Genomic DNA, 131,272 nt, shown 5'->3' with positions numbered 1-131,272 from the left:
TTGTTATTATTAGCAGTCCACCCTTCAAGTGAGGGGAGCAAACCATGCTCACAGCCATATTTACAGTATGATTTATTACATGTGATGTTCTCCATCATTTGTATGGACTGAATCTGCAGAGAAGTCAGAGGCTAGCAAGTGCAGGCTGGGCTGCTGGATTGCCAAGCCAAGCCCCTGGGCCTCGGCTAAGCCCAAATCTTCCATCCCTGACCTTATTATACTATTGGAGACATAGAGGAAAAACAAACAAACAAAGTTGGGTGCTACGGCTCCTGCCTTCCTCTCCTGCTTGTGCTCCTGCTGTAGGGCAGCCTGCCAATTCCTCAAATTATTATCCCTTTGCACCTGTTACTTCCATTGCCTGAAATGCTCTTCCCCCAGACCTCTTTGTCCACTAGATGCTGACTCAATCCTCAGACCTCTGTTTCAACCTCGTATACTTGGACAAATCTTCCCTGACCCTTAGGACTAGATCACGTGTTTCTACTCCCTACACTGTATCTTCATGACTCTATCAGTTTGTGACTCTACAATGCCTCTGTTCCCTTATTTGTCAATGGGGATAATAATAGGACATCACTGAGTTGTTACAATGATGAAATGAATTAACATATGTGAAGTGCCCAGCACATCATAACTGCTATGAAAAAGCTAGATATTGTTAACGGGGGGCGGGGGGGGCAGGGTTGCAAGGGCCCCTAGCTCAGAGGGTCCCAAACAGACCAGTAGTGTTGAAACAAGAAAGGGATGTATTTCAGTGAGGCCAACACTGGTAAGACCTTGGACTAATGTCTTAAAGAAATACTTCCAGGTTTATATAAGGAAAATGTGGGACAAAAGTCAATGGGTAAATGCAGCTGGGCAGTCAAGGTCAGGTTGATCAGGTTGTCTTGGGGTCAATCATGCAGGCCTTGCTGGCTCAGGGCAGTCCTTACAGCTTGAGTAGTTTTGGTTCCCATCAGGGGATGCTTTGCCCACAGGGTCTTTAGCCTGACTTAAGAGGTAAACTGGAAAACTGGAAAGAAGAACTTAATCAGTAAGAAAGTTTGAGGTCAAAATGGAGGGAGTGGAAGTCCTCTTCAGTATTACTATTTGACTGTCGGTCTCTACCTACCCCCCACAACACACACACGCACACACACACACACACACACACACCCACACACACTGTGATCTCCATTAAGGCAGATGACTCTTGTTCCTCATTGTATCCTTAGGAAACTTTTGGTAATCATCTGTGACTGAATAAATGACTTGCATGATATTTTACCCAGGATGTCTCTCACTTTCTACTGTAAATTTGCGAAAAAATCTCCATTGCTATTTCTAAATAGTCAAAGATATAGTTTTCAAATTCTCACATAACTTGAGCTGAGTAGTTTAGGAAGCAGTTTATATCCGATATGCAAGTGGAAGCTTTAGCAATGCAGTATCTCCAAGGACATACTTTCTCCAGCTTGATTCCCAGGCATGGTGAGGAAGGCCTGAGCCAGGTGGCTCCAACCCAGGCAGGGCAAAAGTACTGGTACTGGGACAGAACGTCCTCCACCTGCTTCCTTGCTCCCGTCCTTGTCAGGCTGGTGCCCCGGATCAGTCACACCAGGCACGTGGTAGAGAGGAAGTCTCTCGGAAATGTAACTTTGAGGTATGAGCTCTCATGTGCTCCAGCAGGGGCATGGAACAAATGTTTGGAAGAGTGAGGGAGGGAGGAACCCACAAGCCACTTCTCTCCCTTTATTCATTCATTCATTGATGTATTAGTCATTCATTCAGTGTGTACTATGTTGTAGGCACTAAAACAGATGGTGGGAATATAGAGACAAAATAGATGCCTTCTTCACTGCCCTTGAGGAGTTTACAGTTCGTAGCAAGAGAGAGAAGTCAATGGTTCTCCATCAGTATACACAAAAATAACCTAGGGAGTTTTTACTTTTTAACTCTTCATTGAAAATAACATGCGTACAGAAATGTATGCATATCCTAAGGATAGAGCTCAGTGAATTCTGCACAAATAAACACTCTGTATAATTAGCACCTGATCAAGAAACGAACATTGCCAGTAATCTAGGAGATTTTTTTAAGAGCAGATTCTGGGCCCAGGTCCATGGCACTGGTTTGGAGCACAGGAGTCTGCATGGTGATGGTAAGTATTTTTTATGTATTTTATTTTTAAAAAAGATTCGTTTATTTATTTGAGAGAGAGAGTGGGGGGGGGGAGCAGAGGAGGAGGGGGGGAGAAGCAGAGGGAAACAATCTCAAGCAGACTCCCTGCTAATCATGGAGCCCCAGCAGGGCGATCCCATGACCCCAAGATCACAACCTGAGCTGAAATCAAGAGTTGGTCGTGCAACCAACGGAGCCACCCAGGCACCCCTATGATAAGTATTTTTAAAATTAAAGAAGCAAAACAGTAGCAAAAAACTGTTTTTGTTTTTTAGCAAAAAACTTTTTAAAAAACGAGATTATGATGTAGATGCTCCTTGATTGGAGAAACAATGAACAAAGCCAAGTATCACCTCTGCCAGGGGAGTAACTCTGGAGGATGCCAGAGAGAGAGCTCAGCGGAGGAGAGAGCAGGGAGGTATGCTAAGATGGAGGGTAACACTGGCTTCAGGGAGGAAATAACCCTTAAACTGAATTTTGAATAATAATGGGATTTCTTTAGGGAAGGTTGAAAAAAATTCATTCAGAAGGAGGGAAATGGAGACTCTGTGGGTGGATTTGAAACCTTCTGGCCTGTTTGGGAATCTGCCAGGAGTTCAACAATGCTGAAGGACGGCTTAGCAAGGGAGGAGGTGAGTGCTTGGAGCTGAAAATGTTCGATGGGTCCAAATCTCAGATGGCTTTCTGCCAGTAGGAAAGAGCTTGAACTTCTTCCTGAGGGCCACGGGAAACTGTTAAAAAGATTTAGGCTATAGAAAAACTACAAGATTTGAATTCTGGAAGGATCTCTGGTAGCTGCCTAGAGAACAGACAGGGGGAGGAGGTCCTTATTTAGGGGGATCAGAGAGAAGGCTATTGGAAAAGTTCATATAAGCGGTGATGAGGGTCTGAGTGAAGGACAGCAGTTGGAATGAGAGCATTGGGTAGAGTCAAGAATTTTTTGAGGGTAGAATCCATAGGACTTGGTGGCCATTTGGAAGGTGAGGGACAGGTAAGGCTAGGATGATTTCTGTTTCCAGTTTGCGCAACTGGCAAAGTGGTGGTTTCAACATGCAAGATAAAATATGCAGAAAAGGAGAATGACCTTCTACCTATATTCTCTCTGGATCTTACACTTCAAAAAGGGTGATCCTTTAAAAATATAGATCTGACCCTGACATTTTTGTACCTAAATTCCTTCATGGATGCCCAACAATTCTTAATATTCTAAACTCTCTAACGGGGCTCATCCAGGTCCTTCATACTCTGCTTGCCTCAGCCTTTATCTCCTGCTACGCACGCTTACACCCGGTGCTCCTATGAGATCCCAGGTACAGCTCCCCGAAGGCTTTCCCAGCAGCTCCCCCCAGGATGGGGGCATGCCCCACTGGTGTAAGCCATACCACTCTCTGCCTATCACAGTCCAATTCACACTTATCACATTTCATTGTAAAACAAGAAAAATTTTTTTGGTCTCCTCAAGGATGGGCAAACAAGAAACCAAAACCCGGGGTGCCTGGGTGGCTAAGTCGGTTAAGCATCTGCCTTCAGCTCAGGTCATGATCCCAGGACCCTGGGATGGAGCCCCACGTTTGGCTCCCTGCTCAGCAGGGAGTCTGACTCTCCCTCTCCCTACTCCCTCCCCACCCTGCTCTCTCTCACTCATTCTCTCAAATAAATAAATAAAATTAAAAATTAAAAAAAAAAGAAAAAAAGAAACCAAATCCCCCTCCCATGTGTTCTTTTTGACCACCTGGGTGTTGTAAATTGAAGGTTTGGATTCGAAAGCAAGTAGGCTACATGGTACATATATACAATGGAATATTATCCAGCCATTAAAAAGAAAGACATCTTGCCATTTGTGACAACTTGGCTAGACCTTGAGGGCATTATGCTAAGTAAAATAAGTCAGACAGAGAAGACAGATACTTTAGGATCCCACTTCTATGTGCAATCTAAAAAACAAAAACAGAAACAGAACTCATAGATACAGAGAACAGATTGGTGATTGGAGGTAGTGCAGAATGGGTGAGGGTGGTCAAGATGTACAAACTTCCAGTTATAAAATAAATAAGTCATGGGGATGTAATGTACAACATGGTGACTATAGTTAATAGTGCTGTGTTGTATATTTAAAAGTTGCTAGGAGAGTGGATCTTAAAAGTTCTCCTCACAAGAAAAAAAAATTGTAACTATGTGTGGTGATGGATGTTAGACTTTTTTTTTTTTCTTTAAAGATTTTATTTATTTATTTGTCAGAGAGAGAGGGCACAAGCAGGGGGAGAGGCAGGCAGAGGGAGAAGCAGGCTCCCCACTGAGCAAGGAGCCAGATGCGGGACTTGATCCCAGGACTAGATCACAGGACTCGATGCCAGGACTCTGGGATCATGACCTGAGCCGGAAGCAGACGCTTAACGACTGAGCCACCAGGCATCCCTGTTAATTAGACTTACGATCATTTTGCAATATACACAAATATTACATCATTGTGTTGTACAACAACACAACAAAAAAAAGGCAAGAAAGGAAGTAGGCTGCATTTACACCTGTGTGTTATATACCTGGTCCCTGAGGCACTTCTGACAGCTCTCAGCCTCCCAAACCAATCGTAGGGACTCCCATCTTTGAATCCCCAGGATTCAAGACAGTGCCAAGCTCAAGTGGGAGCTGAAAAAAATGTGTGTGGAATCATCGGAGAATGCAGTTCCCTCCTGGTACAGGGGAAGGAGCTGAGGCCTCGGAGTGGAAGGGGAAGAGAGGCCCAGGGATGGGTGAGCCAGGGCCACAAGCTTCCCTGAGGAGGTGGGCTGAGATTCAGGAGAGCAATCCTGATTGGCCTCTGTCTGTGATTGACTTTGGAGTGGCCAATGAAACATGGGGAAGGTCTGCGGGACTTGGGGAAAGGCTTCTTTGCGGAAAAGGAGGGAGGTCAGCAATGTGGATTTGTAACCTAGCGTTTAGTTACTCTAAGTAAGACTGGTTATTTTTTTAAGACAAACATAAAACCTGCCTGCCATGCCATCATTATATGTTATCACTGCGGAAATTCTAGTTATTTGCCAAAATGGAGATAAAGTCAAACATGCTCAAGTTTTCATCCAGGTAATTATCACATTGATGCTACAGTGTGAGCATGGAAATAAGGTACACTTCAAGACTTAGTGTAAAAAGAATTACTAGGGGTGCCTGGCTGGCACAGTCATTGGAGCATGTGACTCTTGATCTTGAGGTTGTGAGCTCAAGCCCCGTGTTGGGTGTAGAGATTACTTAAAAAAATAAAATCTGAATTATTAGAACTTTAGCTGCCAGAATAACATTGAGCCAAGATGAACTTCTTTATTTCATTTTTGCTTTTGTTATAGGTGTTGGTGCCTTGCTTAGAGATTCGCCATGAGGCCATCTCATACAAGAGATGTAAGAGACGATTTTGGATTATAGCACTATTTTCGATGACAGTGATTTTCATACTGCTTTTTCAGGGCCCTAGGGAGCAGAGCTGCTCTGGGGAGTCAGAGGCCACCAGAAACAAGCCAAAACTGTCCTGGTGTCAGGGCGCCTGGGTGGTTCAGTTAGTTAAGCAACTGACTTTGGCTCAGGTCATGATCTCAGGGTCCTGGGATCGAGCCCCACTCAGCGAGGAGTCTGCTTGTCCCTCTGACCCTCTCCCCACTCGTGTTCTCTCTCTCTTTCTCAAATAAATAAATAAAATCTTAAAAAAAAAACAAACCTTACCCTGGTGAATTAATAGTGTTAGAGTGAGGTTCTGATGACCCCTTCATCAGGGCCTCGATCTTTTCCTTTCTTCAAAATTGAGCAGCTACTATAGAGTAGACACCAAGCTAAGTACCAGGGATACATTCTTGACCAAAACCAAAGTCCCTGCCCTTGTGTAGATTACAGAAAAGACATGCAGTAAGCACATAATCACCCAAAAAGCAAAGGCATAAGTACATTCTGACAAGTTGGAAAAAGTAAGACTGCCAGTGCCATAAGGACACCTACTAGGGTGACCTGGCCTAGTCTTAAGCTTTAGCAGAGGAAATGGTATTTGAGCTGAATTCTACTTTTTTTTCATGTCAGCTCTATGCCCATCATGGGGCTTGAAATTATGACCCTGAGATCAAGACTCGTTCGCTCTACCGACTGAGCCAGCCAGGAGCCCCTGTGCTGAATTCTAAATATCGAATAGAAGTTAACTAAGGTTGGGGTAAATGCAGAGGAGGGATTCCTAGCCTATTCTTTCTACATCATAAATTTGGTAGGCACTTCATAAATACTTGCTGAATGAAAGAATGATTTGACCTTGTCCCTCTCAACTGGACAAACCAAATGTACGGAAAATTATTCACTGAAATGCATCACTGGAAAGGTTTAGGCCAATCCTTCTCTCTTTACTGTTCTTTTATATTGGTTGCTCTTCTCTCTGATGATGGAGTATTTTTCCACCCAATACTCTTTCTTTCTTTTTATTTTTAAAGATTTTATTTATTTATTTGACAGAGAGAGCACACGCAGGGGGAGCAGCGGAGGGAGAGGGAGAAGCAGACTCCCCACTGAGCAGGACCCCGATGCAGGACTCGATCCTAGGACCCTGGGATCATGACCCGAGCCGAAGGCAGATGCTTAACCAACTGAGTCACCCAGGCACCCCTCCACCCAATACTCTTGTTGCCTGTTTAAGTTTCTTTTTTGTTTTTGGTCAACAGAGATGGAAAAATATAGCATCAGCACCAGCAGTAATAACTGTGTATCCAAGAATGGAACACACCCCCCATGAACAAACTTCCTGTCAGTCACTAATTTTTTTGAGTACCTACTAATTATGATTTGGTGAAGGGGGATATGGTGTGGCTGCTAGAAATGTAATAGGCTATAATCGGAATGACCCCAAGTATTGGCCATAATTTCAGGAATGGAGCTGAGTTTAACAAAATTATAATAGTCTTATTATCTAACATTTATGGAGTCCTCACGGGCCATACACTGTACTAAGCACATAAGTATCATCTTTTCTTTTGATTAGCACAGAAGGCATGTGAGTTGGGTACTATTATTCTCCTCATATTCCAGATGAGGGAACAAAATCGAGAGAAGCTCATTCACTTACCCAAAATCACACAGCAGAAATGTAGAACTGACATTTAAGCTCACACTTAGGTGGCTCTGGAACCTGAACCCTTCATGACTCACCCATGGTGCCTCCCAAAAGGCAGTGTGTCTCTCACTGCCTTGAGTTCACGCCGTGGTTGCGAGTGTTTGCCGTCCGACTCCTCTACCTGCACAGGGCTGCCTTTCATCACCATTGTTGTGTCCCTTTATTTCTCATTATTTCTTTGTAGTCTAGATTAACCTTGTTTACAAAAGAGCCTTTTTCCCTTTTAAAAAATTTCCTAGCTATAACAATCTCTATTTTGTATTTATTCAACAAGTATTTTTAAATGATGCTACCATGTGCAAGCTACTGTGCTAAGTAATGAGGTTACAGTGATGAACAATGCGAGAAAAAGTCCCTTCCGTCACGGAGCATACATTCTTCTGGGTGGGGTGTGGGGAGAAGGGGTGGGACAGGGGAATACAGAAAATAAACAAGCAAATAAATAAATACAGATTGTGCTAAGTAATGTAAAAATTAAACAAAATGTTGTGAAAGAGAATAACTGGAAAGGGGGGGCAGTTTAGATGGGGGAAGTTGAGGAAGCCACAGTTGATGCTGGTACCTGAAGCTTGAGAGATTAAGATGGGAACTGTCATGTGAAGAGATTTGGAACAACATTCCAGCATATGGAAGAAAAATGTGTGTGTGTGTGTGTGTGTGTGTGTGTGTGTGTGTGTGTGTGTGTGTAGACATTTCACCATAACCAAAGTTCCAGTATTTGGGGGATGCTGGTGATTAGGGTATATGCACCTTCCTTTGAGAATGATAGCAGCGGTAGGGAGAGTTTTATATTAGGGTCCCAGCATTCAGGACACTCAGATTTGTTATACAGCCTCCCTGTTTTCCAGAGGAAATCCCTGCTGAATAGTGAAGGTTCTTCTTCTGCAAAAAATAAAAGTCACTTGAACTCATTTCAGCATAAAATGAATTAATACAGTGAACTGGGTGGATAATCATGGGAAAGGCTGAAGGAGCAGCCTCCAGGCTGAGTTCCCAGTAATGACTCCCAGCATTCCACCACAGAATCAGCTTACTCAGGGAGCTGTGATATGGGAGTTGCTACTTCTGGTACAATGGTAAACCAAGAAATCAGGAAGTCACTGCTCCTACTGCCGGGACCAGGACTGACTGGCTCAGGCTGAATCTACACCTGCAAGAGGCATGCCTGCGTTCTGTCTCTCCAAGTCTATGACATCCAAGATGAGACACTGGAACCTCTGCTGCCACTGCACTGCCCAGCACATAAAACAGCAGAAATGCAGCTTCCTTTTCATTCTGGCCTTCCAGATGCTGCCCAAGTGCATCTCCTTGGCTAGAGCTAGACTATGTATTGGACCCAAGGTCTAAGGGAGTCTGGGAAATAAAGTCTTCAATTTTCTCACTTCTAGCATGCACTATGGCATATTACAAGGGGTTGAAATGGAGTTGAGTGAGCCCATCTATTTACCTGCCACAAATCTCAATAGAGAATTTTGATAAATAGGTAGTATGGTGTTCAAAGAAAACCACAGGGGGTATCTTGCTGGCTCAGTACGAATCTTGATCTCAGGGTTGTGAGTTTAAGCCTCATGTTGGGCATAGAGCCTACTTGAAAGAAAGAAAGAAAGAAAGAAAGAAAGAAAGAAAGAAAGAAAGAAAGAAAGAAAGAAAAGAAAAGAAAAGAAAAGAAAAGAAAAGAAAAGAAAAGAAAAGAAAAGAAAAGAAAGGAAAGGAAAGGAAAGGAAAGGAAAGGAAAGGAAAGGAAAGGAAAGGAAAGGAAACAAAAGAAAAGAAAAGAAAAGAAAAGAAAAGAGAACCACAGATCCCAAATGGAGTCACTTATGCTAGACCAAGTCATCAAACCAGGGCTTCACACCTAACCTAACTGCATTTTCAACCTCAGTCTCAACCTGGAACTGTAGTCTTAACCAGTCAGTCAGGAATTTTCTGGTCAGCACCAACAAAGTAATCTGTCATATGGACCCTCTCCCTTCCCCACAGAAAGGTGAGGTAATCCGAAAAAAAAAAGATGAGGTAATCCACTTAATAAGACCCCCTGGCCTTCCCCCTAAGGGAAGGTGACATTTTCTTTTTGCTAACAACTTCCTGCCCCTACCCTTTTTCCTGTAAAAACTTTCCTTTTTTTTTTTTTAAGATTTTATTTATTTATTTGACAGAGACACAGTGAGAGAGGGAACACAAGCAGGGGGAGTGGGAGAGGGAGAAGCAGGCTCTCCACCGAGCAGGGAGCCCGATGTGGGGCTCAATTCTAGGACACTGGGATCATGAGCTGAGCTGAGGGCAGACGCTTAACGACTGAGCCACCTAGGCACCCCAGTAACTTTCCATTTTTTATACTCCGCAGAACTCCCTTTCTATTTGCTAGAGGGGATGCTGCCCAAATCATGAATTGCTTAATAAAGCCAATTGGATCTTCAAATTTGCTTGGTTTTGTTTTTTAACAATGGTTTGCCCAGAACTTTTCTGCATCCTGGGAATACCTCCAGGCCCAGGCAAATTAGGACAGTTGGTCACTCTGTGAGCTAGCCAGGCTTGAAGCTCCCTGTAAATTCCTTCAGAGGGACTGAAATTGAAGGCAGGACTAACCAAGTAATAACAACAGTGATGACTATGTTATGGTGTTGAGTTCTACCTCTGAAATCACTCAGACACAGGTTTGAATCCCAACTCTTCCTCTTAGTAGCTGTGTGACCTTGGCTAATTTACCTCTCAGCCAGTTTCTTCTTCTATCCAGCACTTTCCAATAGAATTCTGAGATGAAGTTAACGCACTCTCTCTCTACATGGTGGTAGTCACTAGTCACTAGTCACATGTGGTTTTCGAGTACTTATTATGTGGCTAATGTGACTAAGAAACTGGATTTTAAATTAAATTAAATTTAAATTAATTTGCATTTTTTATTTACTTATTTTTTTAAACCACTTTACTGAGGAATGATTAACACACAGAAAACTGTACATACTTCATTTATATATCTTGATGAGTATGGAGATAAGTATATACCAAGAAACCATTACCATAATCTATGCCATAAACTTATCCATCACCTGCAAAAGTTTCCTTCTGCCCTCTTTATTTTATTATTACTCTATTGTTATTATTATTATTATTTATTATGTGATAAGAACACTTAACATAAGAACTACCTTCTTAGCAAACTGTAAGTATGCAATACAGTACTATTCACTATAGACATTATCCTGTCTGTCTTAGATCTCTAAGACTTACCTTCCATAACTGACATTTTGTACCCTTTGATTAAAACTTCCCCATTTCCCTCTCCTCCTGGCCCCTGGCAATCACCATTCTATTCTCTGCTTACATGAGTTTGACTATTTTAGATTCCTTATATAAATGGTATCATGTAGTATTTGTCCTTCTGTGCCTGGTTTATTTCACTTAGTATGATGTCTTCTAGGTTCATTCATGTTGTTGCAAATGGCAGGATTTCCTTTTTTGTAAGGCTGGATAATATTCCATTGTACTTATATATAACATCTTTTAATCCTTTTATCTGTCAATGGGTGTTTCAGTTGATTTAATGTCTTAGCAACTGTGAGGAGTACTACAGTGAGTATGGCGGTACAGATAGCTCTTTAAGGTCCTGATTCTGATGCCTTTGGATCTATACCCAGAAGTGGGGTTGCTGGATCATATGGTAGTTCTGTTTTTAATTTTTTAAAGAACCTTCACATTGTTTTCCATAGTAGCTGTACTACATTAAATTGAAATAGCAACATGTGACTAGCAGCTACTATATTGGACAGCACTGTATACAATGGAGATAATAGTTGTCTACCTCATTTATTTATTTATTCAAAAATATTTACTGAGTATCTTCCATGAACATCTGCAGGTATTGTGCTAGGGAAAATGTCATGAAGCTTACAATCCAGTGAGGCAGTCAGACCCTTAACAAGTGAACAAATAAAATAACTAGAGTTTATGGTTGGTAGTGTAAAGGAAGCGAACAGGATAGAGTTCTGCAGAATAATAGGGTGTGCAGTCTTTAGAAGGGGCCCCAGGGGAAGCCTCTTTGAACAGATGGTGAATGACCCAAACTTCATCCACCATCATCATCCAGCTCAGGGTGGCCATGTGACATAACTCTGGCCAGTGAGCTAGAAGTCGAAATTGGCCAAGTGATGTTTCAGGAAAGCTTTAGTTTTTCTGATAGAAAAGGAAATGGTGAACCAATGTAAGGACACTCCCAAAGGCCAAAGGATGGGACAATTTGAGCATCAATAAGGATGATAACTGCAATGTATTAAAATACATCAAATATGTTTAAATCTATAAGTTCATAAAAACAATTTTAAAAAAAAGGATCCCTTAGTGGCCATCACTGGAGAATGCTTGTGAATCAATTCATTATTCTGAAAACTAGCAAACTAAAGAGAAGAATCAAGTATTTACTTTTCCTTTATTGTCTGTATTGTGGAACGTAATAATAGAGGAGGTTTCTCTTTATAAAAGTATTCCAGCCAATACATGAAGAAAGAATGATAGAATTAAAATATCAACATTTTATAACCTAATGAATTAGTAGGTTTAGACATTAATCATCAAAAGCTGCTAATATCACAAGAAGAGAGATAATCAGACATGAGGCGACTCCAGAGAGGAGAACATGCCACCTCCTACAAAGTGATCTTGCCAAAACAAACAAACAAACAAGCAAACATGCAAACAAGCAAAAAAACACAAAAGCTACAGTAACAAAACAAAACAAAACAAAACAAAACAAAACAAAAAAAGCCTGAGTCTAATTAAACCTGTAGATCCAACTATTAGTTCACAAGATACAGAAGACAGAGGACACCATCAGGATGAAATCGGGAAAATCCAGATTGTAGGAAACTCTGGAAACAGTGACCTGATTTCTCAAAAATAAATTGAGAGGAAAACAAGATGAAAGGGGATCCTATGGATTAAAAGGGACATCAAGGACATATCAATTGCAAGTATTGGTCTGATTTGGATACTTTAAACTATAAAAAATATGACCTCTCTGGGATGATTGGAAATTTGAACACTGGCTATTTGATGATATTCAGGCATTGTTCATTTTTTTGGTGTGATAATAGTATTGTGGTTGTATTTAAAAAGGAAGAGCTTTATCTTTTAGAGATACATAATGAAACACTTTGGGAAAAAAATTATACAATGTTTGGGGCTTGCTTCAAAATACTAAGTGGAGAGGGAGAGGTGCATGGGGAGGGTATAGGTGAAACGAGATTGGCTGCAGGTTGATAATTATTGTGGCTGCATGATGAGTCCATGAGGGGCTATTATACTATTATACTCTATTTCTTATGTTTGAAATTCTGTGTAACAAAAAGTTAAATACTACCTCCCCTTCTTCTTCCTGGGATATGGAGTTAAGGCCTTCAGGTGCAGGAGGCATCTTCTGACCATGAGGTGGCAAGGATGAGGCCAGACATGGGAGGTCAATATATGAAAGATGGTGGAGCCAAAATCTAGGAGGAGGCCAAGGCCCTCTGATCTCATGGAGCAGCTGTGCCAGTCCTAGAATACGGACTTCTGGAAATTGTGTTACAAGAGATAAACCTCCATGTGTTTAGGCCTCTCTTAGATGAGGTTTCTTTTATTTTCAGGCAAGACCATTCATAACTGATACAGGTAAGATCCAGAATATGCGAGGGTACAATCTAGGTGAAGAGCAAGGCAGAGGGCACCACAGTCCAAAGGCCCTGGGATAGGAAAGAGTTTGGAACTTCCAGAAGGCCAGTGTGGCTGGAGCATCATGAAGGAGAAGAGTGGGGTTAAGATGAGGTTGAAGGTATAGGCAGGGGCTTGGAGGCTAGAGGCCCGGCAGCCCATGGCAAGCAGTCTGGATCATTCTAAGCATAATGGGAAACACTGACAGTTTTGAAGTAGACAAGTGATAGTAACTGACTTACTTATGTTGAGAAAGAGAACTCTGGCTGTTACATAGGGAACAGGCAGGGGCAGGAGCAGGAGGGAAAGCACTGACAGACCAAACCGGAGGCAGCCGTTCAGATAAGAAGTGATGGGAGTTTGGCTGCAGAGATGGACAGAAGAGGACAGTTTTGAGACCTCTTTGGAAATAAAATCGACAGAAAATATTAAATTACTGGGGAAAATTAGGAAAAGGAAAAGGTCTAGGATAACACTTGGTTTTCTGATTGTAGCAAGAGAGTGGAATTGGAAGAGATAAACTTCAAAGTAGTTACCTGAACTAGGCAGGCGGCTTTGTGAGTCTGGAGGTGACAAGAGAGGCCTGAAATATAGACACACATTTGAAAGCATCAGCATAATATTGTATTTGAAGTTGGTGGTGGATGAGGTCATCTAGGGAAATATGTCAGAATAGAAGAAAACAGGAGCCAGGATCAACTCTTGAGAAACATCAACATTTACACATGGTGTTGAGAAAGGAAAGGAGACTGAGGATGGAGACCTTCACAAAAGAGAAGGAAAGCCAGGAGGTTATGGTTTCGCTGAAATTAAGAGAGAAGAATATTTCAAGAAGTCCAAGTGAGCCTGCTGCTGCTGAGAAGTGGAGAAGAAAAGAGTAAAGTGGACATTGCTGTTGACAAGAAGAAAGTCATTGGTGACCCCGACAAAAACGTCAGAGGAGTGGTAGAACTGGAATCCAAATCTGGGTGAGCTGGTGAGGGAAGAGGTGATGGAGCAAGAGAGGCCGTCTGTAGAAACTCCTTTGAGAGTTGGCCAGAAAGGGAGCTGAGAAACAGGGCAGTACCTGGAGGGAGTTCAGGGGTCAAAGTAAGGTTTCCAAAGATGAGAGATAGTGGAGCCTATTTGAATGCCGACAGAATGAGCAGTGGAGAGGGGGAAAGATGATGGGATCTAGAACACAAATGGAAGGACAGGTCTTTAATAGGAGGAGGGGCCCTTCCCCCACTGTTGAAAGAGGAAAGGAGAGGCACCTGGGTGGCTCAGTTGGTTAAGCGACTGCCTTCGGGTCAGGTCATGATCTCAGGGTCCTGCGATCGAGCCCCGCATCGGGCTCCCTGCTCAGCGGGAAGCCTGCTTCTCCCTCTCCCGCCCCCATGCTTGTGTTCCCTCTCTCGCTGTCTCTCTCTCTGTCAAGTAATAAATAAATAAAATCTTAAAAAAAAAAGAAAGAAAGAGGAAAGGAGGCATGAATGCAGATGCAGGGAGAAGTCTAGATGTGGCGACTGAAAGGTGAGGTAGTTTCCTTCTCTTTTATCAGTGAAACCTGAGGCGAAGTCAGCTTAGAGTGAGGAGAGCAAGGGTCTGGGGGAGGTTCGAGAGAGGAGGATGTGAATGTGAAATAGTGCAATATTCAATTTATTCTGAAATTGTTAGGCAATGTTTCTGATTGTCAGGTGTTGAGCAACCACTTAAGGATGGTGATAAGGAATTTAAAGTCATTTTTGATGCTCAGTAAACATTAGCTATCATTATGATGAAATGTCAGATAAGTAAGGCTCATTGAACCCTAACACACTTACTAAGTGAGGTGTTATCGTCCTCATTTCAAAGAGGAGAAAATCCAGTGCCTCCAAGTTCATTAAGTTGCTGAGAATTATACAACTGGTTTAGGCGGTGGAGCTGGGATTTGATCCTGGATTGGGTTACCTTTAAAGCCAGAGTTTTCCCTACTCTGTCAGGGAGGCTGACGTAGCACAGGGGCTGAGTGCCCTCTGGCAGTCTGGAAGAGCACCAGCTTTCCCAGATCACCCTTGGTCCTCTGGGGTTAAAGCAGAGGAAGAAAACTCGCCAGATAAGCCTTCCCCAGCTATCCCTGCTGCTGCCCTGTAGAGGTCACACACGTGACTTTGGATCAAATCAATGGCAACGGTGAGCAACTGCTTTTTACATAGGAGCCAAGTTAGCAGCTAGGGTAGGAATAGCACTTATTTTCAGCCAGCGTTTCTCATTCAAATACCTTTTTCAAATTCCATGGTGGATTAAAAAAAAGGTTTTGTTGGTTTGTTTAGCAGTATTAAGCAGCATTTGTTATGCTCCTGATTTTGTGGATCTGGAATTCGGACTACACTCAGGGGAAATAGCTTATCTATTTCATGAAGCCTGGGTGGCTGGGGTGGCTCAAATGGCTATAGATGGTGGGATGGTTTAACTGGGGCCATATATCTGAGGCCTGAATTCTGGTTGCAGTTTGTTTCCTCTGTTTTTCTCCACACCGTGTCTGCTGGAGCTGAAATGTCCCAAGGTAGCTCCTTCATTCCCACATCTGGCACCTAGGTCGGAATGGCTGGAGCAGCTTGGGCTGGCTGGCCATCACTCTCTCTCTCTGCAGGGTATCTCTGCTGGGCTAGCTTGGGCTGCCTCACAACACAGAGTCTCAGGGTAATCAGACTTATGTGGTGGCTAACTTCAAAAACGTAAATTCATACTGCTAAGTTTAACCTACTTTGTGGCATGAAAGAATGCCATTGAGAAGACTGGTGCTGTAATTTGGCCACTAAGTCCTTCATGTTTGTACATTTTTTGAGAAGAAGCAACATAGAAGTGTTTTCCATTCTTTCATCCTAAAATTAGATCAGAGGTTGTATTGTGAAGTTAGGCCAGCTGCCAGCCAAGGCTGACTCCTACCAGGTTTCCCCTTCTTGCACTTGTCCTGCAGCCATCTTCAGTACTTGACCCCATCTGCCAGATCCTGCATCAGCTGGGATGGCTGATGGCCTTGAAACTTTTACCTCTTTAGCACAAGCTATGTCATGATAAGTAAAGTTGTTATTGGACACATGAAGATCCAAGAAAATTTCTTTTTTTTTTTAAAGATCAAGTATAGGGACACCTGGGTGGCTCAGTTGGTTAAGCATCTGCCTTCGGCCCAGGTCATGATCCTTGGGTCCTGGGATGAGCCCCGCATTGGGCTCCTTACTGGGCAGGGAGCCTACTTCTCCCTCTGCTGTTCCCCCCCCTGCTCATGCTCTCTCTCTCTCTCTGACAAATAAATAAATAAATAAAATCTTAAAAAAAAAGACCTAAGCTGAAATCAAGAGTCAGCCGCTTAACCAACTGAGCCACCCAGGCACCCCAAATGTCCTCATCTTATAATGCATCTTTAAATTCTACTCATAGGGATTTATCTTGAGCCAATTCAAAAAAGGAAAATAAGCTATATATACCATTTTGTGTTACAGTGCCATCTATATCAGAGAGAGAGAGAGACGGAGAGAGGGAGGGATATGTAGATTACAAGTAACCTATGAATATGACAATAAAGGAATGTTTATTTGTTCAAGGGGTAGTACAGTGTAGTGATCAGGAGCATGGAATTACACTGCCTAAGTTCAAATCCTGATCCTACCACTTACTAGTTGTGTAATGATTTGGGGCAAGTTATTTAACCTTTTCAGTTTTCTCATCTTTAAAATGGTAAAAACAATAGTACTTAACCTTATAAGGTTGTTTGCAGGATTAAATAAGATAATATGTGAAAAGTGATTTGAATACTGCCTGGAAATAGTGCTGAATTAGCACGTAATAATGTTTACATTATTGAAATAACATTTCCTGGGATGTACTATGTGCCAGATGCTGGAGTGCTGGAAGTAACAAGTTGAAGAGAGCATAATTCCTACTCTGGGGAGAGAGGTAAGCATGGAGCATGCATGGAAGTACAATATAAAATGGAGATATGTACAAAGGTATCTAGGAGTATGGAAGTGGGAGCACCTCCCTCCTTCTGGGGAGAATAGGAGATGCTCCTCGGAGGAAGCAATGTTTATGCCAAGGCTTAGAGGATAAGTAGGAGTTTGCAGAATGGAGAATAGAGGGGAGGAGTGATGGGTGAGTTATTCTGGGCAGAGTAAACCCCAAGTCCTGTGTGCATTTCAGTGAACACAGGGAATACGGATTGGGGAAGGGGATGGGGGTGGGTGGGTAATGAGGCAGAAAATGCAGGCAACAACCCAAACCTGAAGGGCTTTGTGAACCATTGGAGTGGTTTGGCATCTAATACATAGTTGGTTGGGATCACTGAAGACACTAGTCTTAGGCCTGGCTGCTGTGTGGAGGATGGATTGCTAGAAGACCACCAAAAAGCCAGGGTACCAGTTAGAAAACCTTTGCAGTGATTTAGGCAAAAGAGTACACTGTTCTGCACTAGAGTAGTGGCAGGAACAACATAGGTGTAGCTCAGGTTTCTGGCATAGGTGTCTGAGTGAATGGAGGAATGTGGTCAGTTAGGTGGAATGACATATATTTTTCAAAATGATCACAAGGAAGACTATGTAGCAAGATGGAAAAATGTTCATCATGTAATATTAACTGATGAAAGCAACCTACTAATCATGTCTGTACCACTGATGACTATAAACCAAGCAAACATACTCAAAGCTGAGGTGAGGAAGGGACAAGAAATAAAATAGTTTGCTTTCTTAGGATATTAAGATTGTGGATGGTATCTTTCTTTGTTTTAATTTATAGAAAAGCTCTTGTAACTTTGAAGAAAAATAGTAAACAAAAATTATAATGAAATATTGTGGTTGAAATTTTGCCTTTGTTTTGGATTTCCTTTAATTCCTGAATGAGCATTTTGGTAAGAACTTAATGGAGATATAATTATATTCCATACAATTCACCCATTTAAAGGATACAATTCAATGGTTTTTAATATATCCACAGAATTGTGCAACCATCACCAAAATCAATTTTAGAACATTTTTACCACCCCGCAAAGAAACCCATACCTATTTGCAAATACTCTCCATTTCCCCTTAACCCCTGGTCCCACTCAAACACTAATCTGCTTTCTATCTCTATAGATTTGCCTATTCTGGACATTTCACATAACGAAATCATACAATGTGTGATCTTTGTGACTGGTTTCTTTTGCTTAACATAATATTTTCAAGGTTCATCCATGTCGTAGCATGCATCAGTCCATTTCTTTTTGTGGCTGAACAATATTCCACTGCATGGATATGGCAGGCATAATACTTATCCATTCGTTAGTTAATAGACATTTGGGTTGCTTCCACTTTTGGGCTATTATCAATAATGCTACTATGAACACTTACATACAAATTTTTGTGTGGACGTATGTTTTCATTTCTCTTGGGTACGTATTGACTCAAAGTATAAAAGTGCAAAGGGGCACTAGGGATAATTTTGGGGGCAATGCATATATTCTGTATCATGATTGTGGTCGTGGTTACATAGCTATATACATTGGTCAAAACTCATTGAATTGTATGCTTACCTTGATGAAATTGGTTATATTTAATGTACATCTCAGTAAAGCTGATCCTCAAAATAAAGGATGGAATGGTAGGGAGACAGATTGGGAGACATATTAATATGTATAATGTTCCAACATTATATCACACTTTTCTGTATACCAGTATTTCACATACATCGTCTCATTAAAACCAACCAACCAACCAACCAACCTAAATGAACAAAAACTATGATTATTCCAATAAGCCAATGAGATAAGTAAGAAAGTATTCTTGTGTCCACTTGAGAGATGAGGAAAATAGACCTGCAGAAGTCAGTTAAGTGGTCTGCCCATTATCACAGAGCTGCTAAGTAGCAGGGCCAGACTTTGTCCCAGCTTCCACTTCTGCAGTTTTCTGATGCTTAATCAAATTTGCTTACGAGAACTGAAGGAGAAAGAAGCTACATCTGAGTAGATTACATATTTGGACATAAGAATAAAAGTTCCCCCACACGCCAGCTCTTCCATGACCTAGAATAAAAATGAAAAAGTGATAACTTAAATCACAACAACTAGAATAGAATCTCTGAGGAGCAAGAACATTTAAAAATGTCCCACCTTTGATTACAATGCTCTTTTAAGTTGCTCTAACTCGTGAGCTTTGATTTTATTGAGAATAGAGTGTTCTACATCTCTTCCTGTTTTTCCCAGTTTCTGGATGTCCTACCCATTTGTGTGCTCAGATCCTTTGCTGTGGTCTGCCTACCCTGCTCAGTAAGGCAGGAGGACTGGCTCCTGTAAGGTTGTTTTTCTCGGGTCACTTGCCTTCCAGCTGGCGGTTAGTCAGTGGGAGGCACTGGTGATGGAACGGTAGAATCTCCCTCTCCTATCCTTGGGTGGCTCTCCGAAGCTGCTGCCCCTCTTCCAGCTCTCCAGCACCTATGGGGATGTGTCTGCCCTGATGGTCTCTTCTGCTGGTGATCTTAAGCCCCGGGCTCCAATTAAGCCACCTTCTCCCTGCGTTCTACAGTCGAAGGCTGGTGGTAGCTTCATGCCGTTGCTAATGTCTGCATTGCCTCACTGTCCTCTAATTAGTCTCTCTGCCTCTTCCTCTTTCCCTCACCACAGTGTCTCTCTTCTAAACACCCAGGATGGTTTCTCTTCCCCTGTTTGGACTTTGGATGATAGACCATCTGTGATCTTGGACTCAGGATTGGACCTAGGCTTTACTCACTTTAACGCTTAACCCACTTCATTTGGCATCCCTTTGTAGCCCACCCCTCAGGCACATTCAGACACGACATCCATTATTCCATTATGGGTGGGTATATTTGTGCCCAAAAGGCAACCTTTAGAAAATTAAAATTTATTTATCAAATTGACTGGTCTACAATCATCTAACTGAAATAATGCATTTAATAGGTCTGGAATCTCTGAATAAACATTTAGCTGCCCATTTGTTGTATAACAGCATGTTAAATTAGTCAGCATAATTAACACTAGTTTCTGTAATAAATAATTGCAAAATCTCAGTGACTTAATACAATAAACACTTATTTGTTGCTCACAAAGAGTTCAATGTGGTCAGCTGGGGGTTTCTGCTCTGTGCAGTCTTTTAGGAACCTAGTAATGCCCTAGATGTTGACATCAGGCTTGCAGATGAGGGACAAAAAAGAGTATAGAGGATTGTGGGGGATGTTTTATGGACTAGGCCTAGGAGTATCATATAGCAACTTTGCCCACATCTCATTGGCCAGAACTCAAGCAGGTGGGCCCTATCTAATTGTAGGAGAGGCTGAGAAATGTAGTTTAACTTAGTGCCTAGGAGGAAAAAGAAGTGAGCTTGGAAAATACATGGTCAGTCTGTCACAATTTGCCCTCTGGCCAATAAATTTCCCTTGCACTTTCCTCCCACATATAGAATAAATTCCTCCCCACCCTACCCCTGAGAATGTTATCCAAAGTCACTGAATCCAGCTAAAAGCACTGGGAGATGTTCAGGCATCTCCATCTGGTACACATGTGGTTCTTTTTGGTTGAGTAATTTATGAGCTAAGAAGAAGAGCTATCTGTCCTCTGCTCCTTTCTCATCCTCAAATATGCAGTAGCAAACAGAGACCAATAACCTCAGTGTCCCATTTGGAAAGGGAAAAAATGAAAGATGTAAAGTCAATGCTGGTCCAAAGCCATAGAGCAGGCATTCCTTTCCCTGATCAGGAAGCATTGTGAAATGTTTTTGATTGTACTGTTTCTCCTCTATGATAGGAATGATTTCATCCATATTAGAAGTTTGCCTTGACATATAGATGGCACATTCAAATAAAATTTGTCTCTGCTAATAACTTTTATTCTGGGAAAGATCCCTAATTTAAGATTCTTCTACATGGTTAAAGGAGGGGCAAAAGTTTCTCTTGAGCCCACAAGGTCTTTTTTTTTTTTTTTTAAGATTTTATTTATTTATTTGAGAGAGAGAGCACGAGAAGGGGGAGGGTCAGTTGGAGAAGCAGACTCCGGGCTGAGCAGGGAGCCTGATGTGGTGCTCAATCCTGGGATCCTGGGACTCCGGGATCATGACCTGGGCTGAAGGCATATGCTTAACCACTGAGGCACTTGGGCGCCCTGAGCCTACAAGGTCATGATTGCCTTCAGCTCAAAACAGTCTGCATGCTAAAGTGGCTTTTTGGGGAAGATTTGTCCTGAGCCTCTTCATCACAATAACAATAATCATTATCATTATAACAATAGCTAAATTTTACTGAGCATTTATCATGTGCCAGACACTGTGCAAAGTGCTTTATATTTATTATATTCACTACAAAAACTCTATAAAGTAGACTCCATAATCTTTATTTTACCAATAAGGGAATTGATGCTCGAGAAGTTAATTTGCTTAGAATCACACAGCTAATATCCAGTGGCGCCAATATTTGAGTTTGGATCTGTCTGACTGCAAAACTCCTGCTCTTAGTCAGTAGATTATTCTCTCGGATTGCAAGACGTTTCTCGCCTACTTCTGGGGAGTCTTTCCAAACTTAATTTTAAAGCTCAGATCTTGATCTCACCATTTGGCCAATACGACACTAATAATTGCTGTAGGTAAGAATTATCAACAGGTAGTAAAATTAGTGGGACAAAGTTTGATAAGAAACAGGATATATGCATATTTTCAAAGTATCTCAACACAAGATATTTATTAATTATAAAGAGAGGAGGAGTAACTTTATAGTGGAGAAACCAGGCACAAAGCACCATAAGCATGTAATGAAACTTAACATACAAACATCTTGTGACTCCTGAAATAATGTACTGAGAAGGGCACAGCATCACTTCTGTGGTATTCTTGCCAAAAACCTATAACCTGAATTTAATCATGAGGACATTAGGTATACTCAACTTGAAGGTCATTCTACAAAATAACTGGCCAGTACTCTCCAAAAGTGTCAATGTCATAAAAGACAAAGAAACACTGAGGAACTACATTAGATTGAAGAAAATATGAGAAAAGAAATACGAGAATATATAAGAATATAAGAAAATATGAGAACTAAATGCAATGTGTGATTCTGGATTGGATCCAGGACCATAAAAAAACAAAAAACATTTGTGTGACAATTAGTAACATTTGAATAAGATCTGTATATTAGTTAATAGTATGATATCAAAGTTAATTTCCTGATTTTCATAATTATACTATCTTTTAAATCAATCAATTAATTAATTAATTTGACAGAGAGAGAGAGAGAGAGCACAAGCAGGGGGAGCGGCAGGCAGAAGGAGAGGGAGAAGCAGGCTCCCCGCTGAGCAGGGAGCCCGACGTGGGGCTCCCTCCCAGGACCCTGGGATCATGACCTGAGCTGAAGGCAGACACTTAACTGACTGAGCCACCCAGGCACCCCTTTAATTGTACTATCTTTATGTACGTTGTGAAGCTGGGTGAAGGATACATGAGAAGTGATTTTTACTTTTCAGTGATGAGTTGTTGGTTGTTGTTTTTTTTTCCTTTGGCACCTTTTTTGTAAGTCTGAAATTATTTTAAAATAAAAAGTTTAAAAAAAGCCTCATCTCCCCAGTTTACTTGTTAAAAGTTGTTTACCCATCAAAATCATGTCTGAACTAAAAGTAAATGGACTGTAAGTACGTCTCCACCAGCTTTCTCATCTGTTCTGCATTCTGTGTTCTGTCTCTAATAGGCTGTCTCGTTCCTTTGTCCAGATGGTGCCATGCTCAGTGGTGCCAGGTCTAAGAGAGAGCTATTTACACCCTAGATAGCATACACTTGTATATTCATTATGACGATTTTCTGGCAAATGAAAGAAAAATGTTTTGTGCTAACAAAATCACTGTATTATGACAGTTTATCATCATATGGAGGTAAAGTGTCTTGGGAAGGGCATTTCCCCCCTAATTCACATAGAAGAACATTATGGGCCAGCAGTATTCCTGCAGGCACTCCAAAGCTACCACCAAGGCACAACCTCTGCTCCTCTACATTAGATCTTGTCACAGGCCATCTCCTGGCAGGAGGGATAACCCCTTTCCTCACCTAACCCTCAGCAACACAATGGAAGCCTTCTGTCAGACTTTTCAAATGTGCTGAGGCATGACGTCCCCAGGTTGGTTGTGGGACCAGCCAATGTATAAAGAGGAATTGCAACAGAAGCAGTTGTCAGACCTCAGAGCTATGAGATAGATAGTTGATTCTCAAAGTTTTCTCCAAAGTTCGCTGAACAGCATAGACCATTATATCAGGTAAGATGCTGTGGGCTGCCAGGTACAAAAAAATCCAGTTCAAACTAGCTTAAACAGCGACGGAGTTTAGCTCAGGCAGTCCAGAGCTCAGAAGGGTTCCAGGCCCAAAGCCATGAAGGTTCCACTCCATTTACTTGATATTCTCTTGGTTTAGTCTTCCTTTGTGTGTCAGTTTTGTCTCCAAGACTAGGGCTCTCATTGTTAATAAATGATTTACAGGAGCCAATGGGGACATAATGTTTCTTTGTTCATATTCTACAGAAGGAAAAGAAAACCTTTCACCCAATCATACTACAGAAAGCTCTCCCTTCAATCTGATCCACCTTAGTTCACCTACCTGCTCCTCTACCAATAACACTCCTCAAGGGAAAGCTGTACTGTGTGTGACTGAAGTCTGAGTTCCTAAACTATTCAGTGGCAAGGTAGTAGGATTACCGAGAGGGGTTTAGAGTAAGAAAGATACATTTCCAAAGCTGAGGATAAGGTCAAATTCCATTGAAACTTCTGAAGGAAGAATGAACACCTGACCCAAATCAGGGCTTTGTTAGGAAAAGGAATGGAGACAATGGAAGCTGGGGAAGTGAATTCCTGCCCCTTGTGAATCTGGGGTGTTGGTCCAACATGACCCTCTACAAACAGAATATTTCTTTGCCATTTCTTCTATTTAAAAAAATGGATTATACCACTGTGGAAAATAGTGTGGAGGCTTCTCAAAAAATTAAAATTAGAACCATCATATGACCCCACAATCCTTGCAAAGGATTTGAAAGCAGCATCTCAAAGAGATATTTGCACATCCATGTTCACTATTCACAATAACCAAGAGGTAGAAGTAACCCAAATGTCCACCAATGGATGAATGAATAAAAAAAATTTAGTGTATATATATATATATATCTATATAAAAGGAATATTATTCAGCCTTAAAAATGAAGGAGATCCCTGTCACAAGCTACAACCTAGATGGACCTTGAGGACATTATACTAAGTGAAATAAGCCAGTCACAAAAAGGCAAATATTGTAGAATTCTATTTATAAGAGTTATCTAAAGTCAAATTTATAGAAAAAGAAAGCAGAAGGATACCTGGTGGCTCAGGTGGTTAAGTGCCCGACTCCTGATTTCAGCTCAGGTCATGATCATCCGGGTCGTGAGATTGAGCCTTGCAGAGGGATCCAAGCTCAGTGGGGACTCTGCTTGGATTCTCTCCCTCTGTCCCTCTCCCCACTTGCATGTGCACACACTCATACACACTCTCTCTCTCTAAAATAAATGAATAAATCTTAAAAAAAAAAACAAAGAAAGCAGGGGCGCCTGGATGGCTCAGTTGGTTAAGCATCTGTCTTCAGCTCAGATCATAATCTCAGGGTCCTGGGATAGAGCCCTGTGTCGGGCTCCCTGCTCAGCAGGGAGTCTGCTTGTCCCTCTGCCCCTCCCCCCACTTGTGCTGGCTCTCTCAAATAAATAAACAAAATCTTAAAAAAAAAAGTTAGCAAAAAAGAGAATGCAACAGTAGCCCATGACTGCAAAAGAAACAGGCAAGAGTAATGATGGTGGAAGTGTGAAACATATGTAGACAACACCCCAAAAGAAAGAGGTGAAAATGTGAACAGTGGTATTCTTTGGGTGATAGATCTTCAGGAGAGTTTTTCTTTGTACTTTCAGTCTTCTTGAATTTTTTCCATAATTTATATGACATGTTTAAGACGTTTAGTCTGAGATGTTTAGAACTGTGGTAACCACAAAGATTGTGGGTCCAAGGGTCTCACTTATGAAAACCTGAATGTTACAAACCCTATTTCGGCTGTTCAAAGGGCTCATGCCACCTCCCCCATCCTTGCTTTTTTATTTTTAATGTGTTTTTGACAGTTGAGGTCAATATAAAAATTCTACTGTAAATATAAAAATAAAGATAGATCCAAAATTCAGGGGCTGTTTTCTCAGTGATTTAACTCCTTAGCCATTAAAAAATCGATTTCTGAGTAATAAAAAATTACAAGTAAATTAATTTAGAACAAAATAAAATTCTTGGTTGAAACAGGATTAAAGTAAGTCTTCCATCTAGAAAAATGGAATTATTGTTCAAAGGAATATAATTCAAGAATCTCCTGAAAGCACATCCATGTGTACAAAGTCATTTTGTTTACTTCTCCCTTACATAATGCATGTATTACCGTTTGCGAATCTGCCTAGGTTTGTTCCATTTAAATGCTCTTTGACAGTGCTGTCACTGTGTTTCTGGCAAGCACAGCTTTACGTAAGCATAAACCATATGGAAATTCCAAGATTAGAATAATTTGGATTCTATCCTCAGGACACACGGTGTTTATCAGTGTAAGATGATGGAATGTCCCTCTGTAGGTGAGATAGGTGTGGGTTTGGATTGCCATCCCATCTCTGTTAAGACTCAAGTCGCAGGATCTCGTCCACTGGCGATCTCCATCAGAGTAGCCAGGGGGCCACTCTCAGCTGGAATCTGCAGCTGTCCCTCTCCCCTGCCCTGGGGCGCCTGCCTTGAAGCAATGGGAGTACATACGTGTTCTATTGAACTGGATGTGAATCCTAGCTCTGCCTCTTACTGCTGTGGGCTTTGGATTGTTCAGTTACCCAATTTTTGCGGCAGGAATATTCACTGAGAATCAATTTTTCATATTCTCCATATCCTGTGCTTACCACTCCCTTGCTAAGAAGACTCTTGGTATTTTCTTGCCTCAGCGTTTTTTTGCACAAGGAAAGCAGACATTTCCACGGAGCAGCTTTTCTTTCTTTTTTCTTTTTTTCAAGGTTTAAATAGACTTTATTGTTACAAGGAGGGCCCTACCGAGTAGGGCCTTATAAACCAATATATGTGGTCCCAGGATGTCACCATGGAGAAATGGAGAGGTCATGACTGCAGAAGAGGTCATTGTAATTGAAGGACATGATCCTGGGAAGACCGGCCAGGGATGCAGCAGACATGATCAGGAGAGGCCAGGGGTGGTCAGGTCACAGGGTGAGGGACAGGACAGCCCCCTTCACTCCCGCTTCTTGTAGCTCTCCAGATGCGATAGGACCCAGCCCGATGGCAGGAGGAAACACAGGAACCAGGAGGTGAGCCCAACAGCAACATCCATGGTCCTGAGCTCCTCCCGCGGAGGCTTGGAATGGATCTGGGCACGCTGCACTGGGAGCCTCCGGGTGAGACCTGTCAGGCCCCTCAGCAGCTGCGCCGTAGACAAAGACATGACCGCATGGAATGATGACAGTTGCCAGCTACTGCCCAAGGTTGGGAAGTCCAGAGCAGCTTTTCTTTTATAGAAGTTCAAATTCTGCTAGATTCTGCCAGGTGTCTTTAGGAGGAGAGGAGAAAGGGAGACTCTTTGAGGGCAATAGGAAGGAAGAGACAAATACCTCCCTGTCACTAAAAGAGGGGTGTTTGGGGGGAAAGCAGATCCAGAGAGATCTGCTTGCGCTCCGTGCAGAGGCCGGAGGAGGAAGCCAGCGCTCAGGGAGGATGGCTGGGCAGTGACGTATATCTTGAAATACTGAATCCTAGGGGCTGGCACCCCAGCCTCTCAAAGATCCTCGACATCCTACATCACACAGAGCCATGGCATGTCCCAATCCAGAGGAAACTTTTCTGCTACAGAAAACAGGCATCTACCAGATTCTTGTGCACATCGAAGAGGGAGGAGAGGACAGGCCCTCTGCATGCTTTGGTACATGGGCCAAGATCCAGAATCCTGCGAGGAAAGCCCCTCAACGGTTTAGATGCCATTTCCTGACATTGCAGTGGAATCGTGCTAGGAGCTGGTTTGAATTAAATGGAAAAAATAAAATAAATGGGCATTTCTCACACATTTGGTATTGTGTGTATCCTTCTATGTGTGTCTGAGCCTCTATTTCTTCATCAGGTCCTGGAGATCAAAACACTTGTCTCACAGGTCATTGAGGGGATTAAGCAAGGTTAAAATGTGAGGCCCGGGAGAACACTTCACGCATATTTACTAGGTGCTCACGTGCTGCTGATTCTCTGAAATAGTTTTTTTACTTTTTTCTCGCCAAGATGGGACTGCCAGTACAAATGGTAGAAGTTGGTACCAGGACTTCTGGAAGGCCTGGGGCTGGGGAAGGTCGAGAGGCAAGGTTTTTATTTATTTATTTATTTATTTATTTTTATTTTTTTTTAAGATTTTATTTATTTGACAGACATAGAGACAGCTAGAGAGGGAACACAAGCAGGGGGAGTGGGAGAGGGAGAAGGAGGCTTCCCGCCGAGCAGGGAGCCCGATGCGGGGCTCGATCCCAGGACCCTGGGATCATGACCTGAGCCGAAGGCAGACGCCCAACGACTGAGCCACCCAGGCGCCCCCAGAGGCAAGGTTTTTAATAGTAATAATAATGATGGCTACCATTTATTAAGAACCTATTACAGGTCAGACACCTCTGGACTATAAATCATGTCAATGGTTTTTAAACTGTTCTGCAGAGTTGCAAGATTCCCTGGAAGGTTCAGGAGCTGCAGTGGAGAGCGAAAGGGATTCCAGTGAGTTCATATTCACAGTCACTTTCTCTACTTCAACTAGATCAGTTTTGCTTTTACCTGCTTAATATATTGATCCTCTACAAATGATTTTATCTGAAGTGTAGTACGTCTGTTAAACATGCTTGAGAACTTCCACAACGATGCTGGGTCCAGATGGCAGTAAAAACATGTTCTTTAGACTTCCTCTCCTGGTCTAAACCCTGAAACTAATCTAAAGTATATATGTCAATATATATATATTATATATAAAGTATATACATCAATATATATAATATCTGAAGATGATGCTGACTTACAAGATGAATTACTCTAAATGAACCCAAAAATTCTGGGGGAACTGCTGAAAGACAGAAAGTAGAATTGGGATGACACGGAAGGAGGGAACCACTGACCAACCTTAATGAAGAGGACACCTATAAATTGTGAGAGAGGCTTCAATATTGCTCCAAGCTTGGGGAGAGTGGATATGGGGAGCAGGAGACAGTCCCAATCCAACATTTAGTGTGATCTGAGTAACATTACAGCGGAAGGAACAATCAAGTTCCTCCTTCCACCTGTGCAATGCAGCAAACAGAAAAGACAATTCCTGTGAAAAGGACCACTTGGGCATTACCAGCAGGGTAGTACCCAAGAGGCATGTGTATCCCAAAAGAAAATGGGAGTTCCCAGGCCCAGAGAAATTGCTAATGGTCTACCCAGTCTGGTAGCATGTCCTACCTCTCCCCAAGAACCGTAGGAAGCAGAGAACAATAAACAGGTAAGTACGCAGACATGTAGGCAGGCTAACAGGCAATTGAAAATGCAAACATGACACAACCAAGAATCACCAAACATTTGAAGAAAATCAAAGAGGAATTCCAGAAGGAGAGAATAGAAGGAATGGAGGAGAGGAAACACTACAGAAAAATAGAAGGATGAAATATCTCATTGTCAATGAAAGACATGAAACTCCCAATGAAAGGGCCCATGAATGCTGCTTAGAATGAAGAGAAACACAAAAAAAACTCAGATCACACCTAGCCACTTGAGGGTAACATTTTAGAAAGCTAAAGATAGATGATATTTTTTTCTTACTATCCCTAGATAAATTAACAGCTAATGTAAAGCATATTATTTGGGAGAGGAAGGAGAATTCTGTCTTTCATTAGACTTTTGTAAAAATGACAGAAAAAGCCTGATACAGGAATAGGGTCCACAAATTTAATTACATAAGCCTAGTTCCTAGAGTCTGGCTCACAATACAGTTTATTGTCTTCTGGTGGCTTCTATATCAATTAATCGTGTGCCTGGCTGAGATTTCCAGGGCAGAACAGTGACTCCAGGCATTTCTCAGTTCACACCTGTTTTGGTGACTAATCCTATAAGATTAGATAATACTGAGGACAGAGAGCCCATCCTTCTCTCTACTCAAGGATGGAGTTGCTGCTGTTTGCCTCGCCGCTGAGACTCTCTCTCCATTTCGGGCCTCTCCTGCACAACTTTAGCTCACCCCCATCCAACAGCCATGCTCAGTGGAGAACGGGAACCAATCGCCAGTCAGGTTATATATGGGTTCACACGATGGCAAGAGGAGCTAGGAGAGAGCTGGGCCACGAGCTAATGGGAAATAAGAGGGGCAGTCGTGATGGAGGAGCTGTGAAGACAGGACGGAAAGGAAGGCTGGTCAGACGGGCTGCAGGATAACATGACCCGGGGCCAGGGAGTAGCAAGTCCTAGAAGTAAAGAGGATAAGCTGAATGAGTAGGAAATCAGATTTGGTGAGATCAAATAGGACAGATATGGGAAAATGCTCCCAATATAGTGTTAATTAAAAATAACATGGCCAAACCGCTTCACGACCGCCCCCCCCCGCCCCCTCTATGGATATAGCGTGGTCCTTGAATATGTATGTGTTTTCTTTAAATCTGTTATATACCTGCTGCTGGGAGGTGCGGAGCACAGAGTGGAGCACAGGAATGAATGCACACGGTTCCTACTCTCACAAGGTTCACAGTTTAGGACAATAGATAGCTTTGAAAGGACACAAACATTAAGAGTGATTATCACTGGTTGTAAGATTGGAGGTGAGTTTATTTTCTTTTTATAAAGTATAAGTAATATTTTCCATATATTCTACGTAGTTATTATATGCCTTTTATAATGAAAGCAATAAATCTTATAGACACCACAAATTCATAAAGCAAACTTTACTTGTAAAACAAAATGCCGGTTTTATTTATTCAGCTATGTTCAAGGTTTTACAACAGCAGCTGAGGGTATACACAGAGGATTAAGAATAAATCCTTGCTCACAAGGAAGATTAAATCATTGTTTATGGGGTGTTTATGGCAGAGGGAGCTGAGGAAATGGTTAGCAGGCAGATAAGCAATTATGTTTCTTTGTCGAATAAAATAAAGGCTAACTGGAGGTATATGTATTTTATAAACCACAGTGTAGCTTGTTGTAGCAGACCAGTTTTCTATCCTCCAATTTGGGAAATGCTTCGATCTCTTGGATGAAGATTTACGAGATACTCTGGTCCATATCAGTGGCATATTGCCAAAGGATCTCTTAGGGTGATAAAATTTGAAGAATGCTTATTATTACCTATGCAAGGTCAACTTATTAACTTCAAAAAGACCTTGTCCTACATTTTCCTTTTAAGAGTAAGGGAATGGAATAGTAATAACAGCAATTACTCTGTTTAATGAACATTTACTCCATGCCAGGCATTTTATATTAATTATCTTATTGGGTCTTCACAACAAATCTCTAAGGTAGGAATTACAGGCCCACATTCTCTTATCCAAAATCCTGGGACCAGATGTGTTTTGGAAATGGAAATTTTTTGGAATTTAAAAAGAAATTTGGAATATGGTACATATACTACTAACTTTGTAACATACCAAATGGTTATGGAACACAGTATTTCTACAGAGAAATGTATGAAAATTCGCACAAGTGGAATAAAGTCCATAAATAATGTTATAATTTATTTACATAAATAAATTTATTGGCAAATGAAATTTGTTGGTAAATAAAGTTATTGGTAAATGGAATAGCAGGATAAATATAGACCATAAGTACTTAAGCTTCTTATTTCTTTTGTTGCTTATGATAAATATTTTTTAGTAAAACTTTAAATTTATATTGATGAAAACTAACCTATAATACAGGCAAGAAATATTCATCACTTCTGGTTGTTTGAGAATCTTAAAGAAGGGGTTAGTATTGTCTGTGAAACCAGGCTGGGGCTGGACATCTGAGGATGAGCCACAAATGGGATTCTCAAGCGACAAAGAGGCATTACCACAAGGGGCCTTTCTACAGACTTTCCCCAGTGTCACTGGTCTCCTTAACGTAGGTTTTGGTCTAAGCAGTTTCTCTCTAATTGAATAAACTGCCATGATCTCTTGCTCACTGACAGATGCACATTGTTCAAGGCTAGCAATTAATCGGTCACACATTTTCACCATATGCTCTATGGAGATTTTTTTCGCCGGCGCTCATGTAATCATTATCATTATCACTACTATCTTCATACTTCTCTGTATTTAACACCATCTCAGCAATTTCCCCATCACTGAAAGAATGCACGATGGGTGCATCATTATCAGTGTTCAGCATTTCTTCAGTGTCAGCTTCTTCCAACTTACTGGAACTTCCAAGTTGGAAATTCCAACTTCTTCCAACTGACTTTCGGCGGATAAACGTTTGGCAATAATGACTTATTTTGTTTTTTTTTTAAAGATTTTATTTATTCATTTGACAGAGAGAGAGACAAGCAGGGGGAGCAGCAGAGGGAGAGGGAGAAGCAGGCTCCCCGCTGGGCAGGGAGCCCAATGCGGGGCTCGATCCCAGGACTCTGGGATCATGTCCTGAGCCGAAGGCAGATGCTTAACTGACAAAGCCACCCAGGTGTCCCTGCACACACCTTTTAAATACCTTGGATATAGGTTTTTCCCAGTCGCTGCTGATTTCATCTTGTGTGCGCCTGCAGCATTAGCACACCCAATAGTCAACCTTTGCTTGGCATCCTTGAAATCTGTTGGTGCCCTTTTTCAGCCATTGTTAAGGTTTTCTAGGAAAATAGCACCAGGACAGAGCTATTTCATCAGCATTGTCAATTTGTTCAGGGCTAAGGTTTTAATCAGATATTATCTTAGCAAATTCATCAATGGTTTTATAATCAGTAGGAGCTTTTTCACATATTTTAAGATACGTGATACCATGACACTTTTTAAATTTCTGCAGCCAGCCTTCTGAATATTCACACTTTCAATCCTCAGTTCTTCATGGCATATTCTAGCTTGTTTCATGACCAACAAACCAGTCAGTGGCATATCTTTACTTCTTTGTTGTCGAATCCGTTCAATCAACACATGGTCAAGATCTTTGTTTTTGGCCTTATGCAATGTTTTTCTATTTTTCATCAGTTCTTGGTTATGACTGTCACTACACAATTTCAACAGCTCATCTTTCTGTCTCTTGAAGTCACAGATGGTGGTCGTTTCCACAGCATATTCTTCAGTAAGATGTCTCACAGATACGCTGCCATCAATCTTCTGTAATAACTCCACTTTCTGAGCTATGCATAAAGACTGATGCTCCCTTTTCTTCTTCTCACTATTACCCATAGGCATGTCTTTAACTCTTTTGGGCATTTTCACAGTAAAGTTAATCCCCAAGTCACAAAGTGTCAGCAAACAGCAGAGGGTGTGTGATGAACAGGAGTGCTGAGACATAATTGAAGCTTCATGTTTGTCCACAGTGGGCTTTGCTGCCAGATCGTCCTGGTGCCAGACTTAACAAACATAGTTGCAGGTTTCAGAGAGTTTTTGCTTTATCCTGTTTTGGAATTGCGGAGTAGAGATTATGGACTTGTATTAAAAAATATCCTATTTATGCTGAAAGACTGAGGCTCAATTAGTAACTTGCCCAAGGTAACGCAGCTATTATGTTTCTGCCTCTATTCAGTCTCCTAAAATTTGGTCACTTTACTGAACAAAGACTTTTTATTTTGGTATCATTGTCTGCCAAGATGATTTGAGTTGAAATATTTTTAGCAAAGGAACCTGATATTCTTGGCTGTTTGACTGGCATTATCAGTAGCTGACCCCCATGCTGGATAATGTGAAGATGTCTTGGCAAGAAGTGGTTAGAGATGCTAAATTTAGTCATTGAATATAGATGTTTCTTTTTGTACCAAATTATCTGTTTGGTACTTATCTGCCTAGTTACTTATTGCTCCACAATGAGCAATCAGGAAAACTGAAAGAAAACTACTCATTTCTGATTATGTCCCAAACACTCCCACAAATTTCCCTTAAATATCCACTCATTTGAAAGGTTTTTGGTTTGTTTTTTAAACTGTTCCACAAATTATATATCCCAAGTGGGAATCAGAATTATTGTTAATCAAGTTCAGAATTAAAACATATTTTAGATACTCTACTAATAAATTTCCTTCAACTTAGAATTCATGAGAATTTTGAATGACTTCTGTGCTTTGGGCCCTATTTCATGTGTTATTTTATGAGTTCTTTTTGGAGAGCCAGTTTTTCTTACTCATGCTCATCACCCCCATATTTGTTTAGCTCTTCTTCATCAAACATCTAATACGAACTACTGGTTTTCCCTGCTATCTGAAAGTAGAGTGTTCCTATGAAAACTTTCCTAAGCCAAATGGCATAAAGCATAGATACAATTACCATTAATTCATATGGAAAATTTTTTGAGGGTGCCCAGACCCCAAAAATAACCTCTCCTAGGCTTTTCTGATACCTTAGGATACAGCTAACAAATGCACAAAATAAATCTAGATGAAGCACAAATGCTCATGGACAAGACAGTTCAAAGGTATGGCGGCTGGATCCTGAGGCGCGGAGTGTAGTTCCTGGAGAAGGAACTTGGTGGCACCACTGTCATCGCTGGGGCCCATGCTGCCCCTGTAACGACTAGCTCTGAAACAAATGCTGAATGCTGTTTTCGCTTTTTCTCAGGACAGCAAAAATCCTCTTTGGATTTCTTTTGTTTAGCAAAAACAGGTGCTAATATAGATCTTTTGTAAAAGGGAAGCAGCAAAATGTGAACTTTCAGGGGCGCCTGGGTGGCTCAGTGGGTTAAGCGTCAGCCTTCAGCTCAGGTCATGATCCCAGAGTCCTGAGATGGAGCCGCCCCCAGCCTCTGCATGGGGCTCCCTGCTCAGCGGGGAGTCTGCGTCTCCGTCTCCCTATGCCCCTCCCCCTGCTCGTGTGTACTCTCTCTCTTTCTCTCAAATAAATAAATAAATGAAATCTTAAAAAAAAAAATGTGAACTTTCAAAAAGTGTGTGTGTCGGGGGTAGGTAGGCGGGGAGTGCCTGTATTGTAGAAGACCCAAGACTGTTGATTCAGTCCCAAGTCCTTTTCCCTTTTCCCATTAGGTGCAAGAACAGTCCTTAGGGCTGAGGGGTTTATAAAATGAGTAAAGCACAGGTCCTGTAATCGCAGAAGAGTTTAAAATCTAGAAGTAAATATGAGATGTGTATAAAATCTAATGAGGATTCTCTCCCTTAGGAGAGGAAGAGATCATATTTGTTAGGTGGGGCAAGAGGGCTCTCATATTACTTTTCAACACTGGTCTCTCCTGTTCGATTGTACTAATAACTACCATTTACTGGGTATCTTCTACGTGCCAGGCTGGCACACAGAAAAGCTGGTATTTAAGAAGCATCAGATTCAGAAAAGTCTGTTGACCTTGCCTACTGTCACAAACTTCTAACTCTTACGCCCTACCTATTTTTTCCTCTTACTTCAACATACTCTTTCCTTTTTCCTGAGCAAACATTCTGCATTCTCACCTCTCCCTTCACAACAGTCTAACCTACTTTACAGTGCGTTTTTCCAAGGAGTAAAAAATCTCCTGGTTGCCCAACAAAAGAACAATTCAAATTGCTGGTTTTGGGGAAGTCTCCTTGAACAATTAAAGCACATAGAAACCTGCCTGATGCTTGTCTTTCTTATACATATTTCTATTAAGAGCCAGGTGTTGCTTTGGAACCAGAGTATTTTGGCCAGTGTTGGGATACTCTGAATTAAATTAGAATGAGCAGTGGGGTGACTGTCTCTGGCTTTTTTTGGACTACTATCAAAGAATGCGATGCTCTTGAGAGTGAGTTCTCTGATAGCAAAGAAAAGAGCTTACAAAAAAAAAAAGAAGACCAGGGGCGCCTGGGTGGCTCAGTCGTTAAGTGCCTTCGGCTCAGGTCATGATCCCAGGGTCCTGGGATCGAGCCCCACATCGGGCTCCCTGCTCAGCAGGAAGCCTGCTTCTCCCTCTCCCACTCCCGCTGCTTGTGTTCCCTCTCTTGCTGTGTCTCTCTCTGTCAAATAAATAAATAAAATCTTTAAAAAAAAAAAAAACCTTTTTTAAATGTAAGCAATTCTTTTCAGCTATCTAAAAAATACTCATCTTGGCACTTGTCTTAAGCTGGAAAGAAAAGCACCTCCAAATAGCCTGAACGGTAGTGGTAGCAATGCTGATTATTTCTAAGTGTGTAACTGAAATGTTTTTTAGAAATACCAACTTTTAAAAGAGACATTGGTTAACACTCACAGATAAAATTTTTACAAGATTTCTCACAGATTAGTTATATATCATCTAATAAAGTAGTAGTTAAACCTATTTTATCAAATCAGATCATGGGATATTTATTCTGATTATAGTCAATTCCCACTTTATTTACTCTTCTGAATTATTTAATTTGTATTATCTCCCAATAACAACACATGAATTTGCTAGCTGCTGGACCAATTAGTTATTAGCTATGTGACAGAGACTGGTTATATGCTCATCAACTGGTTTCCTCTTCCTGAGTGTGTAGGAAAACCATATTTCCCATTCTCCCCTGCAGTTAGATTGGGTTCCTTCCAAAGGAATATGAGCAGCAATAATGTACATCACTTCCAGGCCTAGTTAGAAATCCTTCTGGCACCCTTATTCAAGTTCTCTCTTTCCCTTCTGCTAGGTCTGTGTAGGTCAATACTGCAGATCACCAACTGAAAGGAACCAAGCCAGTATTTTGAAAGCAATTGCCCAGGGTAGTCACTCTACTCACAAGGGGCTATATATGAAATGAATGAGAAACAAACAGTGTGGAGTTGTTTTAATTACTCTAATTAGTATATACCTTTATCTTTTATTAAACCATAAGAAAAGTTTGGTTGTGATGTCTAATGCAATTAATGACTTTATCTCTGATTTTTTAAGCATGCTCTCAATTATGTTAAAAAATTTAATATCAGAATTCAAATTATGCATATGTACATTTCTTTTTTTTTTTTTTTAAGATTTTATTTATTTATTTGACAGAGAGAGACACAGCGAGAGAGGGAACACAAGCAGGGGGAGTGGGAGAGGGAGAAGCAGGCTCCCCACTGAGCAGGGAGCCCGATGCGGGGCTCGATCCCAGGACCCTGGGATCATGACCTGAGCCGAAGGCAGATGCTTAACGACTGAGCCACCCAGGCGTCCCTGCATATGTACATTTCTTAAAGAATATAATACCTACTCTCATAGGTCTTGCTTCATCAATAACTTCTAGTTTTAGCTGGATACTACATTGCATTACTGCAAATTAAGTAATAAAAAATGTATTACTTTGTTTTAATTAACTAATGTAAAATTAATTATATTAGATCTGTATCATTTTAATCTTTTTTAAAAAGATTTATTTATTTATTTTAGAGAGACAGAGAGAAAGAACGAGCATGAGCAGGGGGAGGGGCAGAGGGAGAGAGAGAGAGAAAGAATCCTCAAGCAGACTCCCTGCTGAGCACGGAGCCGGACTTGGGGCTCAATCCCACAACTCTGAGATCATGACCTGAACTGAAATCAAGAGTCAGCCACTCAACCAACTGAGCCACCCAGGCACTCCTGTATCATTTTAATCTTGACTGCTTTGGGAAATATATTGTACAACACAGATGCTATAACTTACTTCTCAGTGTTTTTGATATTATTCCTTAAAACAGACACTAACACATATACTTAAACTAAAAAATAAAATCAGACTTTTTCTGACAGAAAATAAGTCATATACTGTGTCTTAAAAACTGATAAGTCTGACAGGGAGGGCTGGCTTTGTCATTTAGGTTATATGACATTTTTCCATACATTCAATAAATGAAACCTATAAGATTTTGACATAAATATATTTCAAACACACAATGAAAGAAATTTTATAAAAAATACTGCATTTGCACAGATATTGAAAACAATTTTCCAATTTTTACTGAGTATATTGGTTTAAATGAAGTGCCACTGGGTAAAAGAGTAAAAGGTATAATTGATAGTTACTTGCTAATTTTTGATAAAGCCTTTTTGGTATAGTTTAAGAGATCGAGACTCTGATGTCTGTGTGATAAAACTCTTTCTAGTTTATAGCTTTCAACAAAACTAAAAGAGGACCTAATTGAACTGTTAGGTGATAAGTCTTTAAAAATAATTTCAGATAATAAATCACTCGTTTTTGGCATCTAATTTGAAAGATGTTTAAAGAATTGTGTGATGTTGTCATAAAGTCTTTCTATTCCTACACTATTTTTGTGTATAAGGCAAATTTATGCTTACATACATAAAAACGAAAAACAGCACTAGAAGTGATAATCTGTCCCATTTTAGATATAATATTCTTCCATGAGCACATGAACTAATGGAAAAATAAATCCCCATCAATCTCAGCAAGAGGTACATCTCTGAAAACTTCTACTTAAATGTTAGTAATTATCAAAAATATTTAATATATTTATAGTTTTAACTACTGGTATAATAATAATAATTGTCATGATAACTACAGAACTGTGCTTTTAACTTAGAGGGAATAAAAAAATAAAATCCATGTAAGGATTTTTGTTTGAGAGACATGATAAGGTGATTAATAAAAGCCTTTTTAACACAGACACTTCATTAGGGTAAAAAATTTATATTAGGGTAAAATTCTGGGGGAATTGGGATGAAAGCAGTTCGGGAAGTAAAAAGAAACAATGCCAATTTTCTGATTGTTAAAGAGGAGCTTGTTCATGTATTTTTTAAAAATGTGTGCCAGCCTCAAAATTGCTAATATGAGATTGTACTATACTAATTATTTATAACTTGGTATTTTTTCTTGTGTATCTATTTTTTAAGAAATTGGTTATGTGCTGTGTATTCCTATTCTGACTTTGCCATTCACTAAGGATGAATGCTTGGGCATGTCACAATTTTTCAGAACCTTGTTTTATTCCCCCTTATAAAATGAAAAAGTTGAACCAGATCATTTGTTGGGTCCCTTATATGTCCCTAATATTCTATATCTCTGTGACCAAAGACTCAAAAATATTCCTTTAGATAACTGAAAACAATGCATTTCTTTTCTTTTTCCTTCTTTCTCATTTTCCTTCTTCCCTTCTTCCCTCCCTCTCCTTCCTTCCTCCCAATCACTAAGGCCCTGTTGGCATACAGCAAAGACTGTATTTTTTGAGGGATTTATTGAAATTGGTCTCATTATTTATCAATTAATCACAGTAATTCAATGGCTTTCTTTAACCAAAAATGGTCATACTATTCATGACATCATTATTTTCCCTAGTAATTGAAATCTGAAAAGCGTAATATTTTCTACAATAAAAAGATCATCTTGGCATGATCCTACTTCCTCCTTCTGAGGAAGCTAGAATCTTAAAATAGGTCATCAGAAATAAAACTCTTTGGAATGGATAAATGTAGCAGGAAGTCTATAATTGTTGTTGAATATGTATGTGAGGTCCACTAGCACTGCCCTGTGCTATTTTCAAAACAGTGCGAGATATGATCTATAAATTGTGCCATTTTGGTTTTAAGTAGTTCCATTTTGGTAATGGAATGTTGTAGTTTTTCTTATTTGCTATGTTGTGAGCAGTGACAAAAGGTCTTGAAATGTTAGTGCTGAGCTTCTCTTTCTTGCCCCACACTTCCACGTGGTTAGGTCTTCCTGTGTCCACTGGTGGAGAACTAAGATTGTTAGATTAAGGATACAAAGAGAAAGAAACAGTTAATATCCCCTTGACTGACTTCCAAAAAAGGGCAGAGTGGAAGAGAGAGCCCATGTGAAGAGATGGCTGCTGGCCAGTGACTGCAGACCACCCCCAACATTTGGATGAGTGTGCCACTCTGCAGAGGAGCCATAAGTGCTGTTGTCATCACTGGTGAGGCCCTTAGAGCACCTGCACTTGGCTTCTTGCACTATCCAGGTGAAGGATGTCCACCTGTGCCCTAAAACTTTGCTAGGCTCCCACTTGACCTGCTCTCTGTGGATTTCACCCGTGTCAACAGGACACACATTTCAAAACAGTATGAGTTCCTTCACCACCAGAGGACCCTGAAGATGGACTAGAAGCAGAAGCCCCAGCTTTGGCACTTGGAAGGGTCTAGACAGTGGGAAACCCATTCCTGGTTAAATGTGTATATATTTTTATTAGGAAATACTAGGGTGTTAAGGCTAATGAGATGGCATATAAGAAAGTACACAGCATTAATTCATTTATACATCCAAATAATAAACTTTTATTGAATACCTAATGAAAACTTACAATAGCTCATATTTTGAACGAGGCCCTGTGCCTGAGTACTAGGGACGCAAGAAAAAAAAATTAAAAATAAATGCTATACTATCATAGTCTTCAAGGACATTATAGAATGTTAGAGGTCCATAGAATGCCTGCAAGACTTCATTCACTGAACAAATATTTATTGAGCATCTACTGTTTACCAGGCACTGTTGTGGGTACTAAGGATATAGTGGTAAACAAGATGGATGAGATCCCAGTCTTGTAAGCTTACATTGTGGTGGGGAAGATATAGCATAAACAAATAAATAAGGTGATTTCAGTTGTTGTAAGTGCTATGAAGAAGGTAAAATAGGCCAATGTGATAGAAAGTAACTGGTTGGGGGGTGAAGGGAGCAAGTTCAGGTAGGGTGGGCAAGATAGCCTCATTGGGGAAGGTGTTTGAATGAACACTGAATAATAAGGAGTTAGTAATGCCAAGACATTTGGAAAGAACAGATGGAACAGAAAGCACAGGAGCTTTCAGACAAGTACTAGTCTAGTGTGTTCTAGAAAGGTAGCCGATGGTACAATCTCTGCAGGCTCGGGAGTGGGGAGCCTCATTCACTAAGGAGGTGATGGGGTCTTTACGGCTTGACATACAGTAAGTGCTTAATAAAAGAATGATATCTTTCCTCTGATGCAATCCTTTAAAAAATGTTTACTACAAATTTAAGAAGAGCTTATAATACCCTCCCCTATTCCACACCTCCAGTCCTGCTCCCCAGAGGCAACCACTCTTACAATTTGTTTTTAGTTCTTTTGGCAATTACCATACATATCTTTGAATAGCATGCTCCTAATCTTATTTCTTCCCATATCAATTATGGATATCATCTATTTACTTCCTACAATGACAAGCATTTAGCCAGAGTCTTATGGTTATTTTTTCTTCCTCTATTGGTTATCTCTGCACTTATTCATAATAAACTTCTATGTCCTGATCCTTCATCTCTTGGCTGCCACATTGTAAGATTGAGATGTTATAGACCCAGTTCTCCCCATTGCTTCTCTTCCTCCACTTTTCCCTCCACGTCTCTACAACCTCCTATGGCTCAGAGAATATAATTCCCACTCTCTTTAGCATGTCATACAGGGCCCTTTAGGATCTAGGCCCAGCCTACTTTTTTTATTTCCTGTTGTCATCCACATTAGTGACACTCACAGTCACAGTGAACTTACATACTCACAGTAGTGCATAGTTTTGGAAACTTTGGCGTGTTCTTGTCTTTGTTCTCATTGCCTCATATGTTTTCATTGCCTGAAACTGCCTCCCTCGGCAGTTCCCTGCAAATTCCATTCATTCATTTTAGCCCACGTGGCATTTTAAGAAATCTTCCCTGGTAGATGACGTTTATGAAATTGAAAAATATTTATCGAGTGCGTGTTTCATGCAAGGCACTGTTTCAGGTGTCATGGCTCTAGTGGCCAAGACACATACTCAGGAGCTTGCATTCTAGGGCCTACGAAGTAGATCCAATAAAAACAACCCCCATTATGAAATCTACTATGTGTCAGGACTGCACTAAATGACTCACATGCACTATTTAAATCTTCACAACTTCAAGAGACTTGAAGAAGTGAAATATTCTTCCTGAGGTCACTTCCTATAAGTGAGCATATATTCAAACTCAAGTCTGTCTGACTTCAGAGCTCTTTTTTTTTTTTTTTTAAGGATTTTATTCATCCATTTGAGAGAGAGAGAGCACAAGCAGGGGGAGTGGCAGGCAGAGGGAGGGGAAGAAGCAGGCTCCCCACTGAGCACGGAGCCCGATGTGGGGTTTGATCCCAGGACCCTTGGATCATGACCTGAGCCTAAGGCAGCCGTTTAACTGACTGAGCCACCCAGGCGCCCGAGAGCTCTTACTCTTAAACTATACTCACACTGCCCGTATTGTTCTTTGTATACTTCTATCATAATGCTAGTCATACTGTTTTGAAATTGTACATGGGGTTCCCCACATAAACCACAGGGCATATAAAATTATTTGTGTTGATTATTTTCTCAATGTTCTCAGATAGTACAGAAGCAGTACCACTCTAGATGCACAGGAGAGAAATTAATGCATTACACATATTGGGTACCTTAAGAAATTATTCTTGAAATCTCAGACTGAGAAGGGCTTACTTTAGACTGAAGGCTTCTTAAGGGTAGAAACGTTTGATACGTATTGGATACTTGACAAATTTTTGTTGAATCTGCCATTCAAACTTTTGTAATCAATATATACTCAGTTTAAGGGCTGAAAAACTATGTCAGTCCCACTTCTGGTGGTGGCTTTGCACAGAAGGGAGGCACTCGGTCTTCTTTTAGTAGAATGACAGGGTTGTTGGGTCTAAACTTTGAGAGGCCAGAGAATGCAGTGGTTAACTGTACACCCTCTGGAGCCAGACTACCCAGATTCCAATTCTAATTCCATTGTTTACTATTCACACACATTTAAGAGGTGACTATTAAATATGTGTTAGGCACTTTTATAAGTACTTTACAAATATTACCTGAATTAAACTTCTTAGCACTTCCGTGTTAACCTCTATGGTAACTTTACTACTCTTTACTAGCTCCTTGCCTCAGTTTTCTCTCCTGTTCTTTCCTTGTGGTTATTTTTTCTTCCTCTATTGGTTATCTCTGCACCTATTCATAATAAACTTCTATGTCCTGATCCTTCATCTCTTGGGAATAATAACAACAACAGAACACCTCACAGGGTTACCATTAAGATTAAGTGAGTGTAAAGTGCTTAGAACAGTCTCTGGCACATGGAAGGTTAGCTGTGGCTGGTAGCTATTACCAGCAGAGGCTGTGACGAGGGAAGGAAATCAGCTTGATGTAATTTAACAATTTCTTCATGCTAATGCTCACTTCAAGGGGACAGATGGGATTATTTGGAATGGGGACGAAATTTGAAGCATCTCTGTCAAGTTGGCTCTGTTTCTAAGGGAAAACCCAGTGGCTGGTGCCGAAATGGAAAATACAGGAAAAAAATACCTCTGAAACCTGTCCACTTTTCTGTGTCTGCTCTGCCATCCCCCGAGTCCACATTATCATCTCTTGCTGGGATGGCTGCAGTAGTCTCCTAACTGGTTCAGCAATTCTTCCTTGGCTGCCTCTTTTCTCTGCTCCAGGAGATTAACCTTTTCAAAACACAGAGGCAAATTAGATTGTATTGTGCTCATGCTTAAAATAGTCCACTGGTTTCCCACTGTTCTTAGAATAAGGACCCAAATCAGTGCTTAGTTGACTGAGTTTTGTAGGATCCAGTCTTGGCCCGTTCCTCCAAACTTGCTTCCGGCCATCCCTCCCCACGGTCTTCACCCCAGCCACATCCGCCTTCATTCGTTGTTCAACAAATATTTATTTGATCACCATGGATTTATACAGTCATTGAAGACACATCAGTGACCAGGAGAAACACAGTTCTTGTACTCAAAGAACTTATATTTGTGGAGGTGGGGGAATAATAAAGACAACAAAAACCAGATGAATATAATAACTGCTGATTGTAATAAGTATGAAAGTGGAATTGAGCTTGCAAATAAAAAAAAGGGTCCATTGTGATAAGGTGGCCAGGAAGTCTTCTCTTAGAAGGTACTATTATAGAGAGATCTAAAGGAGGAAGAGCAGTGAGCCACATGATGAATAGGGAGGAGGGAACAACCTATGGAAAGGTCCATATATGCGAGAAAGAACCTGGTGTGGTTGAGGTAACCAGGGCAGACTGCCTCATTGCACAAAGGGACGAGGGAAGTGACGTTGGCCAGTAGGTGATCCTGCAGGGCCTAGTGGGCCATGGTAAAGAATTAGAAAATGCTTTCCTTTTCTTTTTACTTTAGAAAATCTCAAAGTTATTTTTAAAAATTAGAAGTGTGGCACAATGTACATCGCTATACCTTTCACCTAGATCCAGCAGTTATTAACTTTTTGCCACTTTGCTTTTTTGGTCCCATTTTCCTTGTCCTATTTTTTTGTTCCCTCTCACTTGTTTTGTTTTTGTTTCATTTGTTTTCCAAAGCTTTTGAAGGTAAGTGGCTGAATAGTGAAGCAAGTATCGTCCCAAAACAATCTTCTACATAGTCACAAATTATCACACGCCAAAAATTTTAATATTGATTCAGTATCATCTAATATATAGTCCATATTTAAATTTCTCCAACTGTCCACAAAATGTTTTTCTGTAGTTACTTCTTAAAAAAAAACAACGATGAACCAAACAAGATTTATGAATTTCATTTGTAATGTTTGTCTCCTGACTAATGCAATCCTCCACCTTGTTTTTTTCTTTTTCCCTGACACTTTTTGAAGAACCTAGGCCTGTTGTCTTGTAAAATGTTCTATATTCTTTTTGTTTTGTTTTGTTTCCTCATAATTAGATTTAGGTTAAACATTTCTGGCACAGATACCATCAAGTGATAAATTGCTCCATTGTTGGTGATACTAAGTTTCCTCATTTGGTTAAGGTATGTCTAATAAATAAATCTCTATGTTGATATTTATGAATTAGTCTCTAGGACACTCTTTGAGATAGTGTTAATGTCCTGTTCCCCAACAACCTTTCAGCCAATGATTTTAGCGTCTTTCATCCACTGTTTCGGCATGTATTGATAAGGTTTACCCATATTAATTTATTAAAAGATTTTATATATTTGTCAGAGGGAGAGAGAGAAAGAGAGAGCACAAGCAGGGAGAGCAGCAGGCAGAGGGAGAAGCAAGCAGGGAGCCCGATGCAGGGCTTGATCCCAGGACCCTGGGATCATGACCTGAGCCGAAGCAGATGGTTAACGACTGAGCCACCCAGGCGCCCCAAAATGGGGATTCTCTATTTATTGTTTTATTTGTATTCATTAACTAGCATTCTTATGTATAGAAGAACTTTTTGTTTTTATTTCATCTCTCCCTCTTTCTTTCATGGAGAGAACTTAAAAAAAATTAAATCTGTTTTGGTCTCTCACCATCATTATTATTCTTTTCAATGCTCAAATTGTTCCAAGTGTGGTCAACAGAAGCTCTGTTAATCCAGGTCCAATATCTTTGAAATGACCCTATTAATCTCTAAGGACTTCTTTGCTTTCTGAGAAGAATGTTCCAGGCTCATTTTGCAATTTCCTTGCTCCAGATGTGAATCAGCCTTCTCTCCAAGGAGCACTGATTCCTTTTAGTGATGAATGGTGTTTAGAAACCACGTGGGTGGCTTGTTGCTAGGTGTGCTTATTCTCACTGGGGTGTCAGGGTTTCTATGCCTCTAGGCCCTGTCAATGGACCAACTGAGATAAAAAAAAAATCATAACTTTATTTTACTACCACCAATTCAAATCCAACTCTATGGGATTCTTCCTTGGCCTCTATCATTCCATATTTGTTATCTTTCTTCTCCCATAGTGAGAACTTCGGTTCTAAGCAACATGAATATATTTACTCATTTGCTTTTTCCTATAACGCATGCATAGTAGTTTCAAAATTGCTATACCAATACCCCTTTCAACATCAAACCTACTAGGTGAAGTTACTGATTTCTTTGCACTGTTTTGCTCTTACACTCTATCCCACAACTCTTAACTCCAGTTCATGGAGTATACTGTGCTCAGTTAATTGACTCTATGGTTATGCTGGCAATTTGATATTCAAGTATGTTCATTTCTTTCTTTCTATTAAATTTTAGGGCTTGCTTTTATTTCTATGGCTTTAGATTTAATGTTTTGAAAGTGCAAAACTATATTTAAAAAAACATTATTCAGAGAAGCCATACTGCCATCATTAGTCCTTGCAAAACATTTCCATCCCCATAGGTAACCATTTTCAGCTAATTTTCTGATTTAGTTTTTGAACTTACCTCTTAAAAAGCAGGTCAAACGTATGTGTATCTGTGTGGTATTTATATATATATATATGTAGACTTCCATTTCTTCTTTCTTACACAAAAGTTAGTGTATTTTGTAAGTTCTTTTGCATCTGTTTTCTTCCCTTAAAAATATAAATATGATTTTCTTCTGAAATCACCGAAGGGCTTTAAGCCAGGGAGTGACTTGATCATTTACATTTTGAGATTAGTTTGGTTACTCTACAAAGAATGTTGGGGAGGAGAGCAGGATCTTTTTTTTTTTTTAAAGATTTTATTTATTTATTTGAGAGAGAGAATGAGAGAGCGAGAGAGAGCACATGAAAGGGGGGAGGGTCAGAGGGAGAAGCAGACTCCCCGCTGAGCAGGGAGCCCGATGCAGGACTCGATCCCGGGACTCCAGGATCATGACCTGAGCCGAAGGCAGTCGCTTAACCAACTGAGCCACCCAGGCGCCCAGGAGAGCAGGATCTTAAGCAGGGAGACAAGTTGGGAGGCTATGGTGGTCTGGGCAATGAAAAGGGAAACAGGGGTTTATTTTACTTATAAGACAAAAGCACAATAGATACATTTGTTTATGAACTGAGTGAGGCTGCTGAGGGAAAAGGAGGATCCAAGGATGATTCTTTTATTTGTCTTGAGTAAACTGGGCAGAGACATGGTGGTGTCATTCACTGAGATGGAAATTAGGGAGGAGAGAATTTGGGGTTTGAAGTGAAAAATCAACATCCCATATTGAATATATTAAGTTACTGATATCTTTTATACATCCAAGTAGAGATGTTGAGTGGGTACTCAGATATTTGCATCTGGTTGGTGTTCAGAGGAGAGGTCTGGAGAGGACAAAGAATTTGGAAGTCACCAGTAAGTATAAAGATACTTAAATCCATGGGAGTTGATGAGGTTGCCAAGAGGTAGACTATAGAGGAGAGAAAAAGGTGGGCTCAGGACCAAGCGCTGAGGATGCCCATAATTTAGAGCTTAGGTAGAAGAGATAGAAAAGAGATTAAGACAGGTGGTTAGTAAGGTCAGGAGTAAACAAGGACAAAGTGACTTTTTACTGATCCAGAAGCCAAATGAGTGTGGCAAGGCTCAAGCATTTAACTGTGTGGCTGCTTCTGGGAGCGAGATAAAAATAAGAGAATCCATTGGATTTTTATTTTTTTATTTTTTGCTTCCTCTGTGTCTGGTATTATTTGTCTTATGCCTGGAATGCTTACTCCTCTCTCTCTTTTTAAAACCTGGTTAATTTCCTAATGAGCCCTGGAAATCCAGATCAAACATTATTTGCTCAGATTCCCTGTGACATAGTCTTACAGCTCTTAGAATATTTTCCTTCAAACCATTCAGTACAGTTGTAATTTCTCAATTATTTGTATTTTTTAACTTGATTATCTCTCCCATTAGAATGTAAGCTCCTTGAGGGTTAGTGTCTATTTTGCTTACTCTCCTCCACTGTTTCCCTAAATTGCAGCCTAGTGTTTGACACATAGCAGGTTTTCAATAAGTATTTGTCAAATAATGAATAAACATAGCACCTGGAGGGTTCAAGAGGTGGGAATCAGTAACAGCTAGTAAAAGAAATAAAGGCAGGGGTGCCTGGGTGGCTTAGTTGCATAAGCATCTGCTTCAGCTCTGGTCATGATCTCAGGGTCATGGGTTGGGCTCCCTGCTCATCAGGGAGTCTGCTTCTCTCTCTTCCTCTGCCCTCCCCGCTGCTTGTGCTCTATCTCTCTCTTTCAAATAAATAAATAAATAAATAAATAACATCTTAAAATAAAAGCAATAAAGGCATTATGAGGTATGACAAGAAACACAGATTTAGGGATAGACATGCCTGAAGGAGCAATGGAGACTTTGACACAGAGCCCACTAAAGACTTGAGTTTCAGCCTGTACAGGAAAACATAGTTTTTATTTTATCTTTCCTCCTGTCTTCCCCTTTACATTGACTTTCTCTGTTCATTTTAACTCCTGGCCCTGCATCCTCTCCTCTACTCCAAACTCGCTCACTTCAAATGATGATTTTGTGGGGAAAGAAAGTGAACTGAATGAGGAGACAGTGGGAAGTTAGCCAGAGAAAGGGTAAACTGAAGGACGTATATAGAATGATAAGGTAAGGAAGACCCTAAGCTCATCAAATTAGGTTTTCTAAAACTGTACCTAACCAAGTAAAATAGTAAAAAATAAGACCACATGTAAGAGGGTGGGTCTATGAAATTATCCTGCTGAATTTGATTCCCAGCTCCTCCCTCAATAGCCATATGCTTTTTAGCAAATTACTTAACCATATGAACTCAGTTTCCTCCGAATCTATAAAATGCGGATAATAGTAGTACCTACCTCAAAGGGCTGTCCTCAGGATTAGTAAGACGATCCACTTTATATGCTTAATACCATGACTGGCACAAGGTAAAATTTCAATTAACCTTAGCAGTTATTTTTCTTTAAAATCAAGCACAGCAGGGAGAGTCGGCCTAAGTAATAAATGCTTGTCATGAATATTATAGCACCACACTCGAAAGAAGAGGATCACTTTAAAAGAAGCAGATAAGGCTTGTGCTGGCACTTAACGTTTTGAGCAAAGACCTTGCCGACGCATGGAATTTAGACTGTCACAGCACAGCGCCTGGCAGCGGTAGGTGCTTTATATTTTCAGAGTGGCAAAAAAGAAAAAAAAAAAAGACGAAGAAGAAAAAAGAAAATGCCTATACATGTCTATTCTGGGAGAAACTTATTTCGTCCATGAGGACCGCTGGGGATGACAGGTGGGGTCAGGCAGCGAAAGAAGTGGCCCTCCGGGTGCGGGCAGCCCTAGTTCTAAGCGACTCTCGGGAGGCGAAGTCGCTCCCTCCTGCAGGGGCACGCCGGGGCAGAGGCTAGCTCGCCATTCCTCTGCCCGTCCCTGGGGGAGTCACGGGGCTAAGTGCGGTGGCAGCGGCCTCACCTCCAGGCCTTCGCTCGTCTCCAGCATAGTATCCGAGATAGGCGTCCGTGCCAACAGAGGTGCTACCGGCCGCAGCCACCAGGCAGCGCCCCAGCCCGCGCTGCACACCTGACTCCGCGCGGACTCCCAACCCTCCCCTCGCCGGCCGCCCACCAGCCCCTCCGCCCAGTGATTGCCGGCGTTCCGAGATCCGCCCCAGATTTGAAAGCTTCTTCCGGGAGCAGGTGGGAAGCCCACCGCTCGAGCCTCTGCGCTCCCGGGCGTCGTTCCGGAAGCTCCGCCCACTCCCAGCGTTCCGTGCGCTGACTTCGCCGCCATTGTTTGAATTTGAAAACGAAAACATCACGGAACTGCGCGCAGGTTGGGCAGGCCAGACGACTTTTGCAGGTGAAGAGGTGCACCCAGGTGAGGGTTCCAGGAAGGAGGTGCGTGACTGCGCACATACGAGGCCTGAGGCTGGGAAACGGCGCTGGTAGTATGAGTACCTTCCCACGGGAAACGCGATGCCCCTGAGGTCACTCTCAGGAACTGGGTTGTAGAGCGATGGGTGCTCCTGGGGACCATGGGCACCGCCTGCGCATCGTAGGGTTGAGCCATACCGCTTGGGTTGGAGCTTAATCTTGTCTCCACCGCACTGAGTGAGGCAACGCAACATATTTAATCTCTCTGGGTCATTTGTTAAAAGCGGTGGTAATAATAGTACTCGCTTTTTCCGGCTCTTGTGAAGATAAAATAATATGTAAAGTTGTTAGAAACAGTGCCAGTATATATTAGGCACCAAGTGTTTGCAGTCATTAATGTTTTTATTATTGCTTTGCTGCTGCTGTTGTTGAGGCGCAGATCTCCATTGTCAAGCCTAGTTTTCTGAATCCCCGAGGTGAGCAGTTTGCTTGGCAGGTGATATGACCTCTTTTTGCAGGGAGCCCTGTCGTGGCCGTCTGTGTGTTTATTTCCAGGCTGCTGCCGGTGCCTGGGGCTTGCAGTCTTGGGCTTTGCCCTACCTAGCGGAAGGGGGTGTGTGTGGCGAACTCAATGACTGCTCTCATCCCCCTGTTTAGAATGTTTCCCCCCAGCTCCTTCCACTTCCTGCTTCAGTGATTCCTGCCTGACACACTCTCTAATATTCTTTGCTGAAGGATTAGTTGACACAGGTTCGTGCCTTAAGCAATCCTTGCTTAAAGTGACCAGATTCAGGTTGCTTTTGTTATTAAAACCAGGTGGCATGTTTACCTAGAAGCAGCGGTAGCAGTGTATGTATTTTATTAGATGTCCAAGACCCAAGACTTCAAGTTGCAAAATCACATAAAGGACTCATCAATTAGATGATAGACTTCTTTTGAGACTGTATTTTGTGGGTGAAATTCAGAAACCTCATTTGGTAGCAGATTTGTTGTCTTTCACCCGTGTTCAACCATGGAATCTCAGTGGAGAGAAGGTAAAAGATGCAGTTTCTCAGGTGGGAACAGCCTTCTGAAATGAGAAATGAAGTCTTGAAGCCTGCTGTTGCTAAAGATAATATCACTAAAGGACTAGTACTGATATTTATATTTCTTTGGTTTAGAGGATTTTATTATTATTTAAGTAATTAGATAGGGAGTTTTTTTTTATCATTTACCCATCTCTGAATTTGTTGTAGGGGATACAGAGTAGTATAAGGAAAAGTTCTTGCCGTCAAGAGATTTATAGTATTGTTAGGGAGAAGTTAACTTCTCACACGTAAGTAGAAGTTAACCAAAAGTACAGGATGTGACGGTACATCTCACCAATTTTATAAATGTTAAGAGGCAGTTAGTTTATTGAAACTGAACATACGAACAAGTACAAATACTATAATCTTACTTTTTAAAAGAGGTATAATTATTTTTAATTCAGTAATTTAATAAAGGATTTATCTTTTCTTTTTTAAAGATTTTATTTATTTATTTGAGAGAGAGTGAGAGAACACAAGCAAGGGGAGTGGCAGAGGGAGAGAGAGAAGCAGGGTTCCTGTTGAGCCGGGAGCCACCTGTGGGGCTCCATCCCAGGACCCTGGATCGTGACCCGAGCCAAAGGCAGATGCTTAATGAACTGAGCCACCCAGGCGCCCCTATCTTTTTTTTAAACCAAAAATTAATTGACGGCAAAGAGTGAAATTTATCTTCCAATTTTGTGGGCATTTCCATAAAATCTGAGTTATGTAATGTCAAGCCAGTGCTTTAATGTTTTTGCAAACTTTTCCCCTATGTTCCAGATTAGTGGTTATTTTTACTCTATCGGATACCCCTTTTCTTAATTTTCACCCATACATTGCATGTTTGAAATATTCTGTCAAACTGTATTTAAGTAATTACCCCATTTTTATTATGTCACTGATTAATACAATAAAGACAAAAGCAACTAAGGTACTAAACTTGTTTAAGTGTATGGTTGGTTGATCCTGTAGTTTGTTGGGCTTTGCTGACAGTAAGTAATTTCCTTTGTCTTTTTGAGATTTAGGAAAAACAAAAAGAACCCTGTTGTATTGAGTTTGTGGATTTCAGGGCTGATCAAGGAGAAATATCTGACCACAGTGTGGCAGCATCACACAAGGAGCTTTATTGGGGTAGCACTTTGACAGGATTGCATGCAACGGAAGTCCCCCACAGCGTGAGACCTTCCAGAAACTAGAGTGAAGGACCACTACCTAGAAGGGGAAAAGGCAAGGGAATTAGGGGATTGGGAGGGGAAGGAGAGGAAGAATTAGAGTTGGGGCTTATGGTCTTAAGTGATTTTGCTCAGCAGCACAGTGGGGAGTCCTGGGGTCAGAGAACTCCAGAAGGCATTAGTGGTTTGGGTCTTTACAGTCCTGAATTTGTTTGTGATTAGCAGAAGTTGGGTATAGTTTCCTGGGATGTGCAAACTAGTTAGGCTCTAAATGACTTAAAAAAAAAAAAAGGTTATTTGGGCTATATTAAAAGCAAATTGATGTGTAAAAATTTGAATCTGGCACCTGATGGGTTTTTGAATTAACATTTCTGGCCTTCTGTTAAGAAGTAAACAACATAGGGCCAATATACAAGGGCCATCTTTGTCTTTTTTATATATAACATATATGGATGCCCATTACTACCTTCCTGAGCCATGAACCCTAGTTTGGGAGTCACCGTTCTGGGTATTTCATAATATTGTCAAAGAACAGTAGGGAGCTCTCTTTCTCCCTGGTATTATGCACCTCGCAGATTGTCAATAACTGTTAGAATGTTAAAATTTTTTTAGTTAAGGTTTAATTTAGTTGTAACATTTTGATGCATTATTCCATATTCACCTTAATTTTTAAGACTTACAACGTGTCAGGTTCTGTTTTGAATGTGTTAACATACAGTACTTTACTTTTCGCTTGCATTATTTGGAAGAATTCAGTGGAAAGAGTTAAATTGTCCAGATAACTGAGTTTTACTCCTAAATGCTAAACATTACAGAGTTTGTAGGTAACATTCTCAGAAGATATTAAATAACTAAAATAACAGAAGATTATAATTTACTCTTATTTGATTTCTGAGAGGATTTCAGGCAGAGATTGAATATTTTATACTGTCTTACATAATGGGCTACCTTTACTCATGAATCTCTTTGGATGAATCTACCTATAGGTTGGGTCATATGAATAGTAGTGGTAGGCTGTGTTCAATATTATTTGATTCAGAATCTGTAAATAATTTGATCATTGTCTTTTCCATGGGTCATCATGTTATAGATGAGGCAGTCTAATGTTTTCCTTCTCTAGAAATCTAGTTATATGGGGGTTAGTAGTGGACAGGACTCAGTATTCTTAAACTGTGGGTGGCTTCTATGCTAATTTATTAAAATTATCTAAAGTTACTATTATTCTTGCAGAATGGAATCTGATTTAAATCAAGATGGAGTGCCTAGACCATCTTATGTTTTTAGTGCTGACCCAATTGCAAGGCCTTCAGAAATAAATTTTGATGGCGTTAAGCTTAATCTCTCTCGTGAATTTTCCTTAGTTGCTTCAAGCACTGAGGTAAGTACAAGAAAAGTATTATGTTGATTATCATGATTTTGAGTGGAAGTGTGTGTGGCACGCACACACTTGCCGACAGGTATGACCAGAGCTTTCTAGACTTGGTGGGTTTGAGGCAACCTTCTATCTCAGTAATTTTTTCATGGCACCCTAAATACGTAACAGTTCTTCTAAGTAGTAGGTCCACACTACTTAATATATAACTATCTATACCTTAAGCAAGAGCCATTTGAAAAAAATTAATGTAAATAAAACTTTCTTTAAGAATTACCACCCATGAGAGACTATGGACTTTGAGAAACAAACAGGGTTTTAGAGGGGAGAGGGGAGGGGGGATTGGTTAGCCCGGTGATGGGTATTAAGGAGGGCACGTACTGCATGGAGCACTGGGTGTTATACAAAAACAATGGATCGTGGATTACCACATCAAAAACTAATGATGTATTGTATGGTGACTAACATACCATAATAAAATTAAAAAAAAAAAAAGAATTACCACAATTATTTACTGTAAAGATAATACCTTTTGGACACTTCAAGCTTTGGAATCAGATTAGGTATTGCCAACCTTATTTCCCATTCCTCTTTGTTTTGGGGTAGTACTTTTTTTTTTTTTTTTTAATCACAGCAACCACTGAAAAATCCAGCTTCACCAAGATATGACAACAAAAGAAATAGTATGATCTAACATTGAAACTGTGAACTACTTTGAGCTAATAGTTCATGGTGTCCCAACATATGTCAAGTACTGCTGTGATTCCCTCAAAAATGTAAAATATTCCACTATGCCCCTAGGAATTGCAGGCCTTAGTTAAATTAAAATAACTCAATAGTGTTTAAAAAGTAAAAGTCCTTCCTTCTACCACCCTACCTACTACCACTGTTGTGTGTCTTTGTAGACTTTATTCCTTTTTTTTTTTTTTAAGATTTATTTATTTATTATTTAAGAGAGGGAGGGAGAAAGAGGGAGAGAGAGAGCGCTCCAGCAGGGAGAGGGAGTCCACAAGCAAACTCCCCGGCTGAGCGTGCAGCCTGATAGAGGCTTGATTCCAGGACCATGAGATCATGACCTGAGCCGAAATCATAAGAGTCGGCTGCTTCACCAACTGAGCCACCCAGGTGCCCCTAGACTTTATTTCTTACACATTTACTTTTCAATCCATTTATATTCTATTTGTTACATTTTCGATTGTTAATTTTGATGCCTTAGAGAGATGGACTAACCCATTTTATAAAGAATGATGGAGGGGGAAAGGGAACATAAATAAAAATAAACAATACTTATTTAATATCCATCATATGCCAGGGGTTTTTTACTTGAGCTCGTTTAATCATAAATCAAGAAAGAGGGGTGCCTGCGTGTCTCAGTCGGTTGAGCATCTGACTCTTGATTTCAGCTCAGGTCATGATCTCAGGGTCATGGGATCAAGCCTCATGTCGGGGCTCTGCACTCAGTGGGGAGTCCACTTGGGATTCTCTCTCTCCCTCCTGTCCCTCCCCCCGCTTGCACTCTCTATCTCTCTCTAAAATAAATAAATAAATCTTAAAAAAATAAATCAAGAAAGTAAAAAAGGGAGGAAGGGATAAGTGTCTCTTGGTATATACGTGGAACTTTTATGTCTGTCTTCTTTCACTTAACACAAGGGTCTGTAAGCAATGGCCTGTTTTTGTATTGCTCACGAGCTAAGAATGCCTTTGGTGTTGAATCTAAAAAGTCATTGCCAAACCCAAGGTCATCTGGATTTTCTAGTACTTTAGCAGTTTTGTGTTTTACATTTAGGGTTGTATCTATTTTGAATTCATTTTTGTGAAGGGGATAAGAATAATTTTTCTAGATTAATGTTTTTGCATGTGGATGTTCAGTTGTTGCAGCACCATTTGTTGAAAAGACTTGTCTTTGCTCCATTGTATTGCCTTTGTCAAAGGTGAGTAGACTATATTCATGTGCATCTATTTCTGAGCCCTATATTCTGTTCCATTGATGGATTCTGTTCTTTTTCCAATTCCACACTGTCTTGATTACTGTAACGTTATAGTATGTCTTGAAGTTGTATAGTGTCAGTCCTCCAACTCTGTTCTTCTCCTTCAGTTTTATCTTGGCTTTTCTGGGCAGTCTTTATTTTTAGCCATCCTAATAGGTGTATTGGTATCACATTGGTATTTGCATTTAACTTAATAACTAAAGATGTTGAATATGTTTTCATGTGATTATTTGTCATTATTGTATTTTTGGTGAAGTGTCAATTTAAATCTTTGCCCATTTAAAAAAATTGGGTTGTTTATATATTATTATTTAATTTTAAGTGTTCTTTATACTTTTCAGATGTATCTGTTTGTCAGATACATACTTTGTAAATATTCTTTCCCAGTCTATGGCTTGCCTGTTATCCCTTAATAGTGTTTTTTGAAGAACAGAAGTTTTTAATTTTATCAATTTTTTCTATTATGGATTGTCCCTTTGGTGTCATATTTAAGAAATCTTTGCCTAACTCAAGTCCACAAAGATTTTCTTCTATGTGTTCTTTTAGAAGTTTTATAGTTTTATTTTTACATTTAAGATACCCATTTTGAATTAATTTTTATATACAATATGAGGTGTGTATCCAAATTCTTATTTTTTTTTTACATATAGGTATCCAATTGTTCTAGCCTGATTTGTTGAAAAAGCTGTACTTTCTGTACTGCATTTCCTTTCCACCTTTATCATAAATCAGATATGCTATGGGGGGGGTTATTTCTGAATATTCTATTTCATTGATTTGTCTTTCTTTCTGCCAGTACCCCACTATTTTGATCACTGTAGTGTTGAAATCAGGTAATGTTATGTTAGCCCACCAAATTTCTTTTTTATAGTTGTTTTGACTATTCTAGGTACTTCACATTTCTATGTGAATTTTTTTTTTTTTTTTAAGTAGGCTCCATGCCCAGCGTGGAGCCCAATGTGGGGCTTGAACTCAGGACCCTGAGATCAAAACCTGAGCTGAGATCAAGAGTTGGACGCTTAACCAACTGAGCCATCCAGGTGCCCCTCTCTGTGAATTTTTATTAAAAAAATTTTTTTTGAACCTTTAAAAAATACATACTTTATATGTGATAAATAGGTTTGCAAGATATACCGAAGCAAGTTTTATATTTGTTCAGTTTTCCTGAAATTAAAACACACTTCCTTCTCTTCCCTTTCATTGAAAATCTCTCAACAGAATTATTTTGGCAATTTAGAAGCTGGTATGGACAAAACAGGCTAGTGAGAAATATACTTCTATGGTTGTCTGGTGTCCATAAATGGACTGGACATTCTGCATTTTAGGAAAAAGAAAACAACATGCTGGGCTTAAAAATGTAGGTTTTATCTTTAAAGTTTTTCCTGTATGTATTGTGGGTTGCGTGGATCTCAATATTTTTTCCATGTTTTGTTTATTTATTTAACTTTTATTTTTATTTTCTTTTTTTAAAGATTTTATTTATTTACTTATTTTGATTTTTTAAAAATTTAAATTCAAAAAAAATTTTAATTCAATTAACATATAGTGTATTAGTTTCAGAGGTACAGGTCATCACTGAACTCTGTGTGAATTTTTAAATGAGCTTGTCAACTGCCACAACAAAAGCCTCTTGGGATTTTGATTGCAGTTGCATTGAATCTGTAGATCAGTTTTGGAAGAATTGACATCTTAACAATATTGAGTTTACTGAACGATGAGCAAGGTGTATCTCAATTTCCTTTGGTGTTCTTTAATTTCTCGGAACATTGTTTTGTAGTTTCCAGGGCATAGGCCTTTCACATCTTTTGTCAGATTTATCCCTTAACTAGTTCATGAATTTTGATGCTATTCCAAATGGTATTGCTTTTTTTTTTTTTTTAAAGATTTTATTTATTTATCTGAGAGAGAGAATGGGAGAGAGAGAGCATGAGAGGGGAAGGGTCAGAGGGAGAAGCAGACCCCCCGCTGAGCAGGGAGCCCGATGTGGGACTCGATCCCGGGACTCCAGAATCATGACCTGAGCTGAAGGCAGTTGCTTAACCAACTGAGCCACCCAGGCGCCCCCAAATGGTATTGCTTTTTAAAATCAGTTTCTGACTTTCTTCCCAGTATATAAAAGAATAATTGATTTTTACATATTGATCTTGTATCCTGTTACATTGCTAAACTCATTTAGTAGTTCTAGTAACGTTTTTGTAGATTCTGTTTGATTTTTGTATGTAGATGTTAATGTTGTCTATGAATGAAGACAATTTTATTTCTTCCCACACTGGATGCCCTTCCTTCCTTCCTTCCTTCCTTCCTTCCTTCCTCCCTTCCTCCCTTCCTTCCTCCCTTCCTCCCTTCCTCCCTCCCTCCCTCCCTCCTGATTCTCTTCCGCCTGATTACACTTACTAGAACCTCTTGTACAGAGTTGGATAAAAATGGTGAGAGCAGAAATCCTTGTATTGTTACTTATCTTACTTTTAAAAAATTTTTTTATTGTTACGTTAATCACCATACATTACATCATTAGTTTTTGATGTAGTGTTTCATGATTCATTGTTTGTACATAACACCCAGTGCTCCATGCAGAATGTGCCCTCTTTAATACCCATCACCAGTCTAACCCATCCTCCCCCTCTTCCCCTCTAGAACCCTCAGTTTGTTTTTCAGAGTCCATTGTCTCTCATGGTTCGTGTCCCCCTCCGATTTCCCCCCCTTCATTCTTCCCCTCCTGCTATCTTCTTTTTTTTTTTCTTAACATATATTGCATTATTTGTTTCAGAGGTACAGATCTGTGATTCAACAGTCTTACACAATTCACAGCGCTCACCATAGCACATACCCTCCCCAGTGACTATCACCCAGCCACCCCATCCCTCCCACCCCACCCCCCACTCCAGCAACCCTCAGTTTGTTTCCTGAGATTAAGAATTCCTCATATCAGTGAGGTCATATGATACATGTCTTTCTCTGATTGACTTATTTCGCTCAGCATAACACCCTCCAGTTCCATCCACGTCGTTGCAAATGGCAAGATCTCATTCCTTTTGATGGCTGCATAATATTCCATCGTATATATATACCACATCTTCTTCATCCATTCATCGGTCGATGGACATCTTGGCTCTTTCCACAGTTTGGCTATTGTGGACATTGCTACTATAAACATTGGGGTGCACGTACCGCTTCAGATCCCTACATTTGTATCTTTGGGGTAAATACCCAGTAGTGCAATTGCTGGATCGTATGGTAGCTCTATTTTCAAACATACTATTTCCCAAAGTGGTTGCACCAGCTTGCATTCCCACCAACAGTGTAGGAGGTTTCCCCTTTCTCCGCATCCCCGCCAACATCTGTCATTTCCTGACTTGTTAATTTTAGCCATTCTGACTGGTGTGAGGTGGTATCTCATTGAGGTTTTGATTTGGATTTCCCTGATGACAAGCGATGTTGAGCACTTTTTCATGTGTCTGTTGGCCATTTGGATGTCTTCTTTGGAAAAATGTCTGTTCATGTCTTCTGCCCATTTCTTGATTGGATTATTTGTTCTTTGGGTGTTGATTTTGATAAGTTCTTTATAGATTTTGGATACTAGCCCTTTATCTGATACATCATTTGCAAATATCTTCTCCCATTCTGTCGGTTGTCTTTTGGTTTTGTTGACTGTTTCTTTTGCTGTGCAAAAGCTTTTTATCTTGATGAAGTCCCAATAGTTCATTTTTGCCCTTGCTTCCCTTGCCTTTGGTGATGTTTCTAGGAAGAAGTTGCTGCGGCTGAGGTCGAAGAGGTTGCTGCCTGTGTTCTCCTTTAGGATTTTGATGGACTCCTGTCTCACAATGAGGTCTTTCAACCATTTGGAGTCTATTTGTGTGTGTGGTGTAAGGAAATGGTCCAGTTTCATTCTTCTGCATGTGGCTGTCCAATTTTCCCAACACCATTTGTTGAAGAGACTGTCTTTTTTCCATTGGACATTCTTTCCTGCTTTGTCAAAGATGAGTTGACCATAGAGTTGAGGGTCCATTTCTGGGCTCTCTATTCTGTTCCATTGACCTATGTGTCTGTTTTTGTGCCAGTACCATACTGTCTTGATGATGACAGCTTTGTAATAGAGCTGGAAGTCCGGAATTGTGATGCCTCCAGCTTTGCTTTTCTTTTTCAACATTCCTCTGGCTATTCGGCGTCTTTTCTGGTTCCATACAAATTTTAGGATTATTTGTTCCATTTCTTTGAAAAAAGTGGATGGTATTTTGATGGGGATTGCATTGAATGTGTAGATTGCTCTAGGTAGCATTGACATCTTCACAATATTTGTTCTTCCAATCCATGAGCATGGAACGTTTTCCCATTTCTTTGTGTCTTCCTCAATTTCTTTCATGAGTATTTTATAGTTTTCTGAGTACAGATTCTTTGCCTCTTTGATTAGATTTATTCCTAGGTATCTTATGGTTTTGGGTGCGATTGTAAATGGGATTGACTCCTTAATTTCCCTTTCTTCTGTCTTGTTGTTGGTGTATAGGAATGCCACTGATTTCTGTGCATTGATTTTATATCCTCCCACTTTACTGAATTCCTGTATGAGTTCTAGCAGTTTTGGGGTGGAGTCTTTGGGATTTTCCACATAAAGTATCCTATCATCTGCAAAGAGTGAGAGTTTGACTTTTTCTTTGCCGATTTGGATGCCTTTTATTTCTTTTTGTTGTCTGATTGCTGTGGCTAGGATTTCTAATACTATGTTGAATAGCAGTGGTGATAGTGGACATCCCTGCTGCGTTCCTGACTTTAGGGGGAAAGCTCTCAGTTTTTCCCCATTGAGAATGATATTCACTGTAGGTTTTTCATAGATGGCTTTTATGATATTGAGGTATGTACCCTCTATCCCTATACTCTGAAGAGTTTTGATCAAGAAAGGATGCTGTACTTTGTCAGATGCTTTTTCTGCATCTATTGAGAGGATCATATGATTCTTGTCCTTTCTTTTGTTAATGTATTGTATCACTTTGATTGATTTGTGGATGTTGAACCAACCTTGCAGCCCAGGGAGAAATCCCACTTGGTCATGGTGAATAATCCTTTTAATGTACTGTTGGATCCTATTGGCTAGTATTTTGGTGAGAATTTTTGCATCCATGTTCATCAAGGATATTGGCTGTAATTCTCCTTTTTGATGGGGTCTTTGTCTGGTTTTGGGATCAAGGTAATGGTGGCCTCATAAAACGAGTTTGAAGTTTTCCTTCCATTTCTAATTTTTGGAACAGTTTCAGAAGAATAGGTATTAATTCTTCTTGAAATGTTTGGTCGAATTCCCCTGGGAAGCCATCTGGCCCTGGGCTTTTGTGTTTTGGGAGATTTTTGATGACTGCTTCAATTTCCTTAGTGGTTATAGGTCTGTTCAGGTTTTCTATTTCTTCCTAGTTCAGTTTTGGTAGTTGATACATCTCTAGGAATGCATCCATTTCTTCCAGGTTATCTAATTTGCTGGCATAGAGTTGTTCATAGTATGTTCTTAAAATTGTTTGTATTTCTTTGGTGTTGGTTGTGATCTCTCCTCTTTCATTTATGATTTTGTTGATTTGGGTCATTTCTCTTTTCTTTTTGATAAGTCTGGCCAGGGGTTTATCAATCTTGTTAATTCTTTCGAAGAACCAGCTCCTAGTTTCGTTGATCTGTTCTCCTGTTCTTTTGGTTTCTATTTCATTGATTTCTGCTCTGATCTTTATTATTTCTCTTCTCCTGCTGGGTTTAGGCTTTATTTGCTGTTCTTTCTCCAGCTCCTTTAGGTGTAGGGGTACGTTGTGTACTTGAGACCTTTCTTGTTTCTTGAGAAAGGCTTGTATTGCTATATACTTTCCTCTCAGGACTGCCTTTGCTGCATCCTAAAGATTTTGAACAGTTGTGTTTTCATTTTCATTGGTTTCCATGAATTTTTTTAATTCTTAATTTCCTGGTTGACCCATTTATTCTTTAGTAGGATGCTCGTTAGCCTCCATGTATTTGAGTTCTTTCCAACTTTCCTCTTGTGATTGAGTTCTAGTTTCAAAGCTTTGTGGTCTGAAACAGGCAGGGAATGATCCCAATCTTTTGGTACCGGTTGAGACCTGATTTATGACCTAGGATGTGATCTATTCTGGAGAATGTTCCATGGGCACTAGAGAAGAATGTGTATTTCGTTGCTTTGGGATGGAATGTTCTGAATATGTCTGTGAAGTCCATTTGGTCCAGTGTGTCATTTAAAGTCTTTATTTCCTTGTTGATCTTTTGCTTAGATGAACTGTCCATTTCAGTGAGGGGGGTGTTAAAGTCCCCCACTATTATTGTATTGTTGTCAATGTGTTTCTTTGCTTTTGTTATTAATTGGCTTATATAATTGGCTGCTCCCATGTTAGGGCCATAGTTATTTACAATTGTTAGATCTTCTTGTTGGATAGACCCTTTAAGTAGGATATAGTGTCCTTCCTCATCTCTTATTACAGACCTTGGTTTAAAATCTAATTTTTCTGATATAAAGATTGCCACCCCAGCTTTCTTTTGGCGTCCATTAGCATGGTAAATGGTTTTCCACCCCCTCACTTTCAATCTGGGGGTGTCTTTGGGTCTAAAATGAGTCTCTTGCAGACAGCATATAGATGGGTCTTGTTTTTTAATCCAGTCTGATAGCCTGTGTCTTTTGATTGGGGCATTTAGCCCATTTACATCCAGGGTAACTATTGAAAGATAGGAATTTAGTGCCATTGTATTGCCTGTAAGGTGACTGTTACTGTATATTGTCTGTGTTCCTTTCTGGTCTATGTTGCTTTTAGGCTCTCTCTTTGCTTAGAGGACCCCTTTCAATATTTCTTGTAGGGCTGGTTTCGTGTTTGCAAATTCCTTTAGTTTTTGTTTGTCCTGGAAGCTTTTTATCTCTCCTTCTATTTTCAGTGACAGCCTAGCTGGATATAGTATTCTTGGCTGCATATTTTTCTCATTAGTGCTCTGAATATATCATGCCAGTTCTTTCTGGCCTGCCAGGTCTCTGTGGATAGGTCTGTTGCCAGTCTAATGTTTCTCCCCTTGTAGGTTACAGATCTCTTCTCCCGAGCTGCTTTCAGGATTTTCTCTTTGTCTCTGAGCCTTGTAAGTTTTACTATTAGATATCGGGGTGTTGACCTATTTTTATTAATTTTGAGAGGGGTGCTCTGTGCCTCCTGGATTTTGATGCCTATTTCCTTCCCCAAATTAGGGAAGTTCTCTGCTATAATTTGCTCCAATATACCTTCTGCCCCTCTCTCTTTCTTCTTCTTCTGGGATCCCAATTATTCTAATGTTGTTTCGTCTTATGGTATTGCTTATCTCTCGAATTCTGCCCTCGTGATCCAGTAGTTGTTTATCTCTCTTTTTCTCAGCTTCTTTATTTTCCATCATTTGGTCTTCTATATCACTGATTCTCTCTTCTGCCTCATTTATCTTAGCAGTTAGTGCCCCATTTTTGATTGCACCTCATTAATAGCCTTTTTGATCTCGACTTGGTTAGATTTTAGTTCTTTTATTTCTCCAGAAAAGGTTTCTCTAATAACTTCCATGCTTTTTTCAAGCCCAGCTAGTATCTTTAAAGTCATGAGTCTGAACTCTAGATCCGACATCATACTAATGTCCGTATTGAGTATGTCCCTGGCAGTCGGTACTACCTCTTGTTCTTTTTGTTGAGGTGATTTTTTCTGTCTTGTCATTTTGTCCAGAGGAGAATAGATGAATGAGAGAACAAAATGCTAACAGGGTAACAACGTCCCCAGAAAATATACTCTAAACAAATCAGAAAAGACCTGAAGCCAGGGGAAAAGAAAGGGAAAGAACAAAAAAAGAAAAAGAAAAAAAAAAAAAGAAAAAGATAAAAACAAACAAAAACAGAACAAAACAAAAAAAACAGAATATGATCAAATATGATCAGGCTGGTGCATAGATCAGTGCCACACACTAGATTTTGGGTGTATTTTGGTCTGTTAGAAGAAAGTGCCTCCCAAAATTTTAAAGAAAGAAAAACTTATATATGTACAAAAATAAGGGTTGATATGATGAAGGGATGGAATATGACTGTAAAGATGAAAATTACAAAAAATTTTATAAAAGGAATTGATAAGAAGTTGTTTGAAAAAAGAAAGAAGAGGATTTAAAAAAAAAAAGAGAATGTGATCAGGCGGGAGAGTAGAACAAAGCCATATACTAGAGATTTAGGGTATATTTTGATCTGTTAGAAGAAACTGTATCTCAAAATTTTAAAGAGAGAACAACTTATATATATATGCCAAAAATAAGGGTAACTACTATGAAGGGATAGAATATGACTCTAAAAGTGAAAAATAAAAATGTTTTTTAAAAAAGGGATTGATAAGATGTTGGTTGAAAAAGGGAAAAAGAAAAATTCAAAAAAAAAAAAGACAGTTAAAAAAAAAAAATTAACTTTGAAAGACTAAAGAATCATGGTAAAACCATGAATTCTATGTGCATTATTCCCCTAGCGCTGGAGTTCTGCAGTTCTCATTGATCCGTAAACTTGGTCTTGGCTGGCTGTTCTTGCTGATCTTCTGGGGGAGGGGTCTGTTGCCGTGGTTCCCAAATGTCTTTGCCGGAGGCGGAATTGCCCTGCCCTTGCCCGGTCCGGGCTAAGTAATCTGCTCGGGTTTGCTCTCGGGAGCTTTTGTTCCCTGCAGGCTTTCCGTCCAGCTTTGGAGGACAAGAGTGAAAATGGCGGCCTCCCAATCTCCGCCCCGGAGGAGCTGAGAACTCAGGGCCCTGCTCCTCAGTGCGCCCCCAGAGAAAAACTGTCAGTCACTCCCGTCTCCCTGGTCTCCGGCCACATTCCTTGCTCACCTGGCCTGTGACTGAGCGTTTCTCTCTCTGGCACCCGACCCCGTGTGGAGTCTCCAAACCCAGCAGATCCCTGCAGTGTGCTCCCGCACCGCCCCCCCCCCCCCCCGGGGGAGGAAGGTGAATCTCCCCGGATCTGCCACTTGTTGGGTCCCTGCTGGAGGAGCAGTGGCCCGACTGTCCCGCGGATCACGGTTTATGGTAACCCCGAGCTGAGAGCCCGCTCCTTGGCTCCGTCTCTGCAGCCGGCTTCCCCGCTCCGATACCTGGGAGCTCTGCTGCACTCAGGCACCCCTGGTCTTTCTGTGACCCCGAGGGTCCTGAGACCACACCGTCCCACGAGGGTTCCACCCCCCACTTAGCCACCGGAGCGATGTCCCTCAGCGGAGCAGACTTCTAAAAGTTCCGATTTTGTCCTCCGCGGCTCTGTCACTTGCCAGAAGCGGCTGACGGAGGCCCCCTCCCCCGCCGTCTATCCTCCCGAATATCGCCTTGGATTCACGTCTCCGCACGTCCTACCTTCCAGAAAGTGGTCGCTTTTCTGTTCAGAGAGTTGTTGCTCTTCTTTTCTTTGATCTTCTGTTGAGTTTGTAGGTGTTCAGAATGGTTTGATCCCCATCCAGCTGAATTCCTGAGACCAGACGAAATCCAGGTCTCCTACTCCTCCGCCATCTTGCTCCGCCCCTCTCTGTATTGTTACTTATCTTGCTACTCATCTTAGATTCAGTCTTTCACCATTAAGTATGATGTTGCTGTAGGTTTTTGTAAATGTCCTTTGTCAGGTGAAGGAAGTTCCTCTCTATTCCACTTTGCTGAGAATTATTATGAATGGATGTTGAATACTTGTGTCAATTTCATGTCATGATTCAAATGCTTTTTTCTCCCTACATCTATTAGAGATAAACATTTCTTTTTTTTTTTAACGATTTTATTTATTTATTAGAGAGAGAGAGAAAGCATGAGCAAGTGTGAGGCAGAGGGAGAGGGACAAGCAGACTGCCCACTGAGGGCTCAATCCCAAAACTCTGGGATTGACCTGAGCTGAAGGCAGTCGCTTAACTGACTGAGCCACCCAGGCGCCCCTAGAGATGAACATTTCTTTATTCTTTCAGTGTGGTTATTTACCCAAATTGATTTATGAATGCTAAATTGACCTTGCATTCCTGAGATTAAACATTTTTGGTCAGGATGTACTGTCCTATTTTATATATTGGCTAATACTTTGTTAGGGAATTTTTGCATCTATCTTAATTAGGGATATTGTTCTGTAATTTCTTCTGGGGATATCTTTGTCAGATTGTGGTGTCAAGGTTATGTCATACTCAGAATTAGTTGAAAAGCGTTCTCTTACATAAACACTTTTCAACTCATGATCTCAGGATCATGAGTTTGAGCTCCATGTTGGCTGTAGAGATTACTTACTTAAAGGCTTCTCTGTGATTTGTATGATTATATCCTAAAGTGTTTGAGAGAATTGACTCATGAGTTACCAGGGCCTGGCGTTTTTTTGTGGGATTATTTTGTTTATTTGAATGTAAGTTGAATTTCTTTAATAGATATAGGACTGTTCAGATCTTCTAGTTTCTGGGTGTTTTTTTTGTTGTTGTTGTTTTTCTTTAGTAAGTTGTATTTAAGTAATTGTTCCCTTTTTACTTAAAAAACAAAACAAAACACATTTCTTTAGAATTATTTTAAGAAATGAACTAAACTCATTTCTTCCCCCAAGGAAGGAATAAAGAGAATGCTGTATAGCAAAAAAGTTTTTTTTTTTTTAAAGATTTTATTTATTTATTTTGACAGAGAGACACAAAGCGAGAGAAGGAACACAAGCAGGGGGAGTGGGAGAGGGAGAAGCAGGCTTCCCGCAGAGCAGGGAGCCCAATGGTGGGGCTCGATCCCAGGACCCTGAGATCATGACCTGAGCCGAAGGCAGACACTTAACGAGTGAGCCACCCAGGCGCCCCAGCAAAAAAATTTTAGAGGGAATTGAAATTTGGGTTAATAGACTATTCTGGTTACATGTAATTTATTCTAGAGTACTATGTTTTAGTGACTTAGAGCCCTGTTACTTGTATTTAGTTGTCAAAGTTAGGATTTTATGGAAAAGAGGTATATTGTAAACTTCAAGTATAAATATAGAAGGTAGGGGAAACTGAGTCTTTTGTGGTGTTTTTTTCTAAGTAGATTTGCTTCTCTTTAGACATATAAAATGGTTACAAACAGAAGAAGCACTGTTTGCTTAGAGGTTCTGTATAGTCTCAGTTTGTAATGTAATAGCCACTTAAAGAAAGGTGATTTCTGAAAAGCCATATTTTGCATTTTTTAAATACAGTTATTTTGTTCTTCTTTTTTAAGGCAAATAGTTTGGAATCCAAAGATTATCTCCAGGTTTGTCTTCGAATAAGACCATTTACACAGTCAGAAAAAGAACATGAGTCTGAGGTTTGTGGTGGCTTTAATTGGATTTTACTTTCATTAAATGGACAAAATACCATTGTTTTTATTTATTTATTGTGGGATTCTTTATATTTATTTATGTGTTCTAGGGCTGTGTATATATGCTGGACTCACAGACTATTCTGCTGAAAGATCCTCAAAGCATCCTTGGTCGGTTAAGTGAGAAAAGCTCTGGGCAGATGGCACAGAAATTCAGTTTTTCCAAGGTAAGTGCTTATGTGAAACTGAAAATTTTTCTTTTAAGTAGAAGAGATTTGACTTAGGCTAAATAGCTACATAATTGTATGTAATGAACTATATACATCATGTGCTTATGGAACTTAGGTGTTAGGCACTGATATTTTTTTCTCAAGAGTAGGACTCAAATTTCAGGTTTGTAAATATATAATTGGAAGTGAATAAATTACTATATAGTTTTTTAGCCTTTTTTGTTTTAAGAAATGTTCTTTCAAAATTTAGATGAAAACTTGATTGACTAGGTCAGATTTCTATCTGGAAAACTTTCTGACAGTAGTTAAACTATCATGTATATTTGTGAGAGTTGGGGATATGGTACCTATCCTAAGTATATGAATCTTGTAAAAGAAATCTTTTAAGTTTTTGAAACATGAGGGGTGCCTGGCTGGCTCAGTCTGGGGAGCACACAACTCTTGATATCAGGATCATGAGTTTGAGCTTCATGTTGGCTGTAGAGGTTACTTAAATAAATAAATAAGCTTAAAAAAATAAATTTTTAAAACATGAGTTATGGGGGTAGAATTGATTGTAAAAATTTACTTGAATTTTCTAAAAAGACTTGTTTTTAAAAATGCTTATTAGGTTTTTGGCCCAGAAACTACACAGAAGGAATTCTTCCAGGGTTGCATTATGCAGCCAGTAAAAGACCTCTTGAAAGGACAAAGTCGGCTGATTTTTACTTATGGGCTAACCAATTCAGGCAAAACATATACATTTCAAGGTAAACTTATTATTTTTACTAGAAAGGAAAAAAACACTAATATTCACTCATCCTCATGATACTTGCATGTAGTTATGTTTCCGTTATCCAGTACATTTGCTCCATTTTTAATAGTAATAGCATATTGAATGTGTATTGCCAATGGCTTTTGATTCAGATTGATTTAATTCATTTGTGAAATTGCTTTACCCATATGATAGAGAATTAGATGATAAAATTTCAGAAAAAGGATTTATGTGACATAGTGAATTAAGCATGGATAACCAGGGAAGAATTTTGTTTACTTTTATACTTTGTGGTTATGGGTGATTGCAAATGTTATGGCTGATCTGAATGTAAAATTTCAGGTTTTGCCTCAGTATAATAGTTGATAAAATGTCCATTATTCAATGACGAGCAAAGTGATAGAAAACTGAGTAATCTTTCAACTTCTCTCGCTTTTGTCTTAGCTGTTTATTCTTACCTATTGGTGGTATAAAAGAAGCCTTGGTAATCCAAGAATGTGTTCCACTTTCCTAATACTTTAAGAGAGTATAAAACAAAAATTCTTCTCACAGGCACAGAAGAAAATATTGGTATTCTGCCGCGAACTTTGAATGTATTATTTGATAGTCTTCAGGAAAGACTGTATACAAAGATGAACCTTAAACCACATAGATCGAGAGAATATTTACGGTTATCACCACACCAAGAGAAAGAAGAGGTTGCTAGCAAAAGTGCATTGCTTCGGCAAATTAAAGAGGTATGGAAGTCTAGTATGTGAAAAATATATACATCATGATCTTTTATAAGCTCTTTGCTTTGTTTCAGTCTATATTAGAATATTTTACAGTGCTGGTGATGATGGTTGTCTTTTCTTTTTGAGAAAAGTATAAACTTGTTTGAAGACCTCTCTTCTTGCTATATATTGTACAAATAGTAGAAATGTTTAAACAGTACAAATGTAAATGGTTCTGAAATCTTTTTGGTTGTTGTAGAAACAGTACTATATGTAATGATTAAAAAAATTTTTTTTTAATTATAAAAGTAATTTGTACACACAAAATCTAAACAAGGGAATGTGAGAAATAAAAAGTGAAAATTTCTTCTAACATTTATCTGTTAAGTTATATTGGCCTCTTTTCTTTCTTTCCTTTATTTTTCACAGAAAGTTTTTTGTAAATGTGTGTTTGTCTATTCTTCCTGTTTCTTGTGGATTTTATGTTTTCAGACATTTATCCTATTAAAGATTGTTAAAACTATTAACAGTTTTTATAGATAGTTGCAAAATATTGATGGGGTTTTTCTTTTTTAAGACATTTAGAAATCAGGGTTTCAAGGTAATAAAATATTTTTGTTCAGTGGAGTTCAAAATTCAAGGTCCATGATTGTGATCTCTGAAAGTAAAATAGTGAGTATAAATAAAAATTATGGAAATTGGTAGGTAGTTGCACAGAAAATTCTTAGAGGAAATTGAAATCATTAATAATGAAAAAAATTTCCCTTACAAGTTATCCAGTTAAAACATCATATTGCCTGTGATAAATATTTTAAAATATTTAAAAAATGAAATCACGCTTTCATACATTGGTTGTAAAATGTGTTTTTAGAAAACAGTTTGGCAATACTGTGAGTGAGAACTTAAAATTTTTCATATCTTTTCATCCACTAATTCGCATTTAGGGATATATCCTAAGGAACTAATTAGAATACAGAAGAAAAAAATTATAAATGAAGATATTTATCTTAGTATTATTTTTACTGAAAAAACTGTAAATAATCTAAATGTTTAGTAATAGGGGAATAATTAATTTATTTCACATCTATTCAGTTACACAGCCACCATTATTTGTTTAAAAATAATTTTTAAGGGGCGCCTGAGTGGCTCAGTCGTTAAGTGTCTGCCTTCGGCTCAGGTCATGATCCCAGGGTCCTGGGATCGATCCCTGCATCGGGCTCCCTGCTCTGTGGGAAGCCTGCTTCCCCCTCTCCCACTCCCCCTGCATGTGTTCCCTCTCTTGCTGTGTCTCTCTCTGTCAAATAAATAAAATTTTTAAAAAAATTTTAATTATAGTGAGTAAAAGTAAAAGCTCTCAATGTAATAAATGTGGGGAATAGAATAGAAAGGAATATATTGAATATTACTAGTGAGTGGCAGGGATCCTATGTGACGATATTCTTTTTAATATTCTTCTGTGGTTTCCCAGATTTCTTATTATGAGACTATATTATTTAACTAGGGGAAAGAATTAATGGAGGTCATTGAATTAAGTAGATGAAAGGTTGTGGTTTGGTTGGTGACTTATTCGGATAGATAATCAATGTATGGATTATTTAACCTTAACTAAAAATGGTTTTTAACTTAAAAAAAATTGTTCCTTTTTAGGTTGTGATGCAGAATGATAGTTATGATACTCTTTATGGTAAGGTTTCCTTTCTCACTTACTTTTCAAATGTTGATTGTATGAAATACATTTGAATAGCTTTTAATTTTTGAATCACTCCTAATGATTTAATTTTTTTCAATGACAGTAATTCTTGGAAAATGGTACATACTAACATGAAATATCAGTCACTTTAAAGTTTTATTTGGGTTTAATATCACAGAGAATCCCTTTCACTTGTAACTTACATGTAGAATTCAAGAGAGATACTATTTTTTCTTTGTCCTTTACATGTAACTTCAATTTGATTCATTGGCATTATTTCTGAAAGAAAAGAAAGATAAAAAGAAGCCAAGCTTTGGTTAATACAGATTTTTTTTTTACATCTGCTTTGGTCCAAAAAGTGTTTAACATTGTTAGTTAAAAGATTAAGGACACTTAGTTTTTCAAGTCCAGAGGTCTTGATCTGTCTTGTCTCATTTTTAGCCAATTTCTTAATTTTGTGATTATCCTTTTTTATTTTTTGTAGGAAGTTTAATCAACTCTTTGAATATCCCAGAGTTTGAAGAATCCATGAAAGATTGTGAACAAGCTAGCTTGAATATGGATAATAATATAAAATTTTCTGTATGGGTTTCTTTCTTTGAGATTTACAATGAATCTATTTATGATTTGTTTGTTCCTGTATTATCTAAGTTCCAAAAGAGAAAGATGCTACGCCTTTCACAAGATGTAAAGGGCTATTCTTTTATAAAAGGTATAGTCATGAGTGCTTTTTATCTTATTGCTCTGAAGTTTCTCTCTAAGCTTTGTTACAGCAAACTGGAGATTGAAAATTTTTATATTAATAACATCAACATAGAGAAGTTTGTGCTTTGGAGGTATGTTTTGGTATGTTAATTAAAACTGAGTGTAAAGGGGTCAGTGTTGATATTGTTTTGCTTGAGTATCATTGATGGGGTTTTGGGAGGTGGGAAAAGCTGTGTGAGTTGGTATTCACATTATTCTGCTGCTTTGTAGCACCTGTGAAGCTATGGAAATGTAGCTGTTCTTGCACTGTGGTGTTTTTCCAACTTTTTAAAGCCACTACTCAAAGTAGGAAGTACATACATATATTAATAACATCATGATCTAGTACTCATATGTGTATATGTATGCATACATATTTACAACTCAGAAGTTTCATTAATTATACTTACCCTTAGTATAAGGAATACACTTTGATATTTTTCTGTATTCTACCTCATTTTTATAAAATGTTGGTTATAACTCTAAATTTGACTTCATGATTCGCTAATGAATTGCAATGTGTAGTGTCTCACATTGTAGGTTTAATCCACAGTATGCTTTGTCTTTGTCTTTTTTTTTTTTTCTCCAGATGTTTAATTCTAAGGAATCTCTTCTGTTTTTAGTTTTCCCTTTGGCCTACTATTGAAAAACATCTGTGTTTGGATAACTTAAATATTGGAAAATAATTATAATATCCTCCTCTTGTGTATCTCTTTTCTAGTGGAATATAGAATACCTGAGTGGCTTTCACCTAACCTAGGGGATGTTATTAAAAGATTTCATTATGTGTCTTTGGGAAGAGAGGTTACAAATCTCTAAAGAGATTACATTGTATAACAAATGCTGTTTTTATAAAGTGATATATGTCCTCTTTACTTTTCAAAGATCTACAGTGGATTCAAGTATCTGATTCCAAAGAAGCATATAGACTCTTAAAACTAGGAATAAAGCACCAGAGTGTTGCCTTCACAAAGCTGAACAATGCTTCTAGTAGAAGGTAAAGAGGAAACCCTGCTGTTTGAGCTTGAAGCACCCAGGGTATTCTGTGGTATTGTAAATACAACTAATTTAAGATTAAAGTGGGCAATAGGTTTTCTGATATGTTAAATGAATTCATGGGCATAAAAAATATTTTGTTAAGAGCACTAAACACATAAGACTATCAGGACTATTGTTCTAACAAAATTTACTAATTTGGATGAAGTCTCTTAGGTATTTTTATTCTTTATGTGAATATCTAACCTCAATATTTTAAGAGTTGCCTACAATATGCATCTCAAGGGGTTAAGGAATGATGTTTTTGAAGGAAGGGATTGAGGCATGAGAGACAAAAGGAACTAAGTTTAAGCAGTGAGATATTTAAAACAGGTTGACTCTTAAGTAGGAAAGAGCCCTGTCCCCCAAACTCAGTATGCCATGAAGATAGTATATGATCCAGATTAGCCTGTATTTGGGCTAATGTATGCTTTACTTTAGGTGTATATTAAAAGAAAATTAGCAGTATATATACCATTTTAACTAATAGTATGATCTTTGCAAGTAAATTGAGATTTTTACTATAAGTGATTTCACTGATAGAAGTTGGAATGTTGAGAGGGTTCAAAGAATTTGGGGCTAAATGAAAGATAAGGTATTTGGTTTTGGGGAGTTTGGGATGTAGGTGATAGTGGAATACTGGATTGAAATATCTGGCAACTAGTTGGAAAGTGCAGTGCTGGAGGTATGGTTAGTATTAGGATATAAATAGATGTTGTTTTAGATGCTTGCTTTGCCTATTTAGAATATAGAAGTTAAGAATGAAAGATAACATTGGATTTTTCTATATTTCTTTTAGTCACAGCATATTCACTATTAGAATATTACAGATTGAAGATTCTGAAATGCCTCGTGTGATGCGAGTCAGTGAGTAAGTTGAGCATTCTTTAAATTGTAATTATTTTGGGGGTTCCTGGATGACTCATTTGATTACGCGTCTGACTCAATTTCGGCTCAGGTCATGATCTTAGGAGTGTGAGATTGAGCCCCATTATCGGGCTCCGTGCTAAGCATGGAGCCTGCTCAAGATTCTCTCTCCCCCTCGCCCTCTACCCCATAGCCCCCACTAATGCTCTCTCTCTCTCTCACTTAAAAAAAAAAAAGTTGTAATTATTTTGAATTGTTTCGTTTTGTTTTGAAGAACTTTATATATATATATATATATTTTTTTTTTGTTAATTCAGATTGTGTTTATGTGATCTTGCTGGTTCAGAAAGAAGCATGAAGACACAGAATGAAGGGGAAAGGTTAAGAGAGACTGGGAATATCAACACTTCTTTATTGACTCTGGGAAAGTGTATCAATGTTTTGAAAAACAGTGAAAAGTCAAAGTAAGTGTTGCTGGAAGTGCTATGGGTATATATATATTTAAAAAAATTTTTTTTTATTATGTTATGTTAATCACCGTACATTACATCATTAGTTTTTGATGTAGTGTTCCATGATTCATTGTTTGCGTATAACACCCAGTGCTCCATGCAGAACGTGCTCTCTTTAATACCCATCACCAGGCTAACCCATCCTCCCACCCCCCTCCCCTCTAGAACCCTCAGTTTGTTTCTCAGAGTCCATAGTCTCTCATGGTTCGTGTCCTCCTCCGATTCCCCCCCTTCATTCTTCCCCTCCTGCTATCTTCTTCTTCTTCTTCTTCTTCTTCTTCTTCTTCTTGTTTTTTAACATATAATGTATTATTTGCTTCAGAGGTACAGATCTGTGATTCAACAGTCTTGCACAATTCACAGCGCTCACCATGCTGTGGGTATATTAAGTTTTAATATTTAAACTTTCAATTCTAATTTTAGAAAGTTGTTTTTTGTTTTCAACCTGCTTTTATGTAATGGCTATACATGAATTATGATAGAAATACTTAGAGTTCTTGGATTAAAAAAAATTGAAATAAAAAACAATGTCAGTTGATGCCAGTGACTCATCAAGGAAACACTATTTTCCATAGCAAGTATATGTCAACAGACACTTTAGATAATAAGCTTCTCATGATCCTGGCTTAACATCTACAACCACTTTATTCTTACTAATCATTGTGTTCTTCTAGATGTGATAGATTTCTGCATTAATTAGCGTTTTAGGCTGAGTAAATTGTAATTAGCCTTTATCATTTTTAGTAAAGGTGTTTCATGGCATATATTGTACAATTGCTTTACACTAGAAAACACAACCACTTCAATGTGATTTTCTTAACATTTTGTCTAGTGAGTTATTGTTAGTGTTATTATTAGCAGTATTTAAAGAAAATAGTATAAACAGAAAATGACTTTTATAGGCTAACCACTAACCTAGAAGTCCTTGATAGCTAGATTAATTATTTCTTTGTAAAATTTATTAGCATTCTGACTTCATGAGATTTGTTTTAACTTAGAGTTTTTTGAAAATTTTTTCCATAGGTTTCAACAACACGTGCCTTTCCGGGAGAGTAAACTGACCCACTATTTTCAAAGTTTTTTTAATGGTAAAGGGAAAATATGCATGATTGTCAACATCAGCCAATGTTATTTTGCCTATGATGAAACACTCAATGTGTTGAAATTCTCAGCCATTGCACAAAAAGTAAATATATTTAAATTTCTGCAGAATTCATTAAGTCTCTTATTAGAATATGAACCATTTTTTTCTCAGCATAGCTAATACATTTTGCACTTACAACTGTAAACCTAGGAAATAATTGAAAATTAAAAATGTAAATGTTTGACCAAGTAAGAGGACATGTGACAAGATTGAAAGTTTCCCCTGGTATTATTTTTTTTTTTTAAGATTTATTTATTTATTTTAGAGAATGAGCGAGAGGAGAGAGAGAAAGAAAGCATGGGAGGGGGAGGAGCAGAGAGAGAGGGAGAGAGAAACCCAAGCAGACTCCAAGCTGAGTGTGGAGCCCAACATAGGGCTCTATCCCACAACCCCTGAGCCGAAACCAGGAGTTGGATGCTCAAGCAACTGAGCCACCCAGGCCCCCCCAAATTACGAGTATTCTTGTAATGAATTGTCTGCTCTGCCACCCATCTAGTTTACTTAGTGGCTAATCAGGAAGCCCTTCTGCTAGGAGTCCTTCTTGTATGTTTGTTTGCATAGGTCTTTTTTAAACACTAGAATTGTCATTTGACTTAAATTTACGAAGTTATTTTTTAGTTGACAGTTTTTCCTTTTCTGTTTTAAAAGTCACATTGGATATTTTAACAGGTTTGTGTTCCAGACATTTTAAATTCTTCTCAGGAGAAATCATTTGGACCTGCCAAGTCTTCTCAAGATGTATTATTAGACATTAATAATTCAGTTAATAAAATATTAAATGTAAAAAGATCCACAATTTCATGGGAAAGTGGTCTGGAAGACGTGGTGGAAGATGAAGATCTAATTGAGGATCTAGAAAAAGGTGAAGAAAACCAAAGTGTGGAAACTGAACTTACTGATGAAGATCTAGATAAAACATTGGAGGAAGATAAGGCTTTCATTAGCCACGAGGAGAAGAGAGTATGTATTAAGAACTTGTACTTCTAAGCTTGGCTTATTATTATTGTGAAGTTAGGGTTAACAATACTTAAGGCTCCCTGTCTTCCAATTTTTTTTCAACAATATGCGAAATTTTTTATATATCTCAACTTTATATTTTGAAAGAAAAAATTTTTTTAAGATTTTATTTTTAAGTAATCTCTACAGCCAATGTGGGGCTTGAACTCACAACTCCGAGATCAAGAGTTGCACACTGTACCAACTGAGCCAGCCAGGCGCCCTTATAATTTGAAAAATTTTAAACCCATAGAAAGACTAGTACAATGAAAACCCATTGGATTTGTCAATTAACACTTTACCATGTTTAATTCCTTATGCATATGTGAATACAGTTTTTTTGCATGTACCATTTGAAAACAAGGTATAGACATAATGAATGATACCTTACAACTAACTACTTTAGCATGTTTCCTAATACTGTTGACCTATTCCTTATGATCACAAGACCATTTTCATACCTAAGCAATTTAACATTGATAGAATAATATAATCTGTTACACCGTCCATATTGAGATTTCTTCAGTGATCCCAGTATGCTCTTTATGGCCACTTTGTTTTTGATCTACAACCAAAGTTAAAAAGTTGCTTTTGATTGTCATGTTTCTTATGTTTCTTTAGTTATTTGTAATCTAACAAAGATATTTTTGAGAAGTTGAGGCTAGTTGTCTTATAGAATACCCCCAATCTGGATTTCTCTGATTTTTCTTCATGATTCAGGTATTACACTATTATATAGGTCAAGTTGTGAATTTCCTGTTGCATCCTATCTGGACCCACATGATGTCTGATTTCCCCATTCTTGGTAATGCTAAGTTTTGCTTATTTGGTTAAGGTATTGTGTTTCAGATCTCTTTTCATTGTAAAAGTATATCACCTGTGGCATGATACTTTGAGACCATGTGAATATCTTGTCCTGCAGTATGCTTTCACTCAATGATTTTGGCATACTCCACCAAACTTAGTTTGCAGTCTTAAGTACAAGCACTCAAAATAGCCACCCAGTACCAATTATTCTTTCTTCAAAAACAGGAATTGGTTAGTCATATTTATGGTAAATAAGTAAGATTGAACAGTGGTAATTTTAGCCTCTGTCCAAATACAGTTCACACATTTATTTACATTGTGTTAATCCTGAGATTTAGCTCATGTTCACATTACTGGTTCCCTCATTAACTGGCCATAACTACATCTATATATATGGAGTCTTCTTACCATTGTCCTAGAACACTGGTAACCTTGTGCTCATGGGTGTGCTTTAATGGTGTTGACAAATCTCACATCCTAGTACCCTTGGACTGTAGAAGTCCAAGTAGATGGATGATGTACTGGGTTAAATATTCTCATTTTAATAATTTACTTCATTGTCCCTGAAAGCCATCATTACACCTGTATTGTTTGGAAATGAGAATGAAAGCTTCAGATGCTAGTCCCAATTTATCTGGTTACTATGTGATGGGATCTTGTTTACCATGGACCTCTGTGGTGTAATACTTTACCTCAGTGACAAAAGGAGTGATCAGTAGTCCTATTTTAGTTTGTATTGATCTTCTCAAAGCTGAAGTTCATATATAATGTTGGATTAAAGTTGAAATGTTAGTAAAATTTCTGAATTTACCAGAGAAAAATAATGTTACAGTTTATAATTGATTACATAGTATAAGTGCATGTCTTCCTATAACACTGATAAAATAAAAATTTCATCAAAGTGTATTATAATATTTAACTTTTAAAAATGAAATTGATTAGACTGCTTCCTTTATATTACTAGCATTTTTTTAAATTTTTTTTATTTTTTAAAGATTTTATTTATTTATTTGACAGAAGGAGACACAGCGAGAGAGGGAACACAAGCAGAGGGAGTGGGAGAGGGAGAAGCAGGCTTCCCGCTGAGCAGGGAGCCCGATGCGGGGCTCGATCCCAGGACCCTGGGATCATGACCTGAGCCAAAGGCAGACGCTTAACGACTGAGCCACCCAGGCGCCCCTATATTATTAGCATTTTAATTGGCATTAAAAATCATTATGAGATACATTGATATTAGCATATTAATACTTAGGGTTCATTTAGCTAGAAAGACCAGATTTTTTTTTTTAGCAAAAACTTCATCGTATGCTAACAATGATAAGAAATGAATTGTTGACAATTATTAAGATAAACCAGTTTCCCAAGCTATTCCCACATTTGTGTAGATTTCTCTAGGTCTCCCACATTTCTTCTATAATCATTACAGTTTATTTTTTTAAATTTAAATTCAATTAATTAACATACAGTGTATTATTAGTTTCAGAAGTAGAGTTCAGTGATTTCATCAGTCTTCTATAATACCCAGTGTTCATTACATCACGTGCCTTCCTAAATGTCCATCACCCAGTTACCTCCCCCTCCCCAGCAACCCTGTTTGTTTCCTATGTTGAAGAGTCTCTTATGGTTTGTCTCCCTCTCTGATTTCATCTTATTTTATTTTTCCCTCCCTTCCCCTATGATATTCTGTTTTGTTTCTTAAATTCCACATGAGTGAGATCATATGATGATTGTCTTTCTCTGATTGACTTATTTCGCTTAGCATAATGCCACATCATTGCAAATGGCAAGATTTCATTTTTTTGATGGCTAAGTAGTATTACCTTGTATATGCATACACCACATCTTTATCCATTCATCCTTTGATGGACATCTGGGCACTTTCCATAGTTTGGCTATTGTGGACATTGCTGCTGTAAACAGGGGCGCCTGGGTGGCTCTGTCAGTTAAGCTTCTTGATTCTTGATCTCAGCTCAGGTCTCATTACAGCTTATTGTTAGTTTGTTTGTTTTTTAAAGATTTTATTTATTTATTTGACAGAGAGACAGTGAGAAAGGGAACACCAGCAGGGGGAGTGGGAGAGGGAGAAGCAGGCTTCCTGCCGAGCAGGGAGCCTGATGCGGGGCTCGATCCCAGGACCCTGGGATCATGACCTGAGCCGAAGGCAGACACTTAACAACCGAGCCACCAGGTGCCCCTACAGTTTATTGTTTTAAACATTGGGAAAATGTGGTTATCTGAAATTATAAAAGTATTAGTTAATCATGGTAGAGTTTGGAAAAAGAAAAAGGGCAACAAATTAAATACAAAGATCTCTTTACATACCACTCACATTAATGGATTTTTACTGTACATTACTCTTCTGTATCCTGATTTTCTTCACTTAAAAGTAAATTGTGCAAAGTATGCATTATTTATACAAGTCATCATTGTTCATTACAGTAGGTTACTGTGTGATTGTACCATAATTGAACCAATCTTTTATGTTTGACTTTTGAATTAGGTTTCACTTTTCCTTAATTAAATATAACCGCTACCACAAAACAATATTCTGATAACCATTCTCACAGCCAAAACACTGGGTCCTGTTATATAAGTATTTCCTCAGTATAGGTTCTTTTTTTTTTTTTTATGTTACGTTAATCACCATACATCACATCATTAGTTTTTGATGAGTGTTCCATGATTCATTGTTTGCGTATAACACCCAGTGCTCCATTCAGTACGTGCCCTCTTTAATACCCATCACCAGGCTAACCCATCCCCCCACCCCCCTCCCCTCTAGAACCCTCAGTTTGTTTCTCAGAGTCCATAGTCTCTCATGGTTCATCTCCCCTTCTGATTTCCCCCCCTTCATTTTTCCCTTCCTACTATCTTCTTTTTTTCTTTTTAACATATAATGTATTATTTGTTTCAGAGGTACAGGTCTGTGATTCAACAGTCTTACACAATTCACAGCGCTCACCATAGCACATACCCTCCGCAATGTCTATCACCCAGTCACCGCATCCCTCCCACCCTCCACCACTCCAGCAACCCTCAGTTTGTTTCCTGAGATTAAGAATTCCTCATATCAGTGAGGTCATATGATACATGTCTTTCTCTGATTGACTTATTTCGCTCAGCATAGGTTCTTAAGAGAATTTCAAAGTCAGGATATCTATAGAAAATATTTTCAGATATAAAATTGAGACACTGAAAGATCTGTAGCTTTGAGAGAATTTATTGGTTAATTTATTATTGAGAAACTTTAAGTAGAAACCTTAAGGAATATAAGGCTATTATCTGATGCTATAATTTATTTTATTATAGATCTATATTGGCCATGTCAAGTGTTAATTGCTTTATTTATTCATTGTCCATATTATATGATTATGCTTTTTCCAAGGTCTTGGAGTTGTTGCTCACATTTGGATAGTTATAAAAGCCAAATAAGATAAGTTTATGTAACATCTCTTTTTTCCATTTTGGAAAGTGTTTGGGGGTTCTTAGTAACTACTCTGTAACAGTTAGGCTTTAGATCTTGACTAATTTAAAATCCAACCTTTAGCACTTTTCACAGACCTGGTCTTTACTTTCTTCACCTATGAAGTATAGATGGCTGCTACCAAGCTTACAGAGGTTGTGTGGATTGAAAGGCATCAAATATGAACTCTCCAGAGTAGTTCCTGGTAGATAATAGATTTTCAGATTTTTTTCTTCTTTTTCCTTTCTTCGTGTAGTCATACAGTAATACATTTGAGTTACTGTGAGTGTATTTTTAAAATGCGGAGAGGCCCACCTCATATTTCAGATTAATGAATTTCTGCAATACATAGTTTTCAGTGAGAATATTATCATTAAAAGGATGCATAATTATAGTCGAGTAAATGAAGAGTTATTTTTGAATGCTCAGACTGTAGGATTTCTTTTGGGATATATTCTTAGGATTTTAATATTTATGTTTTAGAAACTGTTGGATTTAATCGAAGACTTGAAAAAAAAACTGATAAATGAAAGAAAAGAAAAGTTAACGTTGGAATTTAAAATTCGTGATGAAGTTACACAGGAGTTTACTCAGTATTTAGCTCAACGGGAAGCTGACTTTAAGTAAGTTATTTCTTTCATGTCCTAGTAGAAATTGAGGATTTTATTTGTTCAGAATTCTTAAAAGTTACTTACTTATATTAAGTGGCTTCTGAATTCTGACCTTTCTGTGGGCTTGAAAGTAACTTGCTAATCCTCACAGTGATTCAGAGTTGTACATGAATGATTTAAAATCTGCTTTTAATTTATAATGTACTTAATCTTAGAAATTTATTTTTATTATTTTATTTATTTTTTTTCATCATGATAAGTGTACTCTTTAATCCCCATCACCCATATGACCCCATCCCCCCACACACTTCCCCTCTGGTAACCATCAGTTTGTTCTCTGCTTAAGAGTCTGTTTCTTGGTTTGTCTCTCTTTATTCCCTTTGCTCATTTGTTTTGTTTCTTAAATTCCACATATGAGTGAGATCATATGGTATTTGTCTTTCTTTGACTTACTTTGCTTAGCATTATAATCCCTAGCTCCATCCATGTTGTTGTAAATGGCAATATTTCATTTCTTTTTATGGTTGAATAATATTCCATTGTGTATATATATATATACACACATGTATATATACACACAAACATCTTTATGCATTTGTCTATTGATGGACACTTGGGCTGCTTCTGTAGTTTGGCTATTGTAAATAATGCTGCAGTATACATAGGGGTGCATGTATCCTTAGTCTTGGAAATTAAAAAAAACACAAAGTGTTGCTTTTTCTTAATGGGATTAATTTGTGTTATGAAGGGAAACTCTCCTTCAGGAACGAGAGATACTTGAGGAAAATGCTGAATGTCGTTTGGCTATCTTCAAGGATTTGGTTGGTAAATGTGACACTCAAGAAGAACCAGTGAATGAAGATTGTGCCATGAAAGTTGAAACCAAAGTATGTTAACTGAAATGTTAGGTAGTGATGTTTTTGGTGCCAGCATGTAGTGTACCACATCAATAATGAAAAAACATTAACATACTTTAGAATTAAACAACTTACTATGTAGCTTTATTAAGCATGCTTTGCTAGGAATTTAAGCACAATTAGTTTAAATATAGGTATTAGAGTAGAAAAAATTATGTGTTATGTTTATATCTCATTTTGGTGTTGCTTTTGAGTCATTGTATTGATTATAGGTAGGTAGGTTCCTTTTAGTCTGATTATGGGATGCCTCTCTTGGATTTGTGTTAAACAGTTTCAAAGGGACCTAAGAGTCCCTTATACTGCTCTGATTAAAGCAAAAGCATTATGTGTAAAAAGGATTGCTCTTGTTGGCTGACTGACCATTCCCCGCTGTTGAGGAAACATTATCCTTTTCTGCTGCTTCCACTGAAATTGATATCTTTTGGGGGTTGTTTGATTTTGTTTTGCTTTTTTAATTACTCAGTTTAGGGGCCTGGGATGGTGATTTCCTGGCTCTTGCTGTCAAATCATCTTTATGTGTCCCAGACATGGTTTGGCTCTTGGACTGAGTTGTGATAATGGAGGTTTGTTTCCTCAGCTGTCCCAACAGAGACTTAGGAGACATATAAGTGAAAGTGTACCTGAACTGATGTCATAATTGTTCTATAGTGACTTACAGCTTATGACTTTTTTTTAAATGGAACTATGTCTCACATTCTGTAAAACAGAAAATGAGTAATGGAACATAGCTTTTTTATAATTGGAGATACTTTAATATACTTTATTGAAAAACATTTTAAGTTGTGGATTTTTTGCTACGTGTTCTTAAAACTGTCTAAATCAGATAGTACCACATTGTAAGAGTGAAAGCCACTGTTAACATTAGGCATGTGGTTTTTGCTATTTTTAGGAAGCACATAATTATGTAGGAATTGAAGATATTATTGAATCTCTTCAAGATGATGTCACTGATATTAAGAAACAGGCTGAAATTGCTCACTTATATATTGCATCTCTTGCTGACCCCCAGGAAGCTATTGCTTGTTTAGAAATAAAGTTTAATCAAGTTAAAGCTGAATTAGCTAAAACCAAAGAAGAATTAATCAAAACCCAGGAAGAATTAAAAAAGAGAGAAAATGGTAAGTAGATGTATTTTATCCATATTTAGATGTTACAAATGCATAAAAAGATAGTTGGTGAGTATAAGAGATATATGCAGCTTATTTACCATAGTGACAGGAAGATTCTTTGATCTAGGTAACATATTTAAAATTTAACATTTTAGTGACTTTATAGTAATTTACTTTTAAAAAATTTTTTTGCCTTCATTTACTTTCAGACTAATATTAGTAGAAAATGGACTTCTCAAAAAACAAAAACAAAAACAAAAAAACCCAAACCAAAGAACAACCACCACCAAACTAAGCATTAGTTTTATCAGCAAATTAAGAAATCTTACAGGAAATTGTAATGCTGTGAATTTTATTCTTCTGTATTTTTTATGAATTGTCATAGTGTAGTAGATTCTGCTCTGGGCTTGTAAGTTTGGCATAAAGTGACTCCTGTGGAGTGGTCTTAAGTTTGTTGGTGCTCCATTCCAGCTCAGAGCTATATATATATGTGTGTGTGTGTGTGTGTATATATGTATATATATATATATATATTTAATTTATATATGTTTATATATATATATTTAATTTATATATATTTATAATGTCCTATCTGGTTTTTAAAAGTGTTAGGTGAAATATTCTGCCCTTTTCTGTGTGAAACAAAATGGGTAGAAAATAGCAGGTAAGAGGTATCTCTTCATAATTAAGTGGACTAGAAAGGTACTATTTTCCTCTCCTCTGAAATTATACCAGAAATTTTTTACAATTTAGTGTATGTCACTCATTTTTACCCTGCATGGGATGTTGAATGTGGCTTTTTCAGAAACATTGCCCTCTGGGGGTAGAATTAGTAGCTGAATGCTGTGTGCTTCTAGTGCTGTCAAAATCATTTTTCCCAAATGTAACACGTTTCATGATTATTCAGTGATACATTTTTTTAGACGCTTAGTTATTTATTTTCAATATTCTTATTTTTTCAGAATCGGAAATTAATTTAAATTCATTGGTTCAAGAGCTTGAGAAATCTAATAAGGTAATACTTCAAGTTTTATTTTGTCTTGATAAGGAACTTAATAATTAAGCAATTGAAGGAACATGAATTATGACAAGGTACATTTATTTTAAAAATAATTTTAAAAAAAGTAATAAATGAATTGATAAAAAATTGAAAATTGTAAGTTTTCAGTGATAGCCACTGGAAAGTTTCTTCAGTCTTTCCAGAAGATATTTATTTATATATAGGGAACATACACATCTTTTAAAAAGTTTACACAAATTAGGAGCGCTTGGATAGCTTAGTTGGTTAAGCGTCTGACTCTTGATTTCGGCTCAGGTCTTGATCTCAGGGTCATGAGTTCAAGTCTTGCATTGGGCTCCATGCTGGCCATAGAACCTACTTAAAAAAAGGTTTACACATGGTGATTAACATAACATAATAATAAAAAAATATATATATAATAATAATAAAATAAAGGTTTACACAAATGGGATTAGTTAGTTTTGTGTCTTGTTTTCTTCCCTCAAAAGATGTCTTGGAGGTAATTCTACATTAGCACATAGAGATGTGTGTTATTCTTTCACTAGGTGAATAGTGTTGATTGATGCATTTAAATGGTATTTATTTCATCTAAAATTACTTTTAAAGTATGGGATATGGCTTGAGCAATGTGCAGCATTGAATTCTGAAGATCTTTGGCACTTTGATCAGATAATTTATTCCAAATGCTTATAGATGGATTTGACCTTGATAGGTTTAAATATGAAATTATAAATATACGTGGAGGTAAAGTGAATTTAGAACTCTAAACTTGCTATTTTTTCTGACCTTCTCTGGCATGGGTCTTCTTCTTCTTCATTTTTTTTATGGATTTTTATTTATTTATTTGACAGAGAGAGAGAGCACAAGCAGGGTGAGCAGGAGAGGGAGAAGCAGGCTTCCTGCTGAGCAGGGAGCCTGATGTGGGGCTCGCTCCCAGGACCCTGGGATCATGACCTGAGCCGAAGGCAGACGCTTAACGACTGAGCCACCCAGGTGCCCCTGGCATGGGTCTTCTTACATCAGTTTACATTTATACTTCTCAAGAGCTAAATATTTTAAGATATGACAGACATAAGTCAAGATCTTTGGTGTCTAATATCTAGCATTTAAAGAAGTAACCAAAATAATGTACTTAGCAGAAGACATTACAGCTACCTACTGTTTAGACAATTCCTAATCTTTTCCTTTATTTTTTTCTAGTTATAAAAATAGTAGATGCTAGCTATAAAAATTCAGTTATATTAAGTTATGTAAAATAGAAGATAAAAAAGCCCCCCATAATCTTCCTCCTGAATAAAAATAAGAGAAAACCAAGTTGGTTGGTAGCTTTTTTTAGAACTTTACCTTATACATATTTGTTTATTTGAGAGATTTTATTTATTTAAGAGACAGAGAGAGTGCACACGAGCAGGGGCGAGGGGCAGAGGGAGAAGGAGAATCTCAAGCAGACTCCCCACTGAGTGCAGAACCTGCCACAGGGCTTGATCCCAGGATGTTGAGATCATGACCTGAGCTGAAATTGAGAGTCGGACGCTTAACTGACTGAGCCACCCAGGCACCCCATATGTATTTATTTTTACAGAACACTTAACTATGTATTCTCTAAAATGCTTTACATATATTAACTCATTTAGATCTCAGAACAACTTTATGATGTAGAAACTGTTATTATTTTTTATTTTTACAGAGACATAAAGTAACTTGCCCAGGGTCGTACAACTAGAAGGTGGAAGAGTTAGGATTCGGACCTGGACAGTCTGATTCCAGATTCCTCTTACCCAATATACTATATTGCTTTTCTTCCCTTTATTTAAATAAACATACGTTATTTTTTAAACAAAAATAAGGTCATACTATGCATACTTACAGGTATTTTTATTTAGTCTTAAAATTTGAAGGAATTCTAAAATTGCATCAGACTTGCATTTTATCTATCCTAAAATATATTTATTAAACATTGCTATTTTTCTTCTTTCCAAAGAAAATACTTATGCAGAATCAAAGAATTCAAGAGTTGGTAGATATAATTGATCAAAAAGAGGATACAATCAACAAATTTCAGAACCTAAAATTTCATACAGAAAACATATTTGCAAGCATTGTAAGAATTTAACTTTGTCTGCCTTACAAATTACATTAAAAAGTCTATGTTTTAGTTCAAAATAAAATAATTTAAAATAGCTTATATAGCTAAGATTAATTTACTACGAATGTTGAATTGTTTATTTTGGTGTTGAATTTAGTTTACCTTTGTGCAAATCTGAGTTTTTGAGAACTTGAAAGAGGGCATTTGACCTCTTTGAACATAATACCCCAAAACTATGCTGGCAATGCTTTACATACATGAGAGAGAAGAATATGTAGCTCTTGGAAGTCTAAGCCTTAGCTAGTTGTAAGGGGAGCTCTGGGGCAAAAGGAACTTAATGTGCTCAGGTATCTGCAGGTCATAAAGATTTCTGTCTCTATCTCTATCACTGTACCTATCTGTATTTCTGTGTCTCTGTATAGAAGTATAAATGAAATTCAGTGGAGTTAGGGTTTTTTTCGTTAGAGGCTTATTTTTATTAAATGCATTTTTTGCTAATGTTCATATGCTTAATGGCAAGGATATTTTATTTTAAAAATTGCATCATGTACTATGCCATGTAAAGTGTTTAAGGGTTTTAGAAGTACAAGTTTTGGTCATTTCATATTTAGTTTAGGAAAATCAGCCTGCCTTTTAATCCTTTTTTTTTTTTTAAACAATGGTTTTGGTTTTCCTTTATGTTTTTTATTGTAAACTCCAAAGATTATTGTTTGAATTAAAAAAGCAGAATATATAGACATAATAGGCTGAGTAAACTAATAGCTAAACCTCTCTGCTTTGTTTGAAGGTACTTTTGTCTTTTCTCTGACCAGATGAGACAAGATTGGTATCTTGTAAAAAGTGACTGTTAACTATCCTTTCTATCTTGACAGTCAAAGTCCAGTATCCACCAATATTCTCTGAAGCATCTCAGCATTAGGTGGGCTTTTGATACTACAGGGTTAAATAAGAAGCATCTAGAAGAGTAGCTTACCTTCTGTCTAATCTCTGGTAGCAGACCTCTATTTTGGTATTCTTTAGATGCATTATTCGGTCTATCTGACTTTTTTTTGTACCCAAACTGGAAGAGACACCCTTGTAATAAGGAGAAGAGCAAGGATAAGAAGCATAAAATGATTTGTTTCAGTAAAAAACACTTGTTGAATGTCTACTTGGTGCCAGGAACTGTGTCAGATTTTGAGAATTATATAGATGAATAAAAACTAGTCCCCTTAATGACTCCTCAGTAAGGGAGAGACCATGTAAACATAATGAAATGTGCAGTGGTAGTCAATATATACAAGAAGCTGAGAATAGGTGGAGGTTTAGGGAATACTTTCTGGGGGTGAAAATGATTAAGTTGAGCCATGAAAGATGATTAAAATATAGCCAGTTGAGGGGCGCCTGGTGGCTCAGTCGTTAAGCGTTTGCCATCGGCTCAGGTCATGAGCCTAGGGTCCTGGACCGAGCCCGCATCGGGCTCCCTGCTCAGCGGGAAGCCTGCTTCTCCCTCTTCCACTCCCCCTGCTTGTGTTCCCTCTCTCGCTGTGTCTCTCTCTGTCAAGTAAATAAATAAAATCTTAAAAAAAAATTTAGCCAGTTGAAAGTAGGGGGAAGGGGCAGTCCATAGCTGTGAGGGACAAGGAAATTAGACTGGCCTTCCAGGTATAAGATTCAGCATGCACAAAGTCATGGAAATGAGAAGCCTTTCAGTCAGTGTAGGAAAGCACAAGCATTGTTCAAGAGAAAGTTTGAAGCAAGGAAAGGTGAGAAGTGAGGCTGGGAACGGTGGGTTGGGGTAAGGTGGTTGAAGTCCTTAAATTCTGCATTAAAGAGTTTGGGTTTTATTCTGTAGGCAGTGAGAAGTCATTAATTTTAAAGAGAGGAGTAGCAAAATTGATTTTTTATTTTGAGTGATGTATTTGGAAATTTGGAGGATGGGATTGAGATGGAGTTAGACTGGAGGCATAGAGACCAGAAAAGCCTCTTGGAAGAGTCAGCTGATAGTTGATGACGACTTTGATGAAGGGTAGTTGGATAGTGGTGGTAGAGATTAAGAAGAGGATATTGACTGGTGAATTAAGGGGTGGTAAGACCTTTTGGGACTGGGGGCTTGAATTTTTACAGTATGAATTGCTGGGCTTTCAGACTCTTAGCACTTTTGTTTGGCTATTCAGCAAATGCTTTTGGTCTGATCACTTGATTTGGATTGTAAGTCTTGTTTGGTTTGGTGAAGGAAAATAAAAACAAGAAAAAAAAAAAGCCAGAGACATCACTCTGGCAACTACATCTTCGAAGAAAATTGTTGGAAATTTATGTTGGAATTATATTTATTTCTGTAGTATGTTTATATACCACAGTGTGTTAGTCATGTTTAAGTAATAGTAAAAAAGCAATTCAAATTAGCAATGTTCCTAATTTAATAGTCCTTGCCTGTAAATAGACTTTTTAGATAGGTTCTAGATTCTGTTACCAATTAGGTTTAAACAGTATATGAAATTGTTCACATAAATACATAAACAAATGTAAATTGTTTGGAAGTTTGCAACCTAACCTGATGTGCTGATTAACTGTTGATCACTGTTCCAAAGCTTGTCTTGAAAGCAGACTTCCTAATGATAAAAAAGTGTATTTTGAATGATGGTTCTTGATCCTTTTTCCAACCATACATACTCTCTAGGGTAGAAAAGATTCCTTTCAGTAACAGTTGTGGAGGATAGATTTTTTTTTGATGAAGTTGTATAATTTGAAGGAGGAAAAAAATGATCAGATCATTTTGAGAGGTCTAAGAGTGAGGGAAGAGACAACTTGAACCTCTCATGGAGTATTTGAAAACTCTTAGCCTCTGTCAGAGGTGTGATCTGTCTATTCCAGGATTTTGTTATTTCTCAGTGACACCAGGGGACTAATTGTGAGAGTGGAGGTTTTTCATCACGACATCCTTTGTTTGGGGATATCTAAAAACACTGCTTAAAAAAAAACTCATTACTTTATGATTTAAAAAAGGCATCTCATTGATATCTCCTGACTAAAATGTTTGATTTTATGATAGAAAATGGCATTTTGTTTTTTTCATACACTTTTTTTAATCCCTAAAATGGATTGCTACCAGCAGAAAGGATTTAAGTAATCTTTGCCTTTTAAAAAAATCCCTGGCTTTACTATACCTTTGATTACTTTATAGACTTGTCCTTAACTGCTGAGTTTCACCCTTGCTCTTTCTGGATAACAGTATATAGTATCTTTTTTTTCTGCTAGCCTTTTAGGAGGGATAGTATTTGCCTTAAAAAATAAAAATCTAAGTGATTTTTATTGTTAGGTAAACTAGGAGCTCAGTTTTAAGGCTGTATGTAGACTGTATATTTTTAAATATACATAGGCTATAAGTTAAGGCCAAAACTATTTTTCTGGGAGCTGTTAAAAGTATAAAAAAAAATGCTTCTTATCTTTGAGAGGCTTTGGTAACAAAACAATTTTTGAGTTTCTAGAGTAGGACCTCAAGATTTTAAGTTCAAGTATCAACAATTTTGTCATGGTGTTTTGTATTTTTCTTTACAAAGCACATTTTGAATGTGACTGAGGGGTAAGTGTTTTAGGGTTCTCCAGTTATCCTCAAACTAGTCTCTAGCCCATTAATGATGAATTTGTTTTTAGGTATCAGGGTAAAACTATATGCTTAACTGACTTTAAGATAAGTGTTTTTGTTTTCCTTACTGAATGTACAAGTTAGTTAATATTACTCACTTGCCAGAGCCATCAGTTATTTTAGGGCGAGACTTAAGAAATAACTTAGAAAATGTTTCAACAAATTTGAAAATAAAATTTTCATGTTACACTACTGAAACATAATTTATATAGCTTTCACATTTCTTGTAGCTTTGTATATGTGAACTAATCTTTATTTTATTTTAGGATAAGGCTGGTACATTTTCTTTAATAATAAACAATAAATTGGCTTCTAATGAAGCCGTTAAAGTGCCTGAGGACGACAAAACCAAAACTGATTTGGGAAGAAAAAGAATAAATAAAAATGAACTTCAACTAGAAGAGCCACCAGCAAAGAAAGGTACTACTTCACTTGCCATCAGGAGGGCTTTAAGAAAGTTAATTCCTAAACCAGTAATGGGAAAAGTTGCAAATAGAAGAAAATTTACTTATCTAAGGAGAAAACCTGAGGAAATGTACATGTCACTGATTTTATGCTAACATGTTATAGACTGCCTGGCAGATGGGTGTATGTATTTACAGCTATCTTTTATTTTAGTAAAATATTTTTAGATACTGTGTTTTTATCATGTTTTGCATGCATATGATTCTTTTTACTTCTGTGCTTATGGTAGTTAAAACATCACTTCTATTTTCATAATTATAGTATCTTTTTGTGCCGAAAATCTCCCCACATTCTCTATTCCTTCTATAAAAGGACATCTGCCAGTAAGACTTTGAGCTGAACATTACAAAAGACATATGTGCTCAAGTTATTGTATTTACTATGGAATTACTAAAAAAGTAGGTACATGCTTACTATATAGTACATGTCCCTATTTATGTGGAAGAATAAATCAACTTTTATGTTCTCTCTAAGTTATTTGTTATTTCTTTTAGAAAACTGTTGTAGTATGATACTGGGAGTAGGGCTTTCTAAGAGAACGTTTAGAAACATTAGCTTTAGGAAGCTGACTAGCTGTTTCACCCTGAGAAAAAATGGGTAAGTTAAGTCTTAACTTTTGTTATTAGTAAAGCAAAATAAGTACTACCTGCCTCCTGAGGTTGTCAGGGATAAAAACAATGGGGTAATACACCAACATGATAAACACCTCATAGAGCCTCAGTAAAATGAATGTTTTCAGAAGTAGATGCCTTAGAGGATAATATAACCTTAGATATATAGTTTATGGGATGTACAGAGCTTGTGTGAGCTAATAGATCGAGACTAATATGCATATGCCTTCTGTTATCCATTGCTACTGGGAGGACAACTTTGCTATGATTTTTTATAATATTGTTCCTTTCTCCCTTTCACTTTGGTCAGTGCCATAGAATAATTGAGAATGTAGGATTGGTAGGTCACTAGGAAGTAGACGTGGCCAGGAACAAGTGAAACACGCAGTGGGACTAATCCTAAAGGTAACCCATTCAACAACCCATAGTTGTTAGCTATAAATAATTTTGATGCAGGTAGATTTAAGTAAGTTTAGGTAACATGACAAAAGACTTTTTTTCTCCTTAAAGTCACAACCACTTTGACTATTTCTCAATTATTTGTGTTATTAGAGACTACAGGGATTACATAAGGTATCCTATGAAAACTGTAAGCTATAACCACCCTCCTCTTCTTTGCCTCATACTAAAAAGTCTCTAGAGTAAAATAAAATATGTGACTCCTGTAACCACCAGGGTAAGATCAGGGGTTGATAGTTTCATGGGATGCTTGTGTTCTCTTCCTAAAAGGGAATGCAAAACCATTTCCCCATGAAAGTGAATTTGCTTGTTTGAGGTCATTGTATCTGTACTTTGGGAAAGCTGGTAGCCATGTAAACAGTACGAGAAATCAGGCTTCAAAAAGCAGTAAAAGAGACAAACCAGAGACATGATACAGTCTGCTTACTTGTGATTTTTCAATCAAAACTGTAATGGTTATAACAAAACATAAGCAGTAGAAGTATAGGTTGAATGTAGTACACTGAATTAAAGTGTTAACTGCATTCTTGTTGTTTATGTTTAGTTTTTATAAGTTAACAGTAGATATTTAAGAGTTTTCCCATCTCTATCGCTGGACTAATACTTTAATTTTTTCCTGATAAGGCTGTCCTGAATATGTTCTATAAATCTTTTGTTATAAAACATTTAAAGTTTTCTGAAAGAATAGTATGATTATCTGAAAAAAAATTAGGTACAAAACAAATTAGTTTGATTTACCTTATTATGTAATTATCCTAGTTCTTGAAATATAGTAAAATTAAAAGAAGAACAATACTTGATCACAAAAGTTTTATTGAGATTTCTGTATTCACTTCAGGGTTTAGGGACTATATCCATATGGTATGCATGACTCAAATCTCTTGACTCAGGTTAAATAGGATCCATTTGTGAGTTCTGAATTTCTGATTGTTGTCGTTTTAAACTTGCTTAGATCCCATTTCTCCTGATGAATGGTTCAGACAATTTTATAACTTGTTTTTTTAAAGAGTAAGAAGATTCTTTTTTTTAAAAACCATTTCTAAGTTATGAAAAAAATCCATCCTCATTTAGTTTTCCTAATTAGTCATTTCCACTGATGAAGTCATAGGTATAAAAATAGCATCATAAGTAGAGAATTACATTAAATGGAAAGTAGAACAGAAGTCTGAACCAGTGGAGAAGATGGGGTCATTCCACTTTGGGATGGCTTGCCACAACTTTGTAAAATGGTAGGAGACAATCTAATGGAAGAACGATATATTGGTTGAAGATTATTAAAAAAAAATCCTTAAGAGTGGGTGGGCAAATTTGTTGTAAAAAAAAAAAAAAGGGTAAATCTTTAAGATTCCAGAGTAGCTGGAATCCTTAGAATAAATTACCAATCTTAAGGCAGTAAATTGGGAAAATGTAACTACAAACATAAGAAAAGCTTCAAAAATACACTCATCAGCTTTGAAGAAAGTGAGGCTCTGCAATAAGGGTAATGCCATGTTTTCCCCACACTCTTTGAAGCAGAGGAGACAATGTAAGTTATAGATAATAAAACCTTGTTCATTGAGCTTTTAAAATTAGTCTGTATTAAAGAAAAGAGATTTTGGGATTGCACAATTAAAGCTGTCCAGGAGCATCTAGACAGTTGGGTGAAGGAAACGAATATGGATTGTATTTGAAAAATGAAAACTAATAAAGCTTGTTTTTGCATAAATACTATGGAAACTGAGATAGGTGATATTATTTTTGTTTTCCATTTGAGGAAGTGGTCATAGGGTTAAGGAGTTTGACAGTTATGTAGCTAGTGATGGGCGAGGCTGCATGAGAGTTCCCAGAATTTCAACCATTTTCCCCTAATTTTAGCTATGAAATTATAAGGTACTCAGTTTTCAAGTCATTCATTCAGTAGATCTGTAATATAATTGTGCTTTAAAATTATCTTTAGGATTTGGAATGTCTACCTTGGGGTGTCTCATGTGATTTCCTTCCCTCTGTCCCATATTATAATGGTAACAAAGATTTGTAGTAGATAATTGAAAGACTATTGAAAGTTATAAAAAGAAAATAGAAACAACTGATAATCCTACTCGGGTAGTTATCGTCAATTTTGGTGTACTTCCTTTGCTAACTCTTTCTGCATTGATTGAAGGAACTATGGTTTTTACATAAATGGGCAAATATAGGTGTATGTTTTGCAACCTGTTTTTTCTTTTTCACTCAGTGGCTTATTTTTGTTTTCATTAAAAGTTTGCTTCCATGTTTTTTTTTATGTTTAAATAGGGGCTTATATGGTAACTTTTTAGTTTTATTAAGGTTTACCAGATTAATAACAATTTTCTTATTTTTAAAGGACCTATACATGCTAGTCCAACTAAAACTGAAGATGAAAAGAAAAGTGAAGAAATGCAAAAGAGCATTTCAGAAGATGAGGGAGGCATTAGAATTTTACAAGAAAATAGTGAAGAGCTGAAAACATGTTTACTTACTACCGAAAATGAACTTAAAAATGAAAAGGAAGAAAAAGCAGAATTAAATAAAAAGATTGTTAGTTTGCAGCAGGAACTTTCTTTTTCTGAAAAAAAGAGTTTTACTTTAAGTATAGAGGTCCAACAAATTCAGTCAAATTATGATAATGCAATTTCTGAATTACATGTGCAGAGAACTATCAATCAAGAACAGGAGGAAAAGATTGTGAAATTGTCAAAGGAGATAGAAACTGCTAGGAACAACATCGCAAATAATGTTTCACAAATAAAATTAATGCAAGCAAAAATAGATGAACTACGAACGCTTGAATCAGTTTCTCAGATCTCAAACATAGATTTACTCAGTCTCAGGGATCTGTCAAGTGCTCAAGAGGATAATTTGCCGAATACACAGTTACACCTTTTAGAGAATGGTAATTTGGTAAGTAAGCAGGTAAAAGAATATCATACTCAAGAACTCAGTAGGGAAGGTTCTTTCCACTCTAGTATTGAAGCCATTTGGGAAGAATGTAAGGAAATTGTAAAGGCCTCTTCCAAAAAAAGTCATCAGCTCCAGGAACTAGAACAACAAATTGAAAAGTTACAGGCAGAATTAAAAGGTTGTATGGATGAAAACAATAGACTAAAAACAGAGGAAAAGGAGAATAAAAATCAAGGTGACCTACTAAAAGAAAAAGAAAATCTTATACAGCAGCTGAAACAAGAATTGCAAGAAAAAAACATTTCTCTTGATGTTCAAGTACAACACGTAGTTGAAGGGAAGAGAGCACTTTCAGAACTTACACAAGATGTTACTTGCTATAAGATGAAAATAAAGGAACTTGAAGCAATCTTAGAAACTCAAAAAGATGAATGCAGTCATTCAGCCAAATTAGAACAAGAACTTTCGGAAAAGGAATCTATCATCTTAAAGCTAGAAAGGAATCTGAAGGAATTTCAAGCAAATCTTCAGGATTCTATCAAAAACACTGAAGATTTAAGTGTAAGGGAAGTCAAATTGAAAGAAGAAGTCTCACAATTAACAAGAAATTTGCAAGATGCAAAGCATTCACTTCAGTTAAAGGAAGAAGAAAAGGAAAGCAACTGGCAAAAAGCAGAAAGGTAAGATAAATGTTATTAAAATATTTTAAAATGTGCAAAGGGTTTATTTTATTGGTTTTCCTCTATGTAGCTTTTAAATAATTTAGGTGGGTATAACTTAATCTAGTATAGCATGTTTGAAGAGTAAAGAACTTGAACTTAGTTCAGGTAAACCTTTGGAACCAAAAGTTATATGCAAAAATCTGTTTATAAAATCACATGAAATTCTCTCTGAAGGACTCATTGATTGGACATTCCAAGTTTGTGAAAATTTAGAATTTTGTAGGTTGTTACTAGCTCACATGTACGATCCTGTGTGGTTTGTGGTGTGTCACTATAGAAAAATGATTTGTGTTCTTTAGGTTGAAAGAGGAGCTATCTGCAAGCTATGCTCTTACACAAAATCTGAAAGCAGATCTTCAGAGGAAGGAAGAAGATTACGCTGAGCTGAAAGAGAAACTCGCTGATGCCAAAAAACAGATTGAGCAAGTACAGAAAGAGGTAGGTTATTTGAAAGTTGCATGGCCAATTTAAATAACAAAGATTATTTTCATTATAGAGCACATTTTTTAGACACTAATTTTAGAATTAAACAGAACATTTATCAACTCCATAATTTTTTTTAAATGATGAGAACACTTATTTCACAAAAGAAATAAAGCTTAAAGTGAAGAATGTCCAACATTAAGAAAAATATGTGGGGGAGGTCGGTGGGGGGATGGGGAAAACAGATGATGGGGATTAAGAGCACACTTATGATGAGCACTGAGTAATGTATAGAATTGTTTAATCATTGAAACTAATAGAACACTTAACTATGCTGGAATTAAAATTAAAAAAACTTAATAAATTTCAAAAAAAAAAAAAAATCTGCCTCATATACTCATGTAGTAGTAGAAATTCCAAAAAAGTCATCTTCTTTCAATTTGACTTCCCTTACACTTAAATCTTTGGTGTTTTTGATAGAATCCTGAAGATTTGCTTGAAATTCCTTCAGATTCCTTTCTAGCTTTTTTTTTTTTCTGTTAAGGACTTCCAAGTTCAGTTCCCCCCAAAAAGTAAAAAGCAAACTTTTGTTTGCAGATAGTATTCATGAGCGTATGCAGTGTAGTTGTTACAAGTTTTTATCGTAGTTTAGTTTTAAAATAGGAAATACAATCACTGGTTCTAAATACAAAATATACAAAAGTATATACAATGGGAAAACAACTCCCTCCCAACCCTCCCAGTCATCAAGTTTCTCTTCAAGGCATCAAACAACACCACTTTCTTTCTCTTTACTTCTTTCTATCCTTCTTTTTTTCTCTTCCTGTAAAAAAATAAAAACATAAACACTGTTGTGGATCTTAATTTTTTCACTTAATAGTGCATCTTGGCTGTCATATCAGGGTAATGTAGTTATTTTATGACTACAAAATGTATTTACCATTAGTTAATTGGTGCTGGATTGTTGGACAATACAGATTATTTCATCTTCTGATTGAGCTTATGCAGCAAAGTCATTTGAACACTTACAAGTCATTCTATAAGTAGAATTTAGGGGGTCACTGGTTTGTACATTGTAATTTTGATATTTATTATGCTCTTAATGCCAATTTATAAGCCAGAAGTAATATATGAGAATAAGAGTATTTTTTTACCCTTATCCACAAAGTAGTATTTTATCATACCTTTTGATATTTGACAGATAAAGAGTATATATCTTGGGGCGCCTGGGTGGCTCAGTCAGTTAAGCATCTGCCTTCAGCTTCGGTGGTGATCCCGGGGCCCTGGGATCAAGCCCTTTGTCAGGCTCCCTGCCCTGTGGGGGGCTTGCTTCTCCCTCTCCATCTGCCTGCAGCTCCCCTTGCTTGTGCTCTCTCTCTCTGTCAAATAAATAAAATCTTAAAAAAAAAGAGTATATATCTCACTATAATTCTAATTTGCATTTTTCTAATTATGAGTGCGAATCTTTTTGTTTAAAAGCCATTTGTATTTTTTTTTTCTGTGAGCTGTGTATTCATATCTTTGGCTTTTTTAATTTGGGTTATTGATTTTTGTTCTGTTTTTAAATTAGTTTTGCTTTATAGGAGCTTATTACATATCCAGGAAATTAGGCTTTTTAAGAGTGTGAATTGTAGACCCCTTCCCCTCATTGCTGTTTTCCTTGATAAGATTCTTTTTTGTTTAGAGCAAATTTTGATTTTCATGAATTTAAGTTTATTAATTTTTCTACTATGACTTCTTGATTTTGTCTTGTACTTAGACTTTTTCTAAAAGCTGAAACAGTTTTGGGATACCTGAGTGGCTCAGTCAGTTAAGCGTCTGCCTTCGGCTCAGGTTATGATCCCAGGGTCCTGGGATCGAGCCATCATTGGGCTCCCTGCTCAGTGGGGAGCCTGCTACTCCCTCTGCCTGCCACCGCCCCCTGCTTGTGCACACGCTCACTCTCTTTCTGACAAATAAATAAAATCTTAAAAAAACAAAAAACCTGAAAGTTTTATTTTTTTATTTTATTTTTATTAAAAAATGAGTTTTAAAGAATTATTTTTTATTATTACTTTAAGTTAATTAAAAAGAATTCTTAAATGTGTAAGGTGAAGAAATTGATATAGCAGATGCTTGTGGGTCCCATCCCTATAGCTTTCCTACCTCTATAGAAGTTATTACATTGAATGTTTTGTGTGTATCTTTCTCTTACCTTCTAAAAATATAATTTAAAAGCATATCTTTTTTTTATTTCTAAACAGCATATTGTATTTTTCTGAGGCTTTTTATTTTTCACATATTCCTGAAATTCATTTATGTATAGTTGTAATAATCACTTTCAATGCTGTATCGTACAACCTTGTGTGACATTTTGCTATTTATTTATCCATTTGCCTGTTGGCCAGTTAGATTTTTTTTTTTCTTTTTTTGCTCTTAGAAACAGCATTCCTCTCCTATACATGCCTGTGGGTATACTTGTGCAAGAGTTTATATTCCAGGGGGTGGAATTGTTTCATCAGAGGATGTGAAGGGGTATCTCATTGTCGTTTGAAATTGCATTCCTCTGATACTAATGAAGTACAGCATCTATTCACATTCTTATTGGCTATTTGTCTATTCTGGTTTCCACTCTATGAAATCATTTGTTCATATTTTCTTTCTTATTTTTTTTTAAGATTTTATTTATTCATTTGAGAGAGAGAGAGAGAGAGAGAGAGCACAAGCAGGGGGAGAGGCAGCGAGGGAGAAGCAGACTGCTTGCTGATTTGGGAGCCCAACTTGGGGCTTGATCCCAGGACCTGGAGATCATGACCTGAGCCGAAGGCAGACACTTAACCATCTGAGCCACCCAGGCACCCCCATATTTTCTTTTAATTGTGCTAGCCTTTATTTTTATTTTAAAGATTTTATTTATTTCACAGAGAGAGAGCACAAGCGGAGGGGGGGAGGAGGAGCAGAGGGAGAGGGAGAAGCAGAAGCAGACTCCCCACTGAGGAGGGAGCCAGATGCGGGGCTCCATTCCAGGACCCTGGGATCATGACCTGAGCCAGAGGCAGACGCTTAACCGACTGAGCCACCCAGGTGCCCCTAGGATTTCTTTATTCTTGATTCCGATTCTTTGTCAGTTAAATATGTTACAAATATCTTTTGGTTTGTCTGTTGTCTTTTGATGATTGAAGTTCTTTATTTTATTTTATTTTATTTTTTTAAGATTTTATTTATTTGAGACAGAGAGAGAGTGCATGCACGAGCAAAAACAGCAGAAGGGGCAGAGGGAGAGGGAGAAGCAGAGTCCCCACTGAGCAGGAAGCCCAATGCGGGGCTTGATCCCAGGTCCCCGGGATCATGACCTGAGCCGAAGGCAGATGCTTAACTGACTGAGCCACCCAGGCGCCCTGAAGTTCTTTATTTTAATAGGTCTATTTTTTACCGTTCTTTTGAAAACCAGACCAACTCATTCTTCAAATGTACTCAAAACAGAAGTCAGCATCTGTCATTGTTCCACTTATTTCTATCATTCTTTTTTTTTTTTTTTTAAGATTTTATTTATTTATTTGACAGAGAGAGAGACAGCTAGAGAGGGAACACAAGCAGGGGGAGTGGGAGAGGGAGAAGCAGGCTCTCCACTGAGCAGAGAGCCCGACGTGGGGCTCGATCCCAAGACCCCAGGATCATGACCTGAGCCGAAGGCAGATGCTTAACGACTGAGCCACCCAGGCGCCCCCAAAAATATTTAATCTTTTTAAATACACTGAAGATCTTGGGGCGCCTGGGTGGCTCAGTCGTTAAATACACTGAAGATCTAGCAAAAAAAAATAAGAAATACAGAGATAAAAACTGAATGAAAGTAAGAATGATAGAATTAGAGGCGCCTGGGTGGCTCAGTCGTTAAGCGTCTGCCTTTGGCTCAGGTCATGATCCCAGGGTCCTGGGATCAAGCCCCACATCAGGCTCCCTGCTCCGCGGGAAGCCTGCTTCTCCCTTTCCCACTCCCCCTGCTTGTGTTCCCTCTCTCGCTGTCTCTCTCTCTCTGTCAAATAAATAAATAAAATCTTAAAAAAAAAAAAAAGATTATTTTTTCATCCAGCATTTTGTTTTTCTTTTTAAGATTTTATTTATTTATCTGAGAGAAAGAAAGCACGTGCATGAGCGTGGGGGAGAGGCAGAGGTATGGGGGAGCCCAACGAGGGGCTTGATCACGACCTGAACTGAGATCACGACCTGAGTTGAAGGCAGATGCTTAGAACTGACTGAGCCACTAGGCGCCCCAGCAGCATTGTTTTTCAACAGAGGATTGGTTAGTTTATTCTAACCTACTTGAAATTGAAGTTCTGGAACAATTTCTCATTTAACATAAAAAAAAAAAGTCCACTTCTGAGAAACAAATGGAGGGTTCTAGAGGGGAGGGGGGTGGGGGGAGGGGTTAGCCTGGTGGTGGGTATTAAAGAGGGCACGTTCTGCATGGAGCACTGGGTGTTATACGCAAACAATGAATCATGGAACACTACATCAAAAACTAATGATGTAATGTACGGTGATTAACATAACATAATAATAAAAAAAGTGTTCACAAAAAGATAGCATTAATGTAAGTTTTTTCTCTTTTTAAAGATTTTATTTATTTACTTGACAGAGAGAGAGACAGCGAGAGAGGGAACACAAGCACGGGGAGTGGGAGAGGGAGAAGCAGGCTCCCTGCTGAACAGGGAGCCCATTGCGGGGCTTGATCCCAGGACCCTGGGATCATGACCTGAGCCGAAGGCAGACGCTTAACCGACTGAGCCACCCAGGCATCCCAGCATTAATGTAAATTAGAAAAAGTTAATGAGTATGAACTTTTTGATTAAATAATACTTCATGACTGTTAGGCCTGTATAGTAAAGAAAAGGAAGGTGAAGAAGCTCTTGCTGTGGACCTAGTACCCCTCTGCATTTTTTTTGTGAGTAGAGGTTCTTCTTTTTCCCGGCCAGCACTGTGATGCCTGGAAGCTTTGGCTTGAGTTCTATTGCTTCATTTATAGTGATTTGTAGAGATGTGTAAATTGTATTTCTCATTGCTTTATTGATGCAATTTATAAAGTTCTCAGATTCATTGTCAGTATATTTAGCAGGATTTTGATTTAAGTACAGGATTAAGAACTAAGCTTTTATGATAATATGGGAAAATGCTTGTCTTATAATGTTAAATAATAGAAGGTGGACCCAATGTTACATACCATCAACCCTTGAACAAGACGGTTTGAACTGTGCAGATCCACTTTTTCTTTTCTCTAACTCACTTTAAGAATACACTATATAATACATATAGCATACAAAATATGTGTTAATTGACTGATTATGTTATTGGTAAGGCATCTGGTCAACAGTGGGCTATTAGGGTTTTGGGGAGTTAAAAGTAATTTGTGAATTTTTGATTGCACAGGGGATCTGCACCCCTAACTTCCACTTTCAAGGGTCAAGTGTTTATAGTAAGATTAAAACTTCGTGAACAGTTTGCATTAAAATAAAGACTGCAAGGAAATATATAAAAATATTGTTAATATGTTTTGATTAATTTGGGTAATGGCATAGGTAGCTTTTTGAAAGCTCTGCTTGTTGATTTATTGATTTCTTATAGAGTATGTATTCACTATAATAAGGGAAATATAACAAAGTTTTCAGTCAGTGGAGGAAGAATACAAACAATACCATCATAGGTAAAACACAAAAACCTATGTTGTTTCTTATAATTATATACAGAAAGTTTCCAGGTCATGTGATAAATATTTCAGTACTAGATTAGATTAGAAATGTAAGACAGTAAAGATGACCTAAACTATAATTAGTTCTAGAAAAATTCTTAGTCAAATCAGTAAGTTCAAAGCAATGTGGCATAATTTGGGAAAGCACTTGTTTGTCACTCAAAAGATTTGGATTCTTTACTTTCTAGGCATGTAACTTCCTGGTTTAAGATACTATTTCTGAGCACCATGATTATCAGTAAGCATTTCAAGCATGGTATAATTGACTTTGATTCACGTAGAACCAATTACTTAAATAATAGCTCTTTTTTCCAATTAAATAATAGCTCCTTTTTCTAATTAAAAACTTTTTATTATATCTATTATTTGAAAATATTTTTTAACAAATGAAGATACAAATGAAGGCCTTCTTCCCAATCATTTCTCTTTTCTTTTTAAATATAACCACTCTTGACAGTGTTCTTTTAGATCACTTTTAGATCACTAAAGCACACTTTTTTTTATTTTTAAAATATTTTAAAATATTTTATTTATTTGAGAGAGTGAGCAATATAGAGAGCATGAGCAGGGAGGAGGGGCATAGGGAGAGGGAGAAGCAGACTCCCTGCTGAGCATGGAGCCTGATGCGGGGCTCCATTTCAGGACCCTGGGATCATGACCTGAGCTGAAGGCAGATGCTGAACTGACTGAGCCACCCAGGCACCCTAAAACACATTTTTAGATCACGAAAATATAAGTATGTACAGTATTTAGATTACATATATTATGTTGTATTTAACAAAGTATATTAAATTTATATGTTATATGTCTAATTAGATACATATGTTGTATTTAACAATATATGTAAATACTGTACATACTTATGTTTTTATAAATGGGATCATTTGTATAGAAATACTGCTTTTTAATTCTATTTTTGAGATGTTTTTCATGCCACTTTTTATAGGGGTATCTCTTTAAGTTATGTTACTATTATTCTAATTATGGTTATAAAGTGTTTTCTCTTTTTCAAAATAATGTGTAATGTCAATGCTAATACTAATAACAACAATAATAATAATAGCTTATTCTGAGTCAGTTATGCTGAGTTTACATATAACATCTCATCTAATTCTCAGACAAATATTAGGGGTAGGCACTGTTTTTAACTATGTATTGAGAGGTATAACTTGTCCAAGTTCACTTAGCTAGTAAATGGTAGAGCCAGGATGGAAACTGAGGTGGTCCTTCTGTGCATATTGGTGCAACACATGGTCTTTACTTATTATTGCCTGACAGTTTATAGCTGTAAAATTGATAAGGTTGGTGTTTATTACTACAAGTCCCACATTTTTTTAAAAAAATAAACAGATAAACACAAATATTCCTTATGTATGCTTGTAAAGGAAATATGTATTGTAGTAAATTTGGAACATTCAGAAAGTCTAAAAAGGAATGTAAAAATTCCCTGAAACCAAACCACTCAGAGCTACTATTACTATGTATATTTCCATGCTTTTTATGAAGAACTTTTTTCAATTAATTTCCTTCATTTTATGAAATCTCTAGGATTAATGTGATAGAAATTGGCATAAAGATGTTCATAGATTATCTTTTTTTTTTTGACGAAGATTTACATACTAGTTCATAGTGCTTTTGATTTCTCTAACAAGTTTGTAGAACTAGGTTACCAGTAACATCAAAAAATCAATTGACTTTCACATACATGGATAACTTTTGATCTTGTAGCTGTTCCATTTTCATCCTGTGTGGGCCATTATTAGCTTTTAAAGTATTTCTTGTATTGCTGGATCACGTTACTCAATAACCCTTGGAAATCTGAGCCAGTATTTTCCTCTTAGAGTATCTTTATTGATTTCTCTGTGATAATGGTTTTGCTCTTGCAAGGTGCTGTGTTCTTTTTGGAGAGCACTTACAGAGTTTGAGATTCTTAAAATATTGTGAGAAGAAAGTGATCTTTTCTTATGCATTCTCCTTTAGTGTTTTAAGAAATTTCTTGATAATTTGAAGCCTTATCATATAGTATGTTAGATCTATAATTTTCTAATTTTTTTTTTTTAAGATTTTATTTATTTATCTGAGAGAGACAGGGAGACAGAGAGAGAGCACGAGCAGGGGGGAAAGGGAGAAGCAAGCTCCCTGCTGAGCAGGGAGCCGGACGTGGGGCTCAGTCCTAGGACTCTGGGATCATGACCTGAGCCAAGGCAGATGTTTAACTCACTGATCCACCCAGGCACCCCTCTAATGGGTTTTGACGGATATGAATCTTTGAACCTCTGGCCATGAATTTTAAACAACCAAAAAATATTAGTATTTAAAAAATACTTAATTTGTTTTACAAACATTACTTTTTAGGTATCTGTAATGCGTGATGAGGAGAAATTACTGAGGATTAAAATTAATGAACTGGAGAAAAAGAAAAACCAGTGTTCTCAGGAAATAGATATGAAACAGCGAACCATTCAACAACTCAAGGTAACAGTCTTGCTTTTAAAAATAGTTTAAGTAGATTCTGTTGGTATATTTTAGTGTCTACTTAAATGTATCAGTTTTTTCTTTTTGTAAATTTTTTTTTAGATTTTATTTATTTATTTGACAGAGCGCACACAAGCAGGGAAGGTGGCAGGCAGAGGGAGAGGGAGAAGCAGGCTCTCTGTTGAGCAGGGAACCCTATGTGAGGCTTGATCCCAGGATCCTGGGATCATGACCTGAGCTGAAGGCAGACGCTTAACCAACTGAGCCACCCAGGCGTCCCAGTTCTTTTTTTCTTTTTAAAGATTTTATTCATTAATTTGAGAGAGAGAGTGTGTGAGTGGGAGGAGGGTACAGAGGGACGGGGAGAGAGAGAATCTCAAGCAGACTCCCCACTGAGCACGGAGCCCGATGCTGGGCTTGATCTCATGATCCTGAGATCATGACCTGAGCCAAAATCGAGAGTCAGACACTTAACTGACTGAGCCACCCAGGCACCTCAGTGTTATCAGTTCTTTATAACAAATTCTCTTTTGACTATTTCTGGAATCTAAAAATTAATTACTTAAAATTAAATAAGGCCATAGTGATTTGCTTCTAATGAATAGAGTATGGAAAGGAAAAATTAGTATCTTTACAGTAGAGAAACCTGGCAGAAACCACCTTAGCCAGGTGTTCAAGAATAGCATCACCAGTAGTAAGTCATATTGATACCATGCGCTTCCTGATTTGATGTGACCAGAAAGGCTCATCTCTTATGTGGTATTTCTCCCCCAAATCCATAACTTCAGTCTAATCATGAGACAACATCAGACAAATCCAAACTGAGGATGTTTGTACACAATACCTGACCAGTAAAAAGTGTCAAGGTCATTAAAGAAAGGGACTACCAAGGACTTCTCACAGATTGGAGGAGACTAAGGGGACAGGATTACTAAATGCAGTCTTGTATCCTGTATGGGATCCTAGAAGCAAAAAAGGATATCGCTGGAAAAACTGGTGAAATCCAAATACAGTCTGTAGTATTGTTAATATTATTATAGCAGTGCTAATTTCCTTTTTTTCATACAAAGATGATTATTTCCATATTTTAAATAATAGAGCACGGACACTCAACTGCTCATTTTTCGGTCCAGTGTTTCTCGAGTTTTAAATCAATGTACTGTGGTAATATAAGAGTTAACATTAGGGGAAGCTACGTGGAGCTTATGCAGGGTATGTCTGCTATCTTTGCAACTCTTCTGTAAATCTAAAATAATTTCAAAATAAAAGTAGAAAGAAGCGGCACCTGGGTGTCTCAGTCATTAAGCATCTGCCTTCAGCTCAGGTCATGATCCCAGGATCCTGGGATCGAGCCCCACATCGGGCTCCCTGCTCGGCAGGAAGCCTGCTTTTCCCTCTCCCACTCCCCCTGCTTGTGTTCCCTCTCTCGCTGTCAAATAAATAAATAAAATCTTAAAAAAGAGAAAAAAGTAAAAAGAAGATGAAGCTCATGTCTTATAAAAAATTATTTTTCGAAAGGATACTTAAAAAGCAGAATCCCTTTATAAGTGGTTATATTTTGCTTGACATCAATTAAATGGATTTGGCAACAATTAAAAAATGAATTTGTTGTATTCTTTGCATGTTGGCTTTTGAACGAAGCAAACTAATGAATATTCAGGTGTAAACACATGATTTTAATTTTTAAATGAATTTAATAAAGCAGTCTATACTTTCATAATAGATTTCTGAGATTTCCAGGTTCTGTAATGATTTTCATTCTAAGAGTTGAAAATAAGGAGATAGTGTTGATGTTAAATGAGCTAGGGAGTGAAGATTGGATTACCTGATAGGTTAAAACTAGAATTGGAAGATTTCCAGTACCCATAATTTACTCTTGCCTCTTGTGGTTCCTGTTACTTTTTTTCGAACTCCCCAGCTACTTTCTACATAGAGGGGATGGAGGACCCTATTTTTTCTGCCCTGTAAGTGTATTGATAAGGAACTTTTTTTATGGCTTTCCTTGTTCCTCCTATGTTAAATGCATAGTGAGCCTCCATTTCCTCATTTCTGCTTTTTCTGGTGTGTAAGAGAACATGGTAGCTTAAAACATTGAGTAAATAACATGACTGGGCAGTAACTTTGAGGGAGATTAAAGGTATCAAGTTTTGTTTTTCCCCTTGCCCTTTTCTCCAAGGCTAAAGAAACTTGGAAGCAGGAGACTAGTAGTCAACCTTGTAGGAGAGAGATTTCAGACCCAACATTGAACCCTGTTTTCAAGTCCCACTAGTAAATATTGCTGTGCATTTTAGTTACATTTGCATTTAATTCATGTTCTTTCATCTTGCAGGAGCAGTTAAGTAATCAGAACGTGGAAGAAACTATACAACAGTATGAGAGAGTGTGCAAAGGTCAGGAACAAACCTCTACTTCCAGTACTAAAATAACTGCAGAATAATAGGTAGTTGCAATAACAATTGAGTTAGCATTTTCCTTTGAAAACTGTAAAGTAAGGTCAACATAAGATGTAACTTTATCAAAAGGGAAAAGCATTGATTCTAATGAGTGACTCGTCAACATAAAGTTTATTCTTTTTTTTTTTTTTTTTAAAGATTTTATTTATTTATTTGAGAGAGTGAGAGAGAGCATGAGACAGGGGGAGGGTCAGCGGGACAAGCAGACTCCTCGCTGAGCAGGAAGTTCCATGCGGGCCTCTTCCAGGACCCTGGGGTCATGACCTGAGCTGAAGGCAGACGCTTAACCAACTGAGCCACCCAGGTGCCCCAACATAAAGTTTATTCTTAGAAAAATAAAACATTAAGAAATACTCAAGTTAAAGAAAGATTGATTTCTAAGTAATGGCCAAGATTTTGTGAAAAATAGTCAGTTACATTGGTCACAATGAATGGAATAGATTTCTAGACAAAATCATGTAAGAATATATGTCAAGTAAAACATATTTAAAGTTTTTAAAAACCATTAAATACTTTAACTTCAGATCTTATGTGCTGAATTATGCTTTTTTTACTCAAATTTTATTGATTTTTAAATTTGAAATATAAAATTACCTTTGTAAATGATACATATATCTTTCTGTTCATAATATGCACATTCCTCTCCTCCCCCTCACTCACCCCTTAATATCTTGGTTGTGTGAGTAGTAGAGCTGGGATTTGAATCTAGGTCTGTTTTACTCTTAAGTTTCAGATTCTCTTCACTAATTTTTGCTATTTGTACTTGGCCAACTAAAAAGAAAGGGGTAGGACGACCAGATTATTACTTGTTTAGATGACTTGGACATTTGTGGGATTTACTTGGATCAATAACTTGACTGTGTGTGTGTGTGTGTGTGTATCTCTGCACACTGTCCTATTTTCTCTTGCCTTTCTTTTGGCTTTTGTCCCTTAACATTTCCTATTTCCATAATCTTTTTAGGGGTTTTCTTTTCTTTGGCTCCTTTGTCATTGTTGGCAAATGTGAACAGATCTTAGCTATTTTGAAAAAGCATGCCCTTGGACCAGGATATAGTTTCTATCATATTTTAATTTTTCCTCTCTTTGCCAAATACCAAGAACTGTGGCATAGGTCCATTTTGACCACTTTAATCTGACTTCCATCTTCTCCATGCTCTTGAAACTTCCTCCCAAGTCACTTAACCTACATATTTTCAAATCTGTTAGCTTTTTGCAATCCCTCCTTTCCTTTACTTTTTACATTATTTTGACATAATTGTTCACCCTCTTCCTTTTCCTCATTTTCATTTTTTATGTAGTATTTACTGTGTGTGAGTATATTTTTTCTAAATAAAATGGTAATATGTAGCTTCCCCTCCTTTGAAACTTTTCTCAGCTGTTGTGATCTCTTCTGTACCAGTTACTGCCTGTCTCTCAGAATGAACCTCAGCTACTTTGGCAACTTTCCTGATTAAGGCGTCATCTTCTTTTTTCTCTTTGTTTTCTCACTGGAGAGTCCATTTGCTCCTATGATTTCAGCTGTGCTTGAGGCATTCCCCAACAAACAAAAAAGTGCATTTTTAGTTCGGCTTCTATATTTCTATTTAAACACTGAATGCCTTTTACTTAGATATCTTAGTATAAATTTTTTTAAAAATTGAGATACAGTACATAATTATTACTTTTGAAAGTGTAGAGTTTGGTGCGTCTTAGTGTATTCACAAGGTTGTACAATCACTACCACTATCTAATTCCGAGACATTTTCATCACCCCAAAAAGAAATCTTGTACCCATTAGCTGTCACTCCTCAGTCCCTGTCAGCCACTAATCTGCTTCTGTCTCTGGATTTGCCTGTTGCAGACATTTCATCTAAGTGGGTGCATACAATATATGGCCTTTGGTGTCTGACTTCTTTCACTTAGCATTATGTTTTCAAGTTTCATCTGTACTGTAGCATGTATCAGTACTTTTTATGGCTGAATAATATTCCATTGTAATGACTATGCCACATTTTATTTATGTATCAGTCAATAGACATTTGGATTGTTTCTACTTTTTGGCTTTTATGACTATTTGTGTACAAATTTTTGGGTGAACATATGTTTTCAGTTCTCTTGAGGATCCAGGAGTGGGACTATTGGGTCCTATGATAGTTCTCTGTTGAACTTTTCCCACAGTGGCTATACCATTTTACATTCTTACCAGTAGTAGATGAAGGCTCTAGTGTTTCCACATGTTGCCAACACTTGTTTAACACGTGTTAAAAAGTCATAGTATCTATATTAGTTTCCTAGGGCTGCTGTAACAAAGTACCACAAACTTGGTGCTTAAGACAAGGGAAGTTTATTCTCATACAGACCTGAAAGCTAGAAATCAGAAATAAAGGTATTGATAGGGCAGGCTGTGCTTGTTTTGAAGGTTCTGGGGAAGAATCTTCCTTGTCTCTTCTAATTTTTAGTGGTTGATGGCAATCCTTTGTATTCCTTGGCTTATGGCAGCATAACTCCAGTTTGTCTCTGTTTTAACATGGCCATTTTTCTTTTAGGTGTGTGTGTATTGGTGTCTTCTCCCTATGGGTCTCTGCCCAGATTTCCCTCTTCTTATAAGGAGACCAGTCATATTGGATTTAGGGCCCACTCTAATCTAGGTGACCTTATTCTTAACTTGATTATATTTGCAAGTATCCTATTTCTAAATAAGGTCATATTCATAGTGGATGGACATGTATTTTGGGAGACACTATTTAACCTAACATACTGGTGGGCATAAACTGGTATGTCATTGTGGTTTTGATTTGCATTTCCCTAATGACTAATGATATTGAGCATCTTGTCTTGTGCTATAGGCCATTTATATATCTTTGGAGATATTGAAGTCCTTTGCCCATGTTTCAGTTGGGTTATTTCTCTTTTTATTATGGAGTTGTAAGAGTTCTTTATGTATTCTGGATACATGGCTTATCAGATAGATTTGCAAATGCTCTCTCCTATTCTGAGGGTTGTTTTCCACTTCCTTGATTGTGTCCTTTGGTGCATAAAAGTTTTTAATTTTGACGAAGTCCAATTTATCTGTTTTGATCGATTGTATTTTAGGTATCATGCCTAAGAAACTATTGCTTAATCCAAAGTCATCTAGGTTTTTTTCTAAGAGTTTTATAATTTTAGCTCTTATATTTAGATCTTTGATTCATTTGGAGTTAATCCACTTGAGTATAATTTTGTATATTGTGTGAGGTAGGTGTCTAACTTAATTTTTTATATATGGAGAATCAGCTGTCACAGTACCATTTTTTGAAGAGACTGTACTTTCTCTTACTGCATTCACTGTCTTTGCACCTTTGTTGAAAATCAGTTGACCATTAATGTAAAGGTTGATTTCTGGACTTTGATTGCCAGTACCACACTATATTGTTACTATAGCTTTATAGTAAGTTCTGAAATTGGGAAGTGTGGATTTTCCCACTTTTGCTCTTCTTTGGCAACATTATTTTGGCTATTTTGGGCTCATTGCATTTCCACATGAATTTTAGGACCAGCTCGTCATTTTCTGCGAAAAAGCCAGTTGGAATTTTAATGGAGATTGTGTTAAATCTGAGGATATGTTTGGGGAAATTGCCGACAAACAATATTAATCATGGAATATCTTTACATTTAGCTAAGCCTTTTATTCCTTTCAGTGTTTTTCTTTTTACTTTTTAGTGTATAAATTTTGCACATCTTTTGTTAATTTATTTCTAAATATTTAATTCTTTGTAATGCTGTTAAAAATGGAATTGTTTACTTAATACCATTTTTTGAATTGTTAATTGCTAGTATATAGAAATACAATATATTTAATTATATTTATCTTGTATCTTGTAAACTTAGCTGAACTAGTTTATGAACTCTAATAAGGTTTTCTTTCTTTTTTCCTTACATAAAGTATCAAGTCATCTGCAAATATAGTTTTTTTTTGTTTGTTTTTTTTTTTTTAATTTTTTAAAATTTATTTATTTGACAGAGAGAGACAGCAATAGAGGGAACACAAACAGGGGGAGTGGGAGAGGGAGAAGCAGGCTCCCCACTGAGCAGGAGCCCGATGTGGGGCTCGATCCCAGGACCCCGGGATCATGACCTGAGCCGAAGGCAGACGCTTAACGACTGAGCCACCCAGGCGCCCCTCTGCAAATATAGTTTTACTTTTCTGTTTTATTCGTTGCATATTTCTGATTATTTTCTGAAATGAAATGTAAATTATTGGAGGCAGTAAGTGATAAATAATTTTCTCTTTCTCTCTTTTTTTTTTTTAACTACACCTACCTTTCAGATAGTAGGTGGATAGTCATTAGTGAAATTATCATTGGTGTCGTGGAACTTTCCTAATTTTTTTTTTTTTGAACTTTCCTAATTGATAACTAGATACTTAAACCTTTTTCTAGCCTTTTAGTTTAAAGCAAAATATAGGGTGGAAGAGGGAAGGGATTTTCTTTGAATAAACTTTTATTAATTGTATAATCTGAATATATTTGTAATCATGCTTTTTGAAAGAAAGAGTTTAGATAATAATAACGACTCCTTTAATCCTAGGAGGAATTCTCTTTTATTAGCATTCCTGGCAGCTTATATAAAAAGACAGAAATACTGAAAATTACTCATATAATTTTTTCTTATTGTTTTAATGACTTTGTCTTTGTTGTTTTTTTAAGTTTGCTATTTATGTGCACCTTCAGGGAGGCATTTTTTGGGATTTTTGTTATTTTTAATGTTTAGTGACCTGAGGTTGAACTACATTTATAGGGTTATTACCTCTGACATCAGTAATAGTTTTGGTGAAGTGTCTAAAATGTGCCCTGCTACAAACATGGCCATCACCAGAGGCAACAAAGTAATCTTTCCTTTTTACCTCTTTCTAGCAGCATTAAAATGGAACTGTTTATAAGTCATTATTGTCATCAGTTTTTAAGGGCCAGAGACAATTTTGGTAAGGCTAGTAGCACAGTCATTCCTGAAGAGCTGGTTTTAAAAATAATAGAAGTAGATTTTTGGCTTTGGAAATTTTTGTAGAAAACATAATTACTTGAGATTTAAAAAAAAAAAAGTCAAATTGGGATTGAGCCCTTTTTGCTTTTAGGAGGTAAATGTTTTACTTTTGGTTTGAGAATATTAACACTGAAAATAAATGTTTTGCCAAGTAACATTTTTTCTAAATCCCAAGATTTGCATTTATTAGTATTAATAGTTTAATATTATAAAAAATCATTAATTTTATCCGAAGAGATTGGTTTTTTCCATCCATCCATCCATTCTTGCAATCATTCAGGTATCTATCTGTACGTCAGATACTTACTTGGTGCTTCATATCTGCCAGTGCTGTTCTAGGCATCAACGTGCTGCAGTGAACAAGACAAAGCTTCTGTCTGCATAGGACTCAGATTCTATTCTGGTCAATAAAAGTGTATTTTAATTTTAGAAGAACTCAGAAAAATTGGGTATCTGGATGTAGATGTTAGTAGTTTCTCAAATGTTCTCCCCAAATTTTTAGATCTAAATGTTAAAGAGAAAATAATTGAAGACATGCGAATGACCCTGGAAGAACAGGAACAAACTCAGGTGGAACAGGATCGAGTGCTTGAGGCTAAGTTAGAGGAAGCTGAAAGACTGGCCACAGGTAAAACACGACTGCTTAAATATCTCCAGACCTACTTGCCATTTTCTGTATTTCCCTAGATTTCTTTCCTTTTTAAAAGTTGATTAGTATTTATAATAATTCATAGTGAAAACATATTGGTGTGTTTTTGGAATGTCCTATTAACTTGACATTTTCCAATGTGATGAAAATTGTTTTATCTAAGTAAAATTGTATGTAGTAAAGAAGGAATAAGAATACTTTCATAATAACTGGATGATAACTTGCAATGTTTCCCAGACGTTAAAAATAAATTTTCAGCTGAGTTACAGCTCTGTCCAGCTTCTTAGTATCATCTTGTATGTTTATCTTGGTAAATACTCTGATTCCATCCTTCAGAATACCATCACAGTTTTTTTTATTTTTGAGAACCCTGTGAGGTTTCCTATATAATTAAGATTGAGATGTTTATACTGTATACTCTGAACACTATTCAGTGGGTTCCTGAGAGGTCCTTGTACTTACTGTTCTCTAAGAATTTCGTAAGAACTCTTAAAAGTGCAGCCCTTGGAATTATCTCAGTTCTATCTGTGTTTCTGTTTTTCTTCTGGGCTCTACTGATTCTTGTCTGTATCTCATGCCGTATGTATCTCTATATGGTATAACTTTTGCATGTGCTTTAAAAAATAATTTTATGTTTTCAAATTAGAATTGGAAAAATGGAAGGAAAAATGCAATGATCTGGAAGCCAAAAGTAATCAAAGGTCAAATAAAGAACTTGAGGATAACACCGATGTACTTAGTGAAAAGCTCAGTAAGCTTCAGGATGAGTTACAGGTACGATTTGATGTATGTATGTATCTAGCCATGGTATTTCTCATGAGAGGAGAATTCAGCAAATATTTTATAATTAATTTAGATATGGGTGAAATACTACTTGGGAAATGCTAACATATAGGTATAATTTTTCAGTATACATTGAAATGACATGGGGCGGAAATTCCCAACATACAAACCACCACTAGTGCCAATGAAAATACAGTGGTTGGGTCTTCTTTTTTCTATTCTATATATTTAATTCTTAAATCACTGCTTCTTATGTGTTTCTACCTATTTTTCTACTCCTTAAACTTCTTAGTCCTCGATTACTGCTGTGAAAAAGAAGACTTAGGGAGATTATTTTGTATATAATCATTTTAATTTTAAGTTATGAAGTTGGAAAGGAATACAGTTGTCTATCTGGACACTGGAATATATTTGAAACTGTGTTATATAAAGAATATTCTGTTTTGCATTTATATTTTTTCCATGTTCAATTCTAAATACTATATAGAATACAGTGTATGGAGGAAATTTTTTTTAATGGGGTTTACCAAATACCACTTAAAATTTTATACATTTTATTAGAAGGAACTAGTTTTGAGATTGAAGAAAGCATAATAGTGATTTTAAAAAGTTGGCTGCATCTAAATTATTTTCTTAAATTCATGCTATATGTAATCAGATACTGAACAAATAAAAAGTACTTTCTTTTGTTAACTATTAATTATATATTCTAGAATTTACCCTTTCTACTGGGAAAATCCCAAAGCAGCTAGAACAAAGTAAATACTCCATTATTTATGAAAAAGTATTACCTATATTGGGAATGTTCATATTAAGGAGTACTGGTTTATTTTATGTTCTGCTCAAACGATGTAATCACATAGATTATAAACTTTGTAATTCTGGAATGGAAATTACCGATCAGCTGTATTCTCAGTCTAGCCATTCCCAGTGTTCCTCAGATTCATGAATGTCCTGTTGCACAAGTTATTTTTTACTTGGCATCCCATATACCCAGGAATATTTTATTTTTGAAACCATACAGTTAGAAATGACCATCACAAACCAAGGCTTTTTCTTTTCTGGCATTTAGAAAGACTTGGGTCTTTGTAACTCTTTTAGAAATAGAAGTTGTTTATTTGTTCTTAAGGTCACTGATGAAAGAGAGTCCTTAAATGGACTTCATAGCAAAATAAGGTTTATAAAAGAAAGTCCATTTAGAAAAGGAAACCAGTGTTCATTTTATAATCTGAAATAAACTTTGATCTTATCATTGTTTAAGGAAAAACACTTATTTTTAATTTTCAAAAAGGTGAAAAAGTGATGGGTTATATGAATATGTTCTAAAAATAAATTTGTCGACTATTAGTTAAGTATTATTTAAGCATGTGATAGTTACTTGTATTATTTTTATATACATAGGAATCCGAACATAAATATAAAGCTGATAGAAAGAAATGGCTAGAAGAAAAAATGATGCTTATCACTCAGGCAAAAGAAGCTGAGAATCTCCGAAACAAAGAGATGAAAAAATATGCTGAAGACAGAGAGCGTTGTTTAAAACAACAAAATGAAGTGGTTGGTAACAATTATACTTTATCTTTGATGTATTTCACCAGCTTTCGTTTGTTAAGTTTATCCCTGGGATTCTTACCAGTCTTTACATGGTTGCCTGATGTTCTTGCTCTTTTAAAAGGCAGCCTATTTGTCTATTTATAAGATGACTTTTCTGTCCCAATTTTGAAGTTCACTTATCTTACTTTAACTTTTTTCAATCCATTTAGCAAGTTGGGAAAATGCCTAATTACATCTCAGTTTCTAGATACAGAACTTAAACATCTCTTCCTTTTGATTGCTACAGGGTGATCTCTACCATATTATAAAATTTTGCATTGTGAACTGTAGATTCTATTAACATGGTGTGTATATGTTATCTCATAAGCTGATTTTATCAGGACTTTTAAAAAGTCAATTATGGGTGCCTGGGTGGCTCTGTTGAGCGTCTGACTCTTGGTTTTGGCTCAGGTCATGATCTTGGTCGTGAGATCAAGCCCTGCTTTTGGGCTCTGCACTCAGCATGGAGTCTGCTTGAGATTCTCTCTCCCTCTCCCTCTGCCCCTCCCCCTGCTTGTGCTCCCTCTCTAAAATAAATAAATAAAATCTTAAAAAAAAAAAAGTCAACTAAATAGTTTCTTAAAGATGATAGGTAGAAATAACCTTCAGTTTTATCTTGACTAGCTGTAGCTCTTTTTTTTTTTTTTTTAACATTTTATTTATTTATTTGACAGAGACAGAGAGAGAGATCACAAGTAGGCAGGCAGGCAGAGGGAGAAAGCAGGCTCCCTGCTGAGCAGGGAGCCAGATGTGGGGCTCGATCCCGGGACCCTGGGATCATGACCTGTGCCAAAGGCAGATGCTTAACCGACTGAGCCACCCAGGTGCCCCTGACTAGCTGGAGCTCTTACAGCAATTCTATCTTAGCTTGTTTTTCCCCTCCTGTTTTAATTGACTGCTTAGTCTGACACCTCATGTTGCCAACAGAAAAAAAGAAGTTAAAAGGTATTGTTGGTTTTAGGAAACTGTTGCAAAACACATTGACACTATCTGTAAATGAAAAGCTGATTTTCTCCTTAAAATAGTAGTAACCTGGCAGTATCACATTGTCATTGCTGGTATTTTTGTTTGTTGTTTGTTTATGACAGAATTTTACAGATAATAGCTAAGCTTCCTTGTAAAACCAGGATGTTAATTTTCAGTAAGTTAAGGGTGATTTTCCCACTGATTTTTAAAAACAATTTTACCTTCTTATTTTGAAATCATTTTATTTACAGAAAAGTTGCAAAACTAATTCAGAGTTCCTGTATACTTACCACTAACTTCTCCTGATGTTAGCATCTTAGGTAACATAGTACAATGATTGGAAGCTTAACTGACTGAGGCACCCAGGTGCCCCAAAACCTACTTTAAGTTTTTAATCCTAAAGAGAGCTAGCTTCCTTCTTTCTCCCATCTATTTCTTTGCAGTCATACCTAGGATGTATGTGTCTGCCATATTAAGGTATAAATTGTTAATTTGTAAAATTGTCACATTTAACACAGTAAATCACAGTAAATAAAAAACAAACAATAGTTCAGTGAACTGTTGTAAAGTCAACATCCACTTAAGTACCACCCAGTTCAAGAAATAGAACATTACCAGCCCCCCCGGGGGGCTCCTCTTCTATTTCTTTCCCAGTGGTAATAACTATTCTGTCTTTTAATGTTGTACTTTAGTTTTGGGCAGCTTTGAATTTTATGTAAATGGAATTATGCGGGATGCATTTGTTTTACCTGGTTTCTTTCAGCATTATGTTTGTGAGAATTATTCATGTCACATGTAGCTGGAATTAGTCCATTTTCATTGCTGAATATTGCAGTGTATGAATATACCACGGCCTATTCATTTTAATGTTGAAGATATGTGAATTATTTTCTGCTTTGAGCTATTATGTGTAATTCTCCTATAAACATTTTTATACATTTCTCTCAGTCACATGTGCATGCATTTTTCTTGCATTGTTAGCCAAGAATAGAAATGTTGGATGATAGGGTATGCATGTGTGGAACTCTGATAGAATGTCAGATTGGTTTTCAGAGTAGTTGTACCCATTTATACTCTACTTAGTATTGGAGTTGCTGTATATTCCCAAATACATGGTGGTGTTGGTCATTTTTTATGGTTTTTATGTGCTTTTCCCTGAGTACTAATGAGGTTGAAGATTATAGGGCCCCTTACCTTTTTCCTATTGGACTGTCTGGCTTTTTCTAGTTGATATGTAGGAGCTTCTTACACTTTCTGGATAGGAGCCCTCTGTCATGTGTTGCAAGTACCTTTTTTCAATCTCTAGTTTACTTTTTATTCTCTTAATGCCTTTTTATGAATATGAGTTCTTAAATTTACTTTAGTTCATTTTCCCAATCATCTCCTTTATTAACCCCAAATACATGAAGATGTTCTCTTATACTATTTCCTGTTTGGGTTTTACCTTTCATATTTTGATCCTAGTATTGAGTTTTGTGTTGGAGTGAGTTAGGCATCAAGACTAATTTTTTTTTAATGTGGATTACTGATTCTCCTGGTAGTATTTATTGAAAAAAAAACTTTCTCACTGCTGTGCCACTTTTGTCCAAGGATTAATTTTCGTATGTGGTATGAGATTAGGATTGGGGTTCATTTTTTTTTTTTTTTTCCCATTTGGCTGTTGTTCCAACATTCTTTTTTTTTTTAATTTTTTTATTGTTATGTTAATCACCATACATTACATCATTAGTTTTTGATGTAGTGTTCCATGATTCATTGTTTTTGCATAACACCCAGTGCCCCATGCAGAACATGCCCTCTTTAATACCTATCACCAGGCTAACCCATCCTCCCACTCCCCTCCCCTCTAGAACCCTCAGTTTGTTTTTCAGAGTCCATCGTCTCTCATGGTTCGTGTCCCCCTCCGATTTCCCCCCCTTCATTCTTCCCCTCCTGCTATCTTCTTCTTCTTCTTTTTTTTCTTAACATATATTGCATTATTTGTTTCAGAGGTACAGATCTGAGATTTAACAGTCTTGCACAATTCACAGCGCTCACCATAGCACATACCCTCCCCAGTGTCTATCACCCAGTCACCCCATCCCTCCCACTGCCCACCACTCCAGCAACCCTCAGTTTATTTCCTGAGATTAAGAATTCCTCATATCAGTGAGGTCATATGATACATATCTTTCTCTGATTGACTTACTTCGCTCAGCATAACACCCTCCAGTTCCATCCACATAATTGCAAATGGCAAGATCTCATTCCTTTTGATGGCTGCGTAGTATTCCATTATATATATATATATATATATATATATATATATATATATATATATATACACACACACCACGTCTTCTTTATCCATTCATCTGTCGATGGACATCTTGGCTCTTTCCACAGTTTGGCTATTGTGGACATTGTTGCTATAAACATCGGGGTGCACGTACCCCTTCGGCTCCCTACATTTGTATCTTTGTGGTAAATACCCAGTAGTGCAATTGCTGGATCGTATGGTAGCTCTATTTTCAACTTTTTGAGGCACCTCCATATTGTTTTCCAGAGTGGTTGCACCAGCTTGCATTCCCACCAACAGTGTAGGAGGTTTCCTCTTTCATTGCATCCCCGCCATCTGTCGTTTCCTGACTTGTTAATTTTAGCCATTCTGACTGGTGTGAGGTGGTATCTCACTGAGGTTTTGATTTGGATTTCCCTGATGCCGAGCAATGTTGAGCACTTTTTCATGTGTCTGTTGGCCATTTGGATGTCTTCTTTTGTTCCAACATTCTTTGTTGAAAAGACTGTCCTTTCCTCCATTGAATTACTTTGGTGTTATTGTAGAATGTGAATTGACCATGCACTTGTGGACCTTCTTTTCTGTTCCACTGATCTCTGTTCATACCAGTATCACATTGTCTTGATTGTTATAGTAGGCTTGAAATGAGTGTGTTTGTTCCTACTTTGTTCTTCATTTTCAACATAATTTTGACTATCCTAGATCGTTTGCATTTTCATATAACTTTTATAGTGAACTTTCCCATTTCCACACACGTACACTCTGGCCTGCCTGGATTTTGATTGAGATTGCTTTGACTCTATAGATCTATTTAAGGAAAACTGACGTCTTAACAATATGGAGTCTTTTGATCATTGAGCACAAATTATCTCTCCATTTACTGATGTGTTTTAATTTTCTTTCAGCAGTGTTTTGTGGCTTCACATGTTTAGGTCTTATGCATATTTTATTTAATTCACCACTATTTCATGGTTTTTGAACTCACTGAAAATGGTATTTCAAATTTTCAATTCTCTGTTGTTTGTTGCTATTAGTTTTGTCATTTGTTTGACTGTAATTTTACCCTCTCATTTCCAAAATATTGGGGGAAATGCTAGTATTAGTTTAAAAACCATAATTGCTTCTTTTTTTTCCTTCTCATAATTGCTTATTGAAAGAAGTGACCAATAAGCTGATTTTTGGAGTGAGGTGGGATAGGGATAAATACAGCATGTGGACAGTAAACATATAAAGGCATTGTGTATTTTGTTTTACAAGTAAATACTTTAGCCTAAACTATGTAATTTGTTACATGTCTTATTCATAGTGTGTTATTTCTAGTAAAAATTTCAAAAAATTCTGCAAGAAAACGTTTCATAACGTTTTCTTTATTTTCTGGTTAGGAAATACTTACAGCACAACTGGCAGAGAAAGATGAGAACCTTCAGAAGTGGCGAGAAGAACGGGATCAACTGGTTGCAGCTTTAGAAATACAGCTGAAGGAACTGATCTCCAGTAATATACAGAAAGATAATGAAATTGAACAATTAAAAAAGATCACATTGGAGCCTCCTGAAACAGTGAGTAGAATCTTGTTCTTTCAATGCCTTTTTTTTATTGAACACAGGAATTTTTCAAAATTATTTAATTGATTAACGCTTAGAGGATAAAAAGATTAAGTTTCAATAGATCACAGGGGAATCAGAGTTTGAAAAATTATTTGGGTAGTTATTGTGTATTTCAGATTTTCAGAGTTTTATCATTATGATTGATTTGCCAGTGACCAACTGAGAAATAGTACTTTCTCAAATATTTTGGTCATATCTTTTAGGTAGAGTAATTAGAAAAACAATTTGTGATTTAGTCCCTCATCTACCTTTCAAATGTGGAAATGTGATTCCACCTGAACTCTTGGTAATATTTAAATACTTGGGCCCACCCTAAGTTTACTCTATAAAGGTATGAATTGTTTTGAAAATGAACTGTTTTGAAAATGATTCGGAGTCATTCAGGAGTTACTTTTGTAATATTACATTGGGGTTGGGAACCCTGCATGGAGAGAGGATTGCATTTCACAGATAGCTACTTCCTGGTATAATTGATTCAGGGTACATCTGAAGCTAGTCTTTCCAGAATAAATGATCTATGCTCAGAAATCTGCTGCCTCCAGACAATAGGAAAATAAATGTATGTGCCTATCTGTCACAACAGAAGACTTCATGATTCTGAAAGAGGAAGACTGCTAAAAAAAAGAGGTAGTAGCATGTGGTATAAATAGCACAGACTAGAAACTTAGAAAAACTAGGTGTTTGTTGCTGTCACTGTGGTTTTGGGTTCTTTGGGAAAATTACTTATTATATCTGCACTTCTCTAAAACAGAGATAGTAATGTCTTCCTAATAGAGTTGTGAAAATTAATTGAGAACATTTGTAAAACAATTAGCACAGTTTTTACCACAGTGGAAGTCAATACATGCTAGTTGCTTTCCACATTGTGGAGTCAGTGGAACCTTTTTTATTTGGGTGGGTGACTTAAGAGATATATTTGACTTCTGCTTTTGATGGCAGTCGTGAGAAGGCCCATGGTGGAATTTATCAAGTTTAAAAATATAACCTGACACTTCTTTATAGATCCCTTAAATAGGGTATAGGAAGAGAACATACCCTATGACTGAGAAAAAGGGATGAGGTGTGCAGCAAGAAAAGGTTTAGTTATCAGTATGGTCTTTTCTACTCTGATACTGGAGTTGCATTCTCAAGACTCCTCTAGTTTTTCAGAATGGTGTTATCAAAGCGGCTCTTGGGGTTCCAACACTTCCAGCTTAGTACAGACCTTGGCCATGTGATTTTACCTCTCTAGGTTTCGGTTTCCTCATCTAGAAAGTAGGAATAATGATTCTTGCCAAATCTAGCTGAGAGAGTTGCAATGAAAGTAAAATGAGAGAATACACGTAAAGCCTTGAAAATTGAAAGTAATCTTTTAGATTTCTCTTTTGATCAGGCCCAGAGGCTGGCAAGTTGCCCAGCCTTTCCTAAGTTTCTGAGGATGAAAGAGAAGAGGAAGTCTTTCATTACTTCCATGATATAATCCACCCAAATCTTGATTTTCTATTCTTTAGGTGAAGTATTTTAATATATTTTTGGCTACAATGGCTTGTTTTAATATTTCTTAGGAAGAACAAAATGTGGATATCAAGCCTACACATATGAGTTCAGTGGATCCTGGCAGAGTTGAAACGGAACCTCAATCAACAAGTTTTGAAACTTCTAGAAATGAAGTAGAGGTGGGCATTTGGTAACACAGTCCACTTCTTTACCCTCTTTACCAGTGACCGTTAATTAATAAATAACACTTGCAAGTTTAATTTAATCAATTTTTTTTAAGTACCTTGCTGTGCAGTTAGCTGTATGTGCTCTTGGCTGTGGGAAGGAAAACCTAAAGGCTTTTGAGAAGTGAAATTCTTTTGGAAGATGAGATCCCCAAACAATATTAATCTCCTCTCGAAATTATACTTACTGCAAACAACAGATCTGTTAATATAAACAAACTTGGTGGTCAGAAATAGGGAATCCTACAAAAGATAAAATATGGGTGAATATTAGCCTGCATAAGAGGTCCTTTTAATAAGCATTCTATTCAGTAGTGTGTGTGTTTTTTTTAATTGTACCCATTTAATAACTTTGTCACCAAATTACCATATACCATATACCTACCTATACAGTAATTCACAGTGAGTTTTCTTAATCTGTAGTGGGCTTCGGGTTCTTTGGATAATAGAGTCATATGAAATAGGTAAAAATCCTATGTCACTTAAAGTTTTGAAGACAAAATTCCTTTTTTGCATTTATTTTTTAAACATGTTTATTGGGAGTTTTTAGTGTTGGTTGGGAACATTGCCAAACACTGAGAGCACAAACATAAGGCATGATTGCCATCCTCAAGGAGTAAGGAATCTAGTAAGACAGATACCTAAATGACTACTTGTTTGACTTTATCTTACGGGCTAAGAGTCATGAAGAGAGTGCTAAGAAGGAACATTGCCTGCAGGGAGGATATGATGCCTGAGTGGTTGTGGATGTAGATTGGAGAAGGTAACATCATATTGGGTCTTGAAGGTGAATAGACTTTTACCAAGCCGTGAACGGGAAGAGAAAGGCATTTTAATCTGGGGAAATAGCACGAGCCATTTCTTTTCTCTTTCCCTTTCTTTGACAGTTTTTGGTGGAATTTCAGATAATTAGCATTGGCCTTAGAGACTAAGACAGATCATATCCTTTGAAGAAAAGTTTGGAGTTGATTGATAAACAAGATTAATCTTGATTGCAAAGGCAGTTATATATGGAACATTTCTTTATAAATTTATATGTAAATTTATGTATGTTTATATAAATACATATATGTATATATAAATTTATGTCCTAAAACCTCCTGATTCCAATTCTTATTAAGAATTCCAGCAGTTACTGTATATTCTGTAGTTTTGGGGAATGGTTTTGTTATGCTATTTTGTATATTTTTCTTGCCTTCATGAAATCAGTATGCTCTTTTGGGCTTAAAGTCTAAAATGATTCATTCATGTAGCTGATAGTTGATTCTGGGAACTCAGCTGGACCTATATGTCGCCTCTCCCTGTGGCTTGGGCTTCTCCCAGCACAGTGGCTGCATTCTGAAATGAGGCATTTTGAGGGGGGAGTGTCCTGAAAGTAACTTTTCAAAGAGGACAGGGTGGAAGTTACAGCCTTCTTATGATCGAGCCTCAGAACGATGATGTTATTTCCACCACATCCTGTTGGCCTTGGAAGTCATTAAGGACAGCCCAGATTAAAGGAAGGGGAATGAGCTCCATTTCTCAATTTTAAGCCAACTTTAATCTACCTTTACTAGGGTGCTTATTAAAAATCCTAGACTCTTTCCTAGGAGATTTCTGATTTAGTAGGTTTGTGGTAGGGTCCAAGAATCTTTTAAACAAATTGTCTGAATTATTCTTATGATCATACAAGTTTGGGAAATACTGATCTCTGTTTCCTTGGATTTTAACATGTCATGTAAAAACCTGGAGAGGGTAGATGGTAACTCCATCTTTCTGTCCTTGCTGTGGTTAATTTGACCCAGCACACTTTTAATCTTTTCCAATTCATTGTCTCTGATAGGTATTTGAAAGATTTAATGCTTTGCAATTCATAAATTCATATTCTGCAAATAAGATTCGTTTTTCTTTTTAATTCTGTTGTAGGATGGCTCTGTAGTCCTTGACTCTTGTGAAGTGTCAACAGAAAATAATCAAACCACTCGATTTCCAAAACCTGAGTTAGAGATTCAATTTACACCTTTACGGCCAAATAAAATGGCAGTGAAACACCCTGGTTGCACTTTACCTGTGACGGTTAAGATTTCCAAGGCCCGGAAGAGGAAGAGTAATGAAATGGAGGAGGTAAGTACTTAACTATAATGAGTGAATTTAACAAGCAAACCTTAAGCTTAGTTATTATACATAATTAAACTTTTATACTGCCCTCTTGTTCATAAGCACTGCTATTGGAGACCAAAATCATAATTTGTGCCCTATTTTATACTCCTTAAGAATATTATTGTAGTCTAATAGTCCTTAAACAAAAAGCTTAGGGTTATTAAAACTTAGCCCTTGTTTCATTGAAGCTGTGATAGGTCAAGCTATGGTGGATTTCACTGGCAAGCTAGTTCAGTATACCAGTCCTGTTCAAACTTAGTGACTTTCCCTCCAGTGAAGAGGAAAGGGTTGATAAAGAAATTAGAGAAACCAAATGGCTAACTTGCTTGAGTATAATCTTTGTTATTTAACTAAAATCTTAGCTCTCGGGGCGCCTGGGTGGCTCAGTCGTTAAGTGTCTGCCTTCGGCTCAGGTCGTGATCCCAGGGTCCTGGGATCGAGCCCCGCATCAGGCTCCCTGCTCCGCGGGAAGCCTGCTTCTCCCTCTCCCACTCCCCTGCTTGTGTTCCCTCTCTCTCGCTGTCTCTCGTCAAAAAAATAAATAAATAAAAATCTTAGCTCTCTATGGTTATAGTAGGTTTTGGAAGAGAGACTTTTTCTGTCAGCTGGTATATTAAAATTTGGGCCTCTATTTAGTGGTAGGATACAAACTCTTTACTACTTCCTACTGTAGCTTTCTGATTGTAGAGTTACCAAACCTTCTGCCATATCCTAGCCAAGCAGGTTATAAACTTTCTCATTCTGTTTTCTCCTTTTGGAAATAAAGGATTAGAGATAATAGGTTTAATTAAAATGCTTAGCTTTTTTTCCACATGTGGTGGATACATAATAAATGCTAATATTTATTTTAAAAAGTAACTTGTTTTAAATTTAAAACTAATTATAAACTCTCTAGCACAATAACTTTTTCTTCAATTTTTTTTTTTTTTTTACCTCTTTAAAGAGTAGTATATTTTCAAGCTGGTGGAAGAGCAGAAATAGTATTAACCATACTCCTGAGGCTCTCTGTCAGGTAATAAATTTGCTGAATGAGTATTATTTAGCATCTTTCCTGCTACACCTAGAATACCTTTAGTGATTGTTTTGTAGAGCCTTAATTTTTATTCAATATTTATTTAATTTATATTTAATAAATTTTAGATAACACTAACATAGTATTTTAATTTCATTATGATCTATGTTGACTTTTCCATGATTCATTTTTTTCAAGGGAAAAGGAAAAATTGTTTGTGTACTCAGAGGGTTAAAAAGCAATTATTTTATTCATTTTACTGTTGGTATATACTCCCCATGTGTTTTTCAGAATAGATTTACAGACTGGAATAGATAAATCATGTAGAAACTTAAGGTTTTTTTCTGATTTTACTAGCTCTTCACTGCTCTAATAAACTGAGTGTTGTAAGGTCCTCATGAAAACCACTTCTATAGTGCTATATATTCTAATCCAGTGAAGACTCCAGAGAACTCTTCATTGCACACTGCAAGTGTGATGGAGTTACTACTCTTCATTTGTTTTCCATTGATTGCCATCTGTCTTTCCCCTTTGAGGAAGTCTACTTCTTTTTACCCTTATGACTTCTGCTTTGTAACTTGAATTCTGAGGTTCAGGCATGATCTTTTCTTTGTTTTTTTTCTTGCCTTTTTTTTTCCTTTTATACTTATAATCTTTGGTATAACTAGGATTTCTATGAGTTTGATTCAGTTAATGTACTACGAGAGACTTTGTCCTAAGAGAAGTTATGTGGGAGAAAGAAAAGTAATATGTCATGCCTATTTAGTAGGGAAGATAGATTATATTTCTTGATTTTAGCATTTTGCCTGTGCTTATACTGAAGATTTTTACTTGTTCTTGTTCTGCTTTGTTTTTGATGCTGCCAAATTTCACTTAGAGTTCTTAAACATAGATACTCTGCATGTTTTAGGAGTTGGGGAAAGAGTAGATGTATTGCTATATTTTAGAAATGGGGTTCAAATAAAAGATGTTATCCCTTCTACTATTTCCTGTTTAGCTTATGTAATTTCATTATTTATGATGTGTGTGAAAAATTCATACCTTCAGTCATGTTGCAATATATGTGTGTATTAAATCCTCACATTGTACATCTTAAACTTACCTGTGTTTTATGTCAATAGTACCTCAATAAAGTTGGGAGAAAAAGTCATACCTTCAGTCAGGGTTTCTCAACTTCAGCATGACTGACATTTGGGTTTATATACCTCTGTTTTGGAAGGCTCTCCTATGCATTTAGAAGGGTGTTTAGGAGCCTCTACCACTAGTTGCCAGTAAACACCTTCCTCCCCCAGCAATGACAACCCAAAATATCTCCAGACATTGTCAGTATATCCTGGGGTCAAAATCAACCCTAGTTAAAAGCCATCTTTTTTTTTTTTTTTTTGAGCCTAGAGAAAGAAAATATTGTTAAGAAATTAACCAGTGCTGAAATTCATTAATTTTAGGACTTGGTGAAATGTGAAAATAAGAAGAATGCTACACCCAAACCTAATTTGAAGTCTCCTGTTTCTGAGCATAGAAATTCTTCTGTCAAAAAGGAACAAAAGGTTTGTCTTTTAATGTGTTCAGAATTGACCATTTTCTTAAGTTACATTTATAAATTAGAATATAAAAATAAAGATGTCAAAGTTGATCAGTAATTACGCAGAAATCCAGTTTTGTCCGGTTATAACTCATTTATCTTCCATTTCTTATTCATCTAATTCAGCTTAGAATATAATCTTTAGCACTGGGCCAGCAGCAGGCCCCTCAATACTTCTGAGTCAGTCTGTCACACCCATTTTGCCATTCTTTGGTTCTTTCATCCTCTCCTCATATACTTAATCCCAAGTTCCCTGCCTGCAAATTTGTGACCTGTGTCTGGCCTCTTTAATTCAGCTGTGGTTACAACTATTTCCTTCTAACTTTTTCATCGACAGTAACAAAAAATGTTTGTTTTTTAGGTTTCCACACGTCCATCATCTAAGAAAACATACTCTTTACGGAGTCAGGCATCCACAGTTAGTACAAATGTGGCCACTAAGAAAAAAGAAGGAACATTACAGAAATTTGGAGACTTCTTACAACATTCTCCAACAATTCTTCAATCAAAAGGTTTGCAGAAAACTAAATGACCTTTTATGTTAGGTGTTTTCTAATATCTGATTAGTGTGTAAACTCAACAACCATGATTATCATAGTTCTAATAGACATTGTCCTATGTCGGGTACCGTGGGAGGGTGCATGAGAGGATGCCATGCTTAGATTTTCACCAGAGTGGAGGCAAAAGAACCATATGTAAGTACAGTTGACCCTTGAACAACATGCGTTTGAACTGCACAGGTCCACGTTTTTGTGGATGTTTTTTGTTTTCTTTTGTTTTTAGAGGTGGGGGCAGAGGGAGAGGGAGAATCCCAAGCAGGCTCCATGTCCAGTGTGGAGCCCAACAGGGGGCTTAATCTCACAACCCTGAGATCATGACCTGAGCCAAAATCAAGATTCAGAGGCCTGACTGACTGAGCTACCCAGGCGCCCCATGGATGTTTTTTGATAAGTAGTCACTGTAAATGTATTTTTTCTCACTTATGATTTTCTTAATAACATTTTGTTTTCTCTAGTTTATTATTAGAATTCAATATATAATACATACAAAATGTGTGTTAATCAGTAAGAGTTGTTATCAACAGTAGATATTAGTAGTTAAGTTTTTGGAGGGTCAAAAGTTGTACTCAGATTTTTGACATTATGGGGATGTCAGCACCCCAAAGCTCTGTGTTGTTCAAGGATCAAATTAATTCATCCAGAGCAGCCTGCTTAATGTAGTTACAGGGTTCCAGGCAAAGTGCTATGATAGTATTGGAGGGAAGAGAGCTATTTTGATTCAGACGCTAAGGGAAAATTTTATTTTTTTGAAGAGATGGGATTAACTTGGGTATTGAAATGTTGGCAGGATTACACCCTCTAGAGGTAATCATTATATTATGGTATATATTCTTATAGTATTTTTTTTCTATGCATTGACAAACATTACCCATTCATGTATATCAAAAATATGTATTTCTATAAATATCTATTGGGTTTAGTTGCTTCATGCTTTTTTCTTTATAATGTAACATTAACCATATTAATTATCTGTATATAAAAACATACTAAGATATATACTTTCTCTGTACACATGCCTAAACACAAACATATATTTATATGTACACACACACACACACGCACTCACACACTCCTACTGGAGGGAACTGTTTTAACACAGGCAGAGTACCAGCAGAATGTAGGGCATATGCAGGGACTTTGGGGTAATAGTATACATCTGGCATGGATAGTGTGGAGAGAGCATTGGGGGTAAGGGGCAGGTGGTGGAGTGGATTTTCAGGAGATTGCCTCAGTGGTGGCCGTGGGATAAATTAGAGACTAGAGGTGAGGAGAATGGGGAAGGAAAGGAACTAAAGCAGGGGACAGTTGAAGTGTAAAAACACTTTCTATAAAAACTTACCACAGAGGTCCCCAAACTTTCTTGGTTCACAGTGCCCTTAATGTCTCAGTGATTTTTTTTTCATTGTTCCCCTACACCCAAAGAAACACCTAATATTTTATCCATTAGTGCTAAGGGCGAACAACCACTGAAAATACAGCTTCTGAAAATCAGGGTTGCAAAGATACGTCATCATCAAAAGGAATGTAATGTGTTATCATTTGAAACTATGAACTACCTTAAGCTATTGTGTGTCGCTGTTTTCTTTGAATATTTAAAATATTTTGAGGTGCTCTTGTGAGTTTGCTGTAGTATATCTTAGTGTACAGCTTGGGAACTTCAGTCTTATCAGACCCCATTTGTATATATTTTTCAAAAAAATATGTACTTTTTTAAAAGGTATAATTAGTATAAGCATAGAAGATATCTGGAGGGACACAGCAAACTGTTAAATGTCTAAATGTAGAGAGGCAGGACTTGTTATTTTAGATTCTTAAGTATTTTATTTAAATTATATTGATTAGCTCTTACATAGCAAAAGAAAATCGGTTTTCAAGGAAAGGGAAGTACCCATCTGGTAACTGACTCCCTTACTTGGTTGACTTAGCTCTTTAACAGCCTCCCTACCTGTATACCTGGTGTGGGTTTTTTGTTTTTTGTTTTTTTTTAAGTTTATTTATTTAATCTCTACACCCACCATGGGACTTGAACTCACAACCCTGAGATCAAGAGTCACATGCTCTTCTGACTGGGCCAGCCAGGCAGCCCTAGTGTGGATTTTTAAAAATTTATTTCTAGGAGTATAAGATACCCGTATTTTGGATTGTAACTACATTGTATCTGTTGTTGATCACTTGGAAATGTAGCGGAAAAAAATAGAGATTAATTTTTAAAATTCTCCTGTTCTTGATAACCACTGTTATTTCATTCCTTCATTCACTGGTTTCCCAACTTTTCCCTCTTGTCTATCTCCTGTCCGTCCAGTGCATGGCTGCCAGTGATCTTTTCAAAGTGCAAATTGAATTATTTAAACTATAATTTTTGTTTTCTTATCTTTTGCACTACAGTATAAGCTTCACGAGTGCACTGTCTGTGTGGTTCCCATCCTCAGCTCTTAGTACAGTGGCTGGCACATTGTAGTGAGGGGTTTGGTGGCTCCCGGCCAAAATCCTATGTGTGACTTTTTTTTCTTTTTCGGCCGACTGTAGGCAGTTACAAAGGCTTTACCTGTTAGGCCTCATGGGGAAAAGCTGCCCTCCCCACACCAAAGGAGAGCAGTCTCTGAAGAGAGTTACAGTCAAGGACTCAGGACCCTGGCCAGCTATGCCCTGATCCATATCTGTAGTCCTAGCCAAAGTCCCTCATTCAGAGCCTCTTTACTGGGGGGCCTTTAGCAGAGAAATTCCTCTGGCACCTCTGCCTAGGACCTTCTTATGAAGGAAAGGGGAGGGAACCTTGAAGACACTTTCTCCTCTGACTTGACTTTTCCACTCTTAGCCCTTCCTTCTGGCCTTCATCTCTAAGGTCCATAAAACTGCAAGTGCAAGAGCTTTTTGTTCAGTGCTTCCTTGGCAGGGGGCGAACCCCACTTCTGTGCTGATCTTCCTGACCTAGACCACACATGGGGAAAGATGGAAGGTGGGGGTGGGAGTTGGCACTTTCTCAGGTTTTGCCTCTTGCTTATTCTATTGCAGTAAGTTAAAGGCTTAAGTGTTGCTTTCATTTTGGCTTATTGACTTAGCTGGCTCCTCTGACATTGGGCAGCTCAGCTCTTTCAAGCCCAGCTTAACCCTTGACAAGTAGACTTTCAATTTAGCATATTTCCTTCAATGTTTTTTCTATTTAAAAAAATATATATAGTTGATATTATATGTATAAGGATTTTCTACCAGGAGGTTTCCCAGGTGGAAATATGTTTTCTATTAAAATCAGTATGTACCTTTTGAAAGACAAACAAATGTATAAAGTAAGAATTTAAAAATTTTATTCCACTTCCCAGAAGCTGTCAACTATTAACAATTTGATTTACTGTGTGTGTGTGTGTGTGTGTGTGTGTGTGTGTGTGTGTTAACGATAAGCAAAGGGCTCACAATTCTAAACTACTTTCACTTAATAATTATTGTGGATATCTTTACTTATCAGTGCTGCTGCATGGTCCAGGCTTTTTTGCATAACAGCATAAGCCTTTTCAAGTCATTAAAAACACCTGAGTTTTATCGGTTGTACTATAATTTACCAAACCTTTTTTGACATTAGCCAAATGATGTTTTATTTATTTGCTTTTTTGTTTTTGCTTTTCATCATGATTCATGTGTTTATGAGACATTTAATTTTTTCTTTGTGAATTGACTATTCATGTCCTTTCACCATTTATAAGTTGCAGTGCTTTTTCTCTTTAATTTGGTATGTTTTTCTTTATTAAGGATTTCAAACCTTTCCAGTTAAGAAGTTATTTATTTCAGGATTTAAATAATATATATTTTTTCACAGCAAAGAAGATAATTGAAACAATGAGCTCTTCAAAGCTCTCAAATGTAGAAGTAAGTAAAGGAAATGTATCTCGACCAAAACGGGCCAAACGGAAATTGTACACAAATGAAATTTCATCTCCTATTGATATATCTGGGCAAGTGGTAAGCTACTCTTTTTGGCTTTCTTAAAAGTAAAACTGTTCATGTTATTTTAATTTGGGAGTATTCATAACAATCTGAATTTTATAATGGTTTGAATTTTTATTCTTTAGATCAGATCTTTTGGAATATGCTTTAAATGTTATACTTTTGCTATTTGATGTGTTAAATCTGTAATAATTGTAAGTGCTGCATTAATGTATACAAGTGTCACATATTTACATTTGTAAATTAATCAGAGACATTTTAATTCCATCCGTAGAATTATCACTGTTTAGTAATTTATTTGCTTCTAACACCCGATTTTTCTTACTAACTTTATTACAAGAGTTGTACATATCTGGCCTAAGTGGGCCCGGTAAAAATGCAGAATTGACATTCAGTCATTTCCTCCCACCTTTCCTCTAAGCCTTCCAGGTTCTTTTAAGAAAAGACCGTAGTTTGTCATCCTGACTCGATGACTCATTCTCTTCACTCAGAACAGTCTGTGCTATTGCAGGGAAAGTTCTAATTTTCCATCATGCTTGCATTTGCCTAGTGGATGAAAGGGATGGTAGAAAAGTAATTTAAGGAGAAGCCTTCAACAGGAAGTGGCTCAGAGAAATCAGGGGAGAGACCTTCTGCAACAGTAGCTATCAGATACAAGACACTGAAAGGCAGGTGGTGAAGAATTAAGGTCAATTAGGACATGCTGTTGGAAATACTATTCTCTTGGTCACTTTTCACTATCTGTCTGATTAGTACATAATTTCTTCCCTTGGCTGAAGTTCTTCCTTTTCTTAGTTGCAATATAATGCTCTTTCTACTTTTCTAAGTTATATACAGTAGTCCCTTATCCTTGGTTTTGCTTTCCATGGTTTCAATGTCCTGTGGTCATCGTGGTCTGGAAGCAGATGATTCTCCTTCTGATATATTGTCAGAAGGTCAGTAGTAGCCTAACACTGTGTCACGGTGCCTGCACGTCATTCACCTCACTTCATCTCAACACATAGGCATTTTATCATTTCTCATCATCACACGAAGAAGATGGGAGAGTACAGTATGATAAGATATTTAGACAGAAGAGACATACAACATTCACATAACCTACTACAGTATATTGTTATAATTGTTTTATTAGTGATTGTTAATATAATAATGTGTCAAACTTCATAAATTATACTGTATCATAGATATGTATATATAGGAAAAAAACAGTAAACATAGGATTTGGTACTATCCTTGGTTTCAGGCATCCACTGGGCATCTTGGAACATAAGCCCCACAGATAAGGGGGGATTATTGTACTTGTTGCTGCAAAAGATCTTTTCTTAAAAATTATTTGAGGCACTTGCCTCCAAATATTTCAGTAATTACTTCAAGCTATATATGTCCTGAATTCAATATAGGGTGTAAATTATTTTAATCCTATGTTAGGTAGTGTTGAAAGAATCTTTACAAAATCTATTACTTTAGACAATGCTTTTTATTATTTTTTTATTTTTTATTTATTTTTTAAGATTTTATTTATTTGACAGAGAGAGACACAGTGAGAGAGGGAACACAAGCAGGGGGAGTGGCAGAGGGAGAAGCAGGCTCTCCGCCAAGCAGGGAGCCCGATGTAGGGCTCGTTCCCAGGACCCTGGGATCATGACCTGAGCCAAAGGCAGACGCTTAGTGACTGAGCCACCCAGGCACCCCTAGACAATGCTTTTTAATAGATTAGTATACTTCGAGTCTAAAAGGACAAAAATATAATGTACCTATTATTCCAATTATTAAGTACCTGAATATATCTTACTAAATTATAAATAAGGCTTTATTTATAAAATGTTATGAAATTGTTAATTTCAGATTTTGATGGACCATAAAGTAAAGGAGAGTGATCATCAGATTCTCAAACGACGACTTCGAACTAAAACAGCTAAATAAATCACTTACGGAGAATGTTTTAATATAAGTTTTATGTTCATAATCATTGTAACTTGCATCCTGACTTTTCAAAGATAATCGTATATATTATGATGCATTAAATCCTGTGTATACATTGCTATTTTATACATAGTATAATTTTAATTCAATAAAGACAATAAGTCAACAGCCCCATTTGTTTACTTTTCTAAGACTTTTTTATAGTAGCTTTTTTTTTTCTTTCTGTTTTTTTGAGTATAGTTGACACACAAGGTTACATTAGTTTCAGGTATACAACTTAGTGATTTGACAAGTTTATACATTATGCTATATAATGGTTTTTCAAACTGTATTCATTTTCCTTTTATCCTAGGCATAGGATCAGTGAGGATCCTAGGAAAGATGCTGTTATTTCTGTTTTATTTTTTTACACATATCATAGGTCAGATATTTGGTTTACTTACATTTAACAGTGTCTTATGGATTGTTTTTTATTCATTTGTTAGGAAATACAACTGATTTTACATGGCTGTTTGGATTATAGCTAAGATCCAGGAGTAAGTGTGTACAGGTCTTCTAGTTGCCAGAATTTGTAGGCACATAATTTAGAAAAGATCTCAAGTATTTAATTAGAATGTCTTTTATTTGTTAGTGAGCAAATAGAGTTGGCTTTCCTATTTTTTCGGAACACAGAAGATCAGAAGCAGAAAGGAAGGAAGCATCTAGAGGCCGAAAAAGCACAGCTAGTTAGAAAAAATAGAATTTTAGACCCTTCTAAGGAGAGACCTTAGAAATGCATTTTCTTAATTTTACAGATAAGAAAACTGAGACCCCTAAAGTTTACTTTTCTCAAGATCATACAGCTAAGGTTTATTGAGCTTTGGTTTAAAACCAATAAGAGGCAAAAACCAAAGCAGAAGTCTCAAGAATTGTTGCCAACTGGGGCTTTTAAATCTAAGAGCATACATTTATATATGTAAAACCTTAAAGGTTTCATTGGATTTTATCATTGTTTATTTTATTATAATGATGACCTTGAGTCAGGGAAAAAAGTTACCTTTAGTGTCTTGTTTAAGAGATACACCATGTTTAGGGAAAATTTCCATCAAAATAGTTCATTAAAACTTTTTAACACTAATATTTTTTTTTTATGTTACCTGGTTTCATTATGCTAAAAATAGATACACAGTTGATCTTCATTCACGATTAGATTTGCAAATTTGCTTACTTGGGAAAATGTACTTGTCAGTGCTCTAGGCACTTTTGTAGTCATTCCCAGACATGTGCAGAGTGGCAAAAAATTTGAGTTGCCCAACATGCATGTTCCCACCTAAGGTTGAACAAGGTGACACTACCTTCTTGTTTCAGCTCTCAGAGTGTAGAGTGTCCCAGAATATAGACTGAAATCAAGCCTCAGCAAGATTTGTGAGGGAGGCAGAGTTTACCAAAGTAGAAGGGCTTGAGAAACCCCTTGTGCTTTCCAAAGATTCATACTAACAAAGTATAAAACCAAACCCACATAAAATTGAAAGTAGTAATCAAAATGCCTCCTGGAACAAAAATCAACACCCTTCAGAGGAAGATACAATACAGAGTCTCTGTAACGTATGTTTTATAATGTGTGATACAGAGTCAAAACAAACCTTGACATGGCTTATGTTGAATTTTGCAAAAAACT

At 37.5% G+C, this 131,272-nt stretch overlaps 1 protein-coding gene, 1 long non-coding RNA gene and 1 pseudogene across 7 annotated transcripts; 1 reads left to right on the top strand and 2 right to left on the bottom strand.

Annotated features, from left to right (window-relative positions):
- Positions 1-25,966: 25,966 nt before the first annotated feature.
- Positions 25,967-27,329, bottom strand: LOC144378673 (cytochrome c oxidase subunit 8A, mitochondrial pseudogene; annotated as a pseudogene).
- A 1,591-nt stretch (positions 27,330-28,920) lies between these two features.
- LOC118530935 (uncharacterized) lies at positions 28,921-48,278 on the bottom strand. The gene is made up of 3 exons (XR_004914898.2): positions 48,097-48,278; positions 42,306-42,451; positions 28,921-29,446 (listed from the first exon to the last, which is right to left on the bottom strand). It is a non-coding gene; the product is annotated as an uncharacterized LOC118530935 (long non-coding RNA).
- Positions 48,279-48,391: 113 nt separating this feature from the next.
- On the top strand, positions 48,392-129,786 carry KIF20B (kinesin family member 20B). 6 transcript variants are annotated; one of them, XM_078077394.1, is made up of 34 exons: positions 48,392-48,501; positions 51,949-52,096; positions 65,257-65,343; positions 65,448-65,564; positions 66,178-66,316; positions 66,874-67,058; positions 68,682-68,718; positions 69,209-69,436; positions 70,354-70,465; positions 71,303-71,374; positions 71,688-71,834; positions 72,906-73,068; positions 73,696-73,986; positions 78,776-78,915; positions 79,652-79,790; positions 80,830-80,938; positions 81,892-81,944; positions 87,928-88,081; positions 91,538-92,774; positions 93,116-93,254; positions 101,317-101,436; positions 103,766-103,826; positions 109,390-109,515; positions 110,183-110,310; positions 111,721-111,876; positions 116,539-116,715; positions 118,308-118,418; positions 120,369-120,566; positions 121,546-121,614; positions 123,060-123,161; positions 123,558-123,708; positions 127,565-127,707; positions 128,598-128,627; positions 129,538-129,786. In XM_078077394.1, the coding sequence occupies exons 2-34, from the start codon at positions 51,950-51,952 to the stop codon at positions 129,613-129,615; spliced, it is 5,346 nt and encodes a 1,781-aa protein (XP_077933520.1). In that variant the 5' UTR covers positions 48,392-48,501; position 51,949; the 3' UTR covers positions 129,616-129,786. The 6 variants fall into 6 exon arrangements, with proteins under 6 accessions (XP_077933520.1, XP_077933515.1, XP_077933517.1 ...); XM_078077389.1 differs by having other exon boundaries at positions 80,710-80,938; XM_078077391.1 differs by lacking the exon at positions 121,546-121,614 and having other exon boundaries at positions 80,710-80,938.
- The last annotated feature ends 1,486 nt before the right edge of the window (positions 129,787-131,272 follow it).

Source organism: Halichoerus grypus, chromosome 7 (genome assembly GCF_964656455.1).
Source record: "Halichoerus grypus chromosome 7, mHalGry1.hap1.1, whole genome shotgun sequence".
Lineage (NCBI taxonomy): Eukaryota > Metazoa > Chordata > Mammalia > Carnivora > Phocidae > Halichoerus > Halichoerus grypus.
This window is presented reverse-complemented; position numbering and strand designations above follow the sequence as displayed.

What these genes read in the sequence shown, in the direction of transcription:
- KIF20B (XM_078077389.1), top strand. Translation starts at nt 51,950, where the DNA reads ATGGAATCTGATTTAAATCAAGATGGAGTGCCTAGACCATCTTATGTT. An exon ending in CATTGGAGCCTCCTGAAACA is followed by an intron (nt 116,716 to 118,307) that starts GTGAGTAGAATC and finishes AATATTTCTTAG; the next exon opens with GAAGAACAAAATGTGGATAT. An exon ending in AACAATTCTTCAATCAAAAG is followed by an intron (nt 123,709 to 127,564) that starts GTTTGCAGAAAA and finishes ATTTTTTCACAG; the next exon opens with CAAAGAAGATAATTGAAACA.